Below are 106,612 nucleotides of genomic sequence, written 5' to 3' on the forward strand. Positions count from 1 at the left end.
CCCTTTGACAAAGGGCAGTTACTCTAGCGGACAGACCGATGGATTGCCGCGAAAGGCAATTAAAAACAATTGTTGTTTTGCGTATATGTTGCTTTGCCACTGTATGAGAAACAGATTTCAGTTGGAACTATATTGGCTACTGTCACTGTCCGACTGACACATCACTTACCCTGTGACGTAATAAATATTAATGCGCGCATTCCAGGAAAACTCGCAATGTTTCGGTAATGTTTGTGAGAGAGGGAAAGCGATTTTGAAGCACAGAATTAAAGAATGACATTATATGATAAAGAGGTTATCACGCTTGTGTGTTTGGGGATGGTAAATATCCTGTATTAGGAATAAACACTATGTTACAATGTTTATTCCTAAAGCAGGATATTTACCATCCCCAAACACACTCGCGTGATAACCTCTATTTATGGCGTGTCTGCTAAATGTGGGGGGAAAGCCCGAAGTGACACAGATCTTCGACGTTTACCATTTATTATAACAAGCAGTGGGATTATATATCAATATCCTTACGCGCACCCGCAAATAGAAAGGAAAGTGGTCAGTCGTTACCGGTATTATGTCATAGAATGTAAATGTTCTCGTTAACTTTTTATCAAAAGCCATCGTGATGGAATTATGACCATGAATCTGGTGAAATAAACAACAATATCGTCATGGGTTTTAATTGTTTTATTCCGTCGTAGAAAGATCTTGCAAACACACAGGCAATGTCCACTTCTTTTTGTGGATACCGCTCAGCATCTCTCTGACAAAAATAATAATATAGTTTGACAAAGGATAATGTACATTCACTTGAGACAAATAGTGAGTGAGTATGGTTTTACGCCGCTTTTAGCAATATTCCAGCAACATCACGGCGGGAGACACCGGAAAATGGGCTTCACACATTGTCACCATGTTAGGAATCGAACCCGGGTCTTCGACGTGACGAGCCAACCATTAGGCTACCCTACCGCCCCTTGAAACAAATAAGTAACCCGTGTTGTCGTCGGTTACTGTTGTGAAACCCACAAGCCCGGGTAGGGTTTAGTCAGACAAGGGGTCGTAATCGGATTGTAATCGTGCAAACCAACGATCAACGAATCCTGGCACGGCTAAGGGGCGTAACTTTGCCCCTTTCGCACTGTTATATGGTTACACGTAATATGTAGAGAAATATTTCATAATTACCGGTTAGTACCAAGTAACATTCTTGATTATATAGTATTTTTATTTATCAAAATACATGATTGTAAATAATAAACAATATCTAATTTTATAATTTTCCATGGAATGATTGATTGATTGTTTGTTGTTTAACGCCACACTCAGCAATATTCAAGCTATATGACGGCCGTCTGTAAAATAATCGAGTCTGGACCAGACAATCCAGGGATTGACATCATGAGCATCGATCCACGTAATTGGGATACGATGACATGCATCAACCAAGTCAGCGAGCCTGACCTCCCGATCCCGTTAGTCGCCTTTTACGACAAGCATAGTCACCTTTTACGGCATGCATGGGTTGCTGAAAACCTATTTTACCCCGTATCTTCACGGGTCCCCATGGAATGATTTATAGATATATTTATGGATGTTATCATGTCATTATTACAACAAAGCTGCCAATGATAACCGTTTTAGCTACCTCGTGAGATTAACCGCCTGTGGTGAGGATGATGGGGAGGAAGTTGGTGTGACTGCCGCCGCCGCTGCTGCCGTGAGACATGGGGACGGGGATGAACATGGGGTAGGAGGACGAGGACGAGTGGGAGGACTTGCTGCTTCCACAGCAACAACTCTCGCCGTAGTTGGCAAACAGAGCCACTGAAACAGGAACATGTTCATGGTTCATCATCATCACTATCATCATACAACTGTGTTGTACTTGTTGTTACTATAATTGGACTGACGGGATCGGGTGGTCAGGCTCGCTGACTTGGTTTGATGCATGTCATCGATCGATCGATGCTCTAATGTCAACCACTGGATTGTCTGGTCCAGACTCGATTATTTACAGACCGCCGTCATATAGCTTGAATATTGCTGAGTGCGGCGTAAAACAACCAACCAACCAACCAACTACAATGAATGAGTGTGGGAGGTTTGTTATTCTCTAACTTGAACAGTATTTATTTCTTGTACATGACGAAACTCGATGAGAGCGTATACGCGTGTATGATGCTGATAGACCAAGGGTCATAATCGGGACCACGACACGAGGATCCTGGCACGGTTAAGGTATACAACTCTGCACAGCGAATTGTGGCTATTTCACACATATTTTCACCATGGAATATATGGTTTTGTTATTAATTTAAGAACCCACAATAAATCATTTCCTATTCTATCTACCAATAGAAATAATTCGACTGAAAGGAAGACTAATACACTATGAAGAACATTTACCAAACAAATCATTGTTAGAATATTTCATCCAGTAAAACAGCTGGGTTTAAAGGAAATCTTAATTGTGGCTAAGAAAGAATGACTGTTAAGTACTCACCACACAGGACAAAAATGCAGAGGAATCTTGCCATTGTTAAGAGTATTTTTTTCACTGATGCCTTATCCTTTCTAGATATCATTATATACCTTGCGATGTTCTTACCCGCGGAGAGACGCGTGACAAACCTTTGGAAAGCCATACAGAGTTTAAGTGGAACTGTGCACGTTTAAGTCAATGTCTAACAAAAAAATACACGAAAAGCTGATCATAAGAGAATTACCGTCAACGCCACATGGTGCTCTAACTGTTCTCCACAGTACGGCGACTGTGTGAAAGTCTACAGAAACGCTTCAAGCACGTGTTGTGTGTGTTAACTTGGTACCACGTGGCGTGAATAGAGCCAGGCGGTATCCTGTTGGTTTGATTGACAGCTGAGGATGACAACATGGTCATGTGACCCGCTGTGTGTTATCGTGACATCGACCACAGCATTGTCCACTAACCACATACAATGGATGAGTTGAATTAATTAACCATGCATGTTTTAGGGTAGTGATCTATGACGGCATCTGTTGGCAGAGGAAGAGGCTTTCAGCAGCAATGATGGATATTTGTTGGGTAAATGATAATTGTCGAGAATGTTGTTTTTTTATGTGAGATGTTGCAATGTGTGACCATGCTTTCGACACCGTAGACGAAAGTAAGTGCATACATATTTTTCATCAACAGTCGCGTTTGTACATCAGATTCAAAATACTTGCCGGGCATATACTATGTGTATACTATACCACTCAATGTTTCATTGGGAACATATGAGTGAGTGAGTTGGGTTTAACGCCGTTTTTAACAGTATTCCAGTTATATCACGGCGTCAGCCTAATTTTTTGGAGGAAAGCCCGAAGTTTATGCAGGTCTCAGACGTTTACCACTTCGGTGAAACCCACGAGCACGGGTATGGTGCTGACAAACCCGGAAACATAATCGAGGCGAATCGGGTTTCGAACCCACGATCATAGGTTTCTGGCGGGCCCAAGGAACGCAACTGTACCGGGACATATGAGTATTCAACCGAATAGTTTTCGAGTCTGCTGTCACTGCAAGCAAGAATAAACACATTCCAATTAGCTGTTGCCCTTGGTGACAGGACACGTGGAGAAGTATATATGAATGAACTTCATCATATGTATAAATATACAGATATAAGCGACCATCTCTTTCCATAATCATGAAGGTCCATTGTACGATTCCGACTATATCACAAGCATGTGTTTATGAATCAGTATCAAATAATGACAATACCAGTGTTCGAACAAAGGAGAGCGTATTCCACCCCACCGATAGAATAGGTCTTCAGCAACCCATGCTTGCCACTGAAGGCGACTAAAGGGATTGGGTGGTCAGGCTCGCTGACTTGGTAGACGCATTTAATCGTATCCTAATTGCGTAGATTGATGCTCATTGTGTCAATCGCTGGATTGTCTGGTCCAGACTCGTTTATTTACAGACCGCCTTCATATAGCTGGAATATTGCTGAGTGCGGCGTTAACCAACCAACCAACTTAGCATTTTTTGCAATTTTGCTGGGGCGTTTAACAAACAAACAAACAAACCGGTCCATGTACTCAGTCTAGGATTATCGCAACTCCATACTTCAGTTTCGAACATGCTTTTACAACAGGGCCAAGGATTGCCTTCTACAAAGTAGTCGAACTTTCCGTACATTCACGTTGACCATTTCCACAAACATATATAACACATTTCTGCCGATTCCACAGAGTCCGTTGTACGATAACGTTGTACGATTCCGGCTACTAAGTATATCACAAGCACGTGCTTATGAATCACTATCAGTTAGTGATGAGATCCGGTACACGGACATACACGCCACAGCTCGAATACTTTCCGCGTATGCTTCATCTAAACTACTGAACATTTGGCTAAATCAATGACGATATAAAAGAAAAATTGAGAAGCATCTTTTTGTCAACTGTATTTATTTCATCACACAACAAACTAGGTGAAGTAAATGGGATCGAAGTCCATGGTATGCCACATCTGTCTCTCACTGGAAACAATATAATAAATTATATTATAAAAACATAACACATATATATAATTGGTAAAGGCATTTTTTAGCACTTTTTTGTACCAGAAAAGGAAAGTAGGTCTTTTCATACAAAAGTATATCTAAAACACTAAATTATTATGCTGGAGTGAATTTGTTGTTTAACGCTGCACTTTGCAATACTCCAGCTATATGACAGCGATCGGTAATTAATCGAGTCTGGACCAGACAATCCAGTGATTGACTTATCGAGCATTGATCTACGCTACGTTGACTTACATCAAACAAGTCAGCGAGCCTGACCACCCGATCCCGTCAGTCGCTTCTAACGACATTGCATGTGTTGCTGAAGACCAATTCTAACCCGTATCTTCACGGTGGATCTTGCTTGAGAACTGATCAATGCTCCGGCACCGCTTTTACGAAGACATGTATCAACCAAGTCAGCGAGCCTGACCACCCGATCCCGTCAGTCGCTTCTAACGACATTGCATGTGTTGCTGAAGACCTATTCTAACCCGTATCTTCACGGTGGATCCTGCTTGAGAACTGATCAATGTCAGTGAGCCTGACCACTCGATCCCGTAAGTCGCCTCTTACGACAAGCATAGTCGTCTTTTTCGCCAAGCATTTGTTGCTGAAGACCTATTCTACCCCGGGTATTCACGGATCCCTTGTAAAGTACCAATGAGTGTACAAAAGAGGTAGATGTTACAACTTGATCAAAACCATTTCAAAATTCGGTGTGTTTTATAGCCTTTCGTAGATCGTAAGTGGTCATCTAAAAAATACAAATGTAAAATACTCACGGTGCTTCATCCCAACGTGGTGAGGATGGTGGGGAGGAAGCTGCTGCTGGGTGCGGCGGCTGGTTGGGGGATGGGGACGGGGATGGGGATGGGGTAGGAGGAGGAAGTGTGTGAAATGTGGGTTCCCCCGCAGCAGCAACTCTGACCGTGGTGGACAAACAGGGCCACTGAAAGAAGGACAACAATAACTGAAGTAAAAACTGTTATTTGCTGGAAGCGCTCGTTAAATCTCTACTTATCGGTGACGGTGTTTACGCTGCAGTACGTGATAACAGCATATCACCCATCACTGCAGTTGTTAATCTTGGATTAAGATATCACAATTTGACAGAGATTCATAAAACATGCTTGTGATAAAGTCTGAATCGTACCATGGGGTCTGCTTTCAGGCGAGATTTCGTATGAATAGGCAAATGTTTTTTGTTCATATCACCAGCTGCATCTCCTCAATGCTTGAATATGGTTAGTGTTTGTGCTATCCCTCTAGTCTGCTTTAGGTTTACCATACATTCTGAGTGAGTGAGTATGGTTTTAGGCCGCATTTAGCAATATTACAGCAATATCACGGCGGGGGACACCAGAAATGGGCTTCACACATTGTACCCATGTCGGGAATCGAACCCGGGTCTTCGGCGTGACGAGCGAACGCTTTAACCACTAGGCTACCCGACCGCCCCAAATACATTCTGAGATACCAACACAAATATGGATAACTTATATGTAAACTATTGAGCCTGCAATAGGTGGTCTATGCTTGATAAATTCACAGGCCGCTTCTATAGTTTGTTTGTTGTTTAACGCCGCACTCAGCTATAAGACAGCGGTCTGTAAATAACGGAGTCTTGACCAAACAATCCAGTGATTGACATCATGAACATCGATCTACGCAAATGGGATACGATGCTATGCATCAACCGCGTCAGCGAGTCTGACAACCCGATCCCATTAGTCGCCTCTTACGACAAGCATAGTCGCCTTTTACAGCAAGCATGGCTTGGTGAAGACCTATTCTACCCCGCAAACATCGTGAGATACACGTGGTTCTGGTAACTGTAAATAATTTTGATGAAAGTCAGTGTTAAGCCTGTAATACAAATACTCACCACAAAAGACAACAAAGAGGATGAATCGTGCCATTGTTGTGTCCAAAGTGTTCTCAAATAAAGATGCTTCACCCTGAACCATTTGTCATTTTATACTTTTCAATCATATAAACACGCTGGGTTAAATGTGACAAAAACAGATGTTTAAGCTCTAAAAATATTGCTTAAAATAGACTAATTATAACTTCATTAAAATGTTAAAAAAAACATGTCAGAAAAAGCGGACAGTATGTGCTTTTTATCAGATATCATCACGTGTTACAGCTGATTATGGGGATTAATTGTGATATAATTAGATAACCCTTTAAGAGATTTGACTCATCTTCCCATGGCGCCAAGTTCAATACTTGGAACACCACATTCAGACTATCCAGCATTACGTAGAACATCACGTGCAACCAGTTTTAATTAGGAGCATCACGTAACTTCAAACTGTGCGCAAGATGGAAGTGTGTCGTGATAACAGTGACTCAGCAAAACATCAAACAAATATCTATGAATTTCATGACGTATTGTGTATTAATACTTTGTAAAGAATATTTTTTGTATAAATATGTTTTTATCAATGTTATAGAAATAATATACATAAATGACGCACGATCCTTGTAAATGGGCGGACGTTGAAGGACAATGAAATAGCTTGTAACCTGGAACTGCAAAGGTAGGCATATACGTATATATTCTTGTAGAGATGAAGATCAACCCATGTTACAGGCTCATACATCTGTCTAAAGCTAGTTTCACCGATGTTTGTTAAACAACTGAATACATTCTGGAATCAGAAATGGGTTACACTTAATGTTCTAGTGAGTGTGTTGGATTTAACGCCGTTTTTAACAGTATTCCAGTTATATCACGGCGTGTCAGCTTAATGTGGGAGGAAAACCCGAAGTGATGCAGACGTTTACCACTTCGGTGAAACCCACGAGCACGGGTATGGTGCTGACAAACCTAGAAACATAATCGGGGCGAACCGGGATTCGAACCCACAATCATGTTTCTGACGTGTCCAAGGGACGCAACTCTGCACAGCGAATAGCGGGGCCTTCGCCTGGGCCACCCGTGCCCTCCCTTTGTTCTACTTCAAGGTATTTCCGCCTTTTTGATATTCATAAACATGTCTTGATTTAACGTGACTTGAGGGGCGGTCGGATAGCCTAGTGGTTAAAGCGTTCGCTCGTCACGCTGAAGACCCGGGTTCGAATCCCGACATGGGTACATTGTGTGAAGTCCATTTCTGGTGTCCCCCGCCGTGATATTGCTGGAATATTGCTAAAAGCGGCGTAAAACCAAACTTACTCACTAACGTGACTTAAGATGCTCACCTTTTCGCAGACAACTGGTGTCATCACTATTTGATAGTGATTCATACACAGATGTTCATGATATAGTCGGAATCGTACAACGGAATCTGCTTTTAGTAGGGAATCCTCATGAGTATGGAAGAGTTTTGTCGCTTATGTTTTAATAAGTATCTGCTTTTTTGTAACATACTGGCATGAAAATTGAATTGAACCAATTGCACCAATTTTGGGAACCTTTCTAGAAAATCCAGAACTAGACGGCTATTGTGACCAAATCTTCCGACAACAGACTCGTACAACAAAGCGATCTTGGCACGACGGCGTCTACAGAATAATGACGATAGTCGTACTGACGTGACATTACAATCCCTTGTGACGCGAGGCTACTGCAACTGATGCCAAATCAGATACCTTATGCTGTTTTGTGATGTGCATTTTGTTGATATAATAAAAAGTATTTTTGTAGCTCAACCGATGAGAGGGTAGGTTGTATGTCTGAATATCAAATTCACCCGAGGACTGTGTGACGAGAAAGAAAGTAGTTTATGCAAGGTCAACCTGGCGTGTTTTAACGTCAGATTTGAACACATACTTAAGCACAGAGTCCATTTATATCCGTCTTTTAGGGGATCGTTTTGGGTATGAATGTACGTACACCAATGACATAACCCTGCGACCATGCCATGGTAGTAAAGGGGTAGAAATGGACCCCAGTAACCCCTTCTTGTCAGTGTTCAGGCTCAAAGTGATTGCATGTAATTTTGTCCCGATGGCCTGGTTTGTTGGGTTTTTTTGCCTTTCTTCCTGCCTGGCCAAACTCCACATTAACGGCCCGCCCATATAAAGCGGGAATACTGCTGTCGGCGTCGTTCGTCAACATTCACTGTTTAATTCAGTCAGTTTACTGGAAACGGTACCGCCAATATTAGTTGATACAAACAGGTGTACGATCACCTTAGCCCATGAGTCCAACAAGAGTGTTTCAGTCTTAGCAAATATTATTGCTGGCCATTGTAAACAAATAATTCAATACCTAGTTATCGGAACTTGTTTCTCATCAAATACTTGTATGCATGACCATAATATTTCAACAATTATTATTTTTGATTAACATGCAAATTAATAAAGATTTATCAATGTTATCGATTCCTTTTAAAAAAGTGTTTTATATACCTACTGGAATTTCATTTAGATATTGTTGGAAATATGTTTACAGGCAGAACAAATGGCATGGATGTGAAATGGCCGTGTTTGTATCTATCATGTTCCAGCCATGTTGTCGCTGACGGGCGTAATGGTATGGCTGTTGCCAGTGTGGTTGATGTCAGTGGCGTTACTTTAACTGGATTATCGATGTAAAACATTGAAACTGGCTTTACTTAGGGAACTAAACTAGACAAACACACGAACAGAATCTCCCAAGCGACGGCTTCCCTCCTCTGCGATACATTGTTCACATCGATATCCTGAAGGGAACTCGAAGATTAGAAAATGGCGAGTCGTCTCCGGCTGATTATTTGACAAAAGTAATCCTTTGATTCATCTTTCAAAATTATCATGGAAATACGGACATAGTTGTAAAGCGGTGAATATAACATTTACATCGTAATGTCTTTTGATACTTTTATTCCGTGGTAAAAAAAACCTCCTGAAAATACAGACAATGTCGACTTCAGTTGGGGTCGTACAGCTCCTATCTGAAAAGAAAAATATAACGATTAAGTTTAACTTCGATGACACAAATTCAGTTGAAGCAATCATGTTCTGCTGTTAACGTTCACTTGTTTCACGGGTGGGGACAGACCGAAAAACAGGACGAATCATAGATTCAAACCAACGACCTCCCGCTGCGGATCCTGGCACAACTAAGGGACCTAACAGCGATCTACTGTAACTCCTTCAAGGCTTTGCGGTGGTGAGGTTTATGTAAATCCAGTTAAGTTCTAGGTAACACTGGTCAATACATCCTACATGCAATAGTTTCATTCTATTTTTTATAAATAACTAATATTTCAAAAAATATTTTTGCTATTGAATGAATTGTGGAGAGGATGAATGGATATTATCATATAAATAAATGGAGTGTTATTGTAACAAGAAACTGATACACGTAGTCTGTTTCTGATCCAGGATCCAGTTTTAGCTACCTTGTCAGATTAACCGCCTGTGGTGAGGATGATGGGGAGGAAGTTGGTGTGACTGCCGCCGCCGCTGCTGCCGTGAGACATGGGGACGGGGATGAACATGGGGTAGGAGGACGAGGACGAGTGGGAGGACTTGCTGCTTCCACAGCAACAACTTTCGCCGTAGTTGGCAAACAGAGCCACTGAAACAGGAACATGTTCAAGGTTCATCATCATCACTATCATCATACAACTGTGTTGTACTTGCTCTTACTATGTGTGAGGGAGGTTTGTTATTCTCCAACTTGAACAGTATTTCTAGTACAGTAGGAAACTCGACGAGAGCGTATACGCGTGTATGATGCTGATAGACCAAGGGTCATAATCGGGACCACAGCACGGTTAAAGTATACACCTCTGCACAGCGAACTGCGGCTATTTCACACATATTTTGACTATGGAATATATGGTTTTGTTATTAATTTAAGAACCCACAATAAATCGCCATTTCCTTTTCTATCTACCAATAGAAATAGTTAGTGAGTGTGGTTTTACGCCGCTTTTAGCAATATTCCAGCAATATCACGGCGGGGGAACACCAGAAATGGGCTTCACACATTGTACCCATGTCCGGCGGGAATCGAACCCGGGTCTTAGGCGTGACGAGCGAACGCTTTAACCACTAGGCTATCCGACGGCTCCACGTCTCCAAGAGCTACAGTATGTAAATAGTTCGACTGAAAGGAAGACTAATACACTGTGAAGAACATTTACCAAACAAATCATTGTTAGAATATTTCATCAAATAAAACAGCTGGGTTTAAAGGAAATCTTAATTGTGGCTAAGAAAGAATGACTGTTAAGTACTCACCACACAGGACAAAAATGCAGAGGAATCTTGCCATTGTTAAGAGTATTTTTTTCACTGATGCCTTATCCTTTCTAGATATCATTATATACCTTGCGATGTTCTTACCCGCGGAGAGACGCGTGACAAACCTTTGGAAAGCCATACAGAGTTTAAGTGGAACTGTGCACGTTTAAGTCAATGTTTAACCAAAAAATACACGAAAAGCTGATCATAAGAGAATTACTGGCAACGCCACACAGTGCTCTAACTGCTCTCCACAGTACGGCGACTGTGAAAGTCTACAGAAGCGCTTCACGCACGTGTTGCCGTGGGTATTAACTTGGTACCACGTGGCGTGAATAGAGCCAGGCGGTATCCTGTTGGTTTGATTGACAGCTGAGGATGACAACATGGTCATGTGACCCGCTGTGTGTTATCGTGACATCGACCACAGCATTGTCCACTAACCACATACAATGGATGAGTTGAATTAATTAACCATGCATGTTTTAGGGTAGTGATCTATGACGGCATCTGTTGGCAGAGGAAGAGGCTTTCAGCAGCAATGATGGATATTTGTTGGGTAAATGATAATTGTCGAGAATGTTGTTTTTTTATGTGAGATGTTGCAATGTGTGACCATGCTTTCGACACCGTAGACGAAAGTAAGTGCATACATATTTTTAATCAATTGTCGCGTTTGTATATCAGATTTAAAATACTTGCCGGGCATATACTATGTGTATACTATACCACTCAATGTTTCATTGGGAACATATGAGTGAGTGAGTTGGGTTTAACGCCGATTTTAACAGTATTCCACTTATTTCACGGCGTCAGCTAAATGTGGGAGGAAAGCCCGAAGTGATGCAGGTGTCAGACGTTTACCACTTCGGTGAAACCCACGAGCACGGGTATGGTGCTGACAAACCTAGAAACGTAATCGAGGCGAATCGGGTTTCGAATCCACAATCATAGGTTTCTGGCGTGCCCAAGGGACGCAACTGAGCCGGGACATATGAGTATTCAACCGAATAGTGTTCGAATCTGCTGTCACTGCAAGCAAGAATAAACACATTCCAATTAGCTGTTGCCCTTGGTGACAGGACACGTGGAGAAGTATATATGAATGAACTTCATCACATGTATAAATATACAGATATAAGCAACAATCTCTTTCCATAATCATGAAGGTCCATTGTACGATTCCGACTATATCACAACCATGTGTTTATGAATCAGTTTCAAATAATGATAATACCGGTGTTCGAACAAAGGAGAGCGTATTCCACCCCACCGATAGAATAGGTCTTCAGCAACCCATGCTTGCCACTGAAGGCGACTAAAGGGATTGGGTGGTCAGGCTCGCTGACTCGGTAGACACAGGTTATCGTATCCTAATTGTGTAGATTGATGCTCGTGATGTCAATCGCTGGATTGTCTGGTCCAGACTCGTTTATTTACAGACCGCCGTCATATAGCTGAAATTTTGCTGGGGCGTTAAACAAACAAACAAACAAACCGGTCCATGTACTCAGTCTAGGATTATCGCAACTCCATACTTCATGTAGTTTCGAACATGCTTTTACAAGGGTTGCCTTCTACAAAGTACATTCACGTTGACCATTTCCACAAACATATATAACACATTTCTGCCGATTCCACAGAGTCCGTTGTACGATTCCTTTGTACGATTCCGTTGTACGATTCCGTTGTACGATTCCGGCTACTAAGTATATCACAAGCACGTGCTTATGAATCACTTCAATTAGGGGTGAGATCCGGTACACGGAAATACACGCCACAGCTCGAATACTTTCCGCGTATGCCTCATCTAAACTACTGAAAATTTGGCTAAATCAATGACGATATAAAAGAAAAATTGAGAAGCATCTTTTCGTCAACTGTATTTATTTCATCACACAACAAACTGGGTGAAGTAAATGGGATAGAAGTCCATGGTATGCCACATCTGTCTCTCACTGGAAACAATATAATAAATTATATTATAAAAAACATAACACATATATATAATTGGTAAAGGCATTTTTTAGCACTTTTTTGTACCAGAAAGGAAAGTAGGTCTTTTCACACAAAAGTATATCTAAAACACTAAATTATTATGCTGGAGTGAATTTGTTGTTTAACGCCGCACTTTGCAATACTCCAGCTATATGACAGCGATCGGTAATTAATCGAGTCTGGACCAGACAATCCAGTGATTGACTTCTCGAGCATTGATCTACGCTACGTTGACTTACATCAAACAAGTCAGCGAGCCTGACCACCCGATCCCGTCAGTCGCTTCTAACGACATTGCATGTGTTGCTGAAGACCAATTCTAACCCGTATCTTCACGGTGGATCTTGCTTGAGAACTGATCAATGCTCCGGCACCGCTTTTACGAAGACATGTATCAACCAAGTCAGCGAGCCTGACCACCCGATCCCGTCAGTCGCTTCTAACGACATTGCATGTGTTGCTGAAGACCTATTCTAACCCGTATCTTCACGGTGGATCCTGCTTGAGAACTGATCAATGTCAGTGAGCCTGACCACTCGATCCCGTAAGTCGCCTCTTACGACAAGCATAGTCGTCTTTTTCGCCAAGCATTTGTTGCTGAAGACCCATTCTACCCCGGGTATTCACGGATCCCTTGTAAAGTACCAATGAGTGTACAAAGAGGTAGATGTTACAACTCGATCAAAACCATTTCAAAATTCGGTGTGTTTTATAGCCTTTCGTAGATCGTAAGTGGTCATTTAAAAAATACAAATGTAAAATACTCACGGTGCTTCATCCCAACGTGGTGAGGATGGTGGGGAGGAAGCTGCTGCTGGGTGCGGCGGCTGGTTGAGGGATGGGGACGGGGATGGGGATGGGGTAGGAGGAGGAAGTGCGTGAAATGTGGGTTCCCCCGCAGCAGCAACTCTGACCGTGAAGGACAAACAGGGCCACTGAAAGAAGGACAACAATAACAGAAGTAAAAAACGGGGATGTTGAATTGTTATTTGCTGGAAGCGCTCGTTTAATCTCTACTGATTGGTGACGGTGTTTACGCTGCAGTACGTGATAACAGCACATCACCCATCACTGCAGTTGTTAATCTTGGATAAGAATACCAATCGGTCGATATTGCGACCAACGATTCATTCAGAAGACAGCACAAAGTCGGTCCAATACAGACCTTACTGAGGCCGGTATCAACTGAAAGGTATGTTAGGAACTTCAATGCCTATCTGCACTGACGTTGATTATATTGATAATTGCGACGTAAAGCTGGGGTGGTCAAAATAACAAAGTGTGAATATTGTAGCGTGTTAAGACACCACTAGGGATGACCGAGGCAAGTGAGCTCACCTTTTGGCGAAGATCAGGTATTAACACAATTTGATAGTGATTCATAAAACATGCTTGTGATCTTGTCGGAATCGTACCATGGGGTCTGCTTTCAGGCCAGATTTCGTATGAATAGGAGGGGGCACGGGTGGCCCAGTCGTCTAAGGCGCCGCGATTTGCTGTGCAGAGTTGCGTCCCTTGGGAAACATATGATTGTGGGTTCGAATCCCGGTTCGCCCCGATTATGTTTTTAGGTTTGTCAGCACCATACCCGTGCTCGTGGGTTTCACCGAAGTGGTAAACGTCTAAGACCTGCATCACTTCGGGCTTTCCTCCCACATTAAGCTGACACGCCGTGATATAACTGGAAAACTGTTAAAAGCGGCGTTAAACCAAACTCACTCACTCACTCACTCACTCACTCGTGAATAGGCAAATGTTTTTTGTTCATATCACCAGCTGCATCTCCTAAATGCTTGAATTTGGTAAGTGTTTGTGCTATCCCTCTAGTCTGCTTTAGGTTTACCATACATTTTGAGATGCCAACACAAATATGGATAACTTATATGTAAACTATTGAGCCTGCAATAGGTGGTCTATGCGTGATAAATTCACAGGCCGCTTCTATAGTTTGTTTGTGTGTGTTTGTTTTTTAACGCCGCACTCAGCTATATGACGGCGGTCTGTAAATAATCGAGTCTTGACCAAACAATTCAGTGATTGACATCATGACCATCGATCTACGCAATTGGGATACGATGCTATGCATCAACCAAGTCAGTGAGTCTGACCACCCGATCCCGTTAGTCGCCTTTTACGACAAGCATAGTCGCCTTTTACAGCAAGCATGGCTTGGTGAAGACATATTCTACCCCGGATCTTCTCGGGCCGCATACATCGGGAGATACATATGATTCTGGTAACTGTGAATAAGTTATTTAAAGTCAGTGTTAAGCCTGTAACACAAATACTCACCACAAAAGACAACACAGAGGATGAATCGTGCCATTGTTGTGTCCAAGGTGTTCTCAAATAATGATGCTTCACCCTGAACCATTTGTCATTTTATACTTTTGAATCTGCTTCATATAAACACGCTGGGTTGAATGTGACAAAAACAGATGTTTAAGCTCTAAAAATATTGCTTAAAATAGACTAACTTCATTAAAATGTTTTAAAAAAACGTCAGAAAAAGCGGGCAGTATGTGCTAATTATCAGATATCATCACGTGTTACAACTGATTATGGGGATTAATTGTGATATAATTAGATAACCCTTTAAGAGATTTGAATCATCTTCCCATGGCGCCAAGTTCAACGCTTGGAACACCACATTCAGACTATCCAGCATTACGTAGAACATCACGTGCAACCAGTTTTAATTAGGAGCATCACGTTACCTCAAACTGTGCGCAAGATTGAAGTGTGTCGTGATAACAGTGACTCAGCAAAACATCAAACAAATATCACTGACTTTTCTGACGTATTGTGTATTAGTACTTTTTAAAGAATTTTTTTTTATATAAAAATGTTTTTATCAATGTTATAGAAATAATTTTATTCATAAATGACGCACGATCCTTGTAAATGGGCGGACGTTGAACGACAATGAAATAGCTTGTAACCTGGAACTGTCCAGGTAGGCATATACGTATATTCTTGTAGAAATGAGGGGCGGTCGGGAAGCCTCGTGGTTACAACGTTCGCTCGTCACGCTGAAGACCCGGGTTCGATTCCCTACATGGGTACAATGCGTGAAGCCCATTTCTGGTGTCCCCCGCCGTGATATTGCTGGAATATTGCTAAAAGCGGCGTAAAACCATACTCACTCACTCACTTGTAGAAATGAAGATCAACCCATGTTACAGGCTCATACGTCTGTCTAAAGCTAGTTTCACTGATGTTTGTTAAACAACTGAATACATTCTGGAATCAGAAATGGGTAACACTTAATGTTCAAGTGAGTGAGTTGGATTTAACGCCGTTTTTAACAGTTTTCCAGTTATATCACGGCGTGTCAGCTTAATGTGGGAGGAAAGGCCGAAGTGATGCAGGTCTCGGACCTTTACCACTTCGGCGAAACACACGAGCACGGGTATGGTGCTGACAAACCTAGAAATATAATCGGGGCGGACCGGGATTCGAACCCACAATCATAGGTTTCTGACGTGCTCAAGGGACGCAACTGTGCACAGCGAATCGCGGCGCCTTAGACGACTGGGCCACCGATGCCCCCAGCTTAATTTTCTACTTCCAGGTATTTCCGCCATTTTGATATTTAAAAACATCTCTTGATTTAACGTGACTTGAGATGCTCACCTTTTCGCAGACAACTGGTGTCATCACTATTTGAAAGTGATTCATACACAGATGTTCATGATATAGTCGGAATCGTACAACGGAATCTGCTTTTAGTAGGGAATCCTCATGAGTATGGAAGAGTTTTGTCGCTTATGTTTTAATAAGTATCTGCTTTTTTGTAACATACTGGCATGAAAATTGAATTGAACCAATTGCACCAATTTTGGGAACCTTTCTAGAAAATCCAGAACTAGACGGCTATTGTGACCAAATCTTCCGACAACAGACTCGTTCGACAAAGCGATCTTGGCACGACGGCGTCGACAGAATAATTACGATAGTCGTACTGACGTGACATTACAATCCCTTGTGACGCGAGGCTACTGCAACTGATGCCAAATCAGATACCTTATGCTGTTTTGTGATGTGCATTTTGTTGATATAATAAAAAGTATTTTTGTAGCCCAAGCGATGACAGGGTAGGTTCCATGTCAGAATATCAAATTCACCCGAGGACTGTGTGACGAGAAAGAAGGCAGTTTATGCAAGGTCAACCTAACGTGTTTTAACGTCAGATTTGAACACATACTTAAGCACAGAGTCCATTTATATCCGTCTTTTAGGGGATCGTTTTGGGTATGAATGTACGTACACCAATGACATAACACTGCGACCATGCTTGATAGTTAAGGGGTAGAAATGGACCCCAGTAACCCCTTCTTGTCAGTGTTCAGGCTCAAAGTGATTGCATGTAATTTTGTCCCGATGGCCTGGTTTGTTGGGGCTTTTTGCCTTTCTTCCTGCCTGGCAAAAAACTCCACATTAAAGCCCCTATAAAGCGGGAATACTGCTGTCGGCGTCGTTCGTCAACATTCACTGTTTAATTCAGTCGGTTTACTGGAAACGGTACCGCCAATATTAGTTGATACAAACAGGTGTACGATCACCTTTGCCCATGAGTCCTACAAGAGCGGTTTAGTCTTAGCAAGTAATATTTCTAGCCATTGTAAGCAAGACGAATAATTCAATACCTAGTTATCGGAACTTGTTTCTCATCCAATATGCATGACCATAATATTTCAACAATTATTATAATTTTTAATTATTATATTAAGATTAATCAATGTTATCGATTCCTTTTAAAAAAGTGTTTTATATACCTACTTGAATTTCATTTAGATATTGTTGAAAATATGTTTGCAGGCAGAACAAATGACATGTCAGCGTGGATGTGAAATGGCCGTGTTTGTATCTATCATGTTCCAGCCATGTTGTCGCTGTGACGGGCGTAATGGTAGGGTTGTTGCCAGTGTGGTTGATGTTAGTGGCGTTACTTTAACTGGATTATCGATTTAAAACATTGAAACTGGCTTTAATTTTGGAACTAAACTAGACAAAGTACGAACAGAATCTCCAAAGCGACGGCTTCCCTCCTCTGCGATACATTGTTCGCATCGATATCCTGAAGTGAACTCGAAGATTAGAAAATGGCGAGTCGTCTCCGGCTGATTAATTGACAAAAGTAATCCTTTGATTCATCTTTCAAAATTATCATGGAAATACGGACATAGTTGTAAAGCGGTGAATATAACATTAACATCGTAATGTCTTTGGATACTTTTATTTCGTGGTACAAAACTCCAGAAAACAGACAATGAGGACTTCAGGTGGGGTCGTACAGTTCCGCTCTGAAAATAGATAGATATAACTTCGATGACACAAATTCAATTGAAGCAATCATGTTTTGCTGTCCACGTTCACTTGTTTCACGAGTAAAGTGCTGACAGACCGAAAAACAGGACGAATCATAGTTTCAAACCAACGACCTGCGGATCCTGGCACAGCTAAGGGACCTAACTGCGATCTACTGTAACCCCTCCACACTATTGAAAAAGGCTTTGCGATGGTGAAGTTAACGTAAATCCAGTTACGTTCTAGGTAACACAGGTCAATACATCCTACATGCAAAAAATATTATTTGCTATGGAATGAATTGTGGATAGATGAATGGATATTATCATATAATGGAGTGTTATTGTAACAAGAAACACGTAGTCTGTTTATGATCCAGTTTTACCTACCTTGTCAGATCAACCGCCTGTGGTGAGGATGATGGGGAGGAAGTTGGTGTGACTGCCGCCGCCGCTGCTGCCGTGAGACATGGGGACGGGGATGAACATGGGGTAGGAGGACGAGGACGAGTGGGAGGACTTGCTGCTTCCACAGCAACAACTCTCGCCGTAGTTGGCAAACAGAGCCACTGAAACAGGAACATGTTCAAGGAAGGTTAACAACTATAAAAAATAAATGTGTTGTAAGTAGCTCATTGATCGGTCTTTGTCGCGAGTTGGTTTGAACGGTATTGTGGTAATGTCACGATGTGTAAGGTAATGAGTAAGAAGACCTCAGTGAAACCCACGAGTGAGTGAGTGAGTATTTAACAGTATTCCAGATATATCACGACGTGTCAGCTTAATCTGGGAGGAAAGCCCGAAGTGAAGCAGGTCTAAGACGTTTACCACTTCGGTGAAACCCACGAGCACGGGTATGGTGCTGACAAACCTAGAAATATAATCGGGGCGAACCGGGATTCGAACCCACAATCATAGGTCTCTGGCGTGCCCAAGGGACGCAACTCTGCACAGCCAATCGCGGCGCCTTAGACGACTGGGCCACCCGTGCCCCCGTGAAACCCACGAAGAGAGGCATGTCAGTAGATCAATATTCATAGCTGGGCCACGACCACACGATCCTGGACGCAACACTGCAACGCTGTCCATTCTCACTATGCAATAATGCACTTGTGTAAATAGAATGTAAGAATTAACCAATCAAATGTCGTTGGTTTGTTTGTTGTTTAACGCCGCACCCAGCAATATTCCAGCTATATTACGGCAGTCTGAATAATCGAGTCTGGACCAGACAATCATGTGATTGATATGGTTTAAAGAAAAAAGTGAAAATGGATTGGTAAACAAGCACAGCGCTTATGTTAATACCGCTCCATTACTCATAACAGGATATAATAAAGTGAGTGAGTATGGTTTTACGCCGCTTTTAGCAATATTCCAGCAATATCACGGCGGGGGACACCAGAAATGGGCTTCACACATTGTACCCATGTCGGGAATCGAACCCGAGTCTTCGGCGTGACGAGCGAACGCTTTAACCACTAGGCTACCCGACCGCCCCGGAAATAATAATAAAGACATCCATGAAGGTTAGATGTAACAAATGAACTGTACTTGCCAAGCTGGATGTGTATATATAATAAATATATTTGCAGTTTATATTAAACAATACATTTCATTGAAAATCTGCCCGTTTTTTTAAATTAAGTTTTGAATAGAGTCTAATGTTTGGATTTGCTCTTCCTTACTCAAATACGAATTTCCGCACAGCACTGTTTGTAAAGAATAACCATGTTGGTAAAAATACTAAAAATACATTTTATTTCGAAGAACATAGTAATTTGTGCAGAAAAAACGGTCTCTGTCCCCGTTAGGTTTTCTGGTAACATATTCCAAAGTTGTGTTGTAGCTGGTATAAATGAATTTGCATAGGCTTTTGTTTTTTTACACTTCACTGTTTGAAGATTAGATTTATCCCTTAAGTTATTATCTGTGTTTTCGGAAACAGTATTCGGAATAAGCCTACAAAGATATTCCGGGGAGTAAGGATTATTCCTTTTGTACAACATTACCAATTTTGAATTGTATTTTCTGTCTTTTAATGACAGATTGATGACTGTGATTGATATCATTAGCATCGATCTAGGCAATTTGTTTACGATAATATGCATCAACCAAGCCAGCGAGCCTGATCACCCGATCCCGCTAGTCGCCTTTTATGGCAAGCATGGGTTGCTGAAGACATATTCTACCCCGGATCTTCAGGGATCATATGTCATTGTAAACCGAAACACCCCTTCTCTACCCTATCCGCCCATATATAGATTTTCGACTGGACCAACGCAACGGTCAAACTGTTCAACCATATATTACAGTACCTGTCATATCTAAATTCTAACTTGAATATTTACTATTAACTACTTACCAAACAGGACAAAAACGAAGACGAATCTTGCCATTGTTGAAACTTAGTATTTCTGACAATACTACGACCCTGCTGTGTGCTGTTTTATAGGCCGAGCTCTCGGACTGCCTGTAGAGACGAATGTGACAGACTGTCGCTGCCAAAACAGCGTTAGGGGTTAGTCGACGTTTAACTGCAAATTGCACGTGAGGTAAGTAATATTGTTTTGGGACATCACGTTGAGATGTGACACAGAGATACACAACGACATGGACGCGTCCCTGAACACCACGATGCTGTGAACCAGCAAAGCTTGCAAATCACGCCTGGTTCCTCACGCAGGGTATCAAAATGGCTCAGGAGCATCACGTTCGTATGATTGACACCTGACGATAATCACGTGATCACGCGACCACGTGTCTGCCTGCTGCGCTGGATGCCTTGACGTTCAACCACAAAAGCTCATGTTCGCAGTGTTCGAAATACCTGCCTGTCCGCTCGCCAAACGCCAGTGACGTTTTAAATTTGACTAGTAACATTTCCGTACAGCTGGCCCTACTGTCTAGTTGAAATTTCTTGCCAAACGTATTTATCTGATTCTCTACTTATCTTCAAATCAGTTAAAACGTCATTTAATGTCAAAAACAGTCATTTCAGCGGTTTATCGGAAACCCACGCGAAGTAGTTAACTGGGTTTTGCTGTACACTGACTATGGTTGGTTGGTTTGTTGTTAACGCCGCACTCAGCAATATTCCAGCTATATGACGCCGGTCTGTAAATAATCGAGTCTGAACCAGACAATCGAGTGATTAATATCATGAGCATCGATCCACGCAATTGGGATCGATGACATGCATCAACCAAGTCAGCGAGCCTGACCACCTGATCCCGTTAGTCGCCTTTTACGACAAGCAGAGTCACCTTTTACGACAAGCAGAGTCACCTTTTACGGCAACACTGACTATGAGGATCATCAGAGGATGTGGTGATGGGGTATTTCCCACGAGTGGCCGACTCACACAACGCAGACGTTGACAATCGGGAGAACACTAAAAATTAAAGAAAAAACAAAACATAGTATGGAGACACATTAGGGATAACAAAATAATGTAGTGATGTGTAAAAGGTATATATTTTTCGTCGAAAGACTTTGTAATACTACTACGCATGTAAATAATTCCGTGATTTGAACTATACTACTTAAAGGACAATAGGCACCAGCCTTGTGAATCATGGCAGACAGCGATTCAGGAGAAGAGGTAAATATTACTGCTTTTATAAGTACATGTACTCGGGTTGAAAATTTATAAAAAATGCAATTTGACCAAGGGCAAGTATGACCAACAATCTTACTTTCCCTATTTTAAAGTGTACTCGCCCAAAATCAAGCTAATAAATCTACAGAACTGAGAATCAGAGTGAGTGAGTGAGTGAGTCTGGTTTTACGCCGCTTTTAGCAATATTCAAGCAATATCACGGTGGGGGACACCACAAATGGGCTTCACACATTGTACCCATGTCGGGAACCGAACCCGGGTCTTCGGCGTGACGAGCGAACGCTTTAACCACTAGGCTACTCGACCGCCCCTGAGAATCCGAGATACACACGGTGTTCCTTCGCTATTGCGCCCCTCAGTATAGCACCATCACGGTGATAGCGCGTAACGCATGGCTCCTAAAACTTACATACATATTATAAAAAACTCAAGTTTTACACTGCCATGATGTTTTTCCCCACATCGCAAAAAAACATTATCAGCTGATCACCGCGAGCACGTAACGAAATACCAGTCAACAAATCCGAACTGAAGTACGCAATTTAGTCCTATTATTACACTATCTGGTTATAAAAACATGTTCGTTGTATATCTGGACTTATGTCTGTAGCATATTTTATTATTTTTATTCAATAGTGTTTACATTAATTTCGGAAATATTTGGTGTGTAAAGGAATCGGGAGATCGCACAACTCGCCGTTTTTTACAGCAACCAGGGTCAGAATATCGCTATTCACGCCTTGAAACGAACTTTAGTTGACAGGGAATGGATACAATGGATACATATATCAAAAGAAATAAAAACTAGCACAGTGTTTGTATGCTTTTTTAATTTTTTTGTTGGTTCTATGCTTGATAGTTTCACAGGCCGCTTGTATAGTTTGTTGTCTAACGCCGTACTCAGCAATATTCCAGCTATATATATGATGGCGGTCTGTAAATAATCAAGTCAGGACCAGACAATCCAGTGATTGATATCATGAGCATCGGGATACGATGGCATGTATGAACCAAGTCAGCGAGCCTGGTGTTTGTATGCTTATATATGACATACCATAGAAGACAATAAGATGACTTACCTTGACAGGGGAGGTAACTGTCCATTGCTAGCTCACAAGACCAGACAAAATATCATAGAATTTTACATCAACACATGTGAATGACAGTTACATGGAGCAAATTGAACTATTTTAGAATTCATTAACCCTACTGACGGTTCATATCCTTAGAGTCAGATGAAAACCTCTGATCAATATGTAGCGTGGAGTGTGGCACATCACGAGGATGTGGATTGGGGACAACATTACAGAATGTTTGTACTGGGTGCACCTATCCTACATGAGTTTCAAAGTAAATAAGAAACAATCTGATTTAATTAAAAAATGGGGATTTTTTTCATGAAAGTTTGAATACCTTGAAATCTTTTCCACGTGAGTGAGTGAGTTTGGTTTTACGCCGCTTTTAGCAATATTCCAGCAATATCACGGCGGGGGACACCACAAATGGGCTTCACTCATTGTACCCATGTCGGGATTCGAACCCGGGTCTTCGGCGTGACGAGCGAACGATTTAACCACTAGGCTACCCGACCGCCCCTCTTTTCCATGTGAAGATTCATATGTCTTCTTCAGCCGCATTCCATCTCGACGAGTTAAGTAGGAACGATTATTCCCAATTGGGAATAATAAAATAAAACCCACTGCCTAACCCCTATAAGCTGAAAATTCCACCTCCAGGCGTCTCTATAAAACGTCGCAAGATAAGTCACTTTTGATCAGTACGGTACTACAAGCTCCACACTGCAACACATCGCGATGTGAACACTTGACTCGGCATTTGCCTTAATATACATTTTTTAAAGGACATTTCCCTGTTGTGCAACAACTAAAACCTGTCACATTGCTATTATGCCACGAGAAGACTCACAATTCACACCAATACCTTCATCTGATTGTTAATGCAGTGGTAAGTGCATATTCATATCTACTCAAATATTTATAATTAACACATCTATTCTTTCAAAACCTGCATACTTCATTATTTAAAAACATCTCTGTATTTATGTTGTTATTCACAACTAAACATCCATATCATATTAAGTGAGTTACTCTGATACTAGTATTTAATATGTACGTACCAAATACAAACTATTGCTTTTTTTTGTTTTCTTATGACTAAAAACTGTATGTATGCCTATTTGTATGGATCACAATAAACGTTAATTCATTATCCTGGATCCAAAGTCACATTCCCATTCCCATCTCATTCTCAGTTGTTCGTGTGCAACGTGTCAAACACCATTCAACGTTGTTACAGGTGGTGAGGTGAAATGGGGTTTAACGTCGCGTCCAAGATTATTGCACTTATATAGCGACGTCATGTACGTGCATGTGTGTCTGTGTGTGTGGCTGCTTGTACTAGTCCGGACTGGTGCCGATTTATAGTGCTAGCACAATGAGATACCATGCCCCAGTTAAACATGAATACCCCACTCAGACACAGTATACTGACTCCGAGCCGACCAGTCCTTGTTTTAGCCCCTTAATGCCGAGTGCCAGACAGGGTAACAACAAGTACCATCTTTTAACGTCTTTTGGTATGACGCGGCTGGGGATCGAACCCCGGACCTTCCGCTCTCCGGGCGGACGCTCTACCATTAGACCTAGGAGGCGGTCTCAACGTTGTTACAAGTTCATGTTCGAACAAAGTTCTCAATATTGACTTCTCATTGGCTGGTATTTTATGTTCTAGGAATATTTTCACCGTGACGTTCAGAATGTCATTCTCGCTTATATTAAAGAATGTGGCAGTTTTGATACTATAAAATATCCAGGTACTTAGCAAACCTGTATTATGGGCAAGGTGTAAATGGGCCTTGTTGCTTGAACACCTATAAAAATAAATTCGTGATCTGTCATCAGTCACAACACATGCATCTCATCTCAAAGTTGTTGTGTATTCATTTTAAAATAAAGTTGATAATATGCATCTCATTTCATCTCATCATCATCAATCATCAACAAATACCCAAAACCTGGAAGATTGACTGCAAAGGAAAAATAAACAATCATAAGTTTGCAGTTCAATATAAACCAAACAATAGCAATGCATGAAAATTACTAAAACAACAACAGTTGACAAAAGACATTAAATTGAACCAAAATAATTACAAGAGCATTTGCACAGAAAGAGTGTATAATATAACGTTATATGATGTAATTTAAATTGAAAATGCTTGATGAAAATACAACTTCAAATTTACTAGAATGTAAACATTAGTGATTGAAAACTGAACACATTATATATCATGCTACAAATTGCTACACAAATATACTGATAATGGAATAGAAATACAAATGCATAACAACATACCATTTAGGTAGACCCATATTCTTTTCCAACTAATACTCCTTTCTTTTCTTATTTCTGACCGCATGGGTCCTCATTCTCTCCTTGTGTAGCGGGGTAGTGGTTATGATCCGGCTCGGGCCGTTGGGAAACACAGACACAGGCAGATGATGATAATGTGTTTATTATAATGGGGGTGGCTGCTGTTGAAGAACTATCTGAAGAAAAGAAAATGTCCTTCCTCCTCAACAGCAGCACATGAAGTCATATATTTGCAGATTTACAGGCATTTATCTTAAATATAGAAGTACAAAGCCATTTTGTAACCATTATAAAACTAATAGCAATTTAACATTAAAGTTATATGACACTTGAAAAAGCACATGGGCCAAAATGGACCATGTGGTTAATTATTTTACAAACTAGTTTTATAATATATATTTCATAAACTAATTTGATATAACTTTAAATGATATTATTAATGTTATCCAATTTAGTTCAGCACCCTAATATAGATGTTAATTTCTGACAGAAGCAGATGAAAACAGATTGAAAAGAGGCCATTCCATACCTGAAGAAAAGAAAATATCCTTCCTCCTCAAGAGAGGAGGAAGTCAGGTATGGAAAGAAGCTAACTGTAGAGGACCAGGGTGGCCAATTAGAAGACAGATTGCATTAAGCATCAAATGAAGTGCTTAATGCAAAATATGAATAGACTGAGGGAAACCCTACAGGTGTGAAAAAATGTCTAAAGATAGACAGAAGGTTGAAGGGGAAGATCTGCTGGTGAGAGATTCCCAGAGACTGAAAATAAGGGTGCCAAGTACTTTAAAGAGTTATTTACTGACATGCTACTGTAGGCAGAGACAAACAATGAACATACAGATGCTACACTTGCAGAAACTGAAAAGCATGGCATGAAGCCTAACCAGAGTAACCTTCCTTGGCTTAACTCCTGAAGCATGCATAAAATAATCATTTTACTGCTTAATTTGGCATGAAAATTAAAGAAAATTCTAAACATTAATAATTTGGAAAAACAAATACAAATTATTTCAGAGAGGCTATTTTTGATCGTAAATCTATTTATACTAATAATGCTAATATTACGGAAAACGTTAAAAGGGGAATTCCAGAAAAATTATAAATAGACACAACAGGTACGGGACCAGTTGGTACACAGTTTTGAAGTTTGCACGAGAATGGTCAAACAAGCCTGAAACCGAAAAAAACAAATTTCGTTTTATATAATAGCACAGCGTGAACAGTTTCATAAACCTCAGTGTGAATTTTAACAAATTTGTTTCTCGTGCTAAATGCAAATGTTTTCAACCGAAATGTAAACACTTTTCTGTCCCGGAATTCGCATAACTGTACCAAAACAAAATGTTTTATTATACATCTAAAACTACTGTTTTATGTCACTAATACATTATCAAATGGTTAAAATTCAATGCAATACTTGCAGGGTATCTGCTAATCAGATATGAGGCACTCCGCATAATTTTTTTTACCACATGCTGAATGTGTATTCGTCTCGTGCGATCGTTGTTGTTGCATTAAGTCAATAAGTGTTTAAGAGGTCGCCTTCTGCCTAAGCAATGTCGGCTGACCTGTCCCTCTTTGGGACTCATGTGTGTGAGTAGGGTACACATATCTATTGTGAGTTTGGTATTCACAAAATTTCTGTTTTTGTATTGATATGATTTCTGTTTTCGTCACGTGCGATCCGTGTTGACACTTCATTTATACCCGTGGAAAATAATACCGGGCATGTCATTTCCGGTTCGTCTTATTCTTTTGATTAACTTAAGCCGTTATTATTTACACATAAAAAATATCATGTTGCGTGCGTTCTTCCTGTTTTATTACAGTTGTATTTATCAAATGCCTTTATCTTCAAGATTGTCTCCATGACAGTTTTTTTCTTTCGTACCGACATGGAGAAAAAATCATAAAATACACAAAGGTAAAACTACATGATCATAAAGATACTTATTTGGAAGTGTAAATTTTGTGTACTTTTTTCATCTAATTAAAATCAATGTAAACTGTAAACATAATTCCGCCTTCAATAACAAGTTGAGCCGATGTGAATGATCGATCAGCACAAACGGCAGCCATTACAGCCGAGTCGGGATCGGACTTGGGATGGGCGCTCTGCGTTTGAATCCTGCTGACAAATATCTGGATACTTGGAAATGCTGATTTCGTAATAATTACCGTATTCGACGTAATAAGCGCCAAGGCCGCTCTCAAAATTAGAAATAGGGGGCTCTTATTAGAATATTATTTTGGTGAAAGAAAAAACAGAGTTGAAAGATAGATTTTGTGGTTTTTGCCGACAGCCTGAAATGTTTATATACGAAAGATACATTTTTGCAAAATTTAAATGCCCATAATTAAGGTTGCATATAACACACGTGTGCGTATTATACGTGAATAAATAAGTCTTGTGTACATTGATCAATCGGAAGGGGTGCTAATTGGTATTGTTCACAAGCAAATATATTAGCAAATATCGCCGTGGGCGCTTATTAGAGCGGGGCGCTTATTACGTCAAATACGGTATGTAAAGTATTGCTATTATTGGTTATTCAGATTGTTTATTTGTCGGATAAGTGCACATTGAAGAAGGATTGCAGCTTTTATTTCAAGCCATTTTGCAGTTCGTAAAGCCCGCGCATGGCGACCCGGGGAATCCCGTGACGTCATCAGGCTGCCAAGTTGGAGTCTTACCGTGATTTCCAAGTTCTCAGTCCTCAAAGACGGAATCGCACAAAATGTGTCCATAACATAAGTCCAATCAAGATTAAACTGTAGTACATGGTGAAAGTTCAAACACTATCTTCTATTCACAAGAAAATATCTTCTCTAATGATATTGACGTTTACACTAAGACACATGTGTAATGAGTACCTCGCATGTGTCGTCTGCTTGACCGTCTGCCCCGGAGCGAAGCAGCTGCAGCACGTGCAAACCGCAACGAGTTGGGTATCGCGTTTAGGCGAGTGCTAGGCGTATCGAGAACACGTTCCCGTGTAAGTTTGCTTCATGTTATTTTGCCACCACACGGTAAATCTAATGTTCAGGGTTTATAAGACCGCATTATATTTGCCGATCTAACATACATAAATCTATCATTATTATAGCGAACTTCATCACACCGATTGTGCAAGGTCGTGCATGTCATGGGCGGTCGGGTAGCCTAGTGGTTAAAGCGTTCGCTCGTCACGCCGAAGACCCGGGTTCGATTCCCGTCATGGGTACAATGTGTGAAGCCCATTTCTGGTGTCCCCCGCCGTGATATTGCTGGACTATTGCTAAAAGCGGCGTAAAACCATACTCACTCACTCACTCACTCACTCACCATGACAACGGTTAAAGCTAATAAACGTGTGATTACAATGTTTTTTTTCCTATATCTGGAGGCATCACGTTGAACGTAAGAGGATGTGATTTCAAAAAGTGTTTGTAAACAAACTACACTATATAACAATAACCAAAAAAACTTCAGATGAGTGGATCAAAAGGATATCTGATGTTCACGGCAAAGGACACGCTATGTGGTCAGCGGCTCGATAGTAATGAATGAGTGAGTGAGTTAAGTTTAACGCCGCTTTGCACAGTTATTAAAGAGACTAGACGCGCTCTGAAAAGCTCATCCAGATAAACAGGGTCCATGGACCTTGAACAATTTGAATATATGCGCCAGTGAGCCAATGGGGAGATCACTCACTTCACCTCATCTATTGAGGCGCCGCAATTCGCAGTGTAGAGTTGCGTCCCTTGGGCACTCCAGAAACCTATGATTATGAGTTCGAATCCCGATTCGCACTGATTATGTTTCTAGGTTTGTCAGCACCATGCCCGTGCTCTTGGGTTTCACCAAAGTGGTAAATATCTGAAAGTGTTGAACACATCACTCATGGGTGAGTGAGTGTTTTTGACAATCGCCGCTTTAAAAGGTAGTCGGGTTATATCACGGCGTGTCAGCTTAATGTGGAAGGAAAGGCCGAAGTGATGCAGGTCTCAGACGTTTACCACTTCGGTGAAACCCACGGGGACGGACATGGTGCTAACAAACCTAGAAACATAATCAGAGCGAACAGGTGTTCGAACCCACAATCATAGGTTTCTAGCGGCCCCAAGGGACGCACAGCGAATTGCGGCAACTCAGACGACTGGGCCACCCGTGCCCCCTATCGATCATGGATTTTGAACTTGTCATTCATGGATGTTGGACATATCACTCATAGGAGTTCCAAATATAAAAGGTTTCATTGCCTGAAGGTTTCTACCGTAACGTCTCTTGCGTTCGAGGCGCAGTATACTAAAGCTATAAAAAACGCAATCAATTAAGCTCAGTGTCTTTATCTTTATATACATGTACACAAGCATCAAAGGCATTTCAGCCACGGTAAGACGTCGAGATCAACCAGTGGATTAACATTTCCTTTCAGGGCGGTCACAGCATTGTTTTCATTGCCACCTACAGCTTGAGTGTCTTACCACACCTGTCGGCGTTCCAGGTAAGATCAGTTGATTAGTAGGATATGATGATTATTGCTACACCTGTGCTGCAATGCACCAGTAGGGAGCCAGACTGGACAGTATATAACGGCAGTTCTTGTGAAAGGTGTACATCACTTCGAGCTCACATCTCCACCAAACCAATCACAATGGCTAGCGTAACAAGTCTATTACTTCTTCTTGGTGAGTTTTTAGTCTGGTTTTTTTTTGTGTTAACGAAAATTTTATCTTATTTGTTCGTGAAGATCCTGAACTTTTTCTACTTTTTTTTCTGCGGAAAGACGTAACATGCGAAACATTTGTTCTTTCTCCGAACATTGTCCATTCAGTCACTTCTGCATTTTCATATTTTTAACAATGAATTAGTGATAGGTAATTAAATAATATTAAACATGATTGATGTAATTGAAAGATGAAGCGGTGTAAGTTCATAACCAAATTACTTTCTATTGTAAAGTAACAATGTTCCAGTACCTGAATATATTAGATAACAACTGTGCTTATTTTTCGCAAATACGCAGCTTATCTGAAGCTCTCTCGTGTCACTCCGGGGATCACACATCTGTTTGCTTATGCAACCCATGTGATCAACTTAACGTTAGATTTTCTTTATGTATCTTTTTAACTGTTCTACAGCAATGCTGGTGGCTGTCTCCCTGGCCCATCATCACCATGGTCACCATCATCATCGTCACCATCACCACCACCACCATCATCACCACCACCACACGAAGAATATCCATCATTACGACGAGTACTCATCAGGCTCATCGGGTTCCTCAGGCTCATCCGAGTCCTCAGGATGCGGTTGTGGAGGAAGTTCCGGGTCTTCTGAATCCTCGGACGAAGACTACCCCATCCCAATCCCAATCCCAATCTCCAGCGGTGGCGGCAGCAGCAGCGGTAGCAGCGGTTCCTCCGACGCCGCCCTTCTCCAGGCTCTCATCAACGCCGGAAAGAAGAAGTAGACACAATACTTGGTGAGTATAACTCAATACTCCATTGTTTCCAGAGAGACGTGTCTTGTACGCGCCAGGATCCGCTTGTCGTGGGCTTTGAAGCATGTTTCGTCCCGATTACGACCCCTTGTCTGTCAGAATCGTTCAGTACTCGTGGTAATTAATTGTCAGTTCAGACTTTCCTATCACATTGAGCTAACAGGCTAAAAGGCCCGTGAAGATCCGGGTTAGAAAAGGTCTTCAGCAACTCATGCTTGCCGTAAAAGGTGACTATGCTTGTCGTAAGAGGCGACTAAGGGGATCGAGTGGTCAGACTCGCTGACTCGGGTGATGCATATCATTGTATCTCATTTAGTTAGATCGATGTTCATGATGTCAATCACTGGATTGTTTGGTCAAGACTCCATGATTTACAGACCGCCGTCAAGAATATTGATGAGTGAGGCATTAAATAAACAAACAAGCAAACAAACTGTTTGGTTTTTTTAAGTGAAGAGCACGCAAATGAATAAAGCTGGAATTTGCTGAGTACGGCGTTAAAAAACAAACAAACAAATGAAAGGACGTGATGGCCCCCCAGTGATCCTCAGTAAGCTATGCTTGTCATAAGAGGCGACTAAAAGGACCTAGTGGTCGATTGCGTGTCATGGTACCCCGACAGGATCGTTGCTCATGATATCAGTCACCTGTTTTCTTGCCCAGTCTCGACTGTTAACAGGCTGGAATATTGCTTAGTGCGGCGTCAAACAAATCAGCTATGGCAGCCCGCGTGCCACTACACTACATTAATCTTGACTGCTACTGTCATCCTGCTATTGCTGTTATCAGGACAGGGGCACGGGTGGCCCAGTCGTCTAAGGCGCCGCGATTCGCTGTGCAGAGTTGCGTCCCTTGGGCACGCCAGAAACCTATGATTGTGGGTTCGAATCCCGGTTCGCCCCGATTATGTTTCTAGGTTTGTCAGCACCATACCCGTGCTCGTGGGTTTCACCGAAGTTGTAAACGTCTGAGATCTTCGGGCTTTCCTCCCATATTCACTCACTCACTCAATGTTATCGGGACAGCATCACAAAAAACGTCTTTTAAACTTGTATTTTGTTTGTCTTATTTGTTACAGGCTCTCCGCAGTTTCTTCGACAGCTGGTTCTGTTGACTTCTACTTACCCGTTTTATTTTATTTGTTATGTGTTTCTCTTAAGACACAATTATGTAAAATAAAAAAATGAATTATGACAATTGCTTTGTTGTGTTATACACTGTTAGAATGAATACACACACGACCATACACACATGGGCAGACACAAACACGTATACAGACAGACAGACGGACACGCATACGCTTACACAGAGAGATAAACACACACACACACACACACACACACAATTTTGAAACATATACTGCTTTAATTAACAGGCGACTCAATTATTCACTGCTTTAATTAACAGGAGAATCAATTATTCACTGCTTCAATTAACAGGAGAATCAAACATTCTCTGCTTCAATGAACATGAGAATCAAACATTCTCTGCTTCAATGAACATGAGAATCAAACATTCTCTGCTTCAATGAACAGGAGAATCAAACATTCACTGCTTCAATTAACAGGAGAATCAAACATGCTCTGCTTCAATGAACATGAGAATCAAACATTCTCTGCTTCAATGAACAGGAGAATCAAACATGCATTGCTTCAATGAACAGGAGAATCAAACATTCACTGCTTCAATGAACATGAGAATCAAACATTCTCTGCTTCAATGAACATGAGAATCAAACATTCTCTGCTTCAATGAACAGGAGAATCAAACATTCACTGCTTCAATGAACATGAGAATCAAACATGCTCTGCTTCAATGAACATGAGAATCAAACATTCACTGCTTTAATTAACAGGAGAATCAATTATTCACTGCTTCAATTAACAGGAGAATCAAACATTCTCTGCTTCAATGAACATGAGAATCAAACATTCTCTGCTTCAATGAACATGAGAATCAAACATTCTCTGCTTCAACGAACAGGAGAATCAAACATTCACTGCTTCAATTAACAGGAGAATCAAACATTCTCTGCTTCAATGAACATGAGAATCAAACATTCTCTGCTTCAATGAACAGGAGAATCAAACATGCATTGCTTCAATTAACAGGAGAATCAAACATTCACTGCTTCAATGAACAGGAGAATCAAACATTCTCTGCTTCAATGAACAGGAGAATTAAACATTCTCTGCTTCAATAAACAGGAGAATCAAACATTCACTGCTTCAATGAACAGGTTATCACACATCCATTGCTTTTAGTAAAAGGGAAATCAAAGATGTTGGGAAGGGGTGGGTGGGGTGCGGATGTTCCCTTGGATTTTGTGACGAAATCAGATATTTTTCAGCAAGAACGACAAAACCAGATGAGCTATACTCCTATGAGCCTGTTGTTTTTTTAAAGAAAAACAACTTGCAACAATGCTATTTTTGTGGCAGGCAATTTCGGTTTTTTTCAACTGTCTGAAGCATTATCATTTTTTTTCACGACTTTTCGGGGTGATTTAATGTTTTTCGACAAAAAGCGTGCGTCACAGTCCTCGTGGCATACATCATATGGGCACATGAGAGCTGATGAAGTGTGCGCCATAGTACTGTGAAACACATCACTGTGACGACACAAGAGAATTATTGATGCGTGCGTCATAGTACCGTGAAACACATCACTGTGACGACACAAGAGAACTATTGATGCGTGCGTTATAGCACCGTGAAACACATCACGTGCACTGTGACGACACAAGAGAACTAGTGATGCGTGTCATTGTACCGTGAAACACATCACGTGCACTGTGATGACACAAAAGAACTAGTTATGCGTGCGTCATAGTACCGTGAAACACATCACTGTGACGACACACGAGAACTAGTGATGCGTGCGCCATAGCACCGTGAAACACATCACTGTGACGACACAAGAGAACTATTGATGCGTGCGTCATAGTACCGTGAAACACATCACTGTGACGACACAAGAGTACAATTGATGCGTGCGTCATAATACCGTGAAACACACCACTGTGACGACACAAGAGAACCATTGATGCTTGCGTCATACTACCGTGAAACACATCACTGTGACGACACAAGAGAATTATTGATGCGTGCGTCATCGTACCGTGAAACACATCACTGTGACGACACAAGAGAACTATTGATGCGTGCGTCATCGTACCGTGAAACACATCACTGTGACGACACAAGAGAACTATTGATGCGTGCGTCATAGTACCGTGAAACACATCACTGTGACGACACAAGAGAACTATTGATGCGTGCGTCATAGTACCGTGAAACACATCACTGTGACGACACATGAGAAATATTGATGCGTGCGTCATAGTACCGTGAAACACATCACTGTGACGACACAAGAGAACTAGCGATGCGTGCGTCACAGCCCTCGAGGTAAACATCACGGGAACACAAAACTATTGATGCTACGTTTTAAATCGCTCAAGCGTATTGTTAGGAATATTAGAAACTGTGAATGTTTACTGTTTGATATTATATGACAATAAATCAAATATCACTGAATGCCTTATTCTGGACTGAGTGGTGACTGCTGAAATTACATTTTATGTTACCTTCTAAAATAAGTGTAAATGTGTTTTCGTATTCAATCAAATCAATGGAATTAATATGTTTGGTCTTCCCCGTAATACGCCGCAAATAATGCATCAAATATATATTTATCTCTACACGTTGCGAAGTGTTTACATGTTTTCGATGTTTATATATATCAGTGAGATATAGGTCAGCGAAGATCATCGTTTAGTAATTTAAAAAAAAACAATTATTATGGTTATTCGCATTTATTAAAGTCATTTGGTCAGACGTATTATTTTCGAGCTCTATTTCATTTGTGTTTAGAAACCATATACAGTAAGTTGTCAAGACAGTAGCACTTGCATTTTACACGAGGAAACGTGTGTCGTTGATGTGATTAATTCAGTGAGTAATGTCTCTATTGTTATGTATAAATGGGAAAATTATTATTATTTGTGCACAGTCATTAATTATAAATTAAGGAATGAATGAATAAACAACATAACAATATTAATATTTCGTTTTTAATGACTTTATTACAAGGTACACACGGTTATTATCTATCGTGAAGACGTCCGATTTTCGATCACAAATCACTTAATTTCGTTAATCCGACATACTCGTTAATCCGACACAATCATGTGCAACCAACGATGTCGGATTAACGAGACTTGACTGTAAATAGTAATTTATAATTAAATGTTGATGCATCGGTGTGTGAAAACAATTCAGTGAACAGATCTTTGTAAAATAACTCGGTGAATAGATCCTTATAAAATAACTTTGTCCTTTTGACTTCAGTGAATAAGATTTTAAAGCCCATACACATCACCGTCCATTGCATGCATTTGGCAAACGGCCTTCCCAATGCACGCAATAGACAGTTGCACAGATTGGGTGTAACATATAGATAATGTCTTGTTACGCGTCACACGTGTCATTAGCGGGGTGCACGGGATTTTACGAGCTGAATGTCGTTTTACGCTTCGACATCGAAGGTGCGCTACACCAAGTCACAGGTGAGCAAGGATAGGTTCAGTTGTGACCTGACAATTAACCCCGAATGTCTATGCACGAGGTCCACCCACTGGGGGGTACCGTTGTGATTTGGTTTGTTTGTTGTTTAACGCCGCACTCAGCAATATTCCAGCTTTATGAAGGCGGTCTGTAAATAATCGAGTCTGGACCAGACAATCCAGTGATTGATATCATGAGCATCGATCCACGCAATTAGGATGGATGATGCATCAACCAAGTCATATCTTTATTATGTGTATAGATGAGAAGGACATGATCTTAGTCTTCAGTATTATTACTGTAACACATTCCACGTAATTGTTCTCAGTGGCATGAAATAGTATTTTTGTATAAAACATTACATTATAATATCCACACCGAAATGTGCGATAATGATTTTCATTTTTTTTTTAAATTAAGAGTTATTTATACAGCGAATACGAATATGTACATTTTCCATTTTTAATATTTCTAGATCACTCTTACTGAAAACAATCTTTACATCGTTTTTGCAAATTGATATAAAATCTATAACATTCCCAACTCCCTGGCCAATCCACGCATATCGAAGACCCAATTGAAACAGTGTAATGTTTGTTTCTAGAATCACCTTTTTAGCAATATAAAGTGACATCTTATATGCTTTCAATGGATAGCAGAAAGGAGTGAATGAGTATGGATTTACGCCGCTTTTAGAAATATTCCAGCAATATCACGGCAGGGGACACCAGAAATGGGCTTCACACAATATACCCATGTCGGGAATCGAACTAGGTCTTCGGCGTGACGAGCGAACGCTTTAACCACTAGGCTACCCGACCGCCCCGACAGCGGAAAGTACGCATGGAGATGAGTTTTAACCAATAAAAGATACAACGTTGTCATGCCAACATGGATGCTGGATATTTTCCGCATTCCCCCAATACAATATCACCAGTTGTTGAATTTCGGACGCCAAGGTGAGGTGAGGTGAGGTGAGGGGAAATTGGGTTTAACGTCGCGTCCAAGATTATTGCACTTATATAGCGACGTGCATGCACGTGTATGTGTGTGTGTGGCTGCTTGTACTAGTCCGGACTGATGCCGATTTATAGTGCTAGCTCACTGAGATACCATGCCGCAGTTTAACATGAATACCCCACTCAGACACAGTATACTGACTCCTTAATGCCGAGCGCCAGACAGGGTAACAACAAGTACAATCTTTTAACGTCTTTTTGTATGACGCGGCACGGGATCGAACCCTGGACCTTCCGCTCTCCGGGCGGACGCTCTACCACAAGACCACGGAGGCGGTCTCGGACGCCAAGGAAACATGTACATGCTTGTAACTGGATATTTTTCAATACATGTGTACCTTAGAATACCCCAAACCCCAGATCCATACAATAGAATTGGCAAGATTTTAGAGTCGAAGATTTTGAAATATACATGTAGTTGTTATGAAATATTTTCAAACTTGAATAAACTAAGCTGAACGGTTATGCAAGTTTCTTAGCTTTAAAGATTCAGATTGTTTATCGATGCTTGCCAAGTGGGCCTCCGAGAAAATAGCATTGGTGCAACATATCCTTGATTAAAAGTAGTAACATGGAAGGAATGGATCATTGCGAGGTTAGTTTGCGAGTCGAAACAGTTTTGGTGATAATGTTTGTTTAAAAATCTTTAAAAAATTTATGGCGTCATAATATCCGCAGATAATATACCACACACACACACACACACACACACACACACACACAACTCCCATATGAAGAGTAATGATTATGCGTCCGTATTAGCATTTCTGGACAAAAGCTATCCTATATTTCCCTGCACATGGGGATAGAGCAAACATTATTACTTTTCTAAGAAGCCGACTTTAAGACTGACATTGTAACATTGTCTTGTAATAGAAATACGTTTAAAATCAAATCTGTAATATGTGGGGCCGCATGCGTACGTCTTCTAGCTCTAACACTTAAGTTCAGGGCAATTTTATACTTATAACACTACACATGGGAGTAGGGCAAACTGTTTTTCATAATTACAAGACGGTGACTGGCCAACCAAATTGCTAGATTCGTAAACAAGTCATATTTGAGAACAATAACATTTTTTACATGACCACCTGTAGTTTATTTATAAAACCACACCTTTCTGCTCCCCAGGTAAGACAATGTAATTAGGGAAACATGGTGATTACTTCTTCACCTATGCTGTTGGTCACCACTGGGGGGCAAGGCTTGGCAGTATATAAGGGCAGTTGTGGTCAGCTGTCTTCATCACTCCACTCACCTCAGCCAAAAAAACTAAATAACAATGGCTAGCGTTACAAGTCTTCTGCTTCTGTTTGGTGAGATTTCAGACTCTTCAAAGTTCATATGTAATCTTTATTTTTTGTGCATGGTCCTGAATTGTCGTTATCTTTTTCAGGTTATATTCTTTATGAGTGAGTGAGTTGGGTTTTTTACGCCGCTTTTAACATTATTCCAGTTATATCACGGCGTGTCAGCTTAATGTGGGAGGAAAGCCTGAAGTGATGCAGGTCTAAGACGTTTACCACTTCGGTGAAACCCACGAGCACGGGTATGGTGCTGACAAACCTAGAAACATAATCGGGGCGCACCGGGATTCGAACCCAGAATCATAGGTTTCTGGCGTGCCCAAGGGACGCAACTCTGCACAGCGAATTGCGGCACCTAAGACGACTGGGCCACCCGTGCCTCCATATTTTTTATGAAGATAAGACAGACAAAGCGTTATTGATCATATATAAATAATTCTTTTTCCACAATGTTTTCTCTGTATATATCTACTCAGTCGCCTGTAGTTTCATAAATATCATAAAATAATATATAAAAAATATTTATTGTAAATCAGGAGTACATTGTAGGCTGTGCAGGACATGCCTTCCTTTTCGCGACACTTGCTGTGATTTTCAGTGATCTATTCATGCAATTGTTCTTACCTTTTGTTTGTTGTTTAACGCCGCACTCAGCAATATTCCAGCTGTATGAAGGCGGTCTGTAAATAATAGAGTCTGGAGCAGACAATCCAGTGTTTAATATCATGAGCATCGATCCACGTAACTGGGATCGATGGCATGCATCAACCAAGACAGCGAGCCTGACCACCCGGTCCCGTTAGTCGCCTCTTACAAGCAAAGTCACCTTTTACGGCAAGCATGGGTTTCTAGGACCTGATCTACCCTGGATCTTCACGGGGATGTAATACCAGGATTGTGATTATCTATGTATATTAATCATATTGTAACTTGTGTGAATCCTTCCCATTCTGTAGCAATGCTGGTGGCTGTCTCCCTGGCCCATCATCACCATGGTCACCATCATCATCGTCACCATCACCACCACCACCATCATCACCACCACCACACGAAGAATATCCATCATTACGACGAGTACTCATCAGGCTCATCAGGTTCCTCAGGCTCATCCGAGTCCTCAGGATGCGGTTGTGGAGGAAGTTCCGGGTCTTCTGAATCCTCGGACGAAGACTACCCCATCCCAATCCCCATCCCAATCTCCAGCGGTGGCGGCAGCAGCAGCGGTAGCAGCGGTTCCTCCGACGCCGCCCTTCTCCAGGCTCTCATCAACGCCGGAAAGAAGAAGTAGAAACAATACTTGGTGAGTATAACTCAATGCAACAGATAAGATCAAAAAGTCTTGGGAATTTTCTTGTGCGGAGTAGCGTCCCTTAAACGGGCCAGGATATGCTTTTCTGGGATCGAGGATGTTTTTCGTCACAAATTACCATCCTGTGTCAGCCAACATCATGTTATTTGAGGGTTCGCCAAAGAGAGAAACGTCGTGGAACTGGTCCTTCCCCCAACATTGAACTGATACGACGTGATGTAACTGATAAACTGAATTACTGTTCAAAGCAGTAAACGGATACTGTTTCCTCCGACGCTTCTATCATGGCATCACAAGAAACTATTATTTACATTTTTATCAAGATTTCACCTATTATAACAACGTCTCTCTGTCATTGCCATTTGGGTAGCCTCGTTGACTCTTCTGGAGTCGTTCTACCCGAAACAACATCGGTGCACAGATATGCACCTAAATGTCGCCATATTGATGGTGCTGAAGTCAGGACAAGTCTATTTTCACGATGAATCAAACCAGACTTGCGTAGTCTTGATTTCCGGTATGCCAAACCCCGGTCGATTCATCCACAGAACTACCTCAGACCTTGCATTTAACTGTATCAAACCCATGCCCCAGCAGCATTTAACGACAGCCAGCCTCTAAAAGAACCGGGTCAGCTACAACTAATGATTTCTCCCTGTGACAACTGAATAATTACACTTTAAACTTTACTATACTAATCCGTCCTTTCTCGGAACTCCTACAGGAATGGACCCGTGAAGATCCGGTGTAGAATAGGTCTTCAGCAACCCATGCTTGCCGTAAAAGGCGACTATGCTTGTCGTAAGAGGCGACTAACGGGATCGGGTGGTCAGGCTCGCTGACTTGGTTGATGCATGTCATCGATCCCAATTGCGTGGATCGATGCTCATGATGTCAATCACTGGATTGTCTGGTCCAGACTCGATTATTTACACACCGCCGTCATATAGCTGGACTATTGCAGAGAGCGGCGTTAAACAACAAACCAACCAACCAACCTAAAGGAATGAGGGCTTGGCCTCTAGCATCGGTCGGATCGAAAAGTAAAGTCACGTTATTGTGTCCCTGGGCCTCAATAGGTTAAATTCGGTATTTTATTTGTTTAATTGTTTATCTTATTCGTTACAGGTTCTGTTCAGTTTTCAACGAACATCGTTCTCCACTGCTGGCTCTGTTGACTTCTATATACCTGTTCAACTTTATCTGTTATCTGTTTCTGTTATCTGTAAATTATATGAAATAAAATTTGAATTATGATCATAACTTGTGTTGAAATCAAACATGCATCATTTTTCGATCTTATAAAGAGATCGACCGAAGAATTTCCAGCCTTGCCTTGACTTTATATGATACCATGCATATTTATGCTCGTTTCAGTTCCCAAATAATTATAGAATAACCCACGAGGTACGAGTGATTACGGAAAATATGTCACGAGTGAAATTAATGTTTTAAGTTCCGAGCTTTATGTCACGAGTGAAATTAATGTTTTAAGTTCCGAGCTTTAGCGAGGAACTTAAAAGATTAATTTCACGAGTGACATATTTTCCGTAATCACTCGTACCTCGTGGGTTATTCTATTTATTACCCATATTCATATTAAAGACATGTTTCAAGAAAAAAACAATAAACTGTCGCCGATCAAGAATCAGCTGTTTTGTATCAATCCGCGTGTGAAAAAAACACTGTCCACTCACTCCAGCCGCATTACTCAATCAACAACGTCTTGCTACGCGTAAAAATATAGTTCTGTTAACAAAACTTGAAAGATCACATTATTGCAGTTATATTTCTGTCTGAGTTATACAGCGTACACTATCTAACATTGATAAAAGAAGACAGTTTTCAAAAAAGGTTCAACAGGCTTTTTATTCAAGGCTTGTTTTGACAAGACCTCTCATTGACAAGACAATAGCCGTCGTGCATCACCATGGACATGAATTTCACATTGAGAAGAGGAAACACGGAAAACCTGTCAATTTTTTCATGTGTCATTCGGTAAAAATGCAAAAAACTGTATCAACAGCATAGAAGGAACGTACAGAAGTCATGTTTGATTGAGAAAAGTTACGACAAGTAGGTAAACTTTGAAAAATACGATTGCTGTCAGTGTCGGAAAGAATGACCCGACTTGACCAAGATATGAGACAGCCGAAACCAGGAATGACAAGAGAACCGGCGTTACAGTTTAATCCGGACAACAAGTTTAATGAACATCGTTTGTGATTTGAGACAAGTGTGACTGATGGGAAACATGTGCATGTGGGATTTTAGGAGGACTTGTCTGAGTCAAACGCGCTTGTGGAGTGGACACAGTCAGATAACGGGAGTTTGTTGATATTTTGATGTGATTCATAATATGGTCGAATACCTGTTGATAGACTAACACGGTATCTGGAGACTTGGTGACAAGCTGTCCGCATTCACGGAGTTCATTTAGTTCAATGTCGGACACAGGATCACCTCGCTGGGGTAAGTTTTTTTTTCCTTGTATTTTTAATTATTTTTGTTTTGATTTCAAAACCTATTTGAGTTCAGCAAAGTGCATCGATTTCGCAACCAGATGTTGGTAATCTTGTCGCTAAGGTAGCACTGGGTGCTACCCTTGATCTCCTTCAAAGTAGGCATTTCGAATTCTGAACCGTCTGATGTGCATGCCGAAATGATAAATTTGCAAAGAATAATGTTTAGTTGCACCTTTCCTGTGTCATTTACCCTCATAGTCTTATGGTGCCCGGACGTCAGTCAGCCTGCATACCGCTCAGCGCCGTACTGTGCTGACGTGTGGTTACAAAAACGTATACATTGTATAAAAAAGTGTCGCGTTCTTATTTCTTCACACAATGTTACAAACTTAAATTCTACGAAATGGCGTATGTTTATAATGTCTTTCGGAAAGTCTAACTGTTGTTGCAAAAGGAATTTGTTTTTATTCTTATGCCATCATTGAAAGTGTGAGTAGTCTTATTTTTCGTGTTTTTCTTACCAGTATAAATTTGAACTAAGTTCATGTCAACTTGTCAAATTTAGTCTTTTTCATTGTGTTTTCCTTTTCATTGGCAGTTATCGATGTCATCATCGTTCACAAAGGCAAACCTGTCTATACAAAGTCCGGTTTGGGGGATTCGTGTGGTCGAAAGATTCGCCAAACAGCAATTTAAGTCCTCTAACACAGACGCAAATCCGGACTTGGTGGTGTTGAGTTTTAGCGCACTAGAAACAGTTTCTGGCAACATCACAATCTGAAACTTGGAACTTCAGTCTGGCCATCTGCAGTTTTGACAACAAAGACATTAAATGTGTTCAGAGGTTGAATTATGCGAATAACTCTTCCTGTCAGATCTCCGTCTACTTTAACGAGGTCATTTAGTTTGACAGGTGTCAAATGTTCAGCCATGTTTGTTTACAAACAATGCAGACGTAGTTTTGTTTTTTGTAATTACGCTTATTGTAAACTAAAACTCGTGCGAAATAAATGCTTTATTCATTATACTGTGAAATCATGTGGTTGATATGAAACTTTGTTCTAGTCTTATAAATCTCGATTAAGTGAGATTGTAGCACGTAAAACATGTGAATGAATGCTCTGGATTTGTGAATGAACTTAATGAGAGAAAAATAGTCCCGTCGACCAATGAAAATTGACATTTGTTTAACTGACCAATCAGCTTCGAGAATCACTAATTGCACACTGTGCAAATATCAAAAAGTTATTACACTGCATATTTGAGCCCATATGGGTAATAAACAGATAAACCTCACGTGGTATTTGAAATCGGCTTTTCCCGGCAAGTTTTGAAAATCTCCGGTATGAAAATGTCTGGTGTTGTGTGACCATAACCATCGCGGTAGGTGAGGTGAGGTGAAATGGGGTTTAACGTCGCGTCCAAGATTATTGCACTTATATAGCGACGTGCATGCACGTGTGTGTGTTTGTGTGGCTGCTTGTACTAGTCCGGACTGATGCCGATTTATAGTGCTAGCTCACTGAGATACCATGCCGCAGTTTAACATCAATACGGTCAAGTTCGGACTTCTGGCCATTCCTAAGTTGCCCCTTCGTACTTAAACTGGATGTGGTGCTTATATGTTTGGGGGTAAAACACATCGTGTCAGCTCCTAAACACAATGAGTGCGTCGAAATAATGATTCAGTTTAAGTTTATCCCATTTATGTAGAAATCTGTTCACGTGTGTGTGAAATATTCATTACAAGATACATAGTGTATTATTTACTCAAATGTACGGTGGCCCATAACCGCCACATTTTTCACTGTATGCCTCTATATTTTGTCAGATACTTTTCGTTTCAAATTGGCATACCACGTGTGACCAGAATTACATCCAGATCAGTGCCCTGGCAATCGACAGGTTGGAAATTGTTTCCGTAAGATGGAGCTTTGATTCTAAAGTAGGTATCACCTGCTTGATGCGCCATTAGCAGAGACTTAGATCTCATCAGTGGCAGTATTTGGCGGCCGCCAGATACAACATAGAGGCATACAGTGAAACATGATCTCACCAGTGGCGGGTATGGGCCACCGTACAAATGCCACTTGCTTCAGCAAACATACAGTGACATCCCGTTTGTCCAGAAATCCCTCTTTCAGGGTCATTTCTTTCAGGAATGTAATTGTATAAACGGGCTTTTACTTTATCTGGGAAATAAAACAAATGAGTATACGAATGGGAATTTTGTATGAATTTATTGCAATTTGCTTTTTCTTGCAGAACAATTCTAACAAACTCTACATGACATGCGTCGTGTCTACAAAACGTTCTGTATGCACAGAAAAAAATGTGTAGAAACTTTCGAATACATATTAATAATGATCCCACTTACATTTCATAAATAGTTTACCTAAAACAATTAACAAAAATGGATTAACTACATTCGTCGAATTTACCAGAGCTCGTGAAAATACCAGGACAGCTTCCTCGTAACGCCGCACACAGGGACATGTGTTAGGTCAGTTTTTAACCGAGTAACCCAAACGTCGACAGTGTCCCAAGTGGTGGTGGTTGCTGTAGTAGTGGTGGTTGTAGTAGTGGAGGTTGAAGTGGCAGTGGTAGGGGCGGTGGTTGTGGCTGTGGCGCTGGCGCTGGCGGTAGTGATCCTGCGCAGTCAGAACATTGACTGTCACATCCACATCCGGAGGAACCACCAGAAGATGTTTCGCTAGAGGGTGTGGGGGAGTCATATTCGTCGTAGTGGTGGATGTTTTTTGTGTGATGATGGTGGTGGTGATGGTGTGTATGATGGTGCTCGTGGATGCCGCCGCCATGATGCTCGGCAATACTTAGTGTTGTCCACAATACTAGAAGACAAAAATATAAATACTTTGAACAATGGGAGAAACTCTGTCACTGACAGCCTGGTTCCCTGCGCAGCGCCAGCGCAGCATACCCAGGGAACTAGGCTGTATCACTGGGCATTTTCTCATTGTACTCGACCTTCGGTAGCTCGAGTGAGGACCGGTTTAGCGTCGCGCTCAAGATTGTTGCCTACATATAGCAGCGACGCGCGCTCTCTCTCTCTCTCTCTCTCTCTCTCTCTCCGAGCCGAGCCGAGCAGAGCAGAGCAGAGCAGAGCCGAGCCGAGCCGAGCCGAGCAGTGCTTGTTTTAGCCCCTTAATGCCGAGCTCCAGACAGGGTAACATCAGTCTGAAATGCGGATCGGGTGATCAGCATTTCTAATCTTGCTGATAGTGTTTCATCGCGCCCCGACGACGTTGGTCATTGCTCATGTTATCAACCACTGGTGTCCCGGCCAAGACTCTCTATTGTCAGACTGACTTGCGGCATAAAACAACACACCATTAATATGCCCCGCCGTGATATTGCGGGGATATTGCGTAAAGCGGCGTAAAACCATACTAACTCACTCACTCACTATTAATATGCCTAATTCTCATAGTTAAACCCCCAGTTGGTATTGAAACCAGTAAAAATCATTGAAATAGGAATTAATTTGAAGTCGTTTAAATCTTTTTAAAGACATGAAATACTACAAAGAGGGTTCATGTTTAAACACACAAACATCCTGATAGATTAACTTACCTAACACTAGTAAAAGGAGCAGATGTGCAAGCTTGTAGTTTGCCATCGTGTTTGACCAGTGTATGTGAGTTATGAGAGTGATGCTTCTTTATAACACTGGGACAGCCCCGTTTATCCAGACTATCTTGTGATCAGCTAATTCCTTTAACAGAACCCATGTTGAGACACTCTGCAACCACTGGATGACTGCATATTTATTATGATATGTTTATGGATTAAAATAATAAGAAATAAATATTTCTGCGTCATTATAACAAAAAAGCTACGAAATATGTAAAGATTAGTAAAAATAATATTCTGCACTTCTTCCCTCTTAAGGCTCGCTTGCTATGTCAGCATGCTTTTACACACATTTTAGTCACATCCCAAAGCAACGGGCTAACCAATGTGAGGAACATTCGGTGCGACGATCGAAGGTGTATTGACTTGGTCAACCCGACCTATGTTAAAGGCGTCGCAAATAGCTGAAGTGTGCCAGAATTTTATTATCGTGAGTTTGAATTCCAGGATCCCGTTGCCCAAAGCGATCTTAGCGCTAAGATGATCGTAACTCCCATACTTTAACATAGGCTTACAATAGTCGTAGTGCTAAGAACGCTTTGTGGAACAGGGCCCAGGGCCCCGTTCCACAAAGCGATCTTAGCGCTACGATTGTCGTAAGTCAGTGTTAAAGAATGGGAGTTACGATCACCTTAGCGCTAAGATCGCTTTGTGAAACGGGGCCCAGAATCGCCTTGAATATGATACCCGGTTGTCAGTTTCAGCAGGGTGAACACCTGCATCAGTTGTTTTACCTCCACATCAAGCTGACACGACGTGATCAAACTGAAATATGTGTCCAATGGACGTTCAATAAACAGCTCATATTCTGTTAATTCCTACCCGTCAAGATCCGGGGTAGAATAGGTCTTCAGCAACCCATGCTTGCCGTAAAAGGCGACTATGCTTGTCGTAAAAGGCGACAAACGGGATCGGGTGGTCAGGCTCGCTGACTTGGTTGATGCATGTCATCGATCCCAATTGCGTGGATCGATGCTCATGACACTGTATTGCTCATGCTCATGCTCATGCTCATGCTCACTGTATTGTCTGGTCCAGACTCGATTATTTACAGACCGCCGTCACATAGCTGGAATATTGCTGAGTGCGGCTTTAAACAACCAACCAAACAACCAACTGTTAATTCCAGTTTTCGTGTGGTATTCAATGTTATTACTTGCCCATGAAGAGATCACCCGTTTAATAAACATACAGCTGTATTACACATTGTGTGATACCAACACGTGTGCTTATGTACTGTCGGAACAAGTTTCACAAACAAATAATGAAACTCTCAACATCCCTTGGCTTATTCAACGACATATCGTGTGGAGATGATAGATCACTGAGAGGAGCTTTTGCACACTCGATTACCCAAGCAACCTTGTTGCTAGGCTGACGTCACATGGCATTGTTTCGCTGATGGATCTTGCAACAATATTCCACAAATTACGTCATCGGGTATTGTGACGTGATTGTAAACTTTGAGGTGCAAGGCCCCGTTCCACATATCTATTGGAGTACACACATAGCAGAGGTGGCGGTGGGATAGCCTAGTGTTTAAAGTGTTCGCTCGTCTCGCCACGGGCCCGGATTCGATTTCGCACAATGTACAAAGCCCATCCCCGCCGTGCTATTCCTGGAATATTGCCGGCAGCGTCGTAAAACAATACTCACTCAATCACTTAACAAATTTATACGGTTGGGCCGAAATGCCCGGGTTTCGATTCCTTGTTTATAACTGCAATATGTTTTTTTGGTGTGTAACGCCAGACTCGGCAATATTCCAGCTGTACAGCGGCGGACTGAAAATAATCGAGTCTGGACCGGCAAAAACCAATGATTGACATCATGAGCAACGATCTTCGCAAGATGATATGCATCAACCAAATGAGCGAGCCTGACCACCCGACCCCGAAGTCGCCTCGTACGACAAGCATAGTCGCCTTTTACGGCAAGCATGGGTTGCTGATGTCCTATTCTGACCGGGATCTTCACGGGTATGCAATTTGTAATAATGTCATCAATCTCGCTTCTGTCTGTACCATCTGTGGCTGTCGACGCCCAGAACATTTCACTTTATTTACTACCTGTATTTCTGTGCGACAGATCGTAAATAGATGATAACATAGATCGGGAAGATTTGACTGCGAGAAAAGGCTTATAATAAATTTAATTCGTATTAATTCTTTATGCCATCGTCAACTCTACGTAAATACACCCCCCCCCCCCCCCCCCCCCCCCCCCACACACACACACACACACACACACACGCCCACACGCCCACATTACCCATCATCACAGAATTTCCTAAAATATAAAGTAATGTTGTATACATAGATTCGAAGACATCCATTTTACAAAAATATCATAGTTTACATATTTAACCTGGATTAACAGTTTTTAAAAAACCAATAACAGCAAAAGGCCCGCCCTTTATTTATGCATCCGCAAAGATTAATAACATTACAAGAAAAGTGTTTTGTTCTAGGTACTAGGTTATTTATTTATTTATTTATTTATTTATTTATTTATTCATTCATTCATTTTATCTACTTGTTTTCATCATCATCGCAAAGTTTGTTGTGAGAGATTCTTCTTTTGGCACTGACAAATGTGTTTACACAATATCTATTAAAATGTGGTACGTTTCTCTATCGTCCGTCAGGTTCCTTGTTGCCCAGTGCAGGGTCGCCCCACTCAGATGTGCCAGGATCCGCTGGTCGTGAGTTTGAATCCCAGGTTGTGGCGCGTGGTCTGACAGCACCCACATGAAGGTGACGCTGGCGATGACCATGCCATGTATTTGATTGGCAAAAATTGAAGAAAAACACACAACGTTCTTGAGAATATTTGTTTAGTCCGAGTCATTCAAAATTAACATCAGAAGAACCATTGGAATCTGAAAAATAAAAAAGATTTTAAAAAAATAATATGATTAATGGCATTATACGAAACTATGACTGTGTCGTATTACGTTTTAATTGCTAACAAACAACACTTTTTTAAAATTTTATCTTGCATCTGAGATAAAAACAAACAAAAACATGTATCACCCATACGACCTCAGTCGGACGGGCCTCAATCTGATAACGGCCATTCTATTCTATCACGCTATAGGTAAATAAATGGGTTTTTTTTAACCAAAATGGTTAGTTTACGACTTGCACACTCTTCGACATCCTGGGGCTCTCAAATGTAATAATTACGATCGGTCATGTTACATTCCTCATTCACAGGACAGAACAAATATTACATTTTTATAACACTCCAATTAATTGGTAATCGTGTCACTGGATTGTCTGATCAAAACTCTATTGTTTACAGGCCGCCGTCGTAAGGCAGGATTACTGCTACGTGACGTTAAGCAACAAGCAAACACTTACTTTTTATGCAAATTGTTTGATACTAGTAGAGCAGGACTGATTTTCAGTGACCAATTTATATAATTTCCACCACCGTTCTCCCCTTTACGCCCAGGGGGCACGGGTGGCCCAGTCGTCTAAGGCGCCGCGATTCGCTGTGCAGAGTTGCGTCCCTTGGGCACGCCAGAAACCTATGATTGTGGGTTCGAATCCCGGTTCGCCCCGATTACGTTTCTAGGTTTGTCAGCACCATGCCCGTGCTCGTGGGTTTCACCGAAGTGATAAACGTCTAAGACCTGCATCACTTCAGGCTTTCCTCCCACATTAAGCTGACACGCCGTGATATACATTGTAACTGGAATACTGTTAAAAGCGGTGTTAAACCCAACTCACTCACTCACCTTTACGCCCAATGGAATAATGGAGACTGATTATTCTGTCTCGTCGACGTTTCATATTAACCAATGGCTTGTTGGTAACACACGAAAAATTGACAAGTTAGTATTGACACTTCTACTTAAAGTCTAAGATACAAATCAAGACCCGTTACCATTTTACCTATTTTCCAGCGGTGATGAGAGCCTGCAGAAGGGCGACGTTAGAGGCAGCACTGTTACCGCTGCTTCTGCTGCCGCCGCTAGAGATTGGGATGGGGTAGTCCTCGGAGGAGGTGGAGGAACCTGACATGTTCAGTTCATATTTTAACCAAACAAACCTGCTTTTTTTTAAAATATCACAGCGGGCGCGCGCAGCTTTTTAAAAAATATCACAGCGGGGAAAGTCGTGATAACCATGCTCAAGATAGGCCCAACAGCAAGACCTTGTTTCAGCAGACTGCAATCCATTTGTATACACATAATTCTGATGAACTGCAATATATGGAAACATCTTGTAAAAACTTATACCCCACATGTTAATGAAAATTTGGTTTTGTAAAACAACAATCTTTGGAAGTGTTGTTACAATGTTGTTATGATGTTTGAGTTTGCGGAAATTGTCACTTCACATGGAGGGAGCGTGGCAGTCACGTCGTGAATAATGGGAGACAACTCTTGATGCACTGTGTTGAGTCTCTGTCAATTTTATTTCCAACGACAGAAAATGCGCATTGTCTTGCGTTTCTGTTTTGGCTTTGTCATCCAGCATTTCAACTGGATTACCCGCCCTTGCCACTGGAAGTGCTACAGTTACTTAGTTCCTTGTGTGACGCTTTAAAATGTTTTCTTTATGCTATCAACTATTTGCTCCATTTCAACATCTTGAAAATGATGAATACCCAATTGTCGCACAACAATGTCCACAGAGATTAGTGCAGATGTCTGGTATGTAAATGTAAATGATTGTATATAGTAGTAGTAGTAGTAGTAGTAGTAGTAGTAGTAGTAGTAGTGTAGTAGTAGTGGTAATAGTAGTAGTGGTGGTAGTAGTTGTGGTAGTAGTAGTAGTAGTAGTAGTAGTAGTAGTAGTAGTAGAGTAGTAGTAGAGGTAATAGTAGTAGTGGTAATAGTAGTAGTGGTGATAGTAGTTGTGGTGGTAGTAGTAGTAGTAGTAGTAGTAGTAGTAGTAGTAGTAAGATTTAGGGCGGACGTTAAAAAAAAAGTCAAGCCAATGCAGACTGAAGGTAAGATTTATCTCCCTTTGATAATGAAGAGAACCAATATTATTGTGGCTACCGGGGAGTTTTAGGTTCATCTTCAGGGCAGCCTTACCCGTCTATGAACAGGTGCTTTTCTCTACATGTAGCATGTGTATGGAGGTTTCTTTCGAAATTGCGATTATTGTTTTCCTGGAAACAGAAGTACATATAGCTTTCACTTACCTACCTCGCCGAACAATGTCATACCTGATATAGATAAGACAAATTAAGATACAAAAGCTAAATAAATATAATTACGAGAATTCAAAGTTAACACACGATTAAATATCCACAAGACATAGATGCAGGTCCCAGACGTTTACCACTTTGATGAAACCTACGAGTACGGAATGGTGCTGACAAACCTAGAAACATAATCGGGTCGAAACGGGATTCGAACCCACAATCATAGGTTTCTGGCGTGCCCTAGCGACGCAGATCTGCACAGGGAATTGCGGCGCCTTGGGCGACTAGGCCACCCTTGCCCCCTTTAATATTATAAGAATATTTTATAATTTAAGTACGTGCGTGAGAAAAGGAACAAAACCACCATTTTTCTTCAAATATGTTTATTCAATCCTAGTGTTCCAATATTGCATTTAAAGCAGCCCAATGTGACATCCCCAGAAAGTGGCATCTGAAAAGGATTAAAATTACAAAATCAGGAGTATGAGTGAGTGAGTTGGGTTTTAATGCCGATTTTAACAGTATTCCAGTTATATCACGGTGTGTCAGTGAAGCAGGTCTCAGACGTTTACCACTTCGGTGAAACCCACGAGCACGGGTATGGTGCTGGCAAACCTAGAAACGTAATTGGGGCGAACCGGGATTCGAACCCACAATCATATGTTTCTGGCGTGCCGGCCGTGTGCCCCAACCAAATCAGGAGAAATCCATGAATATGGGACTACACAGATATCCTTTCAGTTCACGATTTATTCATACTCAGGGAATGTTGAGTATTAGATTGTAACTAACCATATTATTTGTAAAAGTTTCCTTGAAACTGTTAAATTCTAGAGGACCTCGTCTATAGGAAAAGACTTCGGCTTTAACGTAACGTTCTCTTTACCTATTTTCCAGCGTTGATGAGAGCCTGCAGAAGGGCTGCGTCGGATGCACCACTGCTGCCGCTGCTGCTGCTGCCGCCGCTAGAGATGGGGACGGGTATTGGGATGGGGTAGTCCTCGGAGGAGGAAGAGGAGGATCCGGAGCTGCCTCCACAACAGCCGCAGCCGGAGGACCCTGAGGAGCCTGAGGATCCCGATGAGTGGTAGTGGTGCACGTGCTTAACTGAAGAGGAGTGATGATGGTGGTGGTGGTGATGGTGACGATGTCGACGGTGGCGATGGGCAAGGCTGACAGCCAGAAGCATAGCTGCAAGACAGACATATGTAATTTTCATTACTTCCTTTAGAATAAGAATACAAAGAAGATTTATTAAAAGGGCAATTCATCTTTCTCTCAAAGACTGTAACAATGTTATTGCTTTCAAATTCCACAGATTATTTTTTCTGATTTTAGTTTTCTGTCCCTTTTGAGAATTTATTATGGCTGTGTCTATTCTTGCTGAGTCTAATATGCACCTTCATAATAAGAAAAAAACAACCACAATATATGATATGATATATGGTAATACGTGAAAGATGGAATAGTTAAAACGAATATGGATTACAAGGAACAAAGTAAAAGTGACCAGTACCGGATCACTTGGTATTCTCAAGTAACAAATGAAAACCCAGTAATGTTACCATGCGTATGTGCTATCGGCTATCTATATGTCTTTTATCTTAAGTGGGCACGGCTGGCCCAGTCTAAGGCGCCGCGATTCGCTGTGCAGAGTTGCGTCCCTTAGGCACGCCAGAAACCTATGATTGTGGGTTCTAACCCCGTTCGCCCCGATTATGTTTCTAGGCTTGACAGCACCATCCCCGTGCTCGTGGGTTCCACCGAAGTGGTAAATAGTCTAAGATCTGCATCACTTTAGGCTTTCCCCCCACATTAAGCTGCCATATAACTTGAATACTGTTAAAAGCGGCGTTAAACCCAACTCACTCACTACTTACCAACAAAAACGAAGATGAGTGAGAATTTCATGGTGAACGTCTTGTTATCCAGTGAAAGGAGAGGAGAACTGATGAGGAGGAGACAAGTTGTCGTGTATATATACCAGAGACTCTTCCCATGTGGGGCCCACAGAGAGACGATTAAGTCAGCAGGATGTGGCTTTGCGAGACCACTGGCAGCGGGGCCTATGGAGATGATCGCATCTCAGATGAGATACCTGGGTCTTTAGCTGTTGTGATTTAACCTTGTTTCTAAAATAAACCTTGCTGCATCATGTCACAATATTATTTTATACTGCATCACAAACTCTTATGATGACTGGGGGTTTAATGCTTTCAGTAAAACAGCTTTTGTGTCATCACGAGGAGTTGTACATCGTCAATTAAAGACAGTCAGATATGAGTGAACGAGTTTGTCAAAGTTTATAGATAGTAACAGTATACAAATAGCACATGTACACAATTAGCGGGAAAACTATTGTTAACATTGAACAAAGCCTTTTATATATTTCAAGGTTGAAGGGGATTGATATTGATTATGAACTTTAATGGATCGGCAGATCAGGCACGGTGACTAGGTGGACAGCGTGGCGTCGTACCGAAATGAGTGAGTGTGGTTTTACGCCGCTTTTAGCAATATTCCAGCAATATCACGGCGGGGGACACCAGAATTGGGTTTCACACAATGTACCCATGTCGGGAATCGAACCCAGGTATTTGGCTAGACGACCGAACGCTGTAACCATTTGGCTACCCAACCTATCGTTTGCATCTCGTTTATCAGATATCTTTGAATGCATACTGTTCAATCCTAGTTGGAATTATTGGTCAGAATTTGTCCACAGCTATCCTTGTCAACTCATGAATCAATATTTTGGGTGGTCAGGCACATGACTGAAAAGTAAAAATGCCAAACTGGATTTGTCTTAATTTAGTCTTCATTGTTTATGCAAATATGATATGAGCCAGAATGATCTTTGCCGGAAAGCGACAAACCCCTCTCCATTTTCATAAGAAATCTCTGAGTCCATTGTATGATTCAGACCACATCATGAGCATGTGTTTATGAATCACTATTAAATAGGGATGATACCAGGTGTTCGCGAAAAAGGGTTCACATAATTCATGCACCAGAAGGACTTGCCAGCTGATGGAACAGCCTTTGCCTTCTAGGGAGGAAACATAAGATGTTTTCACTGCTTTGAGTGTTATTGTGTGACAATACTTATGACTCTGGCTGATAGTCTCAAACCCATCCATGGTTACAAATCGCTGAAAAAATCAGCTTCAAAACGTAAATGTGAGGTTTTCAGAAACCTTGCTAACACCGATGTCATGGCCAGTTCATTCCTCAGAATGTTCTCAACTCTCTCAGGATTGATTGACTGATTGTTTGTTGTTTAGCGCCGCACTCAGCAATATTCCAGCTATATGACGGCGGTCTGTAAATAATCGAGTCTGGACCAGACGATCCAGTGATTGACATAATGAGCATCAATCCACGCAATTGGGATACGATGACAGACATCAACCAGGTCAGGGAGCCTGACCACCCGATCCCGGGGAATTGCTACAAATTTCACAAAGAAGCGAATGTAAAATCTTCAACTCGTTCTCAACAATAAACCTCCCACAAGAAACGTAAAACAGTTCTGTATTGTGAAATGACAATGATTTATTGAAAAGAAACCACAAATAAAGATATAGATATATTTACAGAGTCAATGCATCTTGTGCCGGGGATGTGAGAAAGAAGTGGCAAGACTACCCGTAGGTAGTCGATCATATATACTTCATTCAAATAATTTATTAAGTTGATTTATTATACAAATTTAAAACACATCTGTGACGTCATTCTATTGTTTGAACGCTAGGAATGGAGAGTTGGAGAACTGAAATTTGAATTAATTTCCACTTGGAATGGACATTTACTGACAAGTGAATAATTTCATTTTTTTTCCCGAAAACATGTGTCGCCAGCGGGGTTCGAATGTAGATCCACGGGAATTAATCAATGTTAACAGACCTAATAAAAATCTTTTAGATGATAATTTTCATAATATTGAAATGTTGCATTTAATTCGTTTTCCTGCAACATGTTGTCCGTCAAAAGTAGTTTTCAGATAAAAAGGTTGAAACGATATTTTTTTATTTTATCACTTTACAGTTCACTGGTGAAGAGGAAAGCAAGTGACATGAGGAAGGAAGGGGGCAAAACAGGAGGTTGACCTGTACCAGTGTCTTTATCCCAACTTGAAAAAGGTATAATCTATTTTGAAATTTGAGATTCCAACTTGGTAGGGGCCACATTTAAAGCAGACCCATCTCTTTCCGGTCACTGCTGCAAGACGTCCCTGTTTCTCCGAGAGCGAGTTGGTTTTCACGTTTTCAACAGTATTACAGTATTAAAGTTATATCATGGCGTGCCAGCTTAATGTGTGAGGAGAGCCCAAAGTAATGCAGGTCTCAGACGTTTGCCACTTTGTTGAAACCCACGACCACGGGTATGGTGCTGACAAACCAAGAAATATAATCGGGGCGAACCGGGATTCGAACCCACGTTCTTCTATGGTGTCCAAGGCGCTTTGCGGCGCCTTAGACAACTGGGCGATCTGTGCCCCTTCGAGAAAGAACAAGTTTATTTTTCTTCACAAAACAATATTTTTAGCACACACACACACCCTGATCCCACCCTCTACCGTCCTAAATGGTCGGCCTCTAACTGTCAGCATTATAACTTCGTATGCACCTTGTGGGGATTCCCTTGTCAGAGGACGTGGCTCCCCAAATATATGTTGTATTTTATATATATCGCTATGTACTTTACTCTTACATCGGCAGTTTAACCCAATGCAAGTGAGACATTAGTTTGTCATCTCATTAGATCAGATCTTAGATCTTAGATTAGTAGACCACCTCCGTGGTCTAGTGGCAGAGAGTCCGCCCGGAGAGCGGAAGGTCCGGGGTTCGATCCCCGACAGCGTCATACCAAAAGACGTGGAAAGATGGTACTTGTTGTTACCCTGTTTGGCGCTCGGCATTAAGGGGCTAAAACAAGGACTGGTCGGCTCGGAGTCAGTATACTGTGTCTGAGTGGGGTATTCATGTTAAACTGCGGCATGGTATCTCAGTGAGCTAGCACTATAAATCGGCATCAGTCCGGACAAGTACAAGCAGCCACACAAACACATACGTGTACATGCACGTCGCTATATAAGTGCAATAATCTTGGACGCGACGTTAAACCCCATTTCACCTCACCTCCTTAAATTAGTGGCAACACCCAACCGGCAGTAAAACTATTAACTCTCATCTAACGTTCTTCATGAATATTTATTCAATCCCTATCTGTACCATCGCTTTGACAGTATCGCGGGGTTTAGCGGGTCCTCGCGCGGCTAAGGGATACAACTCAGGTGCGGCGCCTGAGGCCATTGGGTAATCCTGGGTGAATGAAGAGACAAGAAATAGGAAATATTGATGAACAGTAAAAATAGCGTGAATTATTTCTTTTTAAAAAAATGGTGATGTTTACATGTTCAAATCATTTCAAACAAATCACATTTTTTGACAGTATGTACGTAGGTTTGTAGGTATTTAGTTTTAGTTTTATTTATCAACGGGGCTATTTGATAATTCAATAACCTAACTTAACTTAATAATCACTCATTTATGGCATGAATGTTTACTCGCTAAGATAAGTTGGCTCGGTCCATTGGAGTATGTGAATCGACCAGATGCGTTTGTCAGTCGAAGCCTTGTCAAGCCGACCCAGATAAAAGGCCGACCAATTGATGTTATTGAGTGTCTGTTTGTGGGGGTTAGGTGAGGCTGGGATCCTATACCCAGATAGCTGTCAAATGTTCGGTCCCTGACGTTCGTTCCCTGACGTTCGTTCCCGCACGTTCGTCTATTTCCGTGAGGGTTCATTCGCACCAGCTGACATCTCCCAGGAAGGTTGTCGTGACACACACATAAAAGATCTGCTGAGTAAGTAACATTTCACATTAAATTATGTAATCATATGCATAATCATAATTATGTAAAGAGCACTATGTGTTATAATTCAGCTGAAGGCCATTGTCCGATATCTCCATTGTTTTCACGTGGCGCGTGTAACACTGTATGGCCAGAGACATCTGCTGGTGCAGATATCAAGCATTTTCAAATCAAATGAAATTGTGGCGTCATAATATAGTATTAATGAATGTAAGCTATACATTGCGAAATTCACATGTGTTTTAAAGCCGCCCAAACACCATGTTATCAATAAGCCACATTAGGTTCCGGCACAGGAACTCGATATAGAGGGGTGTTGTTTTTTTCTTTACGAATATATTATGTCATACACGCTATCATCGAGTTCCTGTGGGTTCCGATGGGTTTGTTGACGGAACACAGGCGCATTTGTGAAAAACAGGCGCCCCGCATGCTGGGGTCGATCTCAATTGCACGTAGGGCACGTGCCGAATATACCCGTCTGGTCGTCACGTGCAGCACTGTTCCCAAGTGTCCGCGCAACTCTCAAACGAGGAATCCAAGATTCAGTTTACAATCCTACGCCAATCTTGGCAAGCAATTCAATACATACACCTATTAAGCAACGACATATCCAAAAACTCTTCACCATTTTGTCAGGCATTTATATTCACAACACCAGTCTCATATCACTTCTTCAGTCAAAATTCCGGTCCGCGAGACCTCCCGCTATTCTAACTGCTGCAAGTCACGGAACAGGCAGTTTTCACAATATGGCCTCAATTCTGTAGCAGACAGCTTGACATCCAATCGTTATCAGCTGGTATTCGGTAATGTTGACATCGTTTGTTTGACATCATGACCTAAGGAACTGTGGGTAGATGCACAGGTCGCTCGACAATTGTCATGAGGTGAGGCGAAATGGGGTTTAACGTCGCGTCCAAGATTATTAAACTTACATAGGACGTGCATGCACATACTTGTTGTTACCCTGACTGACGCTCGGCAATAAGGAAATAAAAATGGGACTGCTCGTCACAGAGTCGACAAACTGTGGTTGAGAGGAGGGGAGGAGAGGGGAGGGGAGGGGAGGTGAGAAGGGGAGAGGAGGGGAGGGGAGGGGAGGGGATACCATCCTGCGGCATGGTATCTCAGTTGGCTAACACTATTTGCATGCACATTCACGTCGCCATATAAGTGCAATTATCTTTAAAACGAGGTTGAACCCCATTTCGAGGCGGTGGTCTAGCCTAGTGGTCAAGAACGTTTGCACGTCACATCGAAGGCCCGGGTTCGATTCCCCACATGCGAACAATGTGTCATGTCAATTCCTGAAGTTTGAATCATAACTATGTTTTTCAGAATTTTCCAACGACAATAAAAGAGCAAGGACAAGCATATTTTTTAATGAAACTCCCGGGTGCTGATTAGTATCCATTTATCGTGTCAGGATCCGCTAGTTCTGTGTTCGAATCTCGGATTTACCAACATCTCCCTTGACATGAGCTAAATGTGCTAAATGTGAGAGGAAAATTCAAAACGATGCTGTTCAAGGCGGCATAACATTGTACGATCCTATGACGTGCAGACCTGGCAGGTTTCCCCGCCTGTCTGGAGACATTGAAGGCGAAATAATCCAGGGTTAGGGGCCTGATACCTATGATTGTGGGTTCGAATCCAGGTTAGCCCCAGGTTTGTCAGCACCATACCCGTGCTCGTGGGTTTCACCGAAGTGGTAAACGTCTAAACACATACCCCCACCCCACACACAAACACATACACAACACAACACAACACACACACTACAACATACATACACACCATACAGACACTACAGACCCGTGAAGATTCCGGGGTAGAATAGGTCTTCAGCAACTCATGCTTGTCGTTAAAGGCGACTAACGGGATCGGGTGGTCAGGCTCGCTGACTTGGTTGACGCATGTCATCGATCGCAATTGCGTGGATCGATGCTCATGACATTAATCACTGGATTGTCTGGTCCAGACTCGATTATTTACAGACCGCCGTCATATAGCTGGAAATTGCTGAGTGCGGCGTTAAACAAAACACCACCACCAACAACAACAGTCACTACACAACAACACACCACACCACGCGGCGTTAAATCCAACATCCTCTCCTTATTATAATTTGGGGGCGGTCGGGTAGCCTCGTGGTTAAAGCGTTCGCTCGTCACGCCGAAGATCCGGGTTCGATTCCCGACATGGGTACAATGTGTGAAGCCCATTTCTGGTGTCCCCCGCCGTGATATTGCTGGAATATTGCTAAAAGTGGCGTAAAGCCATACTCACTCACTCACTCACTCACTCACTATTATAATTTGTCGGTAATAATTAATACTTTTTATTCTTCCTGCAGGTTGCAAGTCTAGCCTTGCAACATGGGAGTTGGAGGGTTATGGACCTACTGCAAAGACAACCGTCCTTCGTGTGGACAGAGAGTGGACTTCGTACAAGTTGCGAAGCAACGAGACGGGATTGTTCTTCTGGTAGATTACTACTCCTTTGAGTTCCTCATCATTGAGAAATTTTGGTCGACCTTGAGCAGGGCAACCGGCAACCCATACCTCAAGCATTCGGGGGGAGAATACCATACACTTAATGACTACATAACAAAGTTGATCCAGGATCTGAAGAGTCTTGGCATCGAACTTGAATTTGTTCTGGACGGTGCCCAAGGAACCTCACCGGAAGTACTGGATATGAGAACTCCAGTTTGGAAAAAACGGTATTCTCAGTATGTGAAGAATCAAAGCCAAATCATCAGTATGTTCAGTGGAGAGAAAGAGGCACGTGACTTGCGATCTTCACTGCAACCATTGCTGCTAACCACGCAGCTCCTCATGACGGTGAAGGCTTGTGGGTGTCCAGTTCATTGCGTCACAGAAGAAGCTGACTGCTGTATTGCACTGAAGCTGCAGACAGACCTTAAAGCATTTGCTGTTTTGAGTAACGACACTGACTTTTGTGTGTTCGAAGGAGGAGCGATGATACATAGCGAGATGTTTGATATGTACAAGAACATCAAACCGAAGACAGGGACATTGTTGCCGATGAAACCAAACAAACTGATTTGTCATGTTGTTTCGGCAGAAAAAGTTCGAAGAAGCCTGGGGGTATGTCTCAAAAGCTTTTCATTCCATATACCATCAGATTACACAAATGCGTTTGTGGGTAAGTACCGACTTTGTATCATGAAGTCTTTTCATTAGAAGCTTATGACCACGTCACCGGGATTTGTTTTCATTTCAAAAGAACTAATCCAAAGTCGTTCGTTAGCAACCAGGTACTGTCTTCTGTCACAATACGGAAATATTGGCATTCATCAACACGGGAATGTTTATCGTACAAACTTACAGAGATGCTGGTTGCCCCGTGATAAATCCATTTCTCCGCATATTGTGAGGTTGTTGGGGGGGGGGGGGAATGGGGTTTTATGTTGCGTTCAAAATTAGTTCACTAATGTTTTCTGACATCATACGTTTTCGGATTGTCTTGTTTACTCGCGCTATAATGACAGGTCTGGCGTCACACAGGACATTGTAAATACTCAGATGCTGGCTTATTTTTACGATAAAGTTGTCTTGCACTCTGTCACCTGGGGCTTCCCAAAGTTGACACTCCGTACTTCATCTGAAATACGACCAAACTCCGACAATTGACTTACGTTTCGTACCAAGTAATGGTCAAAGTATGCTAAAGTATCCACCTCATAACATTTGTGCTAAATGCATCCTCAGTTACAGAACCTCCGACAAATGATAGAGTTCAGCATTATGGCAGGGAACGACATCACAAAACCTTTTATGAATCAGCTCAGTCGTCTCCTTGAGGGGTCAAGGTCAATTCCGAATGTTACCAGATGGGTCCAGACCTACGGATTTGTCGAAAACCATCCTAAATATAAACAGATTCAGGTTTGAATTATTATTGGTTTTGTCTATATTAGTAACCAACGAGTAAAATGTTTGGTCCAAATTTTAATCTGTTAAGCTGTCGTCTTCACAGGTTGTACTGTACCGTAATCACTACTAGTAGCCTTAACATTCATGTATTTGCTAGAATGTTAAAGAACAATGACCCCATGAAGATCCGGGTTAGAATTGGTGTTCAGCAACCTATGCCTGTCGTAACAGGCGACTAAAGGGATCGGGTAGTCAGGCTTACTTACTTGGTTGATGCATGTCATCGCATCCCTGTAGATCGATGCTCATGGTGTCAATCACTGGATTGACTGGTCCAGGTTCGAGTATTTACAGACCGCCGTCAGAAAGCTGGAATATTGCTGAGTGCGGCGCCGTTAAAAGACAAAGTAAGAGTGAATAAACTTTTACGCCGCTTGAACGGTATTTCAGTAATATTATTACGTCAGATTCATATAGGAGAAAAGTCTGAAGGGATGCAATACGTGAACTATCCGGGGTAGAATAGGTCTTCAGCAACCCATGCTTGCCGTAAAAGATGACTATGCTTTGACTAACGGGATCGGGTGGTCAGGCTCGCTGACTTGGTTGATGCTAGTCATCGATCCCAATTGCGTGGATCGATGTTCATGATATCAATCACTGGATTGTCTGGTCCAGACTCGATTATTTACAGACCGCCGTCATATAGCTGGAATATTGCTGACTGCGGCGTTTAACAACAAACCCACCAACCTACCAATACGTGAACTGTTAGATGACTAATTAGAGGAAAACATTCAATTTCATTGACTACCAAATCTCTGTTACACCAGTGTCCAAGTTTGCAAGCAGCTGTAGAGAGGTCCAGGGCATTCTACACATTGGCAGCTGTGGAGTTAGACGAACCAAGCAACCCCATTGCAGCGTTACTGGGCAGGGGCATGACACTTGGAACTTTCCATTCCTCGCTGCTGGCCATGCACAACGGCGTTTACTGGGAGACGGTGCACATAGAGCAGCCGTCCCTGTGTGGCAAGACGGCCGAGACTGCCCTCGCTGAGCTCCGGAAGAGGATATACAGGATGGTGCTTCCTGAAGACGTCAACACCGTGACCGAGTTTGGCATCAGCCCTACAAACCAGCATTTCACAGGCATACAGGTAAGATATACATTTACGTTTTGCAGTCCAATCTATCTACCCCAAGCTAGTTTATTACAGAGCTTGTTCTGTATACTACTTAAATTAAGAGGTGAGGTGAAATGGGGTTTAACGTCGCGTCCAAGATTATTGCACTTATATAGCGACGTGCATGTTCGTGTGTGTGTTTGTGTGGCTGCTTGTACTAGTCCGGACTGATGCCGATTTATAGTGCTATCTCACTGACATACCATGCCGCAGTTTAACATGAATACCCCACTCAGACACAGTATACTGACTCCGTGCCGACCAGTCCTTGTTTTAGCCCCTTAATGCCGAGCGCCAGACAGGGTAACAACAAGTACCATCTTTTAACGTCTTTTGGTATGACGCGGCCGGGGATCGAACCCCGGACCTTCCGCTCTCCGGGCGGACGCTCTACCACTAGACCGCGGAGGCGGTACTAAAATTAAGAAAATCTGCTTCTTACACATAACTACTGTTAATCTGTCATGCCAATTAAAGTTCTTGAACTTATTTGGAGTAGTATATAATGAAACTACGTTTATCCAGAAAATGCCGGACGAGTTTTTTGGGGAACATGTACCTGTTTAAACCCATTCACGATAAAGAATTTAGAATTAAGTTGGAGTAAAGAATAGTCTATCACCCACGTCCCAGAGACTCTGTCAAATAAGTGCAGTGTTGTGACAGAAGATTTTCTCACACCAATCAATGTCATCTCAGCCCGACTCCTGGAAAGATTGGACAAAAGAGCTGAGATGTTTCACTTCAAAATGTCACGAGATGATCGTTTTATAGGTAATCAACAAAAACACATACACCAAGTGGGTGAGTGAGTTAGTTGGGTTTAACGCCGCTTTTAACAGTATTATATTGAAATCACGACGTTTCAGCTTAATGTGGGAGGAAAGTCCGAAATGATATAGGTCTCAGAAATGACCACTTCGGTGCAACCAACGAGCACGGGTATGGTGCCGACAAACCTAGAAACATAGTAGGGGCGAACCGGGATTCGAACCCACAATCATATATTTCTACCGTGCCCAAGGGACGCAACTCGGCACAGCGAAACGCGGCGCCTTAGACGACTGGGTCACCTGTGCCCCCCATACACCAACTAGTTGATAGAAGGAATATTATCCGACCGAGCCGAACACTTTTTTTCAGGACGTCCAGTATGCCAAATGAAATTTTGTCTTTTCTGTTGTCAAACTTGAACTGTTTCTTTCTATTACTCTCTGAAACAAATTAGTTTTTTTCTCTCAAAGTCTTAACTGTTTTCAGACAAATCAATTTGTTTTCCTGTCAGTTTCATTTGGAACGTTACCGGGCTTGGGCTGAAACTATAAACCTTTGTCAAGCTCTATCTAACCTTGAAAAGTCCATTCATCGAAAGATTCATACGCGAAGATATCTGGGGGCGGTCGGGTTGCCTGGTGGTTAAAGCGTTCGCTCGTCACGACGAAGACCCGGGTTGGATTCCCGACATAGGTACAATGTGTGAAGCCCATTTCTGGTGTCCCCCGTCGTGATATTGCTGGAACATTGCTAAAAGCGGCGTAAACCAATACTCACTCACTACCTCACTCTTTTTCGGCAGATTATCGAGACTGAATATAACCTGGCATCGACGTTAAATATTTCCAGGTAGACGTTGACCAGTACAGATCAGTTCCATCCATGCTGAATATTTGCCCAGGGGAGGTGCAGGAGAATCTTCAACACTTTGAGCGAATTATTACCCATCAAGAAGTTGCATGTATGTTACTTAAGTGCTGAGACCCGTGAAGATCCGTGGTAGAATAGGTATTCAGCAACCCATGCTTGCCGTAAAAGGTGACTATGCTTGTCGTAAGGGGGCTAACGGGTTCGCTGTCTTGGTTGATGCATATCATTGATCCCAATTATGTGGATAGATGCTCATGATGTCAATCACTGGATTGTCCGGTCCAGACTCGTTATTTACCGCCGTCATACAGCTGGAATATTGCCGTGTGCGGCGTTTAATATGAACGATGATCGAATCATCAGACTATTCTTTCATTGCTGTTCTGGCTCAGAAAATTCGGCCTTCTTCTTCCTCGTCAGTTCCACGAGGATTCTCAGTATCCAATACATATAATATGAGGATCGCGTGGTCACAATGTGTCATGTTGCTGATGGCGTAGCATCGTACTCCGATGACGTGGATCATTTTCATGCCTACAACCGGCCCGTGAAGATCCGGGGTAGAATAGGTCTTCAGCAACCCATTCTTGCCATAAAAGGCGACTATGCTTGTCGTAAAAGGCGACTAACGGGATCGGGTGGCCAGGTTCGTTGACTTGGTTGATGCATGTCATCGATCCCAATTGCGTGGATCGATGCTCATGTTATCAATCACTGGATTGTCTGGTCCAGACTCGATTATTTACAGACCGCCGTCATATAGCTGGAATATTGCTGAGTGCGGCGTTAAACAACAAACAAACAAACAAACAAACAAAATCATGCCTACAACCTCTCGTTTTTTCTGGCTCAGGCTCGATTATTTACAGTCCGACATAATATAAACTCGAGAGTAAAATCTGTAGGTGGTGTTTCAGAGACTAAGGCGTCCTGTATTTGCAAACAATGTTTTACCAATCGCCGTGTAACACAACCCTTATTACCTCTGCAGCCACCAAGTCCTGGTTTGAGGACTATGGCAGGAGAACAGGCTTCCTGTGCCACATCCTGCGCTACTTCCTGCTGCTCAACTGGAAGCAAAATTTGTTCATCACACAAGATGAGTTCTGTGCACTGTTCGCTGTGGTGTTTGGATCAAGAAACGAGAGATGGCACCAGGGACTTCGTATAAAGCCTTCCCCGCGAAGTGCTACCATAAGCGCCTGGTTCCAGGTAGGTGCGAACAGGTCATGCCTCCAGTGTTATAACTAATTTGAAATGTATAACATTGTAGGGCGTATGGAATGGCCAACAGCATCAGGTCATGCTTCCAGTTTTATAACTAATTTGAAATGTATAACATTGTGGGGCGTATGGAATGGCCTACAGCGTCAGTTCTTCCCGCCGAAAACCCATACTTTTATACCCCACACTCGTAAAGGGTGAGTTCATTCTTTGTGTCCCCGCCATGACAAGGAAGTGGCAATCCCACCCCACTCCAATATGACTGGATGACGTGGGTAGCCTCATGGTCAGAGCGTTCGTTCGTCACGCCAAAGACCCGGGTTTTATTTCCAACATGGGTACAATTGTTCGAAGCCAATTTCAAGTGTCCAACGCCGTGATATTGCTGAAATATTGCTAAATGCGGCGTAAAATCACACTCACTCACTCATAGTGAAACCTGATTAGTCCGATCAGGGGCCGCTGTACAGAGGATTCTTTTAAGGAACGTCAAGATTTATATCATTTCTTTAACAAAGCATTATCAATGATATAGGCTTACGACACAAAGACGTATATGTCACACTCCAATAACTTTAGTATGAAAACTGGTGTTGTTTACAAACAACGGAACAACATGGATATCTTTGAAGAGTGGACCTTTATTCTTTTTGTGCGAAGTTTCGGTACATATGTTCGTTGTTTTGTCAAGCAAACTATGAACCTGACCAGGATTCAAATCCAGGATTATGATCTTTGGTAGTCATCTGCGTCCTCCCAACCCATTTATATAATTAGTGATCACGGCGGTTGGTAAAGGAAACGCTGCAATAAAGAAATCATGATATCTGATTTTAGAAGATTCTGAAGTCATTTTTGTACAAATGTAACAAAAATGATCCATAAAAAAAAAGTAATCCTGCAAGATGTCACAAATTGAGACATTCAGACATCTTAACCAAGAGAGGAAATTGCAATGGGATAAGAATATTCCTTGTTCGGACTGTCAAAAATTCTTAATCAATCCCCTGCCAAGCCTGTTCAAAGCTGCACTCGGTCCGAGCGTCACATTTCCGGAGTGTCTACCTGCTATTTTGGGGAGTCTTGTATCATTCCCAGAAGGGAACGAAAATCGAGTGCAGATTGACGGGGTTAATAATGGTACCGCTTTGAGCAAGCACCTTGAGTGAGGAGGCTAGCGCAATTACAGTACACACATCATCATTAGATCACCATCATCATTATTATTTGACCCCCATTAACTCACTCACCCTCACTCATTCAAACTCTTGGAACTCACTTGCAGAAATGTGTTTCCAGAATGTCTACCTCTACGCCCACTCACTCACTCACTGCTTGTCGTAAGAGGCGACTAACGGGATCGGGTGGTCAGGCTCGCTGACTTGGTCTATGCATGTCATCGCATCCCAATTGCGTGGATCGATGTTCATGATGTCAATCACTGAATTGTCTGGTCCAGACTCGATTATTTTTCAGTGCGGCGTTTTGTGTTTCCAGAATGTGTACCTTTACGCTCACAGGCTTCTCGGTGTAGTCTTGTGTCTGTCTGACGAGTTCCCTACACAACTCACTCACTCACTAACTCACCCACTTGTGTTTCCAGAATGTGTACCTCCACGCTCACAGACTTCTCGGGGGGGTCTTGTATCTGTCTGACGAGTTCCCCACACCGGCCGACATCTTCTCAGGAGCTGTATGGAATTCCTATTACGCTTACCGCAAGTCCGAAGGTGAGAAATGTAGCCTCAGGCAATTCCTTCCTTTGATAAAAACTGCATCATGGTCTTTGTCCTTCAAAGAAAACCTTAATGGGTCTCTTGAAAGTAATACCATCCAAACCCATAATTTACCCACCAATAATCTGCCATGGTCATCCACACAACGGTCTGCAAAGTCGTCAAGAAATTGCTTCATTAAAAGATTAACATCTGTTGAGAAATGTTAGTTTTGAAGTTTGTGAGTGAGTTGGGTTTAACGCCGCTTTTAACAGTATTCCAGTTATATCACGGCACGTCAGCTTAATGTTGGAGGTAAGTCCGAAGTGATGCAGGTCTCAGACGTTTACCACTTTGGTGAAACCCACGAGCACGGGTATGGTGCTGACAAACCTAGTAACATAATCGGGGCGAACCGGGATTCGAACCCACAATCATAGGTTTCTGGCGTTCCCAAGGGACGCAACTCTGCATAGCGAATCGCGGCGCCTTAGACGACTGGGCCACCCGTGCCCCCTTTGAAGTTTGTAATTAGCATACTCGTGAAGGTACATGTATTCCTATTCCGCTTCTCACAACGTTTTGTTTTATATATCCAGACATGCCCACACCAGCCTTCAGCCGTTGTAAGAACGAAATCGACCAGACAGTGTCTTCAATGGAGAACAGGGACATGATGAAGGAAATAGTCAATGGGGTGTTCGGGTAGACGGGGGAGGGTAGAGACACAAAATTTATTTTCCCCTTTTTCTTTCACCAGGGAATGTATAAGTCAGAGCTCCAGATAAGCTTTTGGTGTTGTGGGTATTTTACCAATGCATTTTAAAATCATTGGGTATCAGTAATTCTATCTGCGTATTCAAATTTCTGTTACCCACTAGTTTTTACACATGTGGGTATTTAAGTTAAATATTTAAAAACACTATTCATCTAGTCCCTGCAAACTGGTGTCGTGTGGGTTCGAGAGCTTTATAGGACTCAAAAATACCACGATACTTCCACAAGAAAGTGTGATGGCAAATGATCATGATGTAACTGTCATCGTGGAGTTTGGCAAGGTTGACGGAATGCCCGTTTATAATTTCAAAATAAGTTGCTGATTTGCTAATCGAATACGCAGGGTTACTTCACAATATTTTGATGATACGCACAAGTTTTATTTTTGTAGCGTATCTGTAATGTTCGTTGCGTACTTGATACGCTTGGATTATATTTTACTGTGTATTTCTGCATTTCTGATGCGTATTTCACGCAGATACGCAGCTTATCTGGAGCTCTGTTATAAGGCGCTGGAAATTACTTTTTCGTCCCTAATTATCTTGGGTTCGAATCCCGGATTGGCCTTGTTTATGATTCTTGGTTTGTCCGCACCACACCAGTCTTCGGTTTTTCCAAAGTCAAAGTTTTAGGCCTGCTTTCTTCCCAGTCCTCGTAAATATTGTCCTCGTTTCCTGACGTGTTGTGGCGACGAGTGCGTGTCTGGTGTTTCACTGGAAGTCACTGTTATCACAGACTAACATATTTCTGGTAGAGAATACACAAACATGGAAGAGAAATAATTATGTCACGGATGAAATAATTAGGGAAACACATTTAAGATAATAAAGTCAATTTCTGCCTGGCAATGTTTGTAGATTTTTTTTTATAAGCTATTGTCGTCCTCTACTTGAGATAAACAGCATCTTAAGAGAAAAAGAAAATGTACTTACCGAAAACGCACGTGTTTATTTATCGGTGTTGTTGAGCAAAACGCTAAAACGTCGTTTGGAACACTTTGACTTCTTGATAAGTATTTTGTTCTGAAACACTCGTTAATGACTCGAACTTTACAAACAGGAATAAAGCATGATTAAGGTGTAGTAACGATTGCCAGGTACCCTTCTGTCCACTGGGGGCCCGGGTGGCCCAGTCGTCTAAGGCGCCGCGATTCGCTGTGCGCAGTTGCGTCCCTTGGGCACGCCAGAAACCTATGATTGTGGGTTCGAATCCCGGTTCTCCCCAATCATGTTTCTAGGTTTGTCAGCACCATACCCGTGCTCGTGGGTTTTACCGAAGTGGTAAACGTCGGAGACCTGCATCACTTCGGGCTTTCCTCCCACATTAAGCTGACACGCCTTGATATAACTGGAATAATGTTAAAAGCGGCGTTAAACCCAACTCACTCACTCACCTTCTGTCCGCTGGTAGGTTAGAAGGACAAACATGTTCAAGTGTACATGCAGATTAACATCCAGCAAAGCATGTTGAAGAGGACTATACAGACGCACACAAGTTAAGCTTTTACACAACAAATACATTGCAACATACGATTCCGACTATATCATGAGCATGTGTCTATCAAATAGAGATGATACCAGGTGTTCGCGAAAAGGTCAGCGTATTTACCCCACCGGTGCAAAGGCAAGCCAATTGTTTATCCAAACTGATTTATATTACTTATGCGTCAAATTTGAAAATGTCCTCCACACGTCTACCATATTTTTTAAAGCTTTACTGCGTCCTTGGATGGTGTAACCTTGATCAAACAGCTTTTGAGCAAGATTCGGATTAATGTTAGTGTGACTGGTTAGAATATTGTCACTGTTGAATGTCCTGAAAGAGTCATTCACAGGCGGAATCAAACGGGGGCTCCATATATAGCTATAGTCAGTTAGGGTGATTTGTCATCGTCATGTACCTCATTCCTGTTATACGCGTGGATCCATTATACATTCTCCATAAATACCAAGGAGAGATCACTCAACAATTTAAAAACACTTTAAGTCTGGCAGTCTGATCAGACATCACATTATTCACAAAAAGTAAGAGCAAGTATCAGAGATCACCATTTAAAAGTCTTACTTCATGCTATAATGTTCTCTCCTGTCCCCAAAAGATCCATTAAATTTGTCATTGCACATTATCCATTGTAATCTATTTGTTGCACATATTGACGACATGGCGTATACAATTAAAGTACCTGTACCATGCATGAAGCTTCTAATCTGCAGATGAGTGAGTGAGTTAATGCTTTACGTCACATCGGCAATATTTCAGCCATATCGTGACGAGAATCTGCAGACGTTTCAGAGCAAGGTGTTCTGTTTCTGTACAATAATGGCATGATATAACAAGGCTTGGTTTATTTCACGATAAACATTGTTCCATCATAACGTCATTTCTGGAGATTCGAAAATACTCTCATAACTTTAAGACGTCGTAAATATTGGAAGATGCTATTTATGAGAGTGCAGTGAACTGTTCCCCTTAGATGTTGCTGTGCAACGCAGATAACCGCAATGGCCAAACGACCGCATCTAAATGATGGCGATATATGGTTATCTTTAATTAAAAAATAAACGACGAGAGTGAGTTGTTTATCGTACAATACAAATACAACACGAGGAGCGCATGTCACAGTTCAGTGTTCATTAAATGGACTTGTCCGACGTGCCGAGATCGGACTGTATTCAGGGAGTCATCATTATTCAAAAACGGTGAATGTTTTCAAAGCTTGTAGACGTTAATAACATCCTCAAAGAGGCTTTAAATAATGTTCACATCTCATATAAGAACGACGACTCGTGGTCGCTGTTTTTCGTGCAATATAACACTGCGCGGAGAATAAACTAAAATGCGTCCCTCGTTTCTTCTCCCTGCAGTATTTTATTCTATGATAAGCAACTCCCCCTCATCTGTTTTTTCTTAAATAAAGTACGTAAGTGCACAAATCGTGATTGTAACAAACTGCCCAAACCATATACATTTTCACATGGCTAATCGCTGAGCGCGTTTGTGCGTGGAAATACGACATGTTCGTATGACCTGTATTCATCAGGGCACGGTATGCACGAAGGAAGAAAATTAGCGCTCCCTTACAGCACCGAGTCAAAGGTATTGCCCTGATATCACTATTGTTCAGGTGTCACTGTAGCTGGTACAAGTATGTCTTAAAACTTCGGGAGCTGAGTGAGTGAGTGAGTGAGTTTGATTTTACGCCGCTTTTAGCAATAGCACGGCGGGGGACACCAGAAATGGGCTTCACATATTGTACCCATATCGGGAATCGAACCCGGGTTTTCGGCATGACGAGCGAACGCTTTAACCACTAGGCTACCCGACAAACCCCACTTCACAAGAGTGAGTGAGTGAGTATGGTTTTACGCCGCTTTTAGCAATATTCCAGCAATATCACGGCGGGGGACACCAGAAATGGGCTTCACACATTGTGCCCATGTCGGGAATCGAACCCGGGTCTTCGGCGTGACGAGCGAACGCTTTAACCACTAGGCTACCCGACCGCCCCCACTTCACAAGACAACATGCCAGGAGAGTTAGACAACACCTAATAGCATTAGAAAAGGGCGCCAATTCGCGGCAGGTATTGGTTGTAACACATTCGCTATCCACTGTTTGCGTTATAATGATAGGACTTATTAAGTAACGTAAGGCGACAGCGAGCACGAGCGTCCATTACAATGGGGTGGTTCATGGACTAACATTTAGATTTTTCAATATTTTCTGAGGTTATATTTGTGATGTGACAATTTATTTAGTGATACATTTTATGTAGCCTACATTTGTGAACGTTTGGCAAGTTTCGTTTAATGTTGACAGTTGCGCGGTTTACAAGGGAGGTCACTCTAAGGCAGTAATATGGAAAGGGCGTGTGACCTTGGGATTAAAGCATCCGCATCCGCTCCAACTCGTGTTATTCCGGGACAAGCCGAATAGCGACTCGTGCCGCTCTCGTCGCCATTTTTGCGACCGGGTTCCGTCTTAGCGCAAACGGGTATACCTAAAACAATTGTCAACTTGTTGCGTAATTGTTTACATATATTTCCCCATATATTATATTTATATTAGATGCAATCAAAAGCACATCGGGACATGCGGAATTATACAGTATGATTGAACACATTTAACTGCGTCTTGGTTATATTTTTAGATGCAAGACATATGAAAAATCAAAAATTGTTTCTGAGGGATTCTTTGACGAAGAACTTGAAATCATACGCGCATTCTGATTGGTTGGTCGTATTTTCGCACATAACATTCATCGATAGGGGGACTAGTTTCCTTGCAGGTTACGGAAAGGGGCGAGTGGTGACGAATGCATCCGCTCGTCACGCCGAAGACCCGGGTTCGATTTCAAAGTGAAAACCCAATTATATATTTTGTTGGAATAGAGCTAAGAGCGGCGTAAAGCTATACTCACTCACTCACCATGGATACGTAAATGCCTGTAAATAGGCTACATACTGTGTGGTGAATATATTGTGGCTCTAACAATTCGAAAGGAAAGAAAAAAATAATTCGTTCACTTCACAAAGACAGCTTCACAAATTGTTTACCCAGCCGTCATGTTCATGTCTATTTCAATAATCTTATTTTGTTTCCATGGCAACTGCAATGAAATATTTGTTTACGGATCGAGTGGTCAGGCTTGCTGACTTGGTTGATGCATGTCATCGATCCCAACTGCGTTGATCGATGCTCGTGATGTGAATCACTGGATTGTCTGGTAAAGACTCGATTATTTACGGACCGCCGTCATGTAGCTCAAATATGGCTGAGTGCGGCGTTAAACAACAAATATACAAACAAAAACACTGTATCTTTACCACTGTTTTTCCATGACACACTTTGTAGAACACAATGTTACATAATGCACACTTCCATTCTTTCATTGTATTTGATGTTCTGATATTAAGTGCGACATTGTATTCGATGGGATCAATTGGGATCGATGACATGCATCAACCAAGTCAGCGAGCCTGACCACCCGATACCGTTAGTCTCCTCTTACGACAAGCATAGTCACCTGTTACGGCAAGCATGGGTTGTTGAAGACTCAATCTACCCCGGATCTTCACGGGCAGCATTACTCTTATACAACTAAAATATGCACGTTGGAAGTCTTTAGGCTGAGGCGATATATGTTCTTTAGTCCATTTTTTGTTATTATCCCAATTTTCTATCAATCCAACATATATGGACCTGCATGCCACATAGATAGATAGATAGATAGATAGATAGACATATTGTAAGTGTACTGAAATGACGGCACTTGGGAAGCGAAGGTCTTTTTTAGTTCAGAGTTCTAGTATCACTGTAATGAGAAGAACCACTACATTCAAGTGGTTCGATGATGCCAAACTGATGCTGGGTTTCTGAGGCTGCGCATTAGGAGAAGAGAGCAAGGACCTGGCGCATTGTCTTTTTTTTAGCATACGGTCCGACACAGGAAGCGTACATCATGACATGCGCAATGTAGTTCTGTTCGTGGACCCCGTGGAAGAGGTGTGACATCGGACCCCGTGCATAAATCGCAACATCTTCACCTCCGTGTGTTTCTAGATCCTGCCGCACTGCTGACTCCGCGGTATAATTCAACTTGGCTGAGGAGAAAACATGTTATTCTGAACAAAAGTCAATCTAAAAAATGTTCATTTTCAGTAAAAACAACAAATTAAAGGTTGAGAAACATTGGAAGCTTGACTCGAAAATTGAACGATATTTGGAAAAAATATATATAGTTATATGTAAAGAAAATATGTCGTTTTATCTAATTCGTTTAACCATCAAGAGCAAGATCACTACACCATCTTCTTAGGCATTGTGCGCCGACCATGAGCATTTAAACACATGTTTTAACACAGTCCTAAAGTTCTCACGCCATGTAAATTGGTACGTACGCTGTGTGAGTAATCGGTGATTTTATTTCACTGGGGTTACCAATTTTGAAACATGGCATGCCCTGGAATAAAATTTCAACGAAATCCATTTTGAAATTGTAGCCTCGCTTCCACATTACTCACTCGTCACATCATCCGTCAGGTTACGCCGACCCCCGTAGTTGACGTTTCGGCCGTTTCCGTAGATCAACGTTGTGTATGTCAGGTTGTCATCGTCAAGAGATGCGTCCACAACACCTAGCCAAACGTGCAAAAATGTGTTGTTAATGATAGTATACATTTTGTTTCCAGTTATACATATTTAAAACTTCTGGGCAAAATGATTTACAATAATATATAATATATAAAGAACTACTTAACTTTTAAGTTAAAGAATAAATGTTCTTTTACACCCCGTCAGCAATATTATTGCTATGGCTTACTGTATATAATCGAGTCAGGGAAATGAACTGCGGTTGAGCGAATTTCCACGCCATCAGGTTGGTTGGTTGGTTTGTTGATTTACGCCGCACTCAGCAATATTCCAGCTATATGACGGCGGTCTGTAAATAATCGAATCTGGACCAGACAATACAGTGATTGACATCATAAGCATCGATCCACGCAATTGGGATTGATGACATGCATCAACCAAGTCAGCGAGCCTGACCACCCGATCCCGTTAGTCGCCTTTTACGACAAGCATAGACGCCTTTTACGGCAAGCATGGGTTGCTGAAGACCTATTCTACCCCGGAACCTTCACGGGTCCCACGCCATCAGGAAGCAGTTGACATTCAATCAGTCAGATCACATAGTCAATTCTCATTTTAGTAAGGCCTATGACAATATTGTACTATGGGGAAAGTGCTGTAGATTTCATAATAGTGAATTCAAATTGAGCATACATTACAGAGTTATATAATGCATCTTTCTTTTTGAGCCTTTTTTCAAACTTGAGTAGGGAAGAGAAGATTGGATCTGTTTTGTTAGTTTTTCTTTTGCAGATTAGTCTACTATAAGAGTAAACTTGATTCCAATGTGCCATTATATTTGCACCGCCCCCTTGGGCTCGAACTGTGAAGTTGCGGACCGAGGCCATGGTGACCACGGCTCGTCACCCTCCGAATCTGATACAATAATAGGGGACGGTCGGGTAGCCTAGTGGTTAAAGCGTTCGCTCGTCACGCCGAAGACCCGGGTTCGATTCCCGACATGGATTTTATGTATGAAGCCCATTTCTGGTGTCCCCCGTCGTGATATTGCTGGAATATTGCTAAATGCGGCGTAAAACCATACTCACTGGATGATACAATAAATGATGCGACATATGGAAAAAGTAGAAATACGGTGCAAGAATGACATTTGAGTTGAAGAGGTCGTTTCTTAACATTGCTTAAAATGATAAGAATATTAGGAGCGGGCGTATTTTTAAGGGCGCAAGGGCCATGATAAACAAAAGACTTACTTTAATTGGCCTCATCCTGTCTGAAAACTATAGTGACCCAGCTAACAGCACGTACCAAGAATATTGTTGCCTCTAGAGCGGTATCCGGCCATCATCATGGTGTGGGAGTGGTCAGCTGTGGTCACTATCAACGTGTCCTTCTGACTGGTCAGGTTGTCAGCGCGTGAGACTGCTTCAGAAAATGCTACAGTTTCCGACAATGCAAGTGCCGCGAGGTTTACGTGATGCGCATGATCGATGCGACCGCCTGAAAGATAGGATGATGTGTTGTGAATGGATTTTTAATTTGGTTTAAAACATATTTATTCCATTTGTCGTTTGACTGATTTATGTTCATTAAAGGCGATACCCCGAGGTTTAGAGCTACGCCCTTGTTTGATGATCGTTTAATTGTCATGTGGTTGGTGTACGTGACCGAAGAAGCATTTCTTCATCGTCCAGTTCCAATGCTGAACCTGTTGTTGCGTATACGCCAAAGAATACTCAGGGTCGAGTATCTGCCGGTACAGATTCCATTCGGTGTAAAGGTAAATGAAAATTATATGAATGGGTGACTGAAAATCAGTGATGACACCAAGTGTGTCAAATCAGGGGAAGTTAAGCAACGTCGATCTCGGTGAGTAGTTGGATGGGTGACTACGTTCATCTTCCCGAGGCAAGAGAGTTAACTGACTTTAAAAGTCCAGTTTCCACCCTTGCCGAACTAGGCTGGAATTCCTGGGCTCGATCGTAGCGCCACCAATGGCTATTACGAGTTGTCCTTTCTATGCCTCTCCTATTGACCAATCAGATTCAACCTCTCGTATCACTTGCATTTGTTTCAAACAAAACGGTGGCGCCCAGTCAAGACGATCTGATCGATAATCAAGATCTATATTGTGATAAAACGAGTCTTACATCGCGAAGTGCATCAAATCACGTGAGCACCTTGATTAAAAACATGAAAAGTTTTAGAAAATATCTGTTGACAACGAGTTAGCGGTGCACATGCTTTGCAAATGCTGCAGTCGACCGAAATCTGCATGACATTCTACAAACCGGATTTCGATTTCGGCGCGCGATTTTGATTGGACTATTCATAGACTCGTTAGTCCAGCCAAAATCTAACTCCATAATACCAGCCTAGTTCGGCAAGGGTGGAAACTCGACTTTTATAGTCAGTTAACTCACTTGCCTCGGGAAGATGGACCACGTTAAGCAGTTTGACTCCTGAGAGTTTCTAGGGCTTCGGTCCTGCCCCACACTGAAGCACATGTTCCACATGTGGTGTCTCCTTAGGCAAGTGACTTCGTTCGAAATGAGTCTCTGTTAACCCAGCAGTGAGTGGGTACCCGGTAGGATGAGATGAAACATGAAATACGTTGATTTTACCTTCGACGAAGAGGAAGTATCCCTTGGGGGTTTTCCTGAGTATCTGTATCGCCTTGTCCGTCATGGCAGCTAAAGATGGTTCTTTATATGGATGCTGCTGCCTCTCGGCCTCAAACTGCATCCTGCAAACTGATCCTGGTTGAACAGTCCTTCAACAGTGCAAAGGCAAAATCGCCGTAACGAAATCGTGAAAAAGGGTTTAACGTCGCGTTCGAGATTATTTCACCTAAATGGCATACATTTTTAGCTTGATTGGACTTACGCCGGTGTAGCAGGCTCAAATCAATCCCTTAAAAATTCACTCTGGAGTGTTTTCACCCTTGACTCAGGTCGATCGACTCTACTCGGCCCAAAACACTCACTCAAGGCTCAGACCTCTCCCCGTTAGGCTCAAATCAATCCCCTACATTTTTAATAGTATTCTGTTTCTCCTGTCCGGTTTTGGCATTCAGTTCTTAAACTTTTAGATGTTCGTGTACCCCCCTTCTTACCTGAAAAGGGGCGGTCGGGTAGCCTAGTGGTTAAAGCGTTCACTCGTCACGCCGAAGACCCGGGTTCGATTCCCGACATGGGTACAATGTGTGAAGCCCATTTCTTTTGTCCCCCGCCGTGATATTGCTGGAACAGTGCTAAAAGCGGCGTAAAACCATACTCACTCACTCCTTCAAGGGAACCCCATTCGCATTTTTATCGGATCGTGAGACCAAGATTATCGGATTTGTTATCTATAATGCTATCCATTATATGATAAACGTGTTGATTTTGGAAAGTGAAAAGACAGGGTGACAAAATAAGCATGGTCATTAAATAGATACAGCTACATTTACTGAACGTCACGTTTCCTCCTAGTGCACACGAATTCGCTGTTTAAATCAATCAACAAACCTTTGCCAAAGCAACATGCGGAAACTTGTCAAAACTAAGAGAATGTTCTTCTCCTGACTGCCCTTTGACCTGCCCAGCAAAGATCCGACTGGCTGTGACTGTTGAGATCCCCATACCGTCGCCGAGGAAGAGAATAACGTTGTGGGCGACCCCTACCGTGGACTCCATATTCAGTGTTGCGTGGAGTTCGTCCAGAGCAATTTTATTCCAATACTCTGGGTCTAAAAAATGAATGAGCCTATATTACATGCAAAGCAAAATCATACTCACTTCCAGGTTTTGCCATTAAAAGGCATAAAAAGGTAGAATCACATCAGAGAACAGATAGCACACTTTTTTTGGTAGAATGACATCAGAGAACAGAAAGCACACTTTTTGGGGGTAGAATGACATCAGAGAACAGAAAGCACACTTTATTTGGTATAATGACATCAGAGAACAGAAAGCACACTTTTTGGGGGTAGAATGACATCAGAGAACAGAAAGCACACTTTATTTGGTATAATGACATCAGAGAACAGAAAGCACACTTTATTTGGTATAATGACACTAGAGAACAGAAAGCACACTTTATTTGGTATATGGACATCAGAGAACAGAAAGCACACTTTATTTGGTATAATGACATCAGAGAACAGAAAGCACACTTTATTTGGTATAATGACATCAGAGAGCAGAAAGCACACTTTTTTGGGGTATAATGACATCAGAGAACAGAAAGCACACGTACCGCATCGGGCATGTTTGGTAAATAACATTTATATAACAAAACAGCAGATACAGAAGCGTTTGTCATATCTGCACTAAATTGCAATTGAGTACGTGGTATTTAATTGGTTAACCAAACAAAACAACAAAACAAATTGCAACGCCCACAATTGGACTACTGTTTCCTGATTGGCTGATAACATAATGGGCGGGGCTTGTGTTGCATCTTTGCGCTGAACGATGTCGCTGACTTCGCATTGTTGTCTTTTGTTTTTTATGTGTTAATGAATAAATAAGTAGTCTGTGAAATTATTATTATTTCTGAGAATTATTTTTAATAAGCGTTTTGCTTGTTTTCACCACTTCGGGTTTTCCTCCCACATCAAGCAGACACGCCGTGATGTAACTGAAATAACCAAATTCGCTCACTCGTTAAGAAAATTACCAACAACATACGTAAGCTAGACCGTGCTATTATGCTGTTCGTATACTAAATGCGCCAAAGCCATGGGTGCAAAGTCAGGTGCAAGGGTATACGGGGCAAGGATATACGGGGCGAGGGTATACGGGGGCAAGGATATACGGTGCAAGGGTATACGGGGCAAGGATATACGGTGCAAGGATATAGGGGACAAGGATATACGGTGCAAGGATATACGGGACAAGGATATACGGGACAAGGATATACGGGGCAAGGATATACGGTGCAAGGGTATACGGGGCAAGGATATACGGTGCAAGGATATACGGGACAAAGATATACGGTGCAAGGATATACGGGACAAGGATATACGGGACACGGATATACGGGACAAGGATATACGGGGCAAGGATATACGGGACAAGGATAGACGGGACAAGGATATACGGTGCAAGGGTATACGGGGCAAGGATATACGGGACAAGGATATACGGGGCAAGGGTATACGGGGCAAGGATATACGGTGCAAGGGTATACGGGGCAAGGATATACGGTGCAAGGATATAGGGGACAAGGATATACGGTGCAAGGATATACGGGACAAGGATATACCGGGCAAGGATATACGGTGCAAGGGTATACGGGGCAAGGATATACGGTGCAAGGATATAGGGGACAAGGATATACGGGACAAGGATATACGGGACAAGGATATACGGGACAAGGATATACGGGGCAAGGATATACAGGACAAGGATATACGGTGCAAGGGTATACGGGGCAAGGATATACGGTGAAAGGATATACGGTGCAAGGGTATAAGGGGCAAGGATATACGGTGCAAGGATATACGGTGCAAGGTATACGGGGCAAGGATATACGGGGCAAGGATATACGGGACAAGGATATACGGGGCAAGGATATACGGGACAAGGATATACGGGGCAAGGATATACGGTGCAAGGGTATACGGGACAAGGATATACGGGGCAAGGATATACGGGACAAGGATATACGGGGCAAGGATATACGGTGCAAGGTATACGGGGCAAGGATATACGGATCAAGGATATACGGGACAAGGATATACGGGGCAAGGATATACGGGACAAGGATATACGGGACAAGGATATACGGTGCAAGGTATACGGGGCAAGGATATACGGAGCAAGGATATACGGGACAAGGATATACGGGACAAGGATATACGGGACAAGGATATACGGGGCAAGGATATACGGGACAAGGATATACGGGGCAAGGATATACGGTGCAAGGTATACGGTGCAAGGATATACGGGACAAGGATATACGGGGCAAGGATATACGGGACAAGGATATACGGTGCAAGGGTATACGGGACAAGGATATACGGGGCAAGGATATACGGTGCAAGGATATACGGGGCAAGGATATGCGGGACAAGGATATACGGGGCAAGGATATACGGTGCAAGGACATACGGTGCAAGGATATACAGCATTCAGAACAGACAAACACAGCCTGTCAGGTGGTCATCAAATGAAACTGACAACGTCTCAAATGCAAGGGCTACACACACTCACATGTGCAACCTTTTTTTGCGGTCTGGACTTCGCTTTCCATTGCACATCACAATGTTTCGTCTGACATCAAACTTTGAAGCACATCAACATCATGCTCTCCTTCGATTAAAAAAAACCCCTGGACTTTCTGGTGAACCGCGTTGTCCAATGAATCACCTCAGTGAACTTTGGTTGACCAATGTCAGCACAACTCACTGACGTCATACTTGCGGTTATCTGGTAGGTAACCTCCGAGTGACGTCATCATTAAAGCTGATAAAGCATGGGGTGTTCTTTAACTTCTTTTGAGTAGTATATATCAAAGGTTTCATTTTATGCGTGTCATCTCGGGTATTGTCCTTGATTAGCACACGTTAAGGTCGAATCTTGTCAACCCTTGTTCCATGAAATGTGGTAACCTCTGTTGACTCGGTTTACGCCAACTTAACAATCGAACGTTTGCAGTTGTGTTTTTGTTTTTTTGGTTTGGTTTGTTGTTTAACGCCGCACTCAGCAATATTCCAGCTATATGACGGCGGTCTGTAAATAATCGCGTCTGGATCAGACAATCCAGTGATTAATATCATGAGCATCAATCCACGCAATTGGGATTGATGACATGCATCAACCAAATCAGCGAGCCTGACCACCCGATCCCGTTAGTCGCCTTTAACGACAAGCATAGTCACCGTTTACGGCAAGCATGGGTTGCTGAAGACCTATTCTACCCCGGAATCTTCACGGGTCTGCAGTTGTGTCATAAATGTAACACGTTGACTACTACTCAGGTTAACTTGCATCAAACCAGATTTGCCGACCTCGAGGACATAATGAATACAGTCCCAGGTCCCATCACACATCATGGGGAGCTCGGGTTAGGTTCTCAGCATCCTGTTGCAAGAGGGGATTTAATGGATCCGGTGGTCAGGCTCGGCGACTCGGTTGATCGTGTGTCAACGTACCCCGACGTGACCAACGACCTTCTGATCCGAGGCCGGACGCCTTGCCCACATGACCAAAGAGGTTAACCCCGTCAGCAGGCTGACAAGGTGAGGATGTCATCCGTGGGACGACTCCCCTCCTTGCTGCACACAGAAGGCACGTTCCGGGCCGCACAGAAGGGCACTGGCATATCTTATACTCATGTTTAATATGAACGTGCTCAGCCGAACGTTGGGCGCCAATGAAGCGGCCATTACATTTCCGAGTTCCTTGACGGGATTCGAACCACAGACCTTGTGATCTTAGGTCGGATGACGTCTCCACATGACCATAGATAACCCGTCTGCAAGCTGACAATGTAAGAATGTCATCTGTTGGATGACTCCACGCTATGTTCACGAACACAACTGGAATATTGCTCAGTCAGGTGTCAAAAAGCTGAAACCACAAAAAATCAAGACAGCGTCACCCACCTCTGTCATGCGTGTCCTTCCTGAAAGACTGGGTGGCAGGGAAGGGATATTGATGAGAAAGCCAGAGCATGGACAACGTGAGACACACTGAGAGTAGTCCCTCCATGACTGCACAGATATTGTGGAGGAACAGTGCAGGCAATGTACCCCAGATAGGGGCATACCGGGTACATATCCACCCGTATCTCGGTAGCTAATGTATGTGAGCAGTTTATTTATTTAACCTGTTTAAGCAATAGTAATATTGCACTCCTACGCTGCGTTATTTTTTTATACATGTCGCAGTGTAATTTTTAGAATTGGGTTAATTACCAAATGTCTATATAATCAAGATATTGGGATATTTATCTTTAATGACCGTTGCCCTGGCGTCAATGCTGGGTCAGTTTAGTTGGCCACACACAGGTGTTACACATCACAAACAGTGAGTTCAGTTGAGTGTCTGGCGACACTTGCTCAAGATGTTCAAGGCCTCATTAGGGGGCACGGGTGGCCAGGTCGTCTTAGGCGCCGCAATTCGCTGTGCAGAGTTGCGTCCCTTGGTCACGCCAGAAACCTATGATTGTGGGTTCGAATCCCGGTTTGCCCCGATTGTGGTTTGTCAGCACCATACCCGTGCTCGTGGGTTTCACCGAAGTGGTAAACGTCTGATAATGAGACCTGCATCACTTCGGGCTTTATTCCCACATTAAGCTGACGCCGTGATATAACTGGAATTATGTTAAAAGCGGCGTTAAACCCAACTCACTCACTCACACTCTCAAGGCCTCATTTAAGCTTTCAAAACGTTTTATGGCACACGCGTAAAGGACATTTCCAGATTTGACGCATCAGTGACAAACATTATGTCCAAAGCAAATACTTATTTTGTACCATATGTTCCAGTGGTTTTTTTCAGGTGAACGGTAGATTTGCCTTTGCATTTGTTTGTGACCGGTGGAACAAGATACGCCACCTTTACGCGAACACCTAGTATACCAACTATTTGATGGTGATAAAAAATCACATACAATGATGTGGTCGGAATCGTACAATGGGCTCTCTTTCAGCAGAGATTTCTTATGATTACGGTTTTGTCGCTTTTATTTACACTTCTCAAACAGTGAGTTGTGTTTAACACTGTTTTGAACCGTTTTTCAGTTGTATCACGGCGTGTCAAGTTATATAGGATTCTTGCAAGCCTTCCGTACGCAAATCTGCACGATAAAAATAAGTGAACTACTCGACACAGTTTTAATGTTCAACTCCCCGACGAAGAGTCCCACTCAGAAAACCTAGTATCTCTGCCGCAGGCCGCGCCGTGTGACGATTCGACACATCTTTCACAGTTCATTCAAGATATTGCATATGGTTTTCATCTGTTTCGACGAGTCTTCACATTTAGATAAACGTATGTCATAGAATGGTTAACTTTCATTGAGAAAATATCAGTTTTAACAATTGTCTGCAACGGAACTGCCTGTCGTTCTACGAATTTGCTTCCGAATGTGTCATTCGTCACCCTATTTTACCAATTGCTGTGAAACACAACCCTATTTTAAACATCGCTGTGTAACACAACCCTATTTTACACATCGCTGTGTAACACAACCCTATTTTACCAATCGATGTGTAACACAACCCTATTTTACCAATTGCTGTGAAACACAACCCTATTTTACCAATCGCTGTGTAACACAACCCTCTTTTACACATCGCTGTGTAACACAACCCTATTTTACACATCGCTGTGTAACACAACCCTATTTTACCTATCGCTGTGTAACACAACCCTATTTAAACAATCGCTGTGTTACAAAAACCCTATTTTACCAATTGCTGTGAAACACAACCCTATTTTACCAATCGCTGTGTAACAAAACCCTATTTTACACATCGCTGTGTAACACAACCCTATTTTACCAATCGCTGTGTAACAAAACCCTATTTTACCAATCGCTGTGCAACACAACCTATTTACCTCTGCAGTCGTGTCACCAAGTCGCAGTCGCCAAGTCCTGGTTCAAGCGCTGTTGGAGGAGAACAGGCTTCTTGTATTTGCGAACAATATTTTTCCAATCGCTGCTCAACAGAACCCTATTTTACACATCGCTGTGCAACGCAACCCTATTTTACACATCGCTGTGCAACGCAACCCTATTTTACACATCGCTGTGCAACACAACCTATTTACCTCTGCAGTCGTGTCACCAAGTCGCATTCCAAGTCCTGGTTCGAGCGCTATGGGAGGGGAACAGGCTTCCTGTGCCACATCCTGCGCTACTTCCTGCTGCTCAACGGGAAGCAAAATTTGTTCATCACTCAAGATGAGTTCTGTGAACTGTTTGTTTTTGGGACCGAGAGACGAGAGAAGTGCTACCACAAGCACCTGGTTCCAGGTAGGTGCCATCTTCCCGAGGCAAGGGACTATAAAATTCCAGTTTCCACCCTTGCCGAACTTGGCTGGTATTATGGAGTTACATTTTGGCTGGCCTCTAACGAGTCTGTACATAGTCCAATCAGAACCGCGAAACGAAATCGACATGCCGTTCGTCAACTTCAGTGCAGATTTCGGACGATTGCAGAGCCTGTGTACCGTAACCTGGGCGTCGACAGATATTTTCAAAACCTTTTCATGTTTGCAATCAAGGTGCACAACGTGTTTGATGAATTTTGCGAGGTGGGGCCCGTTGTATTACAATACATATCAGACCGTTTTGGCTGGGCGCCGCCATTTTGTTTGAAGCAAATGCAAGTGATATGAGAGGTGGAATTTGATGGGTCAGTAAAAGGGACGTAGAAGGGACGTAACTCGTAATAGTCACTGGTGGCGCGACGATCGAGCCACGGACTATCAGCATAGTTGGGGAAGGGTGGAAACTGGACTTTTATAGTCAGTAAACCCCTTGCCTCGGGAGGATGGGTTGGTGCGAACAGGTAGGGGCGGCCGGGTAGCCTAGTGGTTAAAGTGTTAGCTCGTCACGCCGAAGACCCGGGTTCGAATCTCGACATGGCTACAATGTGTGAAGCCCATTTCCGGTGTCCCCTGTCCTGATATTGCTGGAATATTGCCAAAAGCGGCGTAAAACCATACTCACTCACCTCCCTTGGTCAAAAGTGAATAGAGAGGGTATAAGTTTGAATCCCGCATTTGTTTCCGATTATGACCCTTGGTCTGTTTCCAAATCTTCTACAACGTCCACCTATTCACAGGGCGGTGGGGAAGCCTGGTGGGTAATGCGTTCGCTCGTCACGCCATGGCCCGGGTCCGTTTCCCCACATGGGTACTATATGTGAAACCCATTTCTGGTGTCCCCCGCCGTGATATTGCTGGAATAGTGCCAAAAGCGGCGTAAAACCATTCTCACGTACTCACTCCTCCTATTCAGAGTGGCACATATAATTGGTGAATTTTGGTAAATTCTTTGGCATCCTCCAGGAGTTTTTTCAGAAAGGACTTTCAGCGTGGATTTATTTTTGGTTGGTGTCTCCTTGAACTATGCAATATTTCTTTGAGGTCAAGTTAGGGGCGCTGGACGTACATCGACAGCACCAATCCCGTCATGTCTGTTTAATGCTGAGTTCAAACGGAACACACACACTCACATGTGTAATTTTCAGGAATATCTACATGTACCTGTGCACCCACAGGTTAATGTTTGACAAGATCCGTCCATTCCCGAGAGTCTACCTCCTGGCTCGCAGATTATTCAGTGTATTTTTGTATTTGTCTTGCCAGTTCCCAACTCCACTTGCTCGCTGGCTCGCTCGCTCCTGCCTCTCCCTCACTCACTCACTCACTCACTCAGTTGTGTTTCCAGAATATCTTTTCCTTGGTGTATTTTTGTATTTGTCTGTCCAGTTCACTCACTCACTCACTCACTCACACACTCACTCACCGAAGTGGTAAACGTCTGAAACCTGCATCACTTCGGGCTTTCCTCCCAAATTAAGCTGACACAACTGGAATACTGTTAAAAGCGGCGTTAAACCCAACTCACTGGAACGCTGACGTTAAGGGTCAAAGGGAGACTACTCCATCAAACCTTAGCGGCAAAACCTTAAGCTTGTTTACAATTTTAACTGTACTCTTTATCAATAAAGTCACTTACGTGATATAAAGATTAATGTCCTTGCACAATTTATTATATAAAAACACAAGACAATTTCTGTATCTGAATTTTCATGTGAAATATGTGAGGTTATCGCGAGGTGCCCCGCCTGAGGCCACTGGATGATCCTGGGTGAATGAAGAGACAAGAAATGAGAAATATTGATGAACAGTAAAAATGGCGTAAATTATTTCTCCTGAAATAAAGACAGTGATTTTTACATGCTCAAATCAGTTTAAACAATTTTTGACAGGATGTACGTAAGCGTGTACATTTTTATTTTTATTTATATTTATTTATCAACAGGGCTATTTGATAATTCAATAAACCTAACTTAACTTAATTATATAATAATCACTCATCGATGGCATGAATGTTAAATCGCCTAGATAAGTTGGTTATGTCCATTGGATTACAATGTATCAAGATTGATATTTTTACAGCTTCAGCTGTCAAATGTTCAGTCCCTGACGTTCATTCCCGCACGTTCGTCTATTTCCGTGAGGGTTCATTCGCACCAGCTGACATCTCCCAGGAAGGTTGTCGTGACAAACACTTTATAAATCTGCTGAGTAAGTAATATTTCACATTAAATTATGTAATCATATGCATAATAATAATTATGTAAAGAGCAGAATGTCTTATAATTCAGTTGAAGGCCCTTGTACAATGCGATATCTCCATTGTTTTCACGAAACAATGAAATTGTGGCGTCATAAAATGGACATAATATATTGTTAATGTATGTAAGCTATATCATAAATTGGAAAAATGACATGGCCTTTCATTGACTGTGTTTCAAAGCCGTCCAAACACCATGTAATCAATAAGCCACCTGATGTACAGGAAGGTTTATTGACGACACACACGGGCCCATTTGTGAAAAACTGGCAATAGTTTCAACAGATGCTAGCTTTGCACGCAGGGCACGTGCCGAACATACCCACCTGGTAGTCCCGTGCAGCACTGTTCCCACGTGACCGTTGTTTGGTTGGTTGGTTTGTTATTTTACGCCGCACCCAGCAATATTCCGGCCATATGGCGGCGGGCTGAATAAAATCGAGTCTGGACCAGACAGTCCAGTGATTAATATAACGAGCATCGATCCACGCAATTGGAATATGATGACATGCATCAACCAAGTCACCGAGCCTGACCACCCGATCCCCTTAGACGCCTCTTACGACAAGCATAGTCGCCTTTCAGGTCAAGCATGGGTTGCTGATGACCTATACTACCCCGGATCTTCACGGGTCCCAAGGTGACCGTGCAACTCTCAAACGAGGAATCCAAGATTGAGTCAAGTTACTTTATGGATATCAATATTGTCCTGCACATAATCCCCCGCCACTCTTGGCAACGACATATCCCAAAACTCTTCACCATTTTGTCAGGCACGTATATTCACAACACCAGTCTCATATCACTTCTTCAGTCAAAATTCCGGTCTGCGAGATCTCCCGCTATTCTACCTGCTGCAAGTCACGGGAAAGGCTGTTTTCACAATATGGCCTCAATTCTGCAGCAGACAGCTTGACTTCCATTCGCTATCAGCTGGTAATCGGGTAATGTTGACTTCGTTTGTTTATAGGGGTATTAATAATAATAATTAATAATAATTGATTTGTAAAGCGCCTAATATCCATCGACAGTTGCTCACTGGCGCTGTGACAAGGTTAAAAAGTAATATCTATGTACATATGCCAACAATCAGGAGATCTATTGAAAAGCTGAAGTGAAGAAGTGGGTTTTGAGGAGAGACTTAAATGTTTCCTTAGAAGCAGAGTTTCTCAGATTCAAAGGCAAAGCGTTCCATAACTGTGGACTGCAAAAGGAGAAGCCACGGTCAGACATAGCAGAAGTAGACAGAGGCTGATACAGTAGAGTTCCACCAGAGGATCGGAGAGCACGCTCTGGAGAGTACAGGGATATAAGATCTTTGAGATAGTCTGGATAGTCGATATGTTAAACTGCGGCATGGTATTTCAGTTGGCTAGCACTATCTGCATGCACATTCACGTGCAATTATCTTTAAAGTCAGGTTGAACCCAATTTCGGGGCGTTGTGGTAGCCTAGTGGTTAAAGCGTTCGCTCGTCAAGCCGTAGGCCCAGGTTCGATTCCCATCATCCGTATAATGTGTGAAGCCCATTTCTGGTATCCCCCGCCGTGATATTGCTGGAATATTGCTAAAAGTGGCGTAAAACCATACTCACTCTCTAAACCCCATTTCACCTCGCCACACAGCTTCGATGAAACTGAAACTGAAAAGGCATTTGATATTCGAGATGTTGTATGGAGTTTAGATATGTTTTAAGCTACAGCTGCAACCCCAGATATTATTAAATTTAATTATAAGCCTAAATACATATTTTCTAACAGCCTCTTGCAACAATGTTTTTGGGGCTATGTTTGGGTGCAGGAAATCTATTTTTTAACATATTGAAGCAATACTATTTTTTTCGGAAACTTCCAAGGACAATTTATTTTTTCCGATGGAATCCCAGGCCATGAATGAGCAAGGACAAGAATATTTCTAACGAAACTCCCGGGACTCGATCACGCTGATTTCGTGGCCCACTATTCTGAGTCCCCGCCTTTCTGTGTGCAGAGTAGTATCCATTTATCGTGTCAGGATCCGCTTCTTTATATGGAAGACTATGACCTGCGTCGTTTTGAACTTTCCTCTCACATTAGGGGGGGCGGTCGGGTAGCCTAGTGGTTAAAGCGTTCGCTCGTCACGCCGAAGACCCGGGTTCGATTCCCGACATGGGTACAATGTGTGAAGCCCATTTCTGGTGTCCCCCGCCGTGATATTGCTGGAATATTTCTAAAAGCGGCGTAAAACTTTACTCCTCTCACATTAAGATAACACACCGTTTCATAACTAACTGTAGTTCAAGGCGGCATAACATTGCACGATTCAGTGACGTGCAGACCTTGCACGTTTCCACGCCTGTCTGTGAGGTGAGGTGAAACTGGGTTTAACGTCGCGTCCAAGGTTATTGCACTTATATAGCGACGTGCATGCACGTGTGTGTGTGTGGCTGCTTGTACTAGTCCGGCCTGGTGCCGAGTTATAGTACTAGCCCACTGAGATACCATGCCGCAGTTTAACATGAATACCCCGCTCAGACACAGAAAACTGACACAGAAAACTGACCCCGAGCCGACCTGTCCTTGTTTTATCCCCTTAATGCCGAGCGCTAGTCAGGGTAACAACAAGTATCATCTTTTAATGTCTTTTGGTATGACGCGGCTGGGGATCGAACCCCGGACCTTCCGCTCTCCAGGCGGACGCTCTACCTCTAGAACACGATCGCGGTAGTTAGTGCACAGACGTGTATGATGTCCGTTCATGTGAATTGACTTGACTCCAAAACAGGTCATAAGACGCGTCGACGTAAAGCACGGACCATTTGATGATCCGATTTGAAATATGTTCGCTGGACAGACCCATTCACCTCACATGAACCGCAACGTACAAACACATACACACCACACAACACACCACCACACCAAACATAAAATACCACACGATATCACACATTCACCACACATCCATACCATACACACACCACATCACATCACACCACACATAAATACACACAAACACATCTTACCACATCACACTACACCTATATACCCACCACACACATCAAACCACACCACATCACACCACAAATACTTACACACCACACCACACATACATACCACACCACACCACACCACACCACACCACACCACTCCACACATACATACCACACCACACCACACCACACCACACCACTCCACACCACACCACACCACACCACACCACACCACTCCACACATGCATACCACACCACACCACACCACACCACACCACACCACACCACACCACACATACATACCACTCCATACCACACCACACCACACCACTCCACACATACATACCACACCACACCACACCACACCACACCACACCACGCCACACCACACATACATACCACTCCATACCACACCACACCACACCACACCACTCCACACATACATACCACACCACACCACACCACACCACACCACACCACACCACACCACACATACATACCACTCCATACCACACCACACCACACCACTCCACACATACATACCACACCACACCACACCACACCACACCACAACACAACACACCACTCCACACATACATACCACACCACACCACACCACACCACACCACACCACACCACACCACACATACATACCACACCACACCACACCACACCACACCACACCACACCACACCACACCACACCACTCCACACATACATACCACACCACACCACACCACACCACACCACACCACACATACATACCACACCACTCCACACCACACCACACCACACCACACCACACATACATACCACACCATACCAAGCCACACCACACCACACCACACCACAAATACTTACACACCACACATACATACCACACATTCGACACACATCCATACCATACACACACACAACACATGCACACCACACACACACATACACTACACATACATACACACCACGTACCACACATACCAACACACCAAAACACACATACAACACCATAATTACACGACACAACACACTTCAAACATAAAATTCACACATACACAACACACCACACCACACCACACCACACCACACCACACCACACCACAACACAACACAACACAACACATACATACATACATACATACATACATACATACATACATACATACATACCACACCATTCCACACCGCAACACACAACACAACACAACACCATGCCACACCACACATTCATTACATATCACACATACGCATCACACCACACACACCATAACACACCACAACACACCACACAACACAACACAACACCATTCCACACCACACCACACCACACCACACCACACCACACCACACCACACCACACCACACAACACAACACAACACAACACCATGCCACACCACACATTCACCACATATCACACATAGGCATCACACCACACACACCACAACACACCACACAACACCACACAACACAACACCATTCCACACCACACCACACCACACCACACCACACCACACAACACAACACCATGCCACACCACACATTCACCACATATCACACATAGGCATCACACCAAACACACCACAACACACCACACACACCACAACACAACACACAACACAACACAACACCATTCCACACCACACCACACCACACCACACCACACCACACCACACAACACAACACAACACCATGCCACACCACACATTCACCACATCACACACAAAGCGGCGTTAAATCCAGCATGCTCTGCTTATAATAATGTGTCGGTAATAATTAATGCTTTTTAATTCCACCTGCAGGTCCCGATGAGTTTATCCTTGCAATATGGGAGTCAGAGTCATGTTGTTTCAGCAAAAAAAAGTTCGAAGAACCCCGGGGGTATGTCTCAAAAGCTTTTCATTCCATATACCATTAAAAGAATGTTTTTTCACTCAATGACATTTTAACCATTAGCTGGTATTATATACTATTTAAATCATCTAACTCCTCGTTAATTTGGTTCAATATGATGGGTTGGTAGTATAGGTAATGGTGATTCTGGCTCACTTCCACTGGAGCCAGATTTATATACCTATACCACTACTACAGAGGGATTTTTTTATGCAAAAATGATGATGCGATTCAACGGTCAGGATTCGTATTAAAAGAAACATCAATGTTAATTAATAATGGATAAAACGTACCATAGACCACAAGGATAAAAATTAGCCACTGCGGCTAAGGTATCTAAAGATGGTTGAAGAAACAAACGATGTGGCAAATATACTTACCGGCACCGCGTTATATCCCGAGGAAGAAGTTTGATATTTTTACAACGAATGAAGTTCATCAGGCTTACATCTTGTTTCTTCCCAAATAAGGTAAGAAGCAAAACGTATAAATACGCTTTAACCGTAGTGGATGTGGCTAGTTGATACAAAGAGGCTGAGCCATTAACCTCGAAAGATTCAACAGAAGTAGCTAATGCACTGTGTCGCATATATAAACGCGGACCACTAAAATGGCCTAAGTTATTTCAAGTAGATCCTGGTCGCGAGTTTATGGGATCAGTAACTAAACTGTTAACAAAGCACGATGTCGAAATCAGGCGTGGTGAAAAAGAGGCCCACCGTAGTCAAGCTATCGTCGAAAGATTTAACACGACATTAGCGGAACGTTTGTTTGGATATCAGTATTGGATTGAAATGAAATCGGATCGATTAAGATCATCCGAATGGGTGACACGATTATCAGCGCTGAATAATGAAGTAACGAGATTAATCGGGAAGAAACCATCCAATGCGTTTAAAATGAAATCTCTGATTTCCGAATCTTCAGCAACGCGGAAAAGCAAAGAACAAAAACGTCCGGATAGAGTTAGCGTAAGATAGTTATAACAGTCCGGTGAACTCGAAGGAGGCCTACGTCGCGCAACCGATCCGATTTGGTCCCTTAAGATATATAACATTAGTCGGTTGGTTATGAAAGAAGGAGAGCCTATTCTTTAGTATCTTAAAGATGGACCGGGCAGGGCATTTGTACGCGAAGAGTTGCTCATAGTTCCCAAAGATGCAGTATTACCACCATAACCATAAGCATAGGTAGATACACCATCATTATCAATCCATCTCTTTGTATCTAAGTGGGATAATGATGTCTTGTTCATTCTTAATCCATATATCCTGTGATTGTTCATCTCGTGTTTGAATGTTCTACCATTGAATAATGGTTCTTTATACTGTTCGTGTTTGATATGCTTTTGTACAACATACTTCTTAACACCCTTAGCTTTTCTTATCTCTCCATTATCGGACTTCTTTATAGAATACATCTTAGGTCTTAATCCGACATACTCCGCAATAGGGGTCCCAGCACATTCACCATTCATCTTACCTAATACCTTTCTATTTACTACCCTGTGCAGTGGATTATCTTTTGGGTAATCGCTCGTGTCGTACATATCTATTTTTTTCTGCCATATCTTTATATACATCCTCGGTTTGTATTTCCATCAACAAAGAATCTGTGTCGGTATATAACACCTCGCATCTATCGCCGTACTGCTTCTTAAGTTCGTTGTAATAAAAGTCATACATTAAGTCGTAATCAAATATCTTGCTTCTTTCATCCTCATTAGACCTGACTAATTTAACATCAACACGCTTCCTTAGATTCTCCATAGTTTAACCAAATACTGAGTTATTCATGAGCTTATATAGATTCTTTTCAAAATCGCTGTAGTCATCTTTCTTAAATCTGTGTTCAGCCTTATATAGGGCTCCATCCAAGGGCTTTGATCAAACTTTGGAACTCTGTGTATTTTCTTTCGATTCATGCCTCATATTTTTCTTCTTTTAACGGCCCCATACCGATCATGGTCAAGAATTGTTGCCCTGGCATACCACTCGCCGCTACGTCGCAAACAACGTTTTCTTCCATCTGTGAATGGGAGGCAAAACCTTGATTCGCCTGTAAACGGTTGTAGACGCCTGGTGTAACGCTTTAAGCACAGAGCCCGTCTCTGGTGTTGCCGACCCCACCTCAGTCTTTGCCGCCTATGGTAAGCTGTTAGGGTCACTACCTTTAAAGTACGCCTTGCTTTCAGGCGGGATGCATAGAGCCTGTTTTCAACGGTAGATGTTGAAATACGCCTCTAATGATAATAGGGGGCACGGGTGGCCCAGTCGTCTAAGGCGCCGCGATTCGCTGTGCAGAGTTGCGTCCCTTGGGCACGCCAGAAACCTATGATTGTGGTTTCGACTCCCGGTTCGCCCTGATTATGTTTCTAGGTTTGTCAGTACCATACCCATGCTCGTGGGTTTCACCGAAGTGGTAAACGTCTGAGACCTGCATCACTTCGGGCTTTCCTCCCACACTAAGCTGACACGCCGTGATATAACTATAATACTGTTAAATGCGGCGTGAAACCCATCTCACTCATTCACTCCCACGAAGCTCATATGACTTGGATAAAACATATATTTCACTTTGATCCTCTCCTCCTGACACAACTTATCACATTTTACATATTTCAGACAAAAATCAGATACGATGCACATTTTATTTTGATCGATTTGCTTGCATACGCCCGGAACACAACAATATGAAAATACAAAGTCAATCATTTTTTCAATTGGGAGAAATTGCTTTAATAGCAAGGTCCATAAAGGTTGAAGGTCCACCCATTTCTACAATAACATTTCTTTCTTCTTAGGGTGTACAGTGTGGAACATTTATATAGTCTGAAAGCACCAAGGAACTAGCATTGACATCAGATGGTTTATAGAGACTTCGAGCTGTGGCATGGGTAAACATTACTACAAGAATCCCGGTCTGCTACAGTGTTCTATGGGATCTGGTTAGAAAGTCCTTGCAACAAAATTCATGTTGATCTTCACAAAACGCCCATTCGATGTCAAGAACGTTGGTACAGTTGTGTTTCTGTGATTCTGGAATGCAGCGTTCACCATAATCTGGGTCACAAGGATCTGTAAATAACAAATTGATCAAACAACAACCAAAACAAACAAACAAACAAGGAGTGTAGCAATTCTGAAACACGGGTTAGAAATGGTGGTCCAAAATTATTGCACTAATATAGCGACATGCGTGCGTGCGTGCGTGCGTGCGTGCGTGCGTGTGTGCGTGCGTGTGTGTGTTTGCTTGTACTAGTCCGAACTGATGCCTTTTTATAGTGCCAGCACACTGAGATACCATGCCGCAGTTTTAACATGAATACCCCGCTCAGACACAGTATACTGACTCCGAGCCGACCAGTCCTTGTTTTAGCCCCTTAATGCCGAGCGCCAGACAGGGTAACAACAAGTACCATCTTTTAACGTGGCCGGGAATCGAACCCCGCACCTTCCGCTCTCCGGGCGGGCGCGCTGCCACTAGACCACGGTCTTCAGATTCACTGACTTGGTTGATGCGTGTCATTGTATCCCAATTGAGTAGATCTATGCTCATGATTTTAATCACTGGATTGTCTGGTCCAGACTTTACAAACCGCCGTCACACAGCTGGAATAGTGCCGAGTGCGGGGTTACACAACAAACAAACGAACAACAAACAAACAAACAAACACACACACACACACACACACACACACACACACACACACACACACACACACACACACACACACACCGTGTGTGTAAATAAAACTGCAAAAAATAGAAAGAAGTGCACCCCAATTCCGATTTGTCCTCATTGTTGTTAGTTTGATTAGTTACTTGTGTCATCAAGTCATGAATGTGTGCTGCCAAATTGCCAAACATATTTTCTGTGTAAATAACTAAAGACATATTATCGTACCAAATCAGTTTAAAATATTGTTGATATAAAACATCAACGCGGAAGAATAACCACCGAAACAAATTCCATTAGCCGTACAGACAAAATGGCGATGAAAATTATATGGATGAATCGCTGAAATTCAGTAATGACATCAGGTGTTCGCGAACAGAATAATCATATCCTGTCCTACAGGTAACACCTGCCACTCACATACGTTACATCAAAAACACAAGCAAAAGTACCATTGTCCCTCTGAACCTTCATTTTTCAACCATGTGTTAAAAATTGTGACATGCCTTTTATATTTGGCTTGGCATGACATTGGTTGCTTGTGATCCAATTTCAACCTGGTGACAATGGTTGTCTTTTGCAACCGTCTTTTACAGTTGAAAGCTTGAAGATACATGAAGACATTTAATGCGAATACCATGTTATACTGTATTATGGTAAAATAAACATAGCTAGGATCGTATGTGTGCACATGAATTAGCCATGAAGTGGTTTTGTAACGAAATTCCACATCACGAAGAAACAGGATCCGCTATTTGGCCTTTTACGCCAATTGGAATCTGGGCAGATAATCGCGACTGGGTCTTCTCTGGCGTTGATGTTTTATATTTACATTTTTCTGTTGGCGCTGTTGTTGGTGATGTTGACGTTGACGCCGTGGAATTCACCCATTCTTTTCTCAGATTTAGTGTTTATAATAATGGGCACCTACGGTGAATACTTTTATAGATATAATTTATAGTTACAGTTTATATAGAAAATATAATCGTTTCATCGAACCAACTTTATATCCTGAAAATATACTAAAGTTCACAAGTTAGACTAAGCCTGGACACTGGCCTTTAGAAACAAAATAGCAGAGCTTCTATACGTTGAGACGTGTCAATAAATCTTGCATGTATGAGTTATTTAAAAAATATATTAAAAACGTAAGATCCAATTCAATGAATAGATGAATAGATATAGGAGGATGTATTCATTTTAATAGACATCCGTAAAGAGATATGTGACCCGTGTCGCAGACATCAATGAGATGACACTGCTACCATCCAAGAGCGTCAGTGGAGCGATGGAGCCTGCTCTCTCTCACTCTCTCACTCTCACTCTCTCACTCTCGCTCTCTCTCTCTCTCTCTCTCTCTCTCTCTCTCTCTCTCTCACTCACTCACTCACTCACTCACTCACTCACTCACTCTCTCTCTCTCTCTCTCTCTCTCTCTCTCTCTCTCTCTCACTCTCTCTCTCTCTCTCTCTCTCTCACTCTCACTCTCTCTCACTCGCAAAGCCCTTTCTGTAATTCAAAATTCCTACCTCATGCAAGTGTAGATTTCCCTCTGAATATCCCATCTCACTGGGGCTCCTTTTCAATTTAAATGGAGTTATTTGTTTCCATGAAACATATATTTTCAATGACTAAGCGCTAGTCTAATTGTACCCATGTTGGAAACGAACCCGGGCCGTCGGCGTGACGAGCGAACGCTTTAACCACTGGGTCTTTTCCTATTTTCCCAAGACAATATAGGTATTGCATGACAGCGACACTACAGGAGACTGTTCAGATCACTCCGTGAACAAAATTATCTCAACCATTAAACCATGTTTTACCATTACTGACTTGTACTTACATGGTAAATGAGAGGGGTCATACTTGACCGCATACACATCTGCAACGCAGACGATGACGACGGCGACGGTTATCAGGAGACCGTGGTTCATGGTTGCCGCACCTGTCTTCCTCTGTAGCGTTGTGGTATGTATGTATGGTTTGTGCAACAGCTTTTGTGGTATATTTTTGTGTATGTTAATGTGCTATCACACATATCCATTTACTGCATCTGTTTGTAGGATATTGAGAATCGATATGTTAACTTGATAGACGCGCGGCATATGGGAGAGAGGCATGTTTGATCAGGGTTACAACATTCAAGGCCTCAGTGAAACTTTCAAAAGTGTCCCTATTTTGACTTGTATCATATGTACCTGTGTTCTTTTTTCTGGCGAACTGTTGACTTGCACTTGCCATCGATGGGGCAGGATACGCTCACTTTTTAGCGAACACCTGTTATAATCAGTGATTGATTGTGATTATTAAACACATCCTAATGATATACATCGGAATCGGGGGCTCGGGTGGCCCAGGCGTCTAAGGCGGCGCGATTCGCTGTGCAGAGTTGCGTCCCTTGGTCACGCCAGAAACCTATGATTGTGGGTTCGAATCCCGGTTCGCCCCGATTATGTCTCTAGGTTTGTCAGTACCATACCCATGCTCGTGGGTTTCACCGAAGTGGTAAAAGTCTGAGACTTGCATCACTTCGGGCTTTCCTCCCACATTAAGCTGACACTCTGTGATATAACTGGAATACTGTAAAAAAGCGGCGTTAAATAAAACTCACTCACTCACACACTCACATCGGAATCGAACAAAGGACTCTGCTTTTGGAACTGGAGAACTGGAGACGAAGTTTTCTCCGAAATCCCCTGATTATTACTAGTTGTGTCTTTTTATCGATAACCGGGTCGTGGTCAACAGGGTCGAAACATCGGCGACAGTGATAGGCTTTGACCTCATAAAAAATTCTGACGTCATTAAAATATGACGTTTACATTGATGTCTGTCATACCAAGCATGTTGTTTACCTTATTCAATAACCATTTTACGTGTGTTTCGTGTGGTTTTTTTGGGTGAATCCTCCTTCTTGGTTACATGGGAATTCAATGTTTGCCTTATGCTGTATTCCTGTTATGTCATTGATGTCATATTTCAAGCATTATTCATATTACTGCATATTTATCCATGCTGAGTTGTAAATATGTAAAATACTTCAAGAAAAAAGGAAATGTGCTTCATATAAAGTTCAGTAAAATATTTTTATTCAGAAATTAAATGATGCATCTTTCACAGCATAGTCATGAAGGCATCTCCTCGACTTTCAAGTGGTGATTCACAACTTTCACGTGCATGTTTATTTAAGGCGCACAATTTGGATGTTTGCGTGTTTGTTGAGGGCATGATACTCACACACGTGAACAGCAAACAATAATTCCTTACCTGTCAGGTGCCCATAAAAAACACGTTGATTTACCCTACAAAACGTGTACACAACGCAAAGGCTTGCTGAAATCAACGTCTACGTTTTAAAGTTTTAATGTCTTGGCATGTTGAGGAAGCACTGCATCCGGACCCAACGTCCAGCCATACGCCAAATTTCGTTTCCACGTCACCGTCTTCGTCAGGCGCGCCTAACTTAGTGTAGACAGCTTCCGAGATTCAGAAGACAAGACTGGGACAGTAAACAGATGAGTCCTGGTTTCATCTGGACAGCTATAATAGTCGTGCAAGGATCTACAGGCGTTCAGAAGAGTGAGTGAGTGAGTGAGTATGGTTTTACGCCGCTTTTAGCAATATTCCAGCAATATCACGGCGGGGGACACCAGAAATGGGCTTCACATATTGTACCCATGTCGGGGATCGAACCCGGGTCTTCGGCGTGACGAGCGAACGCTTTAACCACTAGGCTACCCGACCGCCCCAAGAACACTTAGAACACTTGCGTTACTCAACAACGTCAGTTTCGGGGACGGAAGTGTAATGGGGTGGGAGAACACAACTCATCATTGTTATTGTGTTATTGGCAGTCGGAATTGCGTATGCTACCGTGACTACATCGTTAGGGATCATGTTGCGCCCTTGTGCAAATGCAGGGAAGGGACGTAACGTCACGTTGCAGTGGGATAATGTAACAGACGTTTTGAGACAGAATAACAGTGATTCATTGCCATGGCCAGCCGTTTCTCCAGACCCCCCATAGTATATGTCTGGGATGGGTTGGGTGGACGCCTACCACAGGACCAGAATCAGCAGTTGGGCTAATCTTTGGTTGGCATTTGGAATAACATCCCCCAGGCTGTTTTTAGTCATCTGGTGTCTTCAATGTACCGCCACTGCCTCGCCTTTATCGGCGTAAATGGGGTTAAACCCGATATTGACATCGTTAATTTAATTTGTCACACAACTCCTCTTCTCATGTTGCCAGGTATAGGTTTTGTCAATGAATTTGTTATGATAAAACATTGATCAGACGAATTACCAATTATTATGTTGTTACTGTATTTTTAATAATTTATTATTTCATTATTTTGAAATATCAAAATGTACCCTATTTACAGATACACAAGTCTCTATAATGACCAGTCCATTATCACAACAGGAAAATCTCATATGTTTTGACAAGCCATCTCTACTCCACTGTCTAACAACTGGGGTGTCTGACAATTGGGGTATCTGCCAAATAGGGTGTGACTACAAGATGGCCCAGAATTGCAATTAATGGCATAGAACTGTTTCTGTGTGCACAATTCTGAACAGGGTTTAGGAATCCTAAAGAATTTGAAAACAGGGTCAAACAGGAAAAAGTGAACTGTGATTGTCACCATGATACCAGGGTCAGGGGGTAGAATGACTTATGCTTTAGATGTGAAGCCTTGACCTGCACACTGCGTATTGGTATCTGAGTTGGATGGTTAAAAACGTATACAGTATTGTACGAGGTCACTCATTTCACAGGACAATTGTTTATTAAGCTGTATATATATATGTAATATCGTTATGTTTTCTCTCGATATTATCAGAACCCAAGTAATGCTTTCGAGAATGTGTGAGGTGACAGCTGAAGCAATATTTTGTCACGCTAAAAGTCTGTTTAATGAGTAAAATGTGAACGTGTAAACTGGTGTACTGTACGTACCCCTCGATGTGTTGCTGGAATATTTCCTCACCCGACATATATCAATATCACGACCTTCAAGAGAAAGTAACTGTGTGACGGTTAAAGTTATGTGTGTGTCCAGATATTGAGTGTTAGTTTATGATATTGAACGAACCAGGTTTGATTGTACTGACGTTTGGTATTTACGTACAGTGAGGACAAGAAAATACACACCACATGTACAGATACAACTCCGCACAAATGCCTATCAAACAATTCAAGTTACATATAGTCGACATAGGGGCGGTCGGGTAGCTTAGTGGTTAAAGCGTTCGATCGTCACGCCGAGGACCCGGGTTCGATTCCTGACATGGGTACATTGTGTGAAGCCCATTTCTGGTGTCCCCAGCCGTGATATTGCTGGAATATTGCTAAAAGCGGCGTAAAACCATACTCACTCACTCACTCATATATAGTCATTACACTCAAGTGATCAATCTGAACTTTCTCAAGCTCTCGAAGGCTCCACATGACTTCCCGGGCTCGAATCACTCCCCTTACTATTTCAAATGTCCATGTATGATGGTATTTTCTGTGTGTTTGTGTAGAATTTATAAATATTTTGGAGTCGCATGTGGTTGGTGACGTGGGTGTGCGCGTTGCTTGAATGACACATGGACCCAACCCCACCCAACTCCCACACCACACCACACCACACCACACATTGTAGCGTGGCTTGTATGATGGTATTTTCTGTGTGTTTGTGTAGAATTTATAAATATTTTGGAGTCGCATGTGGTTGGTGACGTGGGTGTGCGCATTGCTAGAATGACACATGGACCCCCACACACCCCAGGAGCTATCGCTACATATGTATTTGTCCACTCTTTACAAACTTATGAAGATAATAATAGTTTTACATCGAGAATATCTCAATTCGGACTGACGAAACCTATTTGATAGTGATTCATAGACGCATGGAGTTGTATCCATGTTATGATTATTTCAACAATCAGATTATGGCACACACTTCCATTCGTGTTTCAATTAACGAACAGGAACCAACAAAACAGAACAGTTACTGCACTGTCGCAGTGACATGGATTGAGCAAAACAAGGAAAACAGTCATATTATTTAATCAGTCATGACAGGGGCTTTACAAGTGACAGAAAGTTCCGTGTTGATGGTAGCCTTGAAGGATTACCCGGATATGCTTGACATGTGACCCAGAAGGGCTTGCCAGATGATCCAAGGTACAGACAAGCCCCGGTCATACACGGACCCGCCTGGGCCTTGTCTACTTTGGACCACCACTTGCGGTGGCTCCTCTGCAACAGATAGTGCATGTAGGACACGTGGCAAATTCGGGACCAATCACATCCTTACAACGCCCACTCTGCTTGACTGGGATGCAGGTTCCGCCCCATCTTTGACAGGGGTCTGCAAATATACAAATATACAAGTTCTGTACAATGTAGTTCACATTCATAAATAAGAGTGTTACAATATACCGATTTTCGATGTCCAGGATGGCAATCAACGAACAAAGGAAAACTATACAGAAACAATATGGATACTGAGCTTGACTATCGATTGTTTCTATCAATGTTATGAAACGACAGGCAGTCAAACAATGATACTTCATATTTTGAAAAATCAAAATACGCCTTGTTTGAAGATACACGAGAGTATCGTATTAGCTCTATAACGGCGGCATGTTAATAATCGACCCGAGAAACTAGTGGTTGATATCACGAGCATCGTCCCACGCCGTCAGGATACGATGACATACAATGAACCAAGTCACCAAGCTTGACCATCCGATCCCAGGCTAACCCACTCTCGCCTTGAAACCCCCAAGAGAAAGCAGACACATTAAACTACGGTTATAACGAACTCAAATGGACCACTAATTTTAGTTCGTTATAACCGTAGTTCGTTAGAAGCATATATACAGCATGACAACAGCAAATGATCGGGACCAAATAAGTAAGTTCGTTATATCCGTCAGCTCGTTATAAGCGTGTTCGTTATAACCGTAGTTTACTGTGTGTGGAACACTTTTTACAGTCATTTTGCATATGTACATAAACATAGGTACAAATGAGCGCAAGTTGCATTAAATTAAGTCGATGGAATTGAAATATGATATCAATTATCATTGTAAAAAAGTGTTAAAAGTGTTATGGTATAACAGGGAAATCTACCGACATGGGAAAATTTCACAGGTGTTATATATCTTTTCTCATTTGAATTTACAACTTCTTTATCTCGCTATGAGAACAAAGCTCTTCCTTCTCTCGGGGAAAGCTTTGTCGTAATTACACTTCATAAAACTGGTTTTATATTTGGCAGTTCGAATACAATTTATTATGGAAAAAGTTAAAAATGCTCTGTATTCTGAAATGGCGAATTCCAATGTCTTACAATCTGTGCAAAATAGACGTAACATAATTATAAATACTTACATGGTATCTTTGCATGCACGGGGTGGCTGAACTCGACTACAGCGAGGAGAACAAACACTGTGAAGAGGAGAAAATGTTTGCAAATCATAACGAAGACGGTCTGGAGCGAGAGTGTCGAGGAAGTGTGCGGTGCTCAAGTGTCGTCTCGCTCCGATATGTTCGTATTTAAGACAACAAGTGTTTTCTATATCGTATACGTGGAACACCCTGACAAGTTGATTGATGGTGCGTCGTATCCCCATCTACAATAAAATAGCCGCAGGCATTTTGCTTAAGTAAATAAAGTTTGTGATTTGTTTTCATTGGGCAAATAATACGTAGGCTCTTTTTTGTTTACTATTCCCTATTATAACTTGTACTCTATCTTCCCGTGTTTTTTTTCCCGTTTTTATTTTGGTCTAATTTTGGTGAAATGTGTGATCGTCAGGTCCCTAAGCAACGGTTAATAATACGTCCAGAGGTTTCCAGCACCAACAAATACTGACGTCACACCTTACCGTAAAACTTAACCTATTTAACATAACAAACCCAAAACACAACCTTAACCCTCACCCTGTAGAAAAAAAATGAAATAAATTTTGCCAAAGATTTAACACAATCGTGGCACAGGTAACATGAATATGTGATAGTTACTGATACTCACTGGTGGTCACTGAGAGTTACTGATACTCACTGGAGGTCATTGATAGTTACTGATACTCACTGGAGGTCATTGATAGTTACTGATAATCACTGGTGGTCACTGATAGTTACTGGTAATCCCTGGTGGTCACTGATAGTTACTGATACTCACTGGTGGTCACTGATAGTTACTGATAATTAGTGGAGGTCACTGATAGTTACTGATAATCACTGGAGGTCACTGATAGTTACTGGTAATCACTGTAGGTCACTGGTAGTTACTGATACTCACTGGTGATCACTGATAGTTACTGATAATCACTGGTGGTCACTGATATTTACTGGTAATCACTGGTGGTCACTGATAGTTACTGATACTCACTGGTGGTCACTGATAGTTACTGAGAATCACTGGTGGTCACTGATATCCTCTGTTTTCAGAAATAGTAACTGGTGGGCATTGATAATTACACTAGTGGTCACTGATTCTCTGGTAGTCAGAAATAATCACAGGTGGTTACTGTTAGTTACTGGTTGTCATAATGCGTCACTGGTGATCACTCGCGGTCACTGACAGTTACTCATGTTAGCTGGTCGTTACTGCTACTCTCTGGTAGTCAGAAATAATCACTGGTCGTCACTAACAGTCACCGTTTATCACTGCTGGTCACTGTGGTCACAGATTATCAAACTGTGGTTACTGATATTCACAGATAGTCACCGCTGGTCACAGATAATTACTCTGTGGTCACTGGTTGTCACCGATATCTCTATTGTTCACTGATAGTCATTGACGATTACACTGTGGTCACTGGTTGTCACTGATATCTCAGTTGGTCACTGATGGTCACTGATGATTACACTGTGGTCACTGGTTGTCACCGATATCTCTGTTGGTCACTGATGGTCACTGACGATTACACTGTGGTCACTGGTTGTCACCGATATCTCTGTTGGTCACTGATGGTCACTGACGATTACACTGTGGTCACTTGTTGTCACTGATATCTCTGTTGGTCACTGATGGTCACTGACGATTACACTGTGGTCACTTGTTGTCACTGATATCTCTATTGTTCACTGATGATCACTGATCATTCCACTGTGGTCACTGGTTGTCACTGATATCTCTGTTGGTCACTGATGATCACTGATCATTCCACTGTGGTCACTGGTTGTCACTGATATATCTGTTGGTCACTGATGGTCACTGATGATTACACTGTGGTCACTGGTTGTCACCGATATCTCTATTGTTCACTGATAGTCACTGACGATTACACTGTGGTCACTTGTTGTCACTGATATCTCTGTTGGTTACTGATAGTCACTGACGATTACACTGTGGTCACTGGTTGTCACCGATATCTCTATTGTTCACTGATAGTCACTGACGATTACACTGTGGTCACTTGTTGTCACTGATATCTCTGTTGGTCACTGATGATCACTGATGATTACACTGTGGTCACTGGTTGTCACCGATATCTCAGTTGGTCACTGACAGTCACTGCTGGTCACAGATTATTATACAGTGGTCACTGGTTGTCACTGGTGATCACTGAGAGTCTCTGGTGGTCAGAAACAGGTCACAGGTAGTCAGTGATAGTCAGTGGTAATTAGTGCTAGTCACCGATGGTCATTGTTGGTCACTGGTGGACGTTTATGATTGTTGTTGGTAACGTAATCGTTACTTTCCTATTTGACGTTTCAGTAAATCCTGATTTATTTACCAGATTTGTAGATATTTAAAATATACATGTAAACAGTCAGATAAATGAAGATGGTGTGTCTATCGAACTGTTACTAATCAATAAACTTCTAATTTATATTCAAGCCTTTCACGATATGAATATTAATTAAACGTATATCTGCCTCTGTGTACCCAACTTTGAACATCATAAATGATGTTTGTTTTTTTGTTGTTTGTCGCCGCACTCAGCAATTTTCCAGCAATATGACGGCGGTCTGTAAATAATGGAGTCTGGGCCAGACAATCCGGTGATTGACATCATGAACATCGATCCACGCAATTGGGATAGGCATAGTTTGCTGAAGACCTATTCTAATCCGGATCTTCACGGGTTCATAAATGATGTATATACATTACATTGAAAATATTGCGGACACTCTGCAATCTTGGTAGTGGGGATCTTCTGATCTATTTTGTATTGATAAAAGGAAATGATATGATCATATCTGCAGGGGAGTAAGCGATCAGACCTAATGGGTTCTAATGGATGTGGTGATGAGATCGTGGCGCACTTGGTCGTTGAAGAGGTCGGGGTCAAATTCGAAATTTACATTTTGCAGTCAACGTCACTAATATCGGGTAAAACCACCTCTGTTAGCCAGCCATGCACGAATTCTTCGAGGCATGCTTCTGATGAGTCAACCAATGTCAGCTTGACACATCAGTGATAGCAACATCGAGCTGTTGCCTTTGTGCGTTCAGAGCGCGGCGTCGATCATCGACGTTATGTGTTTGTTGGTATCTGATCACACATCTAGAAACATGCAGCGTTTGGCCAACCCTATTCTGATGTGTGCCCACCTGCAACATAACAATGGCGCGAAAACCTTCAGCACGTTGTAAACGTCACATGTGTTTTGTTAATGTACTTGCGAGATTCGAATGTACATATATATCGATTTGAAGTTTCAGAGCTTTTTTAACACTTGCTATTTGTTATCCAGATGGTCATGTTGAGTCGCGCCAGATTGCTTTGAACGCTTTGAATGTTTAACTGTGTCAAGGCAAATCTATAAACCAGCCAAGATATGTTCGGTAACAGTTTCATTGATCACTATTCAAATATGCCATGGGGAGTCTGGGTTAGAATAGGTCCCAGGGGGCACGGGTGGCCCAGTCGTCTAAGGCGCGGTGATTCGCTGTGAAGAGTTGCGTCCCTTGGGCACGCCAGAAACCTATGATTATGGGTTCGAATCCCGTTCGCTCCTTTTATGTTTCTAGGATTGTCAGAACCATACCCGTGCTCATGGGTTTCACCGAAGTTGTAAACGTCTGAGACCTGCATCATTTCAGGCTTTCCTCCTACATTAAGCTGACATGCCGTGATATAACTGGAATAATGTTAAAAGCGGCGTTAAACCAAACTCACTCACTATTCAAATAGCAAAACACAACATGTAGGACTCCAGCAGTTACCTTACTCAGTCGTACTTTCTTGGTAAATACGTGAAACTTTGAATGAACGAGTGAAGGGTTTTTTTGTATGGTGCCACTCAGAAACATCAAATAGTATCACGATTGCCTGTAATTAATTGTCACCGGGTTGTAAAAGCAGTCAAGACACGACCAAGAGACCGTTCCGCTTCCCTCTCCCTCAATCGTCAGGCGTCGTCACCGTTCGGCAAACTCCGGCGGTCGCGGGACTTTGTGTCTTTACATTCATTGTTAGAGAATTGGTGACAGTAACATTTTGTTCTCTAGCGGTTTATTGGATACTTTTATCAAGTATTGATTTGATATCTGTCTCCTCGTATAATTATGCATCCTTATTCAGGTATTGTAAATGTTTTAGTAATTCTGATTTTAACGTATTAGCGGGATTATCTCGTTCTTGGAGATATGTCTCGTGTATTTATGGTCATATTTGCCACCTCAAAAACTCTTTAAAACTTTAAAACTCTTGGAGAAATAATGTGTCTTCACCCACAGGTATCGCTGGACCGTTTACGGATCATCATGTTTCTGCTTTGGTCAGGTCGCAACTTAGGTTTCGTTACTAAGTGGTGGTGGTGTAGTTTTTACCCTGTTACTGACTTAAACTGGTGGTAAGCTAATTCTGATTAGATAGGCTTTTTATAATTCGTACTCCGTTTTTCTAGTAGTTGGTGAGTAACCAACTTTCCCGTGGTTGCTTAGTTTAGGTGAAGTACGTATTTACAATTGGGAGGAAAGTTCGTCTTTTGTTGACGTACGCTTCTCAATGATTGTGAGTCTAGATTCTCCGCAGGTCATGTACCTTTTATTTTAGGTAATCTAGTATTTCCTTGGCCAGTCTATGTGTCTGAGGCTTTAGTTTATAAGACTAGTTTGCTAAACAGGCGTATGTCGGCTATTTTATTGACCAAGAGACTAGAGGCCCTAATGTTTATTTGTCTCTATCTGACCCCGTTGGGGTTATTCACTCATTAGAGTGTTGAGTGTTAGTTGGTCACAGCCGACTTAACTGGCTGTCTATGCATCTTGCCAATTATCTTGTCAAAGTGTTGATTTAACTACTACTCTTCTATATTACTGTTCTGCAGTTGATAGCCGAGCAGCTTGTATATTTTCTCTGATTTAATTAATCAGTGATGACTGTCAGTGTTTTGGGGTTTTGATCCTTCATATTGTCGCCCATTGATACAATTAGCTGACGGTTATAAAGCTGTGAACTTTTACCAAGTTTTCAATTATTACTTTATTTCTTGTTTAATGCCACCCTGGTCTCAGGAGAATAGCTCCGTGACATTATGGAGCCTGGACCAGGAACATCAGTGGTAGGACGGATGAACAACGATCCACGCCACCCACGTCACAGAACCTCGGGGGCGGTCGGCTAGCCTAGTGGTTAAAGCGTTCACTCGTCACGCCGAAGACCAGGGTTCGATTCCCGACATGGGTACAATGTGTGAAGCCCATTTCTGGTGTCCCCCGCCGTGATATTGCTGGAATATTGCTAAAAGCGGCGTAAAACTATACTCACTCGTACCTTCAAGTCGGCTCTAATGACGAGCAGGACATACATGCATTCGTCACCACTCGCCCCTTTCCGTTACCTGCAAGAAGACTCGTCCCCCTGTCGATGAATGTTATGTGCGAAAATACGACAAACCAATCAGAATGCGCGTATGATTTTAAGTTTTTTGTCAAAGAATCCCTCGGAAATAATTTTTGATTTTACATATGTCTTGCATCTAAAAATATACCAAAGACAGAGTTAAATGTGTTCAATCATACTTCATAATTCCGCACGTCCCGATGTGCTTTAAGTTGCATATGAAATATATTTAATAGATGGGGAAATGTGTGAACCATTACGCAACAAGTTTTAGGTATGCCCGTTTGCGATAAGACGGAACCCGGTCGCTAATATGGCCACGAGATGGGCAAGAGTCGCTATTCGGCTTGTCCCGGAATAACACGAGTTGGTCACGAATGGACATACAGTAAACTACGGTTATAACGAACACGCTTATAACGAACTGACGGATATAACGAACTTACCTTTTGGTCCCGAGTACTTGCTGTAGTCATGCTGTATATGTACATATAACGAACTACGGTTACAACGAACTAAAAT

General features: G+C 42.3%; 6 protein-coding genes and 4 long non-coding RNA genes across 12 annotated transcripts; 3 read left to right on the forward strand and 7 right to left on the reverse strand.

Annotated features, from left to right (window-relative positions):
• Window positions 1-9,336: 9,336 nt before the first annotated feature.
• LOC125374334 lies at window positions 9,337-10,854 on the reverse strand. Its single transcript, XR_007218572.1, has 3 exons — window positions 10,722-10,854; window positions 9,875-10,053; window positions 9,337-9,424 (listed from the first exon to the last, which is right to left on the reverse strand). It is a non-coding gene; the product is annotated as an uncharacterized LOC125374334 (long non-coding RNA).
• A 1,745-nt stretch (window positions 10,855-12,599) lies between these two features.
• Window positions 12,600-16,946, reverse strand: LOC125374338. The gene is made up of 4 exons (XM_048385173.1): window positions 16,930-16,946; window positions 15,015-15,087; window positions 13,491-13,657; window positions 12,600-12,682 (listed from the first exon to the last, which is right to left on the reverse strand). Exons 1-4 carry the CDS (start codon window positions 16,944-16,946, stop codon window positions 12,619-12,621), a joined length of 321 nt encoding a protein of 106 aa, XP_048241130.1. The 3' UTR covers window positions 12,600-12,618.
• A 999-nt stretch (window positions 16,947-17,945) lies between these two features.
• On the reverse strand, window positions 17,946-20,815 carry LOC125374354. The gene is made up of 3 exons (XR_007218582.1): window positions 20,397-20,815; window positions 18,422-18,600; window positions 17,946-18,028 (listed from the first exon to the last, which is right to left on the reverse strand). It is a non-coding gene; the product is annotated as an uncharacterized LOC125374354 (long non-coding RNA).
• Window positions 20,816-29,652: 8,837 nt separating this feature from the next.
• On the forward strand, window positions 29,653-31,725 carry LOC124144941 (transcription factor Maf-like). Its single transcript, XM_046514563.2, has 3 exons — window positions 29,653-29,717; window positions 30,171-30,514; window positions 31,611-31,725. Exons 1-2 carry the CDS (start codon window positions 29,684-29,686, stop codon window positions 30,500-30,502), a joined length of 366 nt encoding a protein of 121 aa, XP_046370519.1. The 5' UTR covers window positions 29,653-29,683; the 3' UTR covers window positions 30,503-30,514; window positions 31,611-31,725.
• A 5,643-nt stretch (window positions 31,726-37,368) lies between these two features.
• On the forward strand, window positions 37,369-39,997 carry LOC124144942 (transcription factor Maf-like). Its single transcript, XM_046514564.2, has 3 exons — window positions 37,369-37,435; window positions 38,383-38,726; window positions 39,864-39,997. The coding sequence occupies exons 1-2, from the start codon at window positions 37,402-37,404 to the stop codon at window positions 38,712-38,714; spliced, it is 366 nt and encodes a 121-aa protein (XP_046370520.2). The 5' UTR covers window positions 37,369-37,401; the 3' UTR covers window positions 38,715-38,726; window positions 39,864-39,997.
• Window positions 39,998-50,390: 10,393 nt separating this feature from the next.
• On the reverse strand, window positions 50,391-80,167 carry LOC125374360 (transcription factor Maf-like). 2 transcript variants are annotated; one of them, XM_048385199.1, is made up of 3 exons: window positions 80,042-80,167; window positions 50,907-51,211; window positions 50,391-50,471 (listed from the first exon to the last, which is right to left on the reverse strand). In XM_048385199.1, the coding sequence occupies exons 1-3, from the start codon at window positions 80,048-80,050 to the stop codon at window positions 50,414-50,416; spliced, it is 372 nt and encodes a 123-aa protein (XP_048241156.1). In that variant the 5' UTR covers window positions 80,051-80,167; the 3' UTR covers window positions 50,391-50,413. The 2 variants fall into 2 exon arrangements, with proteins under 2 accessions (XP_048241156.1, XP_048241157.1); XM_048385200.1 differs by lacking the exon at window positions 80,042-80,167 and adding an exon at window positions 51,901-51,958.
• Window positions 55,656-66,399, forward strand: LOC124144958. Of its 2 annotated transcripts, XM_048385196.1 has the most exons (7): window positions 55,656-55,890; window positions 58,259-59,015; window positions 60,638-60,964; window positions 62,615-62,726; window positions 63,627-63,847; window positions 65,463-65,589; window positions 66,174-66,399. In XM_048385196.1, the coding sequence occupies exons 2-7, from the start codon at window positions 58,281-58,283 to the stop codon at window positions 66,281-66,283; spliced, it is 1,632 nt and encodes a 543-aa protein (XP_048241153.1). In that variant the 5' UTR covers window positions 55,656-55,890; window positions 58,259-58,280; the 3' UTR covers window positions 66,284-66,399. The 2 variants fall into 2 exon arrangements, with proteins under 2 accessions (XP_048241153.1, XP_048241154.1); XM_048385197.1 differs by lacking the exons at window positions 55,656-55,890; window positions 58,259-59,015 and adding an exon at window positions 59,360-59,816 and having other exon boundaries at window positions 66,174-66,398.
• Window positions 71,702-75,512, reverse strand: LOC125374359 (alkaline phosphatase, tissue-nonspecific isozyme-like). The gene is made up of 4 exons (XM_048385198.1): window positions 75,069-75,512; window positions 73,753-73,944; window positions 72,375-72,488; window positions 71,702-71,954 (listed from the first exon to the last, which is right to left on the reverse strand). Exons 1-4 carry the CDS (start codon window positions 75,187-75,189, stop codon window positions 71,740-71,742), a joined length of 642 nt encoding a protein of 213 aa, XP_048241155.1. The 5' UTR covers window positions 75,190-75,512; the 3' UTR covers window positions 71,702-71,739.
• A 12,077-nt stretch (window positions 80,168-92,244) lies between the features above and the next one.
• Window positions 92,245-95,264, reverse strand: LOC124144943. The gene is made up of 2 exons (XR_006862493.2): window positions 95,130-95,264; window positions 92,245-92,685 (listed from the first exon to the last, which is right to left on the reverse strand). It is a non-coding gene; the product is annotated as an uncharacterized LOC124144943 (long non-coding RNA).
• A 4,067-nt stretch (window positions 95,265-99,331) lies between these two features.
• On the reverse strand, window positions 99,332-100,903 carry LOC124144944. The gene is made up of 2 exons (XR_006862494.2): window positions 100,680-100,903; window positions 99,332-99,651 (listed from the first exon to the last, which is right to left on the reverse strand). It is a non-coding gene; the product is annotated as an uncharacterized LOC124144944 (long non-coding RNA).
• Between the last annotated feature and the right edge of the window lie 5,709 nt (window positions 100,904-106,612).

Source organism: Haliotis rufescens, unplaced genomic scaffold (assembly GCF_023055435.1).
Source record: "Haliotis rufescens isolate VD_foot unplaced genomic scaffold, xgHalRufe1.0.p SCAF_55, whole genome shotgun sequence".
In the NCBI taxonomy this organism is placed as follows: Eukaryota; Metazoa; Mollusca; class Gastropoda; order Lepetellida; family Haliotidae; genus Haliotis; species Haliotis rufescens.

Bases quoted from the DNA above. Each gene is read 5' to 3' on its own strand.
- LOC125374338 (XM_048385173.1), bottom strand. The intron at 13,658-15,014 runs GTGAGTATTTGT...TCCTTCTTTCAG, and splicing joins CCTCTGTGTTGTCTTTTGTG to TGGCCCTGTTTGTCCTTCAC. The intron at 12,683-13,490 runs GTGAGTATTTTA...TATTGTTTCCAG, and splicing joins CCACGTTGGGATGAAGCACC to TGAGAGACAGATGTGGCATA.
- LOC124144941 (XM_046514563.2), top strand. From the start codon at position 29,684: ATGGCTAGCGTAACAAGTCTATTACTTCTTCTTG. The intron at 29,718-30,170 runs GTGAGTTTTTAG...ACTGTTCTACAG, and splicing joins AAGTCTATTACTTCTTCTTG to CAATGCTGGTGGCTGTCTCC.
- LOC124144942 (XM_046514564.2), top strand. From the start codon at position 37,402: ATGGCTAGCGTTACAAGTCTTCTGCTTCTGTTTG. The intron at 37,436-38,382 runs GTGAGATTTCAG...CCCATTCTGTAG, and splicing joins AAGTCTTCTGCTTCTGTTTG to CAATGCTGGTGGCTGTCTCC.
- LOC124144958 (XM_048385196.1), top strand. From the start codon at position 58,281: ATGGGAGTTGGAGGGTTATGGACCTACTGCAAAGACAACCGTCCTTCG. The intron at 62,727-63,626 runs GTATGTTACTTA...TTACCTCTGCAG, and splicing joins TACCCATCAAGAAGTTGCAT to CCACCAAGTCCTGGTTTGAG. The intron at 65,590-66,173 runs GTGAGAAATGTA...TTATATATCCAG, and splicing joins CGCTTACCGCAAGTCCGAAG to ACATGCCCACACCAGCCTTC.
- LOC125374359 (XM_048385198.1), bottom strand. From the start codon at position 75,189: ATGCAGTTTGAGGCCGAGAGGCAGCAGCATCCATATAAAGAACCATCT. The intron at 72,489-73,752 runs GTACGTGCTGTT...ACGTTTGGCTAG, and splicing joins TAGAGGCAACAATATTCTTG to GTGTTGTGGACGCATCTCTT. The intron at 71,955-72,374 runs GTGAGTAATGTG...TTTTCTCCTCAG, and splicing joins CCTGACGGATGATGTGACGA to CCAAGTTGAATTATACCGCG.
- LOC125374360 (XM_048385199.1), bottom strand. The intron at 50,472-50,906 runs GTAAAGAGAACG...AATCCTTTTCAG, and splicing joins TCATCAACGCTGGAAAATAG to ATGCCACTTTCTGGGGATGT.